General features: G+C 46.5%; 3 protein-coding genes across 5 annotated transcripts; 1 reads left to right on the top strand and 2 right to left on the bottom strand.

Moving 5' to 3' along the window:
• Positions 1 to 22,268: 22,268 nt before the first annotated feature.
• DNAJC11 (DnaJ heat shock protein family (Hsp40) member C11) lies at positions 22,269 to 92,711 on the top strand. The gene is made up of 16 exons (XM_027565028.1): positions 22,269 to 22,382; positions 46,982 to 47,111; positions 49,890 to 49,963; positions 59,274 to 59,375; positions 72,356 to 72,484; positions 73,421 to 73,543; positions 74,447 to 74,520; positions 77,542 to 77,731; positions 78,188 to 78,273; positions 78,601 to 78,717; positions 88,153 to 88,308; positions 89,379 to 89,448; positions 89,919 to 89,976; positions 90,106 to 90,248; positions 90,882 to 91,011; positions 91,411 to 92,711. The coding sequence occupies exons 1-16, from the start codon at positions 22,311 to 22,313 to the stop codon at positions 91,434 to 91,436; spliced, it is 1,680 nt and encodes a 559-aa protein (XP_027420829.1). The 5' UTR covers positions 22,269 to 22,310; the 3' UTR covers positions 91,437 to 92,711.
• Positions 92,712 to 93,081: 370 nt separating this feature from the next.
• On the bottom strand, positions 93,082 to 98,782 carry THAP3 (THAP domain containing 3). Of its 3 annotated transcripts, XR_003514945.1 has the most exons (6): positions 98,641 to 98,709; positions 97,863 to 97,931; positions 96,053 to 96,245; positions 94,479 to 94,541; positions 94,018 to 94,122; positions 93,671 to 93,795 (listed from the first exon to the last, which is right to left on the bottom strand). XR_003514945.1 is itself a non-coding variant. In XM_027565029.1 (5 exons), exons 1-5 carry the CDS (start codon positions 98,712 to 98,714, stop codon positions 93,511 to 93,513), a joined length of 720 nt encoding a protein of 239 aa, XP_027420830.1. In that variant the 5' UTR covers positions 98,715 to 98,782; the 3' UTR covers positions 93,082 to 93,510. The 3 variants fall into 3 exon arrangements, 1 of the variants encoding a protein (XP_027420830.1); XM_027565029.1 differs by lacking the exon at positions 97,863 to 97,931 and having other exon boundaries at positions 93,082 to 93,795; positions 98,641 to 98,782; XR_003514944.1 differs by lacking the exon at positions 98,641 to 98,709 and having other exon boundaries at positions 97,863 to 98,612.
• Positions 98,783 to 99,634: 852 nt separating this feature from the next.
• Positions 99,635 to 108,051, bottom strand: PHF13 (PHD finger protein 13). Its single transcript, XM_027565030.1, has 4 exons — positions 107,664 to 108,051; positions 104,945 to 105,046; positions 102,759 to 103,293; positions 99,635 to 102,236 (listed from the first exon to the last, which is right to left on the bottom strand). The coding sequence occupies exons 1-4, from the start codon at positions 107,700 to 107,702 to the stop codon at positions 102,010 to 102,012; spliced, it is 903 nt and encodes a 300-aa protein (XP_027420831.1). The 5' UTR covers positions 107,703 to 108,051; the 3' UTR covers positions 99,635 to 102,009.
• Positions 108,052 to 114,586: the final 6,535 nt, after the last annotated feature.

Raw genomic sequence — 114,586 nt, forward strand, 5'->3', positions numbered from 1 at the left:
GACTGAACTGAACTGAACTGAATTGAAAGAATATCTAGGTGAAGTAAGCCAAAGAAAGACAAATATCATACAACATCACTTATATGCAGAACCTAAAAAAACATGATACATATGAACTTATATATAAAACAAAAATAGACCATAGACATAGAAAACAAACTTATAGTTACTAAAGGAGAAAAGAGGGGAGGGGATAAATTATGAGTTTGGGACTAACTTATAAACATTGCTGCTGCTGCTGCTGCTAAGTCGCTTCAGTCATGTCCAATTCTGTGTGACCCCATAGACAGCAGCCCACCAGGTTCCTCTGTCCATGGGATTTTCCAGGCAAGAGTACTGGAGTGGGGTGCCATTGCCTTCTCCTTATAAACACTACTATATATAAAATAGATAGCCAACAAGGATCTACTGTATAGCACAGGGAACTATACTCAATATTTTGTAATAATCTATAAGGGAAAAGAATCTGAAAAAGAATAGGTAATATAACTGAATCACTTTGGTGTACACCTGACATTAACACATTATAAATCAACTGTAAATTTTTAAAAATACATGCATTATAGTGGACATAAACTATATTCAATAAAGTTTTTTTAAGGAAATGAAAGAATTAGTGAAGTGGAAGATTGGTCAGAGGGTCCACAAAGAAGTCATAGAGATAAAAAAAAAAAAATAAGACAGGGACTTTCCTGGTGGTCCGTGGCTATGACTCCATGCTTCCAACGCAGGGTCCTGAGGTTCGATCGCTGGTCAGGGAACTAAGATCCTGCATGCCACAGCTAAGAGTTCGCATGCCACAATAAAGATCCTGAATACAGCAATGAAGATCAAGGATCTTGCATACCACAACCAAGATCCGGCACAGCCAAATAAATAAATAATTTTTTTAACTTAAAAAAAAAAATGCAGAAAAGAGATACTACACTGAGAAGGTCTAATCGAAGTCCCCCAAAGAGAAAAAATTAACACTTCACAACAGCATTAGCAGAAACCTAAAAGAAGTGAATCAATATCGTCAAAGTGTTGGTGATGGACAGGGAAGCCTGGTGTGCTACAGTCCATGGGGTCGCAATGAGTTGGACATGACTGAGCAGCTGAACTGAACTGAAAGTGCTGGAAAACAAAATAAATGTCTAACTACACTTCTCTACCCTGAGAAAACATGGTTTAATATTAATGATGCAGATAGAGACAAATGCTGAGGGAGTTCTCAACAGCAGACCCACATTCAAAGCAATTTCACAGAGCGTTTTTTAGACTGAGGGCCATTGACCCCCCAGTGGAAGCTCAGAGATGAAGCAAAAGACAAAAAGCAAAGAAGTTCAATATTTTTTGAACTTGAATAATATTTGTTTTCTGGCTAGAACCAAAGATCCATGAAGGAAGATTAGGAGGTATAAGGCTGAAAGATCTGTGAATCCAGAACACAAAGATCTTGAATTCCAGGTGGGGGCAAGAGGAAAGGGAGATCAAGACAGAGAAATATGGAAGCTAAGGGAGAGGAAAAATCAAACATTCAAGGACAGAAACGTTGCAATAAAGAAGGTGAACAATACTGAAATACTGGCTAGAGTCCAAAGAGTAGGCAATTCAACATAGTCCATTTGGATTTGGGTTCAAGAAGCCACAGGAATCTCTGAGATGAGAATCTTAAGGAAATGATGGGGGTGAGAGCCTGCTTGCATAAATGAAAGAGAGAGCAGAAAAGGAAGTAGAAGGTGTCCTCTCCACAGAAAGACCTAACAAAGACCTCCATCCCCAAAATAGAACTTGGTCACTCCCCTTCCAAGCCTGCCTCTTCCCTAATCTTCCTCAGCTCCATACATGGCTTTACTACCCAATAGCTCAAGCCAAAATGGAGGCATAACAGGAAGCTCAGCTGGGAGCTTTGTGACGACCTAGAGGGGTTGAATGAGAGTGGGTGGGAGGGAGGCTTAAGGAGGGAAGGGATATATGTATACATATAGCTGATTCACTTTGTTGCACAGCAGAAAATAACACATCGTAAAACAATTATACCCCAAATTTTAAAAATGCAGGCATAACACCTATTCCTCTCTTTCCCCTTCATACCCCAGACCCAACCTATCAGTAGTTCCTGCTGAAAGCAGCCCAAGGTACATTCTATGCCTGGCCATCCCATTACTTAGTCCAACTGCAAGGCCACCATCCTTTCCTCCCAGGAACACCGCAAGAAATTTTAACAGGGTAGGGGTGAGGGGATGTTCCATTCCAGGAACCTCTCACCTAGTCTAACTCTCCTGATCTTTAGCGGGAGGAAAGCCAGACCATGTTTCTTCTGGGCTTCCCAGGTAGCACAAGTGGTAAAGAATCTATCTGCCTGCCAATGCATGACATGCAAGAGTCGCAGGTTCGATCCTGGGTTTGGGAAGTTCCCCTGGAGAAGGAAATGGCAAACCACTCCAGTATTCTTGCCTGGAGAATCCCCTGGACAGAGGAAGCTGGCAGGCTATAGTCCATGGGGTCGCAAAGAGTTGGACATGACTGAAGCAACTGAGCACGCACACAATACACACATTCCTTCCTGCTTAAAACTTTTCAGTGCTTGCCATTGTGGTCAGAATAAAAATTAATTTCTTGACCACCATCCTCCCCTCCATGAGCCCCTCCTCCACTAACAACCTCTCCATCTCTTCCAACTGCCCTCCCCTACCTGCACCAGCTGCATGCTTGCTGGCTCTCTCTCTGTCCCTGGAGCACACCAGACTTGTTTTTGTCTCCAAGACTTTGCACTAGAAGATTCTTCCTTTAGGCTTTGCAAAGCAGGATCTTCCCTGTCATTCAGTTCAAATTTACATTCCCAGATAGATCTTTCATAACCAACCCAGCTCATGTGACCAACATGTGAGATATTACATTATCACATCAGTGTTTTATTTTACTCATACTACTTAGCATCTGAAGTTATCTTGTTTATTGTCATCTCTCCTTCCCCACTCATTGTGAGAGAGTCAGTTCCTAGGCAGGTTGATAGGGAGTCTAGGGGTCCCCAAAGAGAGAGGGGTCTGGAATTCTCAAGGAGGAAAAAAGGACAAACTTTTTTTCTTTCTCCACATTCCTTAGGATTATATACCAATAATGTATCCTGCCTAAGGACAGTCTTTGGATTCAACCTTCTGTTATTTTAAAAAGTTAATTATGGGAGTATACCTGGTCTTTACAAGGATGTATCTTGTCTGAGGACAGTGTTATCTTAAAATGTGAATTATGGGAGTAGGTCGGAGGAGGTCTTTACAACCTCCAGACATTCTTTGGATTATATAACCTCATTATTAACACTAGCAAGTGGGTACTCTTTCTGCCCCCTTCTGATGCCTATGTCAGAAGCTTTCTCTATCTCCTTTATACTTTAATAAAACTTTATTACACAAAAGCTCCGAGCGATCAAGCCTTGTCTCTGGCCCCGGATTGAATTCTTCTCCTCCGGGGGCCAAGAATCCCGGTGTATTCGCGTGGTTCAACAACAACCTTTCATCTTGGGGGCTCGTCCGGGATCCGTCAGGACAAGGTAAGGATGCTTGGAGCTTTAGTTCTTTGTTCTCTTGGCGAACACATTTTCTGCTGTGCTTTACTAACTCTACCGTGTGCTTGTGTGAATGAATGGCATGCCCTGCGTGAAACAAGTAAGGAGCTCTGCTCTGCGGTTCCACGGTGATCTCACAGGGCTTATGGCAGAAACCTGTCGGGGCATTATACCGACCTGCCAATGCCAAGAGGCACCCAATGTCTCCTTCGGGAACCGACCAGAAATGGGCAAAGCGTGTGGACCGAACTCTCCTTTCTCGGTCAAACTTTTCGGTCTCTTTGACCATTTCATAACTCCTTGGGAATTAGAAGTACTAACCTAATCTATCGGATCATAGACTTTCAAGGGACTTGTGATCTATACTGTTACTGTGTACTGTGGCATAGGTCCCAAACTTGAATTCGTAGTCAAGAAAGTGTCTAGCCTCGCTAGGAATCGAAAGTTCGGAAGCTAGATGGAGCTCTAGCTCCCAGAACATCTCTGAGGTTAAAGGTTACTCAGATTGGGACTGCGATGGGTTTTTTTTTCTTTGGTAATGCCAGCTCTTAGTGGATCAGAAGAGGCTGTTATACTGGTGTGGTGATGCTTGGAAAGAACATCTCAGTTTTATGTTCGCATCGGTCTTATTGTGGTCAAGAAATACTCAGGGTCGTGCACAGGCACTCAGGTGACGAATGTTTCCCACAATGGTCTTAGCTTGGGAGGCATTCCGGAAGGTTACTCTGATTCACCCCGGGTGACATCAGAGGCAAGCAAGGTTAAGGGTGAAGAGCTGGACGTCAAGTAGGGATGCTATCAAGTCTACCCCTGGTACATCCCCACCCCATCTCGGTGGTAGAACCGGGAGGGACGAGTACGGCGCCTGCGTCGGTAAGGGACAGACTAAGTCCGACCAGGAAGGAAAAGCTTTTGGTGTAACGTCTGTCTACACCCCCATCTAGAGCAGGGAGGGACGCCTCCGGTAGAAAAAATGGCGCTGGTCGCTTTTTTTTCTCTCTTACAGATGGGAGCTAACAATTCCAGCCTCACTCCTTTGAGTGGCTTGGTAATGAATCAGTAGGGAAGAGGGAGAACAAGATAGCGGCCCTCCCCACTGGGAATCAGGCGGTCCCAACTATAGAACCAGACTGGGACTACAACACAGCTAAAGGAAGATGGGATCAGAGTCATTTTGTTAGATGTATTCTTGAAGGACTTAGGCAGGCGCGTTCTAAGCCTTTAAACTATAGCAAGTTGGCAGACATAGAACAGGAAGAGAAAGAAGCTCCTGGTAAATTCCTAGATAGACTGAGAGAAGGCCTTCGCAGATTCACTGAGATTGATCCCGAAAGTGAAGAGGGAAAAGTGATCTTAAAAGATAGATTTCTTACTCAGTCGGCTCCAGATATCCGCCGTAAGCTATTAAAACAGGCGTATGGACCAAATCAGTCTTTAGATACTCTGTTACAACTGGCTCAGACAGTCTATTATGGTAGGGAATATGAGGAAAAGAAAGAAAGGCAAAAAAAGACAAAGGAAAAGGCGGAAGCCTTCGCCATGGCTATGAAAAAACGTTCTTAAACAGCCTGAGAAAAATGCCCAGAGGGGCCCAGGTGAAAAGGGATGGGCTTGCTACTGCTGTGGAAAGGAGGGGCACCTCAAGCGGGATTGCCCTCAGGCATCTAAGCCGCCCCCGGCTCCATGTCCGGTCTGCAAAGGACCACGCTGGAAGAGAGACTGTCCCCAGAGGCGTAGGTCTCCGGGGTCAGACTCTCAAGACAATCAGGACTGAAGGTGCCCGGGGGTCCCCACACAAGCTCCCGCCCTAATTACACCTGAGGAACCCCGGGTATTAATAGTTGTGGGGGGCCAATCCGTCGATTTCCTTTTAGATACTGGGGCAACTTATTCTGTGCTTACTGAAGCCCCTAGCCCACTTTCTTCCCGATCCGCTTCCGTAATGGGACTGTCTGGACGAGCCAAAAGGTATTATTTCAGTTATTCTTTATCTTGCAACTGGGATTCTGTGCTGTTTTCACACGAGTTTCTGATTGTGCCAGAATCTCCCTCACCCCTTTTGGGAAGGGATATACTGAGCAAGGTCCATGCCTCTGTTTTCATGAATATGGAGCCCTCCCTTTCTCTCCCTTTAGTTGAACAAAATGTAAATCCTAGAGTATGGGCTGATGGAAAATCTGTGGGTCGAGCACAAAATGCTATTCCTGTAGTTGTTAAGCTCAAAGACCCACACGTATTTCCACATAAGAAGCAGTATCCACTGAAACCTGAAGTTAAGGAAGGGTTAAAACCCATCATCGAAAATTTAAAGGAGCAGAGACTATTAATTCCCTGTAACAGTCCTTGCAACACTCCTATTTTGGGTATAAAGAAATCAAATGGTAAATGGAGACTAGTTCAAGATTTACGAATAATAAATGAGGCTGTAGTTCCTTTACACCCCGTGGTGCCTAATCCTTATACTCTATTGTCTGAAATTCCTGAACGGGCCAAATATTTCTCAGTAATTGATTTAAAGGATGCCTTCTATTCAGTGCCTTTGGCGGAAGAAAGTCAATTCCTATTTGCCTTTGAAGACCCTACGCAGCCAGCTTCTCAGTTAACCTGGACAGTTTTGCCCCAGGGATTTCGTGACAGTCCTCACTTATTCGGACAAAGTTTGTCACGAGATTTACAAAACTTTAATAGCTCTGAAGCAGTGGTGTTACAATATGTAGATGATATTTTGCTCTGTGCTGAGACAGAGGAAGCTTGTTCGCGAGCCTCAGAAGATTTCTTAAACTTTCTGGCAGGCTGTGGTTACAAGGCATCAAGAGAAAAGGCTCAGCTTTGTCAACAATCGATCCGATATCTGGGCCTAATCATATCAGAAGGGACTGGGGCCATAGGCCCTGAGAGAATTAAACCTATACTAAATCACCCCCTACCTATGACTTTAAGACAATTGAGAGGATTTTTGGGAATCACAGGTTACTGTCGCATTTGGATTCCGGGTTATGGGGAACTTGCTTGGCCTTTATATAAACTTATAGCTGAAACTCAGCAGGCCCAAACTGACAAACTGGTTTGGTCTCCAGAAACTCAAAAGGCTTTTAAGGTTCTTCAGACTGCTCTCCTGCAAGCTCCAGCTCTGAGCTTGCCCACAGGGTCAGAATTTAATTTGTTTGTCACTGAAAGAAAAGGTGTGGCATTGGGAGTTTTGACACAACCCCGAGGGCCTCACCAACAACCTATTGCTTATCTAAGCAGAGAATTAGATGTAGTTTCATGTGGGTGGCCCCACTGCCTAAGAGTAATTGGGGCAGCGGCTTTATTAGCACCTGAAGCTTTAAAAATAATTAATGGACGAAACCTTACTGTACTGACTTCTCATGATGTGAGTGGAATCTTAAATTCTAAGGTTAATATTTGGATGACAGACAGTAGGCTTCTTAAGTATCAGTCATTGTTGTTAGAAGGACCAGTAACTAAACTTAAAGTTTGTGGAAATTTAAATCCTGCCACTTTCCTTCCTGAGAAGGAAAATGAAACACCTGATCACGATTGTTCTCAATTCCTAACCTTAAACTATGCAGCTCGGGAGGATCTAAAGGATACCCCATTAGACAATCCTGACATGGAAATATTTACAGATGGCAGTTCTTTTGTTCAGGATGGAAAGCGTAAAGCAGGTTACGCCGTGGTGACTGCTGAACAGGTTTTGGAAGCAAAATCTCTCCCCCAGGGAACCAGTGCTCAGTTAGTGGAGCTTGTGGCTCTGACCTGAGCTCTAGAGTTAAGCAAAGGGCAGCGGATGGGCCTGATAACCTATGTGAGCTTACTTCTGCTGACTCCAAATATCCTGAGTCTGCCTTTGGATCCTCACGACAATGCCTTCCTGTCCTGGGCTCACTCCTATGCTGCATTCCACAATCGGTCTAACTGCTGGGTCTGCGGAGCGCTCCCCTCTTCATCAGTGGAAGGCTTCCCGTGGTGGACATCCCCACTTCAAGGAAAAGACTTTCTCCAAGTCTGTGAATACCTTCGACAACAATCACATGCGATGCCTCTTCGTCATCTGATGACATCTACCAACCCTAAAATGGACTGGTGCAACACTTTGTACTCTAACTATGGACATAATGTGACTTTTAATTTTGATTATACATTGTCTCGGTTCAATGACTATTTTGCTACATATAAGGTAAATAGGTCTAGATCTAATGGCTTTTTACCTGACGTTTATCAAATATGGGATGAGGTTACATGGCTAACTCCTGAAAAAGGACGTTTAATATCTACTGCCTCTATATGCTGGGAACAAACAGAGCCGTCCCCAAAAGTTAGCCAACAACTTAATTACAATGATTGGAAACAAATGGGATATTTGTCTCAGGAAACATGCAATGTAATCATTCCCGTGTTTTCCAATCCCAGTTCCGGTTCTCCCTTTGTCTGGCCAGGCACGAATTGGGACTGGATATCTCAGTCGCGCTGGCTTGCTCCAAACGGGACTTATTGGATATGTGGCTCTTACCTATGGGCATGGCTCCCCCCTGGTTGGATAGGGAGATGCACCCTGGGTCTAGCCTTTACTCATGGCTTTATATTTTCAGAGCTTCCAGAAAAGCCTGCTAATTTACCCCACCTTAGAACTCGGTGGGCAAGGTCTGTATTTTATTGGTATGATTATTTGGCTGCAGCGTTTGTTCCCTCTTTGGGAACTACAGATGTTATGTTACGAGTGGATGCTTTGACTAATTTTACTCAACAGGCATTACAGGATTCTCAAAAGGCTATTTCAGCTCTTAATGCTGAACAAGCACAAATTAGAAAGGTGGTTTTACAAAACAGATTGGCTCTAGATATTCTGACAGCTGCACAAGGAGGAACTTGTGCCATTATTCATACCCAATGCTGTACATATATACCTGATATGAGCACGAATGTTACTCATTTTACTAACCACATGAACAAGATGATTAGGGCCATGGACACTCCTGAAGCCTCAATTGCTTCACTTTGGAAAACGTTAACTAATTCCCCATGGTGGACAACTATCTTAATTACAATAATTCTGGTTGTTTTGTTCTTGCTGTTTGCTCCCTGCATCTGTAATTGTATAACTGGATTTGTTTCTAGCCGCATGAAAGCTTTTAAGTTACAAATGGTTGCTCAAACTCCTGCTACTGCTGTAGCTTCCTCCAGCTACTATTTGGGGCCCCTGGATCAGATATCCTCAATATGAGGATTAGGAGAATATGTTGCCTCACCAATTTAGGGACAACGCCCCTTGTCAGCTGGGAAGCAGTTATTGAACGAGAACGACGCCCCTTTTCCCTAGGCAACATAATTCTCCTAAAAGAAAAGGGGGGAATGAGAGAGTCAGTTCCTAGGCAGGTTGATAGGGAGTCTAGGGGTCCCCAAAGAGAGAGGGGTCTGGAATTCTCAAGGAGGAAAAAAGGACAAACTTTTTTTCTTTCTCCACATTCCTTAGGATTATATACCAATAATGTATCCTGCCTAAGGACAGTCTTTGGATTCAACCTTCTGTTATTTTAAAAAGTTAATTATGGGAGTATACCTGGTCTTTACAAGGATGTATCTTGCCTGAGGACAGTGTTATCTTAAAATGTGAATTATGGGAGTAGGTCGGAGGAGGTCTTTACAACCTCCAGACATTCTTTGGATTATATAACCTCATTATTAACACTAGCAAGCGGGTACTCTTTCTGCCCCCTTCTGATGCCTATGTCAGAAGCTTTCTCTATCTCCTTTATACTTTAATAAAACTTTATTACACAAAAGCTCCGAGCGATCAAGCCTTGTCTCTGGCCCCGGATTGAATTCTTCTCCTCCGGGGGCCAAGAATCCCGGTGTATTCGTGTGGTTCAACAACAACCTTTCAATTGGAGTGTTAATTCCACTAGAACAAATCATTTCCCTCTTGCCAATTGCTGAAAGATCAATGCCCATTTCTGGATATTGTCTCAAATTTAAAGATAAGCTGAATAGAACTGTGGGGTAATGTGTAGGGTGTTATAAGAGGTGAGTTTAATAGGACAGATTTAATTTTCTTGGGCTCCAAAATCACTGTGGATGGTGACTGCAGCCAGGAAATTAAAAGACAGTTGTTCCTTGGAAAGAAACCTATGACAAACATTGTTGCTATTGTTCAGTCACTCAGTCATGTCCAACACTGCAACATGCCAGGCTTCCCTGTCCTTCACTATCCCTGGAATTTGCTCAAACTCATGTCCATTGAGTTGACGATGCCATCCAACTGTCTCATGCTCTGTTGCCCCTTTCTCCTCTTGCTCTCAATCTTTCCCAACATCAGGGTTTTTTCCAATGAGTCAGCTCTTTGCATCAGGTGGCCAAAGTATTGAAGTTTCAACTTCAGCATCAATCCTTCCAATGAATATTCAGGGTTGATTTCCTTTAGGATTTACTTGCTGTCCCTTGCTGTCCAACGGACTCTCATAGACATAGACAGCATATTCAAAACCAAAGATGTCATTTTGCTGACAAAAGTCCATATAGTCAAAGCTATGCTTTTTCCAGTAGTCATGTATGGATGTGAGAGTTGGACCATAAAGAAGGCTGAAGAATTGATGCTTTGAATTGTAGTGCTGGAGAAGACTCTTGAGAGTCCTTTGGACAGCAAGGAGATCAAACCAGCCAATCCTGAAGAGAACCAACCCTTTTTTTTTTTTTTTGGAAGGACTTATGCTAAAGCTGAAGCTCCAATACTTTGGCCACCTGATGTGAAGGCCCAACTCACTGAAAAAGACCCTGATGCTGGGAAAGATTGAAGGCAGGAGGAGAAAAGAGTACCTGAAGATGAGATTGTTGGACAGCACCACCGACTCAATGGACATGAATCTGAGCAAACTCCAGGAGACCGTGAAGGACAGGGAAGTCTGGCATGGTGCAGTCCACGGGGTCACAGAGAGTCAGACATGACAGCAACTGAACAGCATCAACAGTAGGACTGCCAAGTGACACTGGTGGCCAGTTAAAGTCAAATAATGACACCAAACAGGACCCTGTGGGGCTCGTGGGCATGGAGAGCCTTTCTGTTCAGCCTCCAGGACCTTCCCTGAATTCCAAAGGGCTGATTCCAACAGTTGCTAATCAGAGAAGGGATGCACAGTCAAGGGAGGAATAGCCAAGAAATGGTAGTCTATACAGCCTGGGGGTGGGGTCCTGGTTCCACCTCAAGGGATACACTTAACAATATCTTTAAGCTCTTTACAGAACTAAAACTCGGCATTTCAGAGAACACCAGATTAACAGAACCAGAGAAACTCATCAAGAGAGCACCTCTAACCAAATTAAGGGAGTACAGGCTCTACACATACCCTAATCTTATCAGCAACCTTACCCTTGAATCATTGCTATGAAACTCCTCACCAAACCCCCCTGGGTCAGGACACACAAGTTTTCAGGGCAGGAGCCTGCTCTGTCTCCATTTGCCTGGCAAAGCAATAAAGCTACTATTTCCTTCTTGTTGGTGTCCAGTGGCTAAGTTGTGTCCGACTCTTTGTGACCCCATGGACTGCAGCATGCCAAGCTTCCTTTCCTTTCACCATCTTCCAGAGTTTGCTCAAACTTATGTCCATTGAGTCAGTGATGCCATCCAACCATCTCGCCCTCTGTTGGCCCCTTCTCCTGCCTTCAATCTTTCCGAGCATCAGGGTCTTTTCCAGTGAGTCAGTTCTTCCCATCAGGTGGCAAAGTACTGGAGCTTCAGCTTTAGCATCAGTCCTTCCAATGAATATACAGAGTTTATTTCCTTTAGGAATGACTGGTTTGATCTCCTTGCAGTCTAAGGGACTCTCAAGAGTCTTCTCCAGTACTCCAGTTTAAAAACACCAATTCTTTTGTGCTCAGCCTTCTCTATGGTCCAGGTCTCACATTGGTACATGATTACTAGAAAAATCACAGCTTTGACTATACAGACCTTTGTTGGCCTTCCTACTTTTTTTCCCCCCTACTTTTTCACTTCACCCAAAACTATCTCCGAGATTTGATTTAGCACCAGTGCACAAAGGCCAAAATTTTAGCATCAGTAAGCACCAACTTTATATCTTCCAGGACTTTCCTGGACCACCCTCAGTAGCCTGGGAGGTGGGTGGAGAGGTAGATAAGAGAGACAAACAGAATTGGGAATGGATGTGGTGGACAGGGTCAAAGGCCAAAAGATTATGATATCACTAAGTGAAAGTGAAAGTTGCTCAGTCATGTCCAACTCTTTGTGACCCCCATGGACTGTACAGTCCATGGAATTCTCCAGGCTAGAATACTGCAGTGGGTAGCCTTTCCCTTCTCCAGGGGATCTTCCCAACCCAAGGATCAAACTCAGGTCTCCTGCATTGCAGGCAGATTCTTTTTTTTTTTTTCTTTTTTTTTTTTAATTTTATTTTTAATTTTTAAAATTAAAAAAATTTCAGGTATACACGTGCTCCCCATCCTAAACCCTCCTCCCTCCCCCCTCCCCATACCATCCCCCTGGGCCGTCCCAGCGCACCAGCCCCAAGCATCCAGCATCGTGCACTGAACCTGGACTGGCATCTCGTTTCATACATGACATTTCACATGTTTCAATGCCATTCTCCCAAATCTTCCCACCCTCTCCCTCTCCCACAGAGTCCATAAGACTGTTCTATACATCAGTGTCTCTTTTGCTGTCTCGTATACAGGGTTATCGTTACCATCTTTCTAAATTCCATATATATGCGTTAGTATACTGTATTTATGTTTTTCCTTCTGGCTTACTTCACTCTGTATAATAGGCTCCAGTTTCATCCACCTCATTATAACTGATTCAAATGTATTCTTTTTAATGGCTGAGTAATACTCCATTGTGTATATGTACCACAGCTTTCTTATCCATTCATCTGCTGATGGACATCTAGGTTGCTTCCATGTCCTGGCTATTATAAACAGTGCTGCGATGAACATTGGGGTACACGTGTCTCTTTCCCTTCTGGTTTCCTCAGTGTGTATGCCAAGCAGTGGGATTGCTGGATCATAAGGCAGTTCTATTTCCAGTTTTTTAAGGAATCTCCACACTGTTCTCCATAGTGGCTGTACTAGTTTGCATTCCCACCAACAGTGTAAGAGGGTTCCCTTTTCTCCACACCCTCTCCAGCATTTATTATTTGTAGACTTTTGGATCGCAGCCATTCTGACTGGTGTGAAATGGTACCTCATAGTGGTTTTGATTTGCATTTCTCTGATAAGGAGTGATGTTGAGCATCTTTTCATGTGTTTGTTAGCCATCTGTATGTCTTCTTTGGAGAAATGTCTATTTAGATCTTTGGCCCATTTTTTGATTGGGTCATTTATTTTTCTGGAGTTGAGCTGTAGGAGTTGCTTGTATATTTTTGAGATTAGTTTTTTGTCGGTTGCTTCATTTGCTATTATTTTCTCCCATTCTGAAGGCTGTCTTTTCACCTTGCTAATAGTTTCCTTTGATGTGCAGAAGCTTTTAAGTTTAATTAGGTCCCATTTGTTTATTTTTGCTTTTATTTCCAATATTCTGGGAGGTGGGTCATAGAGGATCCTGCTGTGATGTATGTCAGAGAGTGTTTTGCCTATGTTCTCCTCTAGGAGTTTTATAGTTTCTGGTCTTGAGATCTTTAATCCATTTTGAGTTTATTTTTGTATATGGTGTTAGAAAGTGTTCTAGTTTCATTCTTTTACAAGTGGTTGACCAGATTTCCCAGCACCACTTGTTAAAGAGATTGTCTTTAATCCACTGTATATTCTTGCCTCCTTTGTCAAAGATAAGCTGTCCATATGTGCGTGGATTTATCTCTGGGCTTTCTATTTTGTTCCATTGATCTATATTTCTGTCTTTGTGCCAGTACCATACTGTCTTGATAACTGTGGCTTTGTAGTAGAGCCTGAAGTCAGGTAGGTTGATTCCTCCAGTTCCATTTTTCTTTCTCAAGATCGCTTTGGCTATTCGAGGTTTTTTGTATTTCCATACAAATTGTGAAATTATTTGTTCTAGCTCTGTGAAGAATACTGTTGGTAGCTTGATAGGGATTCCATTGAATCTATAAATTGCTTTGGGTAGTATACTCATTTTCACTATATTGATTCTTCCAATCCATGAACACGGTATATTTCTCCATCTATTAGTGTCCTCTTTGATTTCTTTCACCAGTGTTTTATAGTTTTCTATATATAGGTCTTTAGTTTCTTTAGGTAGATATATTCCTAAGTATTTTATTCTTTTCGTTGCAATGGTGAATGGAATTGTTTCCTTAATTTCTCTTTCTGTTTTCTCATTATTAGTGTATAGGAATGCAAGGGATTTCTGTGTGTTGATTTTATATCCTGCAACTTTACTATAATCATTGATTAGTTCTAGTAATTTTCTGGTGGAGTCTTTAGGGTTTTCTATGTAGAGGATCATGTCATCTGCAAATAATGAGAGTTTTACTTCTTCTTTTCCAATTTGGATTCCTTTTATTTCTTTTTCTGCTCTGATTGCTGTAGCCAAAACTTCCAAAACTATGTTGAATAGTAATGGTGAAAGTGGGCACCCTTGTCTTGTTCCTGACTTTAGAGGAAATGCTTTCAATTTTTCACCATTGAGGATAATGTTTGCTGTGGGTTTCTCATATATAGCTTTTATTATGTTGAGGTATGTTCCTTCTATTCTGCAGGCAGATTCTTTACCAGCTGAGCCACAAGGGAAGCCCAAGAATATTGGAGTGGGTAGCCTATCCCTTCTCCAGGAGATCTTCCCTACCCAAGAGTCGAATCAGGCTCTCCTGCATTGCAGGAGGATTCTTTACCAACTGAGTTCTCAGGGAAGCCATGATATCACTAAGCAGCTGAGAAAACAGATTGGAATGGAACCCTAGCTGGGAACTTATGGATTAGGACAGATGAACACATAGGCACTGAGGACCTGAAGATGCAAACAGCAGGAAACACCAGTAAGTTCCCCTGCTACTGCTAAGTCACTTCAGTCATGTCCGACTCTGTGCAATCCCATAGACAGCAGCCCACCAGGCTCCCCCGTCCCTGGGATTCTCCAGGCAAGAACACTGGAGTGGGTTGCCATTGCCTTCTCCGAAGTTCCCCTAGGCACAACAAATGGATAACACTGTAGACAGAACACCGAGTTCCCAAGACAGAAGCTCTGAACCAGAGACTTTGAAGATGCCTGTGCATGCGTGCTAAGTTGTTTTAGTCGTGTCTGACTCTTTGAGACCCTATGGACTGTAGCCTGCCAGGCTCCTCTGTCCATAGGATTCTCTGGGCAAGAATACTGGAGTGTGCTGCCACGCCCTCCTCCAGGGGATCTTCCCAGCCCAGGGACTGAACCTTCATCTCTTATGTCTACCTGCACTGGCAGGTGGGTTCTTTACCACTAAGGCCACCTGGGAAGCCCTGAAGATGCATACTTTTAAAATATATATATATATATTTTTTAAATTTCATTACTTACTTGGCTGCACCGGATCTTAGCTGCAGCATGCAGCATATTTAGTTGCAGCATGCGAACATTTTGTTTGTGGCATGTGGATCCTAGTTCCCTGACCAGGGATCGAACCCCCAGTCCCTGAAGTTGAAGGGTGGAGTCTTAGCCCCTGGACCACCAGTGAAGTCCCTGGAGATGCATACTTTGATGGGATGGTGAGGTCTAAAACTGCAGAGTCCCAAGGCGTCCCATCTGTTTGCACCACCTGCCACCCCTACCAAGGCTGCCTCTGGGGTCAGGCTCTGCAAGCCACTCAGCCACTATCTCATTCAAGCAGGTATGGCTCTTCCTCTGCCTGACTCAACCCTCCTACAATTATCATCTTGGATAAAGAGGAAAATGACAAGTCACTTAAATGCTAAGGGAAAAGATAACATCAAGAAAATTTAATTCTTGAGTGCCCGCAGATTCTCCCTTCTTTTCCCCAGCTAAGGATTTTTTTTCCTCCTTAACTCCGCTTAACGAGGTTATCAGAGCTCATGAGAGGAAACGGAAAGCTGACTATGAATAGCTGGCAAGCAAGCAACAACATCCCCATCCAGGCTCAGTGACAAGAGAATAACCGAAAAAGTACAGGTGACTTTTCCTTATGAATTATAGAGATAGGGGTGTAGATTCAGACTGTTCACCTCATCTCTCCAGAGCATCTCTCAGGAAAAGGGTGAAACCGAGTGGGGCCCTCTGGGGCCCCTGGGCTTGGAGGCCTTTTAGGTCCCCTGTTTCTTGTAGGCAAGATTCCAGCTGCCATGACCTTCCTTGAATCCCAAAGGGCAGATTCAAACAGCTGCTAATCAAGAGAGGTGTACATGCTAAGTCATTCAGTCATGTCTGACTCTTTGCCACCCCATGGACTGTAACCTGCCAGGCTCCTCTGCCCATGGGATTCTCTGGGCAAGAATACTGGAGTTGGTTACCATTTCCATCTCCAGGGGATCTTCCTGATCCAGGAAGATCTTCAATTGTGCCTCCTAGTTTGGCCACCTGCTGTGAAGAGCCAACTCACTGGAAAAGCCCCTGGTGCTGGGAAAGATTGAAGGCAGGAGGAGAAGGCAGTGACAGAGGATGAGATGGCTGGATGGCATCATCAACTCAACTGACATGAATCTGAGCAAACTCTGAGAGATGGTGAAGGACAGAGAAGCCTGGAGTGCTGCAGTCCATGGGGTCTCAAAGAGTCACAACTTACCGACTGAACAACAACATGGGCACTTGGGTTCTTTACCACTAGTGCCATCTAGGAAGCCCAATAGGGAGAGGAGCAGCCAAGAAATCACTGGAGGCAAGATGAAAGGGACCAGAGAAGCTCATCAAGATTAGGACACCCACCACCTGAGACCCTGCACACATCCTGATCCTGTCAGCAATCTCCTCCTAAACTCCTCACCAAACTCTCCTGGGTTGAGACACATCATTTTCCAGAGCAAGAACCTGCTGTGTCTCTCTTTGCCTGGCAAAGTGATAAATCTATTCTTTTCCACTTCATTCAAAACCCTGAGATTTGATTTGGCCCCAGTATACAGGGAGGCTGAGCTTTTAGTATCAAGGGGAAGGATTATAGTGTTTCTAGTTGAGGTTGCCAGAGTAAGTTAAATTTGAATTTCAGATAAACAATAAATTGTGTTTAGTATATAGGCTTTCCTGGTGGCTCAACAGTAAAAATCCACCTGTACTGCAGGAGACTCGGGAGTCATGGGTTCAATCCCTGGGTCAGAAAGATCCCCTGGAGTAGAGTATGGCAACCCACTTCAGTATTCTTGCCAGGAAAATCCCACGGACAGAAGAACCTGGCAGGCTACAGTCCTCAGTTCAGTTCAGTTCAGTTCAGTCGCTCAGTCGTGTCCGACTCTTTGCAACCCCATGAATCGCAGCATGCCAGGCCTCCCTGTCCATCACCAACTCCTGAAGTTCACTCAAACTCACGCCCATCGAGTCGGTGATGCCATCCAGCCATCTCATCCTCTGTCGTCCCTTTCTCCTCCTGTCCCCAATCCCTCCCAGCATCAGGGTCTTTTCCAATGAGTCAACTCTTCGCATGAGGTGGCCAAAGTACTGGAGTTTCAGCTTTAGCATCATTCCTTCCAAAGAAATCCCACGGCTGATCTCCTTCAGAATGGACTGGTTGGATCTCTTTGCAGTCCAAGGGACTCTCAAGAGTCTTCTCCAACACCACAGTTCAAAAGCATCAATTCTTCGGCACTCAGCTTTCTTCACAGTCCAACTCTCACATCCATACCTGACCACTGGAAAAACCATAGCCTTGACTAGACGAACCTTTGTTGGCAAAGTAATGTCTCTGCTTTTGAATATGCTATCTAGGTTGGTCATAATTTTCCTTTCAAGGAGTAAGCGTCTTTTAATTTCATGGCTGCAGTCACCATCTGCAGTGATTTTGGAGCCCCCATAAAATAAAGTTTCCACTTTATTTAAACTGACACTGTTTCCACTGTTTCCCCATCTATTTCCCATGAAGTGATGGGACCAGATGCCATGATCTTCGTTTTCTGAATGTTGAGCTTTAAGCCAACTTTTTCACTCTCCTCTTTCACTTTCATCAAGAGGCTCTTTAGTTCCTCTTCACTTCCTGCCATAAGGGTGGTGTCATCTGCATATCTGAGGTTATTGATATTTCTCCCGGCAATCTTGATTCCAGCTTGTGCTTCTTCCAGCCCAGTGTTTCTCATGATGTACTCTGCATAGAAGTTAAATAAGCAGGGTGACAATATACAAACTTGATGTACTCCTTTTCCTATTTGGAACCAGTGTGTTGTTCCATGTCCAGTTCTAACTGTTGCTTCCTGACCTGCATATAGGTTTCTCAAGAGGCAGGTCAGGTGGTCTGGTATTTCATCTCTTTCAGAATTTTCCACAGTTTATTGTGATCCACACAGTCAAAGGCTTTGGCATAGTCAAGAAAGCAGAAATAGATGTTTTTCTGGAACTCTCTTGCTTTTTCCATGATCCAGCAGATGTTGGCAATTTGGTCTCTGGTTCCTCTGCCTTTTCTAAAACCAGCTTGAACATCTGGAAATTCACGGTTCACGTATTGCTGAAGCCTGGCTTGGAGAATTTTGAGCATTACTTTACTAGCATGTGAGATGAGTGCAATTGTATGGTAGTTTGAGCATTCTTTGGCATTGCCTTTCTTTGGGATTGGAATGAAAACTGACCTTTTCCAGTCCTGTGGCCACTGCTGAGTTTTCCAAATTTGAGTGCAGCACTTTCAGAGCATCATCTTTCAGGATTTGAAATAGCTCAACTGGAATTCCATCACCTCCACTAGCTTTGTTCATAGTGATGCTTTCTAAGGCCCACTTGACTTCACATTCCAGGATGTCTGGCTCTAGGTGAGTGATCACACCATTGTGATTATCTGGGTTGTGAAGATCTTTTTTGTACAGTTCTGTGTATTCTTGCCACCTCTTCTTAATACCTTCTGCTTCTGTTAGGTCCATACCATTTCTGTCCTTTATCAAGCCCATCTTTGCATGAAATGTTCCCTTGGTATCTCTAATTTTCTTGAAGCGATCTCTAGTCTTTCCCATTCTGTTGTTTTCCTCTATTTCTTTGCATTGATCACTGAGGAAGGCTTTCTTATCTCTTCTTGCTATTCTTCAGTCCTCAGGGTCTCAATTTGTTTAGTATATGTGTGTGCCCGGTGCAATACTACTGACAAGTATTCATTGTTTACCTGAAATTCAGATTTAATGAGCATCCTATACTTCACCTCACAACCCTAATCCTACATGCTAGATGCAAGGCCTGGGGTCGAGTCTTTAAATAAAAGAAACTTCCTGGATGGCTCAGAGAAGCCAGATGATCTGGGGTCACTCTGAACATGATGATGGTAGAAGTAATTATCCTTATGGTTACTGTTAAGATGAGAGAATTCAATAACAGTTATGAAAACTCACAACTCAGGTTGGGATTTGAATCCAGTCAAGACTCAGATTTGGGACTGGAACCCACTGTCTTTTTATTAAAATCACATACCTGCTGTGAGGACTTAATGAAGCTCTTTAAGTCTTTATGTCTCCATGCAAAAGGAATTCAACAAGAGGCAAAGTGATAGGTAAGAAGTGGATTTATCTAGAGAGAGACATGTTCCAGAGACAGAATGCAGTCTGTCTCAAAAGGCAAGAGTGAGCCTGGGAGAAACACACTGTACAGACAGAGTGTGGGCCGCTCTCAGAAGGTGGGAGACCCCCAAATATGCGGCAGTTAGTTTTTAGTGGGCTGGCTTCCCAGGTGGCTCAGTGGTAAAGAATCCGCCTGCCAATGCAGGTGGATGTGGTTCAATTCCTGGGTCAGGAAGATCCCTGGGGAGGGCACAGCAACTCACTCCAGTATTCTTGCCTGGAGAGTCCCATGGACAGAGGAGCCTGGCAGGCTACTGTCCACGGGGTTGCACAGAGTCAGACACGACTTAGTCACTGATGAGTGAGAGGATTATTCCAACTATTTGGGGGAAGGGGCGGGGATTTCTAGGAATTGAGCCACCACCTGGGTCAGGAAGATCCTCTACAGAAGGGAATGGCTACCCACTCCAGTATTCTCAACTGGAAAAGTCCATGGATGGGAGCCTGGTGAGCTACAGTGCACTCGGTCACAAAAAGTCTGACACGACTGAGCAACCAACACTGTTCGATCTGTCATGGCACCTGTGGGTGTGTCACTTAGCTAATGAATTACAACGAGCATATAATGAGGCTCAAGTTCCACTGGAAGTTGACTCTTCCACCATTTTGGATATAATTAGTTCCGACCAGATCTTGGTATATCCCCAACAGCAATCATTCTTTTAAAGGTTGTGTGACCTTCCCTGGTGGTTCAGTGGTTAAGACTTCACCTTCCAGTTCAGGGGTTGAGGGTTCAATCTCTGATGGGGGCCCTAAGATCCCATATGCCTTGGGGCCAGGAAACCGAACATAAAACAAACAGAAGCAATATTCTAACAAATTCAAGAAAGACTTTTAAAAAATTAAAATATAAAGATTATGTCCTCTACCCTTCCCCCATTTCAATTTTATATACATATATAATAATACACACACATAGTCATATAGTTATAGGAGCATATTACATAAGTATTGGTATATTAGGCTTTGCAACTAAGTGACAAATTGCTTTGTGACTTTACCCAATCAAAGGAAAACTAAAGTGCAAGGCAGTGAGTTAATGTGACTGAGTTTTGTCACTTGCTCTGGCATGAGTAGTTTGTTGGATGTGTGTGTTAACTTATAAATTTGTACATCTTTCAGTTTTCATTATTTTGCCCATCAGAGATTATGGTTTTTGGAGGAGAGAAACAAGAGAGCCAATCTCCGAAGTCAATATATGCTTGAGCCTGTAGTGTATCTAAGTTTATTTCTTATTTGTCACAATCACTTTCCAAGTTACTTTCCAAGTAACCAAGTAACACAAAATACCGTGGGCCCAAGAGAGGACAAAAGCACAGAGCATCCCTGAGTCACTATTTATTTTGTTTGAGTGGTGATAAAAACCAGGTCATTCTCAATCATACCAACACCGACCTGGGCGTTCTGAGACATATGCTGTGTTCCGTTTGTGTAATTCCTAGAGGCAGTGTTTTCCAAAGCAGAGGAAAGATGGCAAAGAGCTCCTCTACCCAACTGAGCATTATAGCCCAATTAATGTCTACAAACAGGAGGAAAAAAGGAATATCACAACATTCTAGTTTTCCCCCCAGCCTCTCGATAAGACATTCTTAAAAACCAGCAAATGTCAGTGTGCAGTTTAGCCCTAATCACTGCTCTGCAACGGAGAAAAAAGGAAAGATCATAACAAAAAAATTTCTGGACTAGCTGATGGAATATGAGTGTGTGTGAAAGAAAGCTATTGTGAGGAAATCTCACACAGATAAAGAAATAGGTCTTAATTTACAACTCTGGCTGACAGTTTGTTCCAGACTGACTCAACACTCCAGAATAACCAGTCTCAGCACACCTAAGTGACTCATGCCAAGAGAGCCTTAAGAGGGCTGGGCAACTTGCAAGGGACTGTACACAAGCCCAGATGATGCACATCTGGTCAAAAATTAGGAAGAGAAAGAAATCAACTTCTCAAATCCACAGACAGGTGTTTGGGGCTTCCCAGGAGACTGGCTTAGGAAGGGCAGCAAGGATGATTCTAAGTCAGTGGTTAGTTACAGAGCAAACATTACTGAGAATTAGCGAAGAATTGGTACAAGTCGGCATGAACCAAACAGGTGACAAGACCAGGGGCACTCTCTTGTCCACTTTATCTTGATAATTGGATCATTTAAAAGACATTTAAATTATTTAAATGATTGCAGAGACATCTTCAACAACGCACCACGTCACAGGCACAAGGTTGAAATCAATTCGACTCCAATGCTAAATCATAAGGTAGAAATTTACAAGAGAACAGCTCCAGGGTGGGGTCAGTAGATATACACGCCTGCCAGAAACAATTAGAGTGGAAACCCAATGGCTATGCGGGGGACCTGGGTTCGATCCCTGGGTTGGGAAGATACCCTGGAGAAGGGAAAGGTTACCCACTCCAGTATTCTGGCCTGGAGAACTCGATGGACTATATAGTCCCTGGGGTGGCAAAGAGTCAGACACGACTGAGCGACTTTCACTTTCACAATGGCTATAGCCTCGTCGTTTAAGCAGCAGAAAAACTGCCAGATGCTCCAAATATACGACAATAATAAATGAAAATGAGGGGGCCTGTCCCCTGGGCAGGGTTGTCAAGATGAAAGTGAAAGACCACTGGAGGAACACATGCCATTCTGGAAGCTTCCTGTGCAAAGACAAATCAGTATGTGGGGCCTCCAGTAGCCTCCCGTCGGAGGGGTACCGGGGTAAGGGTGGAGGTGGGGAGATGGCCACGTAGCCCAGTTGAGGCTATATTTGGGATTCGGATGTGCCCCGCACTGGACGCCGGCGGGGGAGACAGAGGGTGTCGCAAAGGTGTGTCTCCCCGGCGTCCAGACGTGACGACCCCCGGAAGTGACCGCAAACTCGCTGTCTCTAGCCAAGGCACAGCCCCAGGGTCCCCGGGCTCGGCTTTAGGTCCCCGGGCAACACGTGGAGGGACTGGGCCCGCCCTCGGCCGCGCCGGGGAGCAGGGCGCAGGCGCGCTCCTTCCGGGCTGCGCGGAGGCGGCGCGACTCCAGGCCGCCAGGGGCCGCTGTGGGGCAGCCTCGCCGGCTCGCGCTATCTGAGCCGCGGACCGTCAGTCCCTCTTGAGCACGGCCTTGCAGGTTTGGCGGGGTGAAAGGTTGCGAAGATGGCGACGGCCTTGAGCGAGGAGGAGCTGGACAATGAAGACTATTACTCGTTGCTGAACGTGCGCAGGGAGGTGAGGCCTGCGGCGGGCCGCCGTCCGGACCGAGGCCGGGCCAGGTCGTTCAGGCGGGGCCGGGCTGGCAGCGACCGCCCCGTTCCCTCCTCGGGCGGCCGGACCCTGGCGGGGAGGCCGCGTGACCCCGGCTGACGTGCGCGATCGCTGGCCGGCCAGACTGTCCCCACCGCCCTGACCCTTGCGCCGGGGGTATCTTATCTGGCCTCTCCCCCAGCTCTCCGCGGCCGGTTTGCCGTGTGCACTGTGTCCCGGCAAAGCCAGAGGGCCCCGCGCCCCCTGGGGGAAACAGGGTCCCGAGGTGAAGGTGGAATGGGGAATCCAAGTCCTCCAGGACCAGTTGCCACACTCGGCTCACACACCCGCCTAGGCCGAGGGGCTGTGTCATCGTACCGCAGCCGGCAGGATGGGAAACGGAGTCCCAGGCGCCAAGGTCAAAGCCACCAGGGAACCTCCCCAGGGGTCTGTCCGGTCCCCAAGTCTTCCACGGGGACATCCCGCCTCTGAAGTGAGTCCAGGCTCAGAGGCACGTGTCTTGTGTCCTCCTTCTTCCTGAGCGGCTTCCAGAAATGGAAGAAAGAGTCTCTTGGACAAATAGCCTCCATTCGGAGGCCCAGGTTAGGAATAAACTCAGGAATAAGCGAAGAAGAGTTGACGCCACCACTTGCACCCGCGTTTCCAGACGCCAAGTGCTTATCCCTCGTTTCCTCACAGATTGAAAGATAACACTAGAGAGCCTCACATGGTGTCCTGGACATAGTGGGGTTCCAATTAAATTTCCTTTCTTGTTGACAAGTACATTTGAGGTCAGCGTGAAGGGCAGAGAGGCTTCCAAGGTCAGGTCATGTTCATGAAGTGAACTCTTTCTCTCTAAACTGCTAGGTAGGGTCTTCCCAGCCCGACCATAGGATCTCTGATTCTGGCTCAGATTTTCCATTGATCAGAAGTAGCCTCATTTGGCTGTCCTTGGCAAAACTGATCAGGCTGTTATGTCAGTGAGCTCAGGTCTGCGTGATGTTAATAATAGCTAATGTTCTGTGAGTGCTCACTTTGTGCAGGGCCACAGTGCTGAATGGACACTTTGTTTTATGTTATTGCAGTTAATTACCGTATTAGCCTTTAAGGTAGGCATTCAGAGAGTTCTTGATTGATATCTGAGGAAACTGAACCATAGAGAGATTAAGTAACTTGCCCAAAGCCACACCACTAGGAATTGCAAGAGCCTAGATTCACCCCTGGGCAGTCTGACTCTGAAGCCGCAGTTCTTGACCTCTGTGCTGTACTGCCTGGCTTACCACTCCTCAGACTCCAGAGCTGCTGGACTCTTTGGGCACTCCAGGTGGGAATTCCTTAAATGTGTTAGTCACTGTTTACCGTGGAAACATCCAGTGAAATATTTTAGTGAATTTCAGATCTTGTTAGGTTGCAGTAGGGTCACCTAGAGATTCTTGGAACGAGTCATTGGTGAGGCTTCTTTGGCCTCTGTTTCTTTCCCTTTGAATGGAGCTGTCTGGCTCATTATTCTTTTTCTCCAGTTCTTAGAAGTGGTAAATGAAACCAGCTTTTCTGAAATCAGCCTTTCTTACCACTCATTTATAGTTTGCCTGGGGAAAGATACTAATACCTGTTCACTGAATCTTGCATGCAAGTCACTTCAGTCGTGTCCGACTCTTTGCAACCCTGTGGGCCATAGCCCACCAGACTCCTCTATCCATGGGATTCTCCAGGCAAGAATACTGGAGTAGGTTGCCATACCCTCCTCCAGGGGATCTTCCCCACCCAGAGATCAAACCCACTTCTCCTACATCTGCTTTGGCAGTTGGGTTCTTTACCGCTAGTGCCACCTAGAAAGCCCCTAGAATCTTGCTGCCGCTGCTGCTGCTGCTAAGTCGCTTCAGTCGTGTCCTACTCTGTGCGACCCCATAGACGGCAGCCCATCAGGCTCCCCCGTCCCTGGGATTCTCCAGACAAGAACACTGGAGTGGGTTGCCATTTCCTTCTCCAATGCATGAAAGTGAAAAGTGAAAGGGAAGTTGTTCAGTCGTGTCCGACTCCTAGCGACCCCATAGACTGCAGCCTACCAGGCTCCTCTGTCCATGGGATTTGCCAGACAAGAGTACTGGAGTAGGGTGCCATTGCCTGGAATCTTAAGTGGCTGCAAATGATCAAAAAGGTCTAGAGTAGTAAGCTTGGCTGAAGTCCTAGGTAAATATTTGTCAGAGGTATACCTTGAAATTGCCAGAGTGTTGGGACTTGTCATTGTTATTAGGCTGATGGGTGAAAGTCAAAGAAGTATTTCTTTAGAAATTTCACTTCTCCGGAACAGTGAAGTCACCTCCCACATTTCTGGCTGTAGGTGAAAGTCCTGTGAAACAAGTCCTCTGGCTTAAATCATTTTGTGTTGCTGCTGCTAACAAACTCAGTATAGAACACCATCCTCTGTGGTGTGATTTTCCAGGGTTCCATTAGAAAAGAAGCTCGGAAAGTGATCTCTGGACTTGATTTTAACTAAGATTTTTTGGTGAAATTAGAAATCAACCTGAAGTTGAAAGACCATGATTTAGCTGAAGATTAGAGAAGAAAATAGAAGTAATCTTTATCTTACACGTGTGGTCAAAAGAAGGTAATAACCCTGTTGATGTGTCAGGTCTACAGCTTGATGGCATTGAAGTGTAACTAGGAGGCAAGGTCCTCTTCCCACCAGCACCCCAGAGCGCTTTCAGAAGTCTCATGTTCAGGAGGTTCGTGACTTTCTGCCAAGAATCTCAGATGGAAGCAAGCTGAACCCAAACCAGGGAACTCTAATTAATAAAGTTTTAAATTTATAAGCATGATACATGATGATAACAAATGGAGTAATACAGAAATGTCTGAAATCTGCGTAAGAATCTCCCTTGCCATGTTTTAAACTTTAAAATATCCCCTTTAAATTGTATCGCAGAGAGTGAAGTAGGCAGCTAGATAAAACTTGGATGATCTTTACTAATTCCCTTTCTCTAGTGTTCCTACATTGTCTGTCTGCAGAGTGGAGTAGTTATCTGCCTGCCACACGTTGAGGGGAGGGAATAATTTATCATTAACTAGGCATATTGAAACTGGATTGGCATCTCTGGTTTACGTAGCCATATGCACCATCAGAGGCCCAAACTCTGATCTGAGATTTCTGAGATGATTTTCCAAAATTTATTTGGAGAAAGGATTCCTGAAGAATTAGTGAAATTTTCTTGATGTACATACTTTTTATCGACATTATAATTGACACATTTTAAACCTAATTTATTCCTAAATAATTGAGTTTAACTCCTACTTTAACCAGTGTTGTAGTTGAAAGAGTTTCATTTTTATGTATGTCAGTCAGCAATGTTTATAACCTGTTGTAAGATCTCTGGTCCCAATCAATTTTAGCCTTAAAGGAGCCAGTCTCCTTTTCAAGTTGTAGATACTTTTGTTAAGAAAAAAAAAACAGTCATTAAATAAAAAACAAACTCAAGTAGAAATGTCTTTTCTTGTAGCCCACATATGGAGATCAGTGTTCTGGAATCTTCATCCTTCCTTCCAAAGTAGCCATGAAACTGGAAGTGCAAAATCATCACCTAAATGGAAAGTTTTCCCAAAGTCCCTGCATTTTCATTCCTTCCCTGGTGTAGGGCATCTCATCCTCTCCACAGTTTTTGGTTGTCTGGGTTACTTTGGCTGCAGGTTACAGTCACAGAGTTGGGGCTGAAAAATCTGAGTTTGGACTGCAGACGAAAAGGCTAGAGCAAATGAGGAAGGTCTACCCGTCACAGCCAAGACTGACCTTGGGGGACAGTCACCCAACCCCCAACCAAGGTGGCAGGGCCATCCACAGAAATTGAATGTAAAAGGGTGGTAAGCCAGGGCACATGTAGGTACCTAAAGCCCTGAGGTACTTATCTAACCTGATGGGCAGGTGATTAGTCTTAATGAGGGATGTGAAGGTGAGTCTACAAAGGTTTTCTTTATCGAGTTTTCCATTTGCTGCCTTAGGTTCAAAGTCTGATAGTTACAACAGTGAACCCGCTTGTGCTGAGCAAGTAGTGTGAGCCTTGGTTGTCCAGAAACCTGACTTAGCCCAATGGTCACATTCCTAAGGCTGCCTGTCAGTGAAGAGGAGCATAGTCCTTAAGAGCAGGGCTTTCAGGCCACTCAGGCCCCCAAGGGTGACCTTGAACACGTCATTCAACCTCAGAGTCTCCTTTACTGATATGCAGCCAGACCATCCTGTGTTCGAATCCTAGTTTTACCCCCGGAAGGTGTGTGCCTCTAGGTAGCTAGTCGTTGAACCTTTTTGCTCTCTGTTTTTTTGGGAGCTTTTCTTGAAATGTAGGTAACAGATAAAAATGTATTAATATGAAGTACTCGCTCTGAGCCAGGGTGTTGTATATTGGAGCATGAGGCTATGTATAAAGTACCTGACGCATAAGTAGGTATTTGATTAATGATGTTTATTGTTACTACTTCTTGGATTTTGATAAACATGAGGTTTTGCTTGTTTGAAAAAGACATCCATGTACATAGAAGACTTTGGTCTGTCCCATCCAGGCTCAGTTTACTGTTGTAGTAATAAAAAAAAAAATAGTGCTAAGCATAATTTAAGATTTTATGCTAAGTATTAGGTTCTAAATTCCCAAAGCTTTCTTCTTTCTGTTCAAATTACTAAGTTTATTCTCTTCAGAAGACAGTTATCTGAACTCTTCCCGCAAGGTCATGCATTTGACTTGGGTGGCGGGAGGAGTGGTCCCCAGCAGCTGGGCTAAGCTTGAGAGTGGGGTGCAGAGCCATGGGGTGATTTAAAGAGACAGCGTCTGGGTTGGAAGCAGAGTGGGACCCACAGATCAAGTTGTTGTGAGCGGTCATCTTTGAAGGGACCAGGCAGAGAGGGCAGGGCCTGGCAGAGGTTCTGCTCCAGCGACAGCATGACAGCACTGGCGGTCAGGACGGTGACCGGTGGAGCTTTTGGGGGTCTTCCTGAGGTGAGGAGGGGGCCATTAGGGTACCCCTCAAGTTCCAGTGTCACCTCATACTGTGATTAGCAAACACCGCAAGGCTGAATTTTGAAATTGTTTTCTTTAATGAACCTTAAGCTAGTTACTACCTTTCTGCTTTGGGCATTTCAAACAATTGGGTCTTGAAATTTTAATGCTCTAGTTCTACATTATTGACCAAACTACCTCTCTTTTTTCTTTGTTTTTTTCTTAAAGGGAATTCAGTTGTAAGCTTTTCTATTTGCTGTGAGTTCAGTAAAACAATGGAGAGGAAACCATGGGACACACAAGCCACATGTTTTGCTTGGCTACGGAATTTTAAGAGTTTACTTTCATTAAACTTTCGTTTTAATTTCACTCGTGTATTTTATTTACACCCTACCATGTTCAAAGAGAGGATTTAAGACAGCTAACAGAGATGAGAAGACAAAATAGAAGAAATGTTTAAAAGGGGGCACCATCCAAAAGAAAAAAAGAAGACCACTGGGAATGTTACTGCTTCCGTGGCCCCTGTATTGTATGGGTCACGCTCCTTTGTGGAAGCTCTTGTGGTCTGATGGCTGCGGGCTGCTTGGCTCTTGGGCTTTTGGAACCACTTCTGCCTGCAGTGAGTGCACTGTGTTCCCACCCGGGTTTGCTGCGGCCAGAACATTCCTCAGTAGTAAAATGCCAACAGACATCAAACCACAAGAATCATGTGGGCATCGAGTGGGCAGGATGTAGCGGATGGGCACGGACCACAGACAGTATAAGGTCAGGTGTGTAGGGGAAAGAAGCCGAACCCTTGATGCAAGAGAGGATCTGAAGCGTGAGTTTTGACCCAGGAAGGAACTTGAGCTCATGGCCCTCAGATGCTGGCCTTTTTATTCACTCTTATGTCTCAAAGGCACCAAATAAACATACGGACATAACCAGGAAGAGAAATGAAGACAGAGTTGTACAGTGGTAGGAAAGTCTCTCCTGAGCCCTTGGAATGACCTTTAATCAAGAATCAGAATTTCTGCTCCTTTGGCCCGGTTCTCACGTGTTGTTGTCAGGAAGGGATTTGTCCTGAAGGATGGGAGCCCCGTCAGCCCCACAAACCTTAAAGGTGAAAAAAGGCCCTGCCTTTTTTTTTCCCCCAGTATTTAGAGTTCCTGTTCTTACCAATTCCCTAGTCCTGTTTTTGAAGTTACAATGCCGTCTTGAGGGTAAATTGTAAGTTTTTTCCTTCTGTGTTAAGGAGAACCTATGTAAGTTTTCTAAGGTTATTCCTAATTGTAGAATCTTGGAATTGTTTGCTCAACCTCCTGTTTAGCCTTTCTGATGCATTCATGATTTGATTTTTTCTCTCTAAAGCCCACCTTCTCAAAATGAGAGGTCCTAAATAAAGTGGTGGTAGGAAGCTGACTTCCAAAATCATGAGAAATAGAATGTGTGCGTCTGACCTCCATATGCAGCAAAGGTGGGCGTTAGGGAGGGACAGCTAGGATCGCTCACCTTGTATCTGGCATGTGAGGCACCTGTGAGTGTGTTGATGATTATTTGAAAAGGCCAAAGGTGAAGATGGAGTTTGAGAAGAGGTCAGTGGCTTAAAGAGCAAAGCCTTTGAAGTCTAGTCCAAGTTTGACTTTCTAGCCACCTGGGCTAAGTTCCTTAACCTCTCTGAACCTGTTTCTTCATCCATAAAATCCAGAGGATAATTTTACTGTTGTAGTGCTGTTGGGAGAATTAATCGAGAATGCATGTAAGTGCTTAGCATAGTAATGGGCACATTATTATGTAAAGTAAATGCCAGTATATTTTTATTAGTATCATGAGCATAAAAGTTAATAAGGAGTACTCTCACTGATTTGTAGGAGTTCTTCACAGAATTCGGATGAATCCTTTGACAGGTTAGTATAAATGTCCCCTCTCTGTAGTTTGCCTCTCCTCCTTGTAAATGTCTGCCAACCAAAGTTTGGTTTGAGCCAGGCTACACGAGTTCCAATTTCTAGCCAGCTTTTGGGTCAGGGATACATAATCAGGTAAATTTCTCCATCTCAGACAAGCCACTTAGTTAACCTTTTAGATATTCACTGTTTTTCTCTGAAATACGGGGGTTCTAACGCCAGTCTCCAGGCATTTTATGAGTATTCAAATGGAGGAAATACTGGTGATAGCACTTTGTTAGCTTTGCTCTGACCCTGCATCTCTGCCTTCTGGCCGTTACGATTACATGCTCGGATCACTTGCCTCCTGTGCCTGGCTGCCTCCCAATTTCATGCTCACCTGTGCATCCCAGTGAAAAGCCTCGGATGCTCTTTGATTTTTCTTCTCCAAGTAGTATTGAGTCCCTTCTCAGGTTCCCCACAGGTACTCAGTCCATGAATCCTCTCCACTCCAGCTGACTTTGACCCCCTCATTTCTATTTTCTTCAGGTCTCTTTGTTTTCACCTTTTGTCTGTTTCAGTCAAGCTGTACCAGTTAATATTAACACAGTACTGATCACGTTTCTGTAGCCAGAAGTCTTTTGTCACGTCCTATTTTTTATTGGATAAAGGTCAAATTCTTGGCTCTGTTTTTAAAGCCCCTTACAAATTAGATGTTTTCTATATTTTCTGCCCACTTTGTGCTGATGTTCTGTTTTCTTCCACTGCAAAGCAGGCTCCATGTGGGGTCAGGCACCGTGGTTGCCTGGCTCGCCACTGGGTTCCTAGCACTGTGGGCACATGACACATACCTGTCAGATGTTTGCCAAGTGAATGAGCAGGCGGGTGGATATCCGCGTTAATTTCTTGCCTACTTCCTGCCTTCTTCTTTGCCTTTAATAAGGCCAGTTTGTCAGTGTTCTGTCTCACCTGTTTCCTCGGGGCACTCTTTTCCCCTGAAATGCCCCAGCCTGTTGTCGATACTGAAACAAATTCAGTCTGCCTTTTGCATTATTTCAACACTACTGGCTCCATGAAGTTTTCTTTCCATTCTGACAGCGCTGAACTTAGGTCTTTTTTTTTTTTATGTGGACCATTTTTAAAGTCTTTATTGAATTTGTTACAATATCGTTTCTGTTTTAATGTGTTTTGGGGTAAAGCATGTGGGATCTTAGCTCCCTGACTGGAGGTCAAATGTGCACCCCCTGTGTTGGAAGGCGAAGTCTTAACCACTGGACACAATCAGGGAAGTCCCGTGTCTTCGTTATTGTTTAGTTAAATCCATGCATGGGGAGTTTTAGGGAATGGACACATGCACTTAGTTTATAATCTCTTTGAGGGCAGGGATGATGTACTTCTTCTGTATTTCTTGTGGTACTTAGAGCAGAGTTGACATTCAGTTAACGTGGTGGTTTGAAATGACGAAATATTTGCTAATGCCATACTCACCTTGTCCAGGTACATTTTACTTTGTGGGACACCTGTATTGAGGAACATGTTGCAGTTTTGGTGGCAGGTCATCCTAGAGGAATGTACTGGAAGCACTTTGATAATTTTCAGCTTGGTAAATCTCAACTTTCCCTTAGGAAAATTGCTTAAAGTCAGGGAGCAGAGGATGAGTGCAAATTCATAGCTGGGGCCCCGGTTTAAGCCAAGACCTGTGGAGACTCAGTTCAAGACTGGATGCCGTGAGAGAAGAGGAAGGAACGCCTTTCCCCGCAGGGCTTGTCCTTTTTCATCCGGCAGATATTGATCATCTTTCTCTTACGTTTCTTTATTGCGATGAGAAAAGGTTACATATTTATCATCTTTTGTACTAGCACCAGTAATGGTATTTGTAGAAAGCTTCAGATGGATTAGATTTATTTTTTAACAGTTCTTTTTCCTTTTGTCAGTTAAATAGAGCTGAATTTTTACCATAGGCATTGGTTAGTTTCTCTTGAAATCCTGTTCTATTTGAAATGCTAGGACAGTCTGTATCACACTTGAGGGTGAGTCCACCTACTTAGTAGCATTCTGTCAGTCAGTTGTGTTCAACTTTACCCTCAAGGCTCCTCTGTCCATAGGGTTCTTCCGGAGTGGGCTGCCATGCTCTCCTCCAGGGGATCTTCCCGACCCAGGGATCAAACCCACGTCTCCTGTGTCTCCTGCATTGACAGGTGGGTTCTTTACCATTGAGCCACCTGGGAAGTCCCATATACATTGTCAGGGTCTTTTATTTGTGGATGAACCCCCATGTGCAGGAACTTATTTCCAGAGCCTCCAAAGATGTCCCCATAAGTAAACAAAAGAGTAGAAGACTGTGCTGAGCAGGGAAAGTGGCATCAGAAGAGGGTAGGGCCATGCGGAGGGCAGTTTTCTGGTCTTCTGAAGCTGCATACTGTGTGGGAACCTTCACACAAGCTAGTCTCTCTGTGTGATCAGAATCTACTCAACGACACCACATACTCTAGCGCCCTTTCTCTTCGTGAAGCGGCTCTCGCTCAGCACAAAGTACCCATGCTGTCTTGCTGTTAATTAGCTCTGAAATCTGCCTTTTCCTTTAAATTCTGTGAGCACAAAGTATCATAAAAAATTACAGCCTTTTATTAGCTGATGCAGTTTATTTCGATCAGATTGTCGTGGAGCATATGGGCAGTCATGAATCTCCAATTGCAGTAATTAGGCAGACTTCCCACAATCCAAAAGAACATAGTTTGTGGAGGTTTTGTTGCTGAGATACAGTAATATAGATATAGCCTGGAAGTTTGAGCTTGAAATTTATAGGCTTCAGCAATAAAAAGCCTGGTAGCTTTACTTTTTTAAATTTGTACTTATTTATTTATGGATCTTCGTTGCTGTGCAGGCTTTCTCTAGTTGTTACAAGCGGGAGGTTACTCTCTAGTTGTGGTGTACAGGCTTCTCATTGCAGTGGTTTCTCTTGTTGAGCATGGGCTCTAGAATGCACAGGCTCAGTAGTTGTGGCTCACAGGCTTAGTTACTCTGAGGCATGTGGAACCTTCCTGGACCAGGGATTGAACCTGTGTCCCCTGCATTAGCAGGTATATTCTTAACCACTGGACCACCAGGGAAGTCCAGCTTTACTTTTCTTAAAGTGAAGGTCTGAGGTATTGCTTAAGTTGTTGCTTGTATACTCTAACGGGTCTTCAAAGTATTGAATGAAATATCATTGTACTAGTTAGATGTGCTGTACACCGAACATTATTGGCTCTTAACTAGGGAGGGGCTGCACTTCCTAGTCCCCTGGTGGTTAAGTGCGGTCATATGACCAGCTCTAGCCAATGGCGTGAGTGGAAGGGATGTGTGTGCTGCTCAGGCTGGGGCACTTAAAGGGCAGGTGAGCCGGAGTCTTATGCTCTTCCCTCTGCCTCCATGATTGGCGGTGGTTCCAAAGGGTCTGTTTTGTCCACCTGGGACCTGAGGACATTGCCAAGCAGAGAACTAGCTGGCCCAAGATGGACATGTAGTGTGAGGGAGAAAAAAACTTTTGGAATCTGGGGGTTGTTTGTCACCGCAGTATCACCAACCCAGCAGTTCTCAAACTTTTTAATGTCAGGGCCTGTTTACATTCTTAAATTATTGAGGGCCCCAAAGAGCTTTTGTTTATGTGGCTTATAGCTATCAATATTTAACAATAAGACACAAAATGTACTTCTTATATTTCAGTATAAGCATGAGAAAAACTTATGGATTTCAAAATAACTATGTATTGGACAATAATGAGTTTGCAGGCAGAACGAAAGATAGTACACTGAGAATCAATTGAGGTGATCTCTGAAAACTTGTGTTTATAGCATAAAGCTACCACCTTACAAGCTTCTAGAAAGCAAGAAAGTGTACAAGTACACACTTCACTAACCATCAGAGCAGTGGTATCATCACACCTCATGTTACCTCAGGAAAATCTCACTGTGTGCTTATTGAGAGAGAAGGAGAAGGGGGCAACAGAGGATGAGACGGTTGGATGGCATCACTGATTCAATGGACATGAACTTGAGCAAACTGCGGGAGATGGTGAGGGACAGGGGAGCCTGGTGCGCTGCAGTCCATGGAGATACGACTTGGCGACTGCATAACAATGCTTATGAAAGGATGAGGAAAAGGCAGATAACACCTAAGTATTATTATGAAAATAGTTTTGACCTGTGGACCCCCTGAAAGGGTCTCAGGAACTCCTAGGGGCCCCACACCACACTTAAGAACCATTGATGTAGCCTGTCCAATGGATAGCCATACCAGTGTTCCCACATGCTGTAGCTGACTTTGCTAATTGAAGATAGGAAATAAAAGCAGAGTGACCGTATACTCTTTGACTCTGTGCTGTCACTTTGAATGCAGAGATGGTGTCTGTCACTAGAAATTAAAGTGAAAATGGAGCAGTGTCTTCTGTGCCTTAATTATCTAAGGGAAGCAAATACAATGAAATTGTTATCAGGAGACTTTTCTAAGCACGATACTATAGCAGAAATCAGAAAAGAGCATGGATAGGTTTGATTTTACAAAAATGAGAAACATCTCTAAAACTTTTTTTAAAGATTTAAAAGGAGTCTATATTTGGTACAGAATCACATTTCCAACATATATAAGGAACTCTTGGCTTTAAAAGGGGGGAAAAAAAATGAATACCCCAATAGGGAAACAATACAAAGGAAACAAGTAGAAGAAATCTGAAATGCAAATAAAGGATTGGAAAAATGTTCACCCTCACTTGTAAATTAACAAATGCAGGTTGAAACAAGGCTGTTTTTTGTTTGTTTGTTGTTTTGCTTTTTCTCTACCAGATTGGCGAAGTTTTTTTTTTTTTTTTTTTTCCTTTTTAATGATAGTATTCAGCTCTGACAGATGAAAATCTGTTAGCCCACCCTGCCAGAAGACAGGAGGATTATTCCCTGGAGAAATTGAGCCAGAAAGACTCTGGAGCTTAGACATAGAGCATAGAGGGTGAGAGTGGCTCCCTAACAAAAGCAGGGAAACATAAGTGTTTGCACCCTGCGTGGTGAGGCTTCTAGCTTTTTTCCCCTTATTCCTGGGCTCTTCCCTGAAGGAACTAGCCTATAAAGAGAAAAGACTGCCAAATGAAACTTCTAGGTTCCCTTCCAGCCATTTCAGAAAGAACCTCATCAGATGACAAGGCCTGTTCACACATACAGAGCTTCCAAATAGCCTATTAGTGTCTTACTATGAAGTGTAAATCAACTGTCAAAGAACATCAGGTGTTTGAGGGAAGCCTCCAGAGGAATTCTGAGAGATCATGCTGACAGCAAGGAGAAACTAGAAGAAGCAGACCATGCAAGGAGTTTGGGAACTAGATTGCCTTCAGATAGATAAGATCCTGCATGTAAGAAATAACAGCAAGGTGATTCATCGAAAAGAAATACTACATAAAAAAAGAAGGAGTTCTTGGAACTTAAAAAGAAGATAACAAATAACTGGAAGTTAAAGATGAGGAAATACCCACAAAAGTAAATTTTAAAAATTGGAAGATCAAGTTTTTTAGGCGTTAAATAAAGTAAAATGAAGGAGAAGACATTATTAAACAATTAATATGAGAAAATTTTCTCAAAAGATGTGAGAATACAGGTAAAAAGGGCCAATCAGATAACTAACAGTGGATTGAGGAGTAAAAGACCCCCGTACTAAAGGAAATCATAGGTTAAAGAGGGTCCTGAAAGTTTCCAAACCAGGTTGCAAAGGATTGGATTGTTTCCAGCTTTTTAACTTGTAAGATACACACAAAATTCTGTGCAATTTTTTTCTTAGTCATTTTTAAGTATACAGTTCCGCAATGTTAAATGTTTACATATTGTTATGCACCTGCCACCGTTTACATCTCATACACTCTTCATTTTGCAGAACTCAAACTCTATCCCTATTAAACAGTAACTCCTGACCTCCCTTTCCACCAGCCTCTGACTACCGCCGTTCTACTTTATGTCTATGATTTTGACTACTTCTAGGTACCTTACGTAAGTAAACGTGTACAGTATTTCTCTTTCTGTGACTCGTTTATTTCATTTAGCATAATGTTCTCAGGGTTCATCCTTATTGCAGCACATGTCAGGATTTCCTGCCTTTTTAAGACTGAATAATATCCATTGTCTGTATATGCCACATTTTGCTTATCGATTTATCTGTTGATGGGCATTGGGCTGCTTCCATGTTTTAGCTGTTGTGAATAATGCTGCTCTGAATATAAGTGTACAAATATCTGTTCAAAACCTGCTTTCAGTTCTTTTGAGTATTTACCCAGACGTGGAATTTCTGGATTGTATGGTAAATCTGTTTTTAATGTTTTTGAGGAACTGCCATGTATTTCCCATAAAAGCTCTACCATCTTACATTCCCCCTAGCAGTGCACATGGGTTCCAGTTTCTCTGCATCTTTGCCAACACTTATTTTTTTCCTGTTTTTGTTTTGTTTTGAATGGTAGCCAGCCTAATGGGTATGGAGTGATGTCTCATTGTGGCTTTGACTTGTTTTTCCCTAGTGGTTAGTGATATTGAGCATCTTTTCGTATGCTTTTAGCCATTAATATATCTTCTTTGATGTATTAAGTCCTTAGTCATATTCGAATCAGATTTTTTTTTTGAGTTTTAGGAATTCTTTATATATGCTAGTTATTAATCTCTCATCATATATACCATCTGCAACTATTTTCTCCCATTCTTCAGATTTTTTTCTACCTTCTTGATAGTATTCTTTGATTCACGAAAGTTCTTAATTTTGATGAAGTCCAGTTTCTCTCTCTTTCCTTTCTTTTGTTGCCTGTATCTCAGATGTCCAGTTCAGTTCAGTCGCTCAGTCGTGTCCGACTCTTTGCGACCCCATAAATCTCAGCACGCCAGGCCTCCCTGTCCATCACCAACTCCTGAAGTTCACTCAAACTCACATCCATCGAGTCGGTGATGCCATCCAGCCATCTCATCCTCTGTCGTCCCCTTTTCCTCCTGCCCCCAGTCCCTCCCAGCATCAGGGTCTTTTCCAATGAGTCAACTCTTCGCATGAGGTGGCCAAAGTACTGGAGTTTCAGCTTTAGCATCATTCCTTCCAAAGAACACCCAGGACTGATCTCCTTTAGAATGGACTGGTTGGATCTCCTTGCAGTCCAAGGGACGCTCAGGAGTCTTCTCCAACAGCACAGTTCAAAAGCATCAATTCTTCGGTGCTCCAGCTTTCTTCACAGTCCAACTCTCACATCCATACATGACCACTGGAAAAACCATAACCTTGACTAGATGGGCCTTTGTTGGCAAAGTAATGTCTCTGCTTTTCAATATGCTGTCTAGGTTGGTCATAACTTTCCTTCCAAGGAGTAAGCATCTTTTAATTTCATGGTTGCAGTCACCATCTACAGTGATATGCAGGTCAGGAAGCAACAGTTAGAACTGGACATGGAACAACACACTGGTTCCAAATAGGAAAAGGAGTACATCAAGTTTGTATATTGTCACCCTGCTTATTGAACTTATATGCAGAGTACATCATGAGAAACACTGGGCTGGAAGAAGCACAAGCTGGAATCAAGATTGCCAGGAGAAATATCAATAACCTCAGATATGCAGATGACACCACCCTTGTGGCAGAAAGTGAAGAGGAACTCAAAAGCCTCTTGATGAAAGTGAAAGAGGAGAGTGAAGAAGTTGGCTTAAAGCTCAACATTCAGAAAACGAAGATCATGGCATCTAGTCCCATCACTTCATGGCAAATAGATGGGGAAATAGTGTCAGACTTTATTTTTTTGGGCTCCAAAATCTTTGATGTTACATCTGAGAAATTGTCACCAAATCCAATGTCTTGAAGCTTTTGGTCTGTTTTCTTCTAAGAGTTTTAAAGTTTCAGCTCTTACGTTTAAATCTTTAATCAAGTTTGGGTGGATTAGCCAAAATTGTAGGATACAAAGTCAACATACAAAAATCGGTTGCATTAATTTTTTTATATGGTGTTAGGTAATGGTCTTCACTCTTCATGTGGATATTCTGTTATCCTGGTACCATTTGTTGACAAGCCTACCCCTTCCCTGTTGAGTAGTCTTGGCACAGTTGTCAAAAATAATTTGATCGTTTGTTTGAGGATTTACTTCTGGGCTCTCTGTTCTATTCTGTTGGTCTATATGTCTGTCTTTATGCCAGTATCGTTTTGGTAACTGTAGCTTTGTTGTAAATTTTGAAATAGGGAAGTATGAGTCCTCCATCTTTGTCTTTTTCCAAGACAAAGATGCTTTGGCTTTTGGGATCCCTCGAGATTCATGTGAATTTTAGAGTGGACTTTTCTGTTTCTGTAAAAAATGTCATTGGTATTTTAATAGAGCTTACATTGGTTTTGTTAGTTGCTTTGCATATTATTGACATTTTAGTAATATTGTTTTCCAATCCAAAGTTTTCCAGAGACACTTGACATAAAGTATCCTTTTCATTTCTGTATGTCATCTTTATGTCTTGTAAGCCTTTTTACCTCCCTGCTCATTCTTAAGTTTTGTTTGCTTGTTTTTTATGCTATTGTAGATGGGCCTGTTTTCCTCATTTCCTTTTCAGATGGTTTATTGTTCATGTATAGAAATGCAGCTAATTTTTGTGTGTTGCCTTTGTAGCTTGCAATTTTGCTGAACCCATTTGTCAGTTCTAACAAGGTTTTTGTGTATGTGGAATTTTTATAGAGTTTTCTATATATGATTGTATCATCTGTAAACAGATAATTTTACTTCTTCCTTTCCAATTTGGATATTTTTAATTTCTTTTTCTTACCTAATTGCTCTGGCTAGGACCTGCAGTAGTACTATGTTGAATAGAAGTGGTAAGAACAGACGTTTTTCCCTTTTTCCTGATCTTAGGGGAAAAACTTTCAGTCTTTTACCATTGAATATGATGTTAGCTTTGAGTTTTCTTCCTCAGTTTGTAAAAGCCTCTTAATGGTTTTTGTTTCTTTTAGTTTCCTTCTGTTTCTAGTTTGCTGAGTGTTTTTATCACAAGAGAGTATTGAGTTTTGTCAGCGCTTTTTCTGCATCTATTGAGATGATCGTATGGGGTTTCTTTGAATATGGTGTATTGTATTGATCAGTTTTCATACATGGAACTGTCATTTCATTCTAAGAATTAATACTGCTTGGTTGTAATGTTTATCCTTTTAATATGCTGCTGAACGCTCCTGGTATACTGTTGAGGATTTTTACATCACTGTTCATAAAGGATTCTGGTCTGTAGATTTTTTTCTTTTTTGTGGAGTCTTTGTTTGCCTTTGGCATCAGGGTAATAGTGGCCTCATAGCATGAGTTTGGAAGTGTCCCCTCCTCTTCAATATTTTGGAATAGTTGAAGATTGCTATTAGTTCTTTAAATGTCTGGAAGAATTCACCAGTGAATCCATCAGGTCCAGGGCATTTCTTTGTCAAGAGGTTTTGATTGTTAATTCAGTCTCCTTGGCTTCCCTTGTGGCTCAGCTGGTAAAGAATCTGCCTGCAATGTGGGGGATCTGGGTTCGATCCCTTTGTTGGGAAGATCCCCTGGAGAAGGGAAAGGCTACCTACTTCAGTATTCTGGCCTGGAGAATTCCATGAATATGACTGAGCGACTTTCACTTTCAATCTCTTTATTAGTCATGGGTCTATGCAGATTTTCTACTTCATCATGATTTGATCGGTAGGTTTTGTATTTCTAGTAATTTGTCCATTTCATCTGTTTTCATTTTTTTTGGTGTACAGTTATTCATAGTGCTCTCTTATGAACTATTTTCTATTTCTATAGAATGAATAGTAATAGCTCCACTTTCATTTCATAGTCATTGGAATCTTCTCTCTTTTTTGCCTTCAGTCTAGCCAAAGGTTTGTTGATTTTTGTAATCTTTCTGAATAACCAACTTTCATTTTATTTCTATTGCATATCCATTCTTTATTTCATTTATCCCTGCTCTAATCTTTATGATTTCCTTCTGCCATTTTTGATTTTAGCTTTTCTTTTTCTCTCGTTTTTTCCTTTTATTGTTTAAATTTATTTTTATTAGAGTATAGTTGATTTTGTTGTTTGTTGTTTAGTTTTTGAGTTGTGTCTGACTCCTTTGCAACCCCACGGACCGTAGCCTGCCAGGCTCCTCTGTCAATGGATTTTCCAGGCAAGAATATTGGAGTGGGTTAACATTCCTTCTCCAGGGATCCTCCTTACCCGGGGATAGAACCCACATCTGCTGCAAGTCTCCTGCACTGCAGGCAGATTCTTTACCGCTAAGCCACCAGGGAAGCCCATAGTTGATTTACAGTGCTGTATTTGTTTCTGCTGTACGGCAAAGTGGATCAGTCATACATACGCACATATTCACCCTTCTTTTTAGATTCTATTCCCATATAGGTCATTATAGAGTATTGAATAGAGTTCCCTGTGCTATACAATAGGTTCTTTTTAGCTATCTATTTTACATATAGAAGTGTGTTTGGTAGAAAGTGAAGAGGAACTAAAGAGCCTCTTGATGAGGGTGAAAGAGGAGAGTGAAAAAGCTGACTTGAAATTCCACATTCAAAAAACTAAGATCATGGTGTCTGATTTCATGACAAATAGAAGGGGGAAAAGTGGAAGCAATGACAAATTTTATTTTCTCGGGCTCCAAAATCACTGTGAATGCCAACTGCAGTCATGAAATTAAACAAAACTTGTTCCTTGGAAGGAAAATGATGACAAACCTAGACAGCGTGTTAAAAAGCAGAACATCACTTTGTCTACGAAGGTCCATATATTAAACCTATGGTTTTTCCAGTAGTCATGTATGGATGTGAAAGTTTGACCATAAAGAAGGCTGGGTGCTGAAGAATTGATGCCTTCAAACTGTGGTGTTGGAGAAGACTCCCTTGGACAGCAGGGAGATCAAACTTTCAATCCTAAAGAAAACCAACTCTGAATATTCACTGGAAGGACTGATGCTGAAACTGAAGTTTATAGTTATTCTGTCTTCTTGCTGCACTGAACCTTTTATTATTATTGGGTGTCTTTCTTTGTGTCTTGTAACCTTTTCTGATTTCACGTCTGTATTATCTGGTATTAATAGCTTTGCTCTCTTATGGTCACTACAGTGGTTGCAAGGAATGTCTGTTTCCATCCTTCAGCTCTCTACCTGTTTGTTTTGGCTCTCAGTTGAGCCTCTCATTGGTAGTATACAGGTGGTCATGTGGTGTTTTTATCTGTTCTGCCGGTCTTTGTCTTTGATTAGAGAGTTTAATCTATTGATGTTTAAAGTAATTACTTATAAGAAGGAATATTTTTGCTACTTGTTTTCTGTGCACTGTTTTGGTGGTTTTGTTTTTTTTGTCTCATGTCCCACATTATTATCTTTTGTGTTAAGCTGATTTTTTGTAGTGAAATTTTTATTTTATTTATTTTTATTTTTAAACTTTACAATATTGTATTAGTTTTGCCAAATATCGAAATGAATCCACCACAGGTATACCTGTGTTCCCCATCCTGAACCCTCCTCCCTCCTCCCTCCCCATACCCTCCCTCTGGGTCATCCCAGTGCACCAGCCCCAAGCATCCAGTATCGTGCATCGAACCTGGACTGGTGACTCGTTTCATACATGATATTATACATGTTTCAATGCCATTCTCCCAAATCTCCCCACCCTCTCCCTCTCCCACAGAGTCCATAAGACTGATCTATACATCAGTGTCTCTTTTGCTGTCTCGTACACAGGGTTATTGTTACCATCTTTCTAAATTCCATATATATGCGTTAGTATACTGTATTGGTGTTTTTCTTTCTGGCTTACTTCACTCTGTATAATAGGCTCCAGTTTCATCCATCTCATTAGAACTGATTCAAATGTATTCTTTTTAATGGCTGGGTAATACTCCATTGTGTATATGTACCACAGCTTTCTTATCCATTCATCTGCTGATGGACATCTAGGTTGCTTCCGTGTCCTGGCTATTATAAACAGTGCTGCGATGAACATTGGGGTACACGTGTCTGTTTCCCTTCTGGTTTCCTCAGTGTGTATGCCCAGCAGTGGGTTTGCTGGATTTTAATTCACCTCTCATATCCTTTCATGTATATGCTATAACGGTTTCCTTTGTGGTCACATTTAACTCCTTAGATTACATTTAACATCCTAAAGTTGTAATACTCTAATTTGAACTTATTCCAGTTTAACTTGAATAATGTACCAAAAATTTATTTTGCAACTCTATGCTACCTCTTTCAGTTATTGATGTCATAAAATTACATTTTTACATATTGTGTGTCTAAAAAATAAACTAGGGATTATTTTTTTTAGAATGCATTAGTCTCTTAAATTATGTAGAAACAAAACATGAAGTTATAAGCTGGAGCTACAATAAGACTACCTTTTAGATTAATCTTTTTTTTTAATGTCTGAAATCATTGAGAAGACAAGATACGGAGTTACAAATCATTTTTATAATAATACTAGCTTTTATAATTGCCCGTGTATTTCCTTTTCTGAGATCTTAATTTCTTCATGTGGCTTTGAGTTACTGTCTGGTATCCTTTCATTTCACCAGGCAGGTCCAGTGTCTCACAGTAAAGGTCAAGGTTCGTTTTTCCACATGTGAATATTCCTTTCTTCTATCGTCATTTATTGAAGAACTGTCTTTTCCGCTTTGCATTATTGCAAAGCCTGACCACATACATGGGGGTCTGTTTGTGGACTCACGTCTGGTCCACTGGTTTGTGTATGTCTGTTCTTTTACTGGTAGCACGCTGTCTTGATTACCAGAGCAGTGTTAAAGTCCAGTATTGTGAGTCCTCCAGTTCTTCCTCAAAGTTATTTTGGTTAGTAAAATAACTGGAAAGTAAAATTTCTTCTTGCTCCATATTGTTTTTCCATATAAATTTTAGAATTATCTTGTCAGTTTCTACCCAAAAAAAAAGCCTACTGGAATTCTGATTGGATTGCGTACTGGAATTCTGATTGGAGTGCATTGAATCTGTAGGGGGAAATTTGACGTCTGAATGATACTGAATCTTCTGGTACATGAAGGTAGCTTATTGTGCCGTTATTTTCGGCCTTGTGTCATTTCTGTCACAGTGCATTGTAGCTTTCACTGTACGGGTCATAAGTGTATCCCTAAGTAGTTCATGTTTGTCAGTGATACCAAGTCTCAGTTTTTAATATATAGAAATAAATTGATGTTTATTGATCCTGTATCCCATGACCTTGCTAAAATCACTTAGTAGGTTTTCTGATAGACTCTTTATGATTTTCTACATAGACGACATCTGCACAAATAGAGACATTTTAACTTTTTACTATGTTTGTCTTGAATTTCTTTTTTGTGCTTTATTGCGTTTTTGTATCATACAGCATCTAATCCAACAGTTTTAAAAGACCACTAAACTCTACAGGTCTCTAGGGATCTTTTCACTATGAATTTTATGATATATAAAGATTGAATTTATATTAGATTTACTTTCCATTAAAATTATAACTAGATAATTGAGATGATGAAACTTTTCAGACTTACAGCATGATACATCACTTAATTTTATATACAATTTTAGGAATAAGTACATAATTTGAGGTATCATTTTTAATGTTATCACATATTTTGAAATGATATCAGCATTTTTATTTTATTCATTTTTTGGTCATGCCAAGTGACATGTGTGATCTTAGTTCTCCAATTAGAGGTTGAACCCATGCCCCCTGCGTTGGAAACACAGAGTCTTAACCACTGGACCACCAGGGAAGTCCTGATATCTGTATTTTTATGATAGTGAAAGAGTTTATCATTTATGAAATATCGAACCAGTGACCTTAGCTATTCAGTTATGATAAAAGGCTCAATCTAACCTTTTATTGAATGTGATATTTATTAAAAATGAAACTTCTTGTTTCTATTACTTAATCAATAGCACGTTAAGCCATTTATTAGTATGACTAAAGAAGGTATTGCGAACTAGGTACTCTATTCCCTTGTCTTCTAGTTTACTTTTTACAACCAGGAAATAGCAGTGTAACCTAAAGTCAGTCAAATCTGTCTAATCCTGCACTTGTAATTTTTATGAGATGCTGGAAAGAACAATTAAAATTTGCAGAAAGGGACTAATTCATTTTGGTTCCTCAGGAAGGAACAAGCTCCTTTTACATCATCACATAAGTAAACCTATCTGGAAAAGACATTGAATTTGCCATTGGTTAGCTGTTCTTTATTTGCTTAAAACATTGAAGCTTGGTGCAAGTGGCATCTTGGTAAGTGTGGCAAGGAATGTGTTGTATAATTAGTTGACATAAGTATAGAAAGAGGCTTACGGTGGGAAAAAGGGGAACCGCAGAGATGGGAGCATTGAGGCCCCTGTCTTCCGTGGAGTCTTGTTTTGTTTGGGGCCACACTGCAGGCAGGGCATGCAGGATCTTAGTTCCTTGACCAGGGATCAAACCCAAGCCCCCTGCAGTAGAAGCCCAGAGTCTTATCCACTGGACCACCAGGGAAGTCCCTGGAGTCTTGTGTTCTTATTGAAATAGAACATTTGCATAGAAGAGTCTGCATCATGGGCATGCAGCTCAGTAAATTTTCACAGACGTGGGCCACTTCATGAATGAATGCTCCTGTCATCTTCCCACAAGGGCTGTCATTATCCCAGTTTCCCTATTCCTGCTGCCAAAAGGGTATCAAAGCTGAATTGTGGCATTAATGACAGCTATAATGATTAAATTCCTCTCACATGCAAGGCACTGTTAAGAGCTTGTACACATACTATTTACTCCTCAAAATAGGTGTGAGAGAGGTACTGTTGTCTATAGTGTGAAGAAAAGATTTTAGAAGAGCTATAGAGAATAGGTTGTTGCCATGTACCATAAGAAGCACTGTGATCACTGTCTCATTTTATTCCCATACCACCCCTGAGCACGGTTGTCATCTGCTCTAGCAGGTGAGAAAGCCAAGGGTCAGAAAATTCATTTGCCTGAAGCCTCTGTTCTTAAGGGCTTCCCTGGTGGCTCGGTGGTAAAGAATCTACCTGCTAATGTAGGAGACACAAGTTCAGTCTCTGGGTTGGGAAGATCCCCTGGAGAAGGAAATGGCTGCCCACTCCAGTATTCTTGCCTGAAGAATCCCATGGGCAAAGGAGCCTGGCGAGCTACAGTCCATGGGATTCCAAGAGTCGGACTTGACTTAGTGACTCAACAACAACAACGGAAGCACTCATTACTCCTGGAATTGGAAGATACTGAAAAACGGTGGAAATTACAGAAAAACTCAGTTCGACGTCTTCCCTTGTAACCCTGATGCCTTGATTCGTCACACCCCTGTGACTGCTTCCCTGTGTTCCGGGGCCCAGACCTCCCGTCCTTCCTCAGCATCCTCACTGTGGACCTGGTCCCATCCTCCACCTGGAGGGCTGGCTTTTCAGGACCCTCTGGCATGTTGTCAGTGACCCAGAATTTGCTTTTGTTGTCAAAATGGTGGAGTTGCCTCCCCAAAAAATATGTTCTTGACAAATCACCTGGACAACCTAGATGTCCATCAACAGATGAATGGATAAAGAAGATGTGATAGATATATGCAATGGAATATTACTCAGCCGTGAAAAGGAACAAAATGAAGTCATTTGTAGAGATATGGATGAATTTAGGGACTCATACAGAACAAACTAAGTCAGAAAGAGGGAAAAAAAGTCATATATTACTGCATATATATGGAATCTAGGAGAAATGGTACTGATGAACCTATTTGCAGAGCAGGAACAGAGACGCAGACAGAGAACAGACTTGTGGAAAGGGAGGAGGGGATGGTACAGATGGGGAGAGAAGCACTGACGTGTATATACATTACCGTGTGTTAAATAGATAACTAGCAAGAAGCTGCTGTATAGCACTGGGAGCTTAGCTCGATGATGGCTGAGAGGGGTGGGATGGGGTGTAGGTGGAAGGGAGGCTCAAGAGGGAGGGGACATATGTATATACGTATGGATATGGGAGTTGGACCATAAGGCTGAGCGATAAAGAATTGATGCTTTCAAATTGTGGTGCTGGAGAAAATTCTGGAGAGTCCCTTGGACTGCAAGATCAGACCAGTCAATCCTAAAGGAAATCAACCCTGAATATTCATTGCAAGGACTGGTGCTGAAGCTGAACCTCCAATATTTTGGCCATCTGATGCGAAGAGCCATCTCACTGGAAAAGACGCTGATGCTGGGAAAGATTAAGGGCAGGAGGAGAAGGGGGGGAGCAGAGGATGAGATGGTTAGATAGCATCACCAACTCAATGGTTATGAATATGAGCAAACTTCGGGAGACAGAGAAGGATAGGGAAGCCTGGCATGCTGCAGTACATGGGGTCGAAAATAGTCCAGCAAGACGTAGCAACTAAAGAACAACATAGCTGATTCATGTTGCTGTATAGCAGAAACTGACACAGTGTTGTAATGCAATTATATTCCAATTAAAAACAAATCATTTGACAAAGCTACACATTTGGTATCACCTATGATAGACTAAAAAGGTCCTGGAGGTTGATATAAAATCAGACATTGTACTTTCCCAGAGTACACCTGAGGGCCCAGCCAGCGAGGTGGCGCAAGAGATGGCATGGTGTTTGTAGAGCCTCCAGTGAAGCCTCTTTCTGAGAAGTTCTTGGTGGCTGTGAGGCAGGCAGAGTACAAAGTGGATTTCTGTCAGCCCTCCTCCTCCCTCCCTTCTGCGTTGTTAAAACACACCCAGAGCCCGCCTGTACTCTGTGTCATCTGTGCTCTTCTAATGGCACCTTCTCCCCTCAAACTGATTACTTATAAGATTGGAGAGGGACTTCCCTGGTGGTCCAGTGGCTAAGACTCTGTGCTCCCAGTGCAGAGGAAAGGGAAAGTATTAGTCACTCAGTCATGTCCAACTCTTTGTGATCCCATGCACTGTAGCCCTCCAGGCTCCTCTGTCCATGGAATTCTCCAGGCAAGACTACTGGAGTGGGAGCCATTCCCTTCTCCAGGGGATCTTCCTGACCCAGGAATTGAACCCGGGTCACAGGGCAGGGGGCCCAGGTTCAATTCCTGGTCAGGGAACTAGATCCCACATGCCGCCACAAAGATCAAAGTTTCCAGTGCTACAACTAAGACCTGGGGCAGCCAATAAATAAATGAGAAGGAGTTGGAGGGTTGTGTGTGTTGAGCCTTTGGGTGCTCTGGGTGGGGAGGCTTGTTTTTACTACAGATAGGGAAGCATTTCTGCCTGCCTTGTGTGCTTGCTTTTAGAATTAGCGGTTGAATAGAAAGGTGTTCATTTGACAATTTGATGTCTTTGATTTTTTAAAGGATGAATATTCACTGAGTTTCCTTTGTCTGAAGACTGAGTACATGCATGGCATTTCTTTCTAATGGTTTATAGCTCTTCTCCCCCTTCTGAACAGTCTCTGTTGAGAATACCTTGGCACGATCGACTTTGAATGACTTGGGTTAAATAGCAAGCAGGTCTCTGTGACGATTCTCATTTCCACTCAGAGTGCAGAGAACCAGGGTGGGGACACATGCTTTCATTCTCTCTGATAGCAGCAGTTCCCAGCAAAACACAGTTGCTTTCGATGTACATAATTGATCACTTTATTAACTGGAAAAAAGAGGCCTTATTGAAGTAATAAAGCATAACTTCATTATATCCTGCATGTAGACAGCAGACGTGTTGGAACGTGGCTGATAGCTTCCCATTTCAAGGCTGATTCTGATCATGATAATATTTAAGTCACATCGACTGTCTTCTAATTGGATTTTTCTTCCTGCAGGCCTCTTGCGAAGAGCTAAAAGCGGCCTACCGGCGGCTGTGCATGCTTTACCACCCGGACAAGCACAGAGACCCAGAGCTCAAATCGCAGGCCGAGCGGCTGTTTAACCTCGTTCACCAGGCTTATGAAGGTCAGTGTGGCGCTTGGCTCTGTAGGAGCACCAGTGTAGAAACAGCAGTGTCTTGTAGCAGACACTCGATTTTTAAGAGGTTTGATTTGTAGAGGATAGAAAAAGAGAGTCCTTCGAGGTACATAAAAGAGGCAGTTAGTTTAGTGCTTTTTACTGACGGGGTCCTTTGAAAGAGTAGTATTTTGCTTTGGAAATCAATATGTGTCCAGTAAATAGAAAATGAGACCGCAGGTGAAGTAATAGTCCCGGATCTGAATTCTAGGGGAATACTCCAGTTTTAAATCGTTTCCTCGTTTTCTCCTAAAGGGAACTCTTAAACGTGAAAGGCTGATCGCTACAGACAAGCTTACTTTGTTCTCTCTTTTCTTTTGAGAAGATACAAAGAACATTTTTTCCATCTGAAAGTGATTTTCTTGGTTCTGTAGCATTCAGTTAAGGAAAGGTTCTAACAAAAGGAAGAAAATGATGTTAAAAAGCATAATAGGAAATAGAATCAAATAATTCAGATTTTTATACTTACCTCATACATTTCAGAAAGAAAAGTGTATAATATATTTGCTTATGAAATAGTAAAATCACTCGTAGGTACAGTTTCAGTTTGAGAGGATGAGACAGTTCTAGTAGATTGTGGCAATGGTTATACAACATAGTGATATATTTAACACCAGTGAATTGTGCACTTACACATGGTTTAAATGATCAGTTTTATGTTGTGTATATTATAACCACAATTTTTAAAATTAAAGTTAAAACAATGTGAACTTACTCTTAGGATATATGTCAAGTAAAGTCAGTTATTCATTCCAGAGCCACTTGGTGATTTGCTCCTTAATTAAACAGACCAAAAATTAGATTTTCTTTATGAAATAAAGATTTCTCATTGTGGACATAAAAGCACTTTGCTGTATTTCACTATGGTTTTACTAAAAAGTTAGATTTTAATGACCAGTAAAACTGAGACTGTGGCACACAGGTGTGTATAATCAGCCTGTGTCTTCACCAGATGTAACTGTTCGGGCTATTTGTCTGGTCTGAATATAGCGTGTTCCTTTTCTTGTATTTGGTTGTTTGAATTACCCTCATAGCTGGACTGTGTTGTTTTGGAGATTTGGGGAAGAGTTAGCAGAAAAGCCTACCAATGCTTGTGAACATGTTGTAGCAGCAGGCCTGGCCCAAGTATTTGGCCTGAAGGGAGACTGAGGTGGTGAATAAATAATTCCTTCTTAACTCCTAGAGATCAGCTCAAGAAGTTTAGCTCCCAGGTTTTACAATGGTCAGCATTTCTTTCTTCCCTGTTAGATTTGAATATGGATAGAGTCTTTACATGGGCTTCCCTCATAGCTCAGCTGGTAAATCATCTGCCTGCAATGCAGGAGACCCAGGTTTGATTCCTGGGTCAGGAAGATCCCCTGGAGAAGGAAAGGGCAACCCACTCCAGTATTCTTGCCTGGAGAATCCCACGGACAGAGGAGCCTGGCATGCTACAGTCCATGGGATCACATGAGTCGGACATGACTTCGCAACTTAACCAACGATTAAACCAAGAGTCATTTACAGGTCTTCCCTGATAGCCCAGCTGGTAAAGAATCTACCTGCAGTGTAGGAGACCCCAGTTCGATTCCTGGGTTGGGAAGTTCCCCTGGAGAAGGGATAGGGTACCCACTCTAGTATTTTGGGGCTTCCCTGGTGGCTCAGATGGTAAAGAATTCACCTGCAATGCAGGAGACCTGGCTTCAATCCCTGGGTTGGGAAGATTCCCTGGGGGAGGGCATGGCAACCTATTTCAGTATTCTTGCCCGGTGAATCCCTAAGGACAGAGGAGCCTGGCAGGCTACAGTCCATAGGGTCACAAAGAGTTGGACACTACTGAGTGACTAAGCATAGCACAGCACAGTGTCATTTACATCATTTTTTAATTAGACCTAGAAATATATGGGAATTCTCAGGGGCCAGGGTAGGGAAGAGTGGGGAGATTCAAAGGTCTTGAACAGAAGTTGGCCCAATAGAAATAGCTGTACAGATGTTCAGAATCAGTTAGCTACCGCCCTTTTAGTTTTTTTAATGTAGTGATTTAAAATGTTTATTTATTTAATTTTTTTGCCACACCATGCAGCATGCAGGATCTTAGTTCTCCAACCAGGTATCAAACTTGGGCCCCCTGCAGTAGAAGTGTGGAGTCCTAACCACTGGACTGCCAGTAAAGTCCCTCTCATTCTTATTGAACAGTCTTTTCCTGATGCACTTTAGGTGACATGGCTGACACCGTAGTGACAGGTGTTTGCGCCTTTTTAACTGATGTGTAAATAAAGAAGAGAGGCGCAAAAAACATTTCTTACATGGTTGGCTGTAGGAGTTAGTGAGATTCTATAGGGTAAATAAGACAGATTTTTCCCGTCGGAGCCTGTCCTTAGGTTTACATTAGGCTTTATTAGAAACTGGAATTTGCTGTCTCAAGCCAAGGTACTCTATAGACGGTGACAGAAACTTAGGACAGTCTTTTAAAAACAACTGTCCTTTAGTGATACAGAGTCAGCACCCCTCACAAGGTAGCTCGGACATGAAAAATGCAACATTTTCCACCTGGAGCCGCCTTTAAACACGTTCTTAGTTGGATCTGGAAGGCAAGTAGAAGGAAAGACACATCAGGAATGGCAGAGTCTCTGGGAAAATTGTGGTTGGAAGAAGGACAAAGAGAGGTGGGCTTACCTGCTGCTGGTGTGGTCAGAACTAAGTGGAGGATTCAGTGCTTTGTAAACACATTGGGTTTTTCATTTGCAGTGCTCAGTGACCCCCAGACCAGGGCCATCTACGACATCTATGGCAAGAGAGGACTGGAGATGGAAGGCTGGGAGGTAAGAGAAGCTCTGCGCCTGGTATCCCAGGAAGGGACACCTCAACAGCTACAGAATAACACCCCCAAAACCCTGCAACCTGCTGTGGGGCCTGTGAGGATGTCTGACGATGTCAGAGTCCCTTTCTCACCTTATATTTTGGTTTAAGAGACTGAATTTTACACTTGGCTTTGCCACTTTATAGAACTTGGGACCGTCAGTCATTGAACTCATCCTGTGTTTCCTAACCCGTCAGGGGAATGGAGGGATGAACTAGACCAGTAAGTTTTAACCCCGGGGAGGGAACAGGCTGGTCGGGGTGATGGTCAGAGGGTGTCTGCAAGGGTACAGTTCTGTCTACATATACACGTCCTTCCACACACACACTTCCTTCCACCCTCCAGGGTCCTGAGTGCCTCTCTCCAACCGAGGTCATAACTGCACGTAGGAATTGTTTGGTGATATTAAGAGTTGTACATGTAAACAAGATGGAAACAGAGAAAAGTTTAGAGCTACTGGATTACATTCTCTGTAATGATCCTTCCAGCTTTAATGAGCTGTACTGTTAGGATGTTATAGAGAGTAAACGAAATAGATAGCAGTGTCTATGTAGTAGATAACCTGGGCCACCGTGCCTTGTGAGAACAATCACTGAAGTCCAGAAGTTTCTGTGTGGGGACACGAGTTCAATCCCTACTCCAGGAAGATCCCACATGCTGCTGGGCACCTAAGCCCGTGGGCCACAACTACCAAGCCTGTGCACCTGAAGCCCGTGCTCCAGTGAGAAGCCCGTGCACTGCAACTGGAGAGTAGCCCCCACTCACCACAACTAGAGAAAGCCCGTGCACCGCAGTGAAGACCCAGAGACGTGAAAAAAAGAAGGTTCCATTTTCTTTCACTCTGCCCCTGAGCAGTCTTAGAACCTTGGGCAGGCCGTTTGATTGCTTCACGCTTCCAAGTTATTATCTGAAAAATAATGATTTGCAAATCAAGTAGAGAAATTAATCTGAAAACTGTAAAACTCTGTATTAGCTATAAGAACATGTAGGTGTTATTACTTAATTTCATTATAGAAACTTGGTTCTGATGCCCAAGAAATTCTGGTAGATGTTAACGTTAACTGTCGTTGAGTTACTTCTTCATTGATGTGTAAACTCTCCCTTGAAGTTCCTTTGATCTCAAACCTGTATGCCTGTCTCTTCTAATTCTAATATGAAAACCTTCTAAAGACCTTTGGGTACAGACGGGAAGAGAAGCGAAACGGGATTTCTCCAGTGCTTAACACTGGTAGCCTACAGGCCATTTTCTACATGCGGCTGTGTTTTGGTTGTCCACACAATGAATTGTAGTTGCTGACTTTAAAATTTGGGAAGCTTTACATAGAAGTATCTTATCTTCTCTGGAAAAATTAGAAGATCTGACAACACTGTATCTAAATTCCCCTCTGAGGCAACAGTCGATCCAGATATGAGGAGCCCCTGCTGTTTGGACTGGACTGTACCATCCAGTTTGCCCCAGTCCCCACCACTCCCTATCGTGTCTGGCCCTTGACCCATCCACAGTCCCAGTGAGCTCCCAGTGAGCATTTGGTTTCTGGCTTTTGGCTCGGTGGAAGTAACAGTGCATCGTGTCACATTAGTTCATGGTAGCAAAGTGTTAGATCTAATAGCTTACAATTTTTTTCATCAAAAAAGGAAAATAGAATCCTGTTGTATTTACTGAATTTCTCCTCACACTTCGTGCCCCAGTTTAAAGCTCCCTTGTGTTTTGAAGATGTGGGTTGGTTACAGTTTTTCATGGCAGCAGTTGGGGCCACTGAAAAGCCTCAGGCCTCGGGTACATATCCCCTCCTGAGTCTAGGCTTTTCATTGTCCCCACTCAGTGGAACAGCAGGGTGACTTCTTCCCAGCAAAACATCATGGTTTCCTATTATAAGACCAAACCGTCTCCCCGTTAGAAACAGAAGCACCACACACTGCAGTGATTATAAGAGCGTGTAGGCTGAGACCTTCCCAGGGGTCCAGTGGTTAAGACTTCACGCTCCCAGTGCACGGGGCCCAGGTTCAATACCTGCTCAGGGAACTAGATCCCACATGCTGCAATTAAGAGTTCAAATGCTGCAACTAAGACCTGGTGCAGCCAAATAAATAAATAATTTTAAAAATAATAATAAAAATATAAAAGTATGTAAGCAGTCGTAGGTGGTAACTGGATAAGCTTTTATGTTCACATTTTTCAGTAGACTACTTTAAGGGAATCAAGTTCTCATCCACCAGAATTGGCTTTTTTTGCACTGATATTAATACTAAGCCTTCCCTGGGACTTCCCTGGTGATCCAGTGGTTAGGATTTTTCACTTCCAATGCAGGGGGCCCGGGTTCAGTCCCTGGTCAGGGAACTAAGGTCCCTCATGCCATGTGGCACGGCCAAAAATAAAAATAAATACTAAGCCTTCCCTGACAGTAGAAGGAAAAGATAGAAGTTACCTCTCCTGATACATATTTACAAGAGATATATCGGTGCTTAATGTAATAGGAAGATTGACCCCACTCTTCATACTGTGAAGAAAAAGTCTCACTGAACTCAAGAGCAGTTCACAGAGCTGGCGTCACCACTCCCTCGAGGAGTTCTCCAGGTGGTGGTTTGTTCAGTGCAAGGGTTCTCTCTTTTCAGTCACAGCTTCCACCCCACAGAGGAAGCTGTGTTCCCCTCAGGGTGGTGTTGGTGTTTTTAGACTATTGAACTTTTTACTTGCCGACTGGTGTCCATTTGCCACACATCTGTTAGTCTAAACACACAGGTGGTCAGGAGGGTGGAGGGCACTGCTAAAGCCCCTAGTGTCTGGGGCTCCTTTAATCCAAAGATCTCAGAGTAGCCACCAACATGCTGGTGGCTGGATGATACCACCAGCCTTTCTGCCAGCGGAGGCCGGGGGTGAAATTGAGCTTTTATAGGTTGCATCAAATATTGGTTCTGTTTTCAGGCATTAGATAGGTTTTGGTCTTTTCTGTTTGTCTCTGTCTCTTCTTTTGTCTTTAACCTTTAAGAAAGTGGATCATCCTCTGGCAGCATTCCAAAGGAGTAAGACGCCGCCATTCACAGCTCATAACACCAGCCACCTGAGTCCCCAAAGTTGCAGTGTTTGTGCAGATACCCATGTTGAAAATGAACTTGGCCACTTCTTCTCTTAAATGGCAGAAATCCAGCTCTGAGCTGTGGAAGTGGAGTGGAAACCATACAACCCGGAGGGCGCTTGCAGACCAGCTGATGTACATTTAGAGGAGCAGCCTTGGGCCTGGATCATCCATGCTTTGGTTTCTGTCTGCAGTCCTTTACATTCATCCATATCTCACTTTTCCCTACCTATTTGACATCATCCTTACAGTGTCTAAGAAGATTCGCCTGGGGAATTGCCTCGTGGTCCGGCTGAGACTTCGAGCTCCCCATTCAGGGGCCCAGTTCAATCCTTGGTCAGGGAACTAGATCCCACATGCCTCAATGAAGATCAAAGATCTCGCGTGTCACAACAAAGACCCAGCACAGCCAAAGAGACAATCAGCCTGTATTAAGAGGTATAATATGGTCAAGATCATGGAAAAGAAGACAGAAACTCCCACAGATCAGAGGAGACTAATGAGACGTGATTAAATGCAGTCCTGGACCCTGAATTGGATCCTAGGACGTAACTGTGATGTTACTGGAAAGACTGGTGAAATCCCAGAAGTCTGGGTTCAGTTAATAGCTTTGTACTAATGTTGGCATCCTGGACTTGACAGGTGTTTGTTCTTGGTTATGTAAGACGTTCACATTTGGAGGAGGCTGGGTAGATGAGAACTTTCTGTGTCGTCTTCGTAGCTTCTCTAAAGTTCTAAATAATTTTCTAAAATTATTCAAGTGAAAAGTTGTCTAACCAGAATCATAGAACAGACAGCATCTTGTGTGATTTTAATGCCCCAGGTGGCACTATTGGTAAAGAACCCACCTGCCAATGCAAGAGATGTAAAAGACCTGGGTTCTATCCCTGGATCAGGAAGATCCCCTGGAGAAGGGAATGGCAACCTATTCCAGTATTCTTGTCAGGAAAATCCCATGGAGAGAGGAGCCTGGTGGACTACAGTCCATGGGGTGGCAAAGAGTCGAACATGACTGAAGTGACCTAGCACATACACACTGTAGTGTAGAAGCATTTATAGGAGGAAGCTGAAGCTTAGTGAAGTGACTCGCCTGAGTTCTCCAGGAGGTTCAGGTGGTGTCGGAAAGCCTGGGTCCCTGTCCTCCTCCCACTGCGCCACCTGCTTCTACTGGTCTCTGCACCCCCTCGTCTGCAGGATAAGTCATCCGACTAGCACAGAATAGACCTAGCTGATAGGTGATCAGGGTGGACCGTGCAGGTGTACAGACTCATGGGCTGCATGTGATACACTTCACTGATGAAAAACATTGAAAATATCTTTCCAACTGTACTTTCCAATTTAACGCACTTTGGGATGCTGTGTTCCAGGCTCGTGTATCTAAGGGGTTACCCAAGGGAAGAAAAAGTGACTTGCAGCTGGCTTAGGCATCTTCCACTCTCCACCATGATGTTCTCTGTGTAGAGAAGGATGTAAACAGTAAAGGGCTGGGGGTGTCCCTAGTGGCTCAGTGGTAAAGAATTTCCCTGCCAGTGCAGAAGACACAGATTGGATCCCTGGTCCGGGAAGGCCCCACATGCCACGGAGCCACTAAGGCTGTGTGCCACAACTGCTGAGACTGTTCTAGAGCCCATGTGCTCCAAAACAAGCCACCGCAATGAGAAGCACCCATGCACCACAGCTGCAGAGTAACCCCCGCTCTCTGCAACACAAAGACCCAGCCAAAAATAAAATAAGTAAACAAATGAATTTTTTGAAAAAATAAATAGTAAAGGGCCCCATGGGAGTTCGAATGAGATGCCCAGCCAAGGTATTTATAGCTCTAGAGTGGCCGGCCAGCTTGACTCTGCAGTTAGCTCTGATACGTACCAACTGTTTGCAAAACTTCTGTCAAATAGACTAGAAACAGAGTGACTTAACACCTTTGGGATATTTGCCTCTTCATTCTGTCACATAGTGTGGCAGAGAGTCATTTGCAAAAGTCACACAGCTGGAATTGTTGAAAATAAATCTTGTTCTGCTCTGGGCCCCATGGAGGGAGCACCCTATCAGTCCAAGATGGGGTGACGGGGAAGTGAAAGCACCGTAAATAGATGTGCATGGGCACTTCCTGGCAGTTCAGTGGCTAAGACTCCATACTTTTCCCGGGGCCCAGGTTCGATCTGTGGTCCAGGAACTAAGATTACATAAGCCAAGGGGCTTAGACAAAAATAGAAAAGATGGACAAGGCTGAGTGTTTCTAAGCACTAGCGTTGTGAGCAGGCCTCATCAGTTCAATATCACCGAGGACGTTTTTGTGAGGTCACAAAGGGATCGTTGCTGTACCATTTGGACTTTCAGTTCCTAGATTATTTTAACAGTGTTTTTATTTTAAAACCCCGTTTAAAAGAAACAGTTGCCCCTTTTTGGTAATGAACAATTTATATGGGAGAGGAGAAAATGTTTTCATTATTTTTTTCTGTTTACTTGCTGAAAGCGACAGTGAACACATTTCTCAATTTAGGGGGGTAGGCCAGCTCCTGTATTTAATTTTCTGGATTGCCAAATAATGAAATCAGGTTGCACAAAGGCTGTTTTTAATGTATAATTAAAATTATACATTAATTTTAATGTATAATTAAAATTATACATTAATGTATATATTATATATGTTATATGTGTGTACATGTATTATATATGTATAATATATGTATATATGTGTGTATATTATATGTATATATAATATGTATATATATAATATATATACATATATGTGTACATATGTGTGTAATTTTAATGTATATATTCATACATATGCGTAGGTTTTTAGGAAGATACATAAAAAATTGTTAACCTGTGAGAAGGAGGAGTATGGGGAGGGACTATACCTTTTTACTTCATATTTTTCTGTACCATTTTGGTTTTTTGCTATAAGCATGCATTTTTTGAATAATTTTTAAAACTTGTGATTTCCAGGATAGCTTTCTTTCACATCACCCGCCTTTGTAGGCGTTCTTTGAGCAGCCCCTCCAGTCTCCCCCGTGTTTCTCCCACTACCACAGGCTCAGGACTGTCTGATCTTTTCCTCCAATGACCTTGGCAGTGTCTCTGCTGCTCCCACTCTCAGTGTCCCTCATGGACTTGTACCTTTTGGGGCCCTTGGGAATCACCTGGTGGGGGTTCCTCTCTCACAGGTGTGGTACCCAAGACCCATGTGGCCCTTCCCATCCTGTTTGAAATCTCAGAGACTATCTTGCTTTTGGATGAGCTATACAGTAGGAAAAACCACTAGACCATTCGGGTATATTTGACCTAAATCAAATCCCTTACGATTATACAGTGAAATAGATTCAAGGGATTAGATCTGATAGACAGTGCCTGAAGAACTATAGATGGAGGTACATGACATTGTACAGGAGGCAAGGATCAAGACCATCGCCAAGAATAAGAAATGCAAAAAGGCAAAATGGTTGTCTGAGGACGCCTTACAAATAGCTGTGAAAAGAAGAGAAGTGAAAGGCAAAAGAGAAAAGGAAAGATATACCCATTTGAATGCAGAGTTCCAAAGAATAGCAAGGAGAGATAAGAAAGCCTTCTTCAGTCAATGCAAAGAAATAGAGGAAAACAACAGAATGGGAAAGACTAGAGATCTCTTCAAGAAAATTAGAGATACCAAGGGAACATTTCATGCAAAGATGAGCACAATAAAGGACAGAAACAGTATGGACCTAACAGAAGCAGAAGGTATTAAGAAGAGGTAGCAAGAATACACAGAACTACACAAAAATGATCTTCATGACCCAGTTAATCATGATGGTGTGATCACTCACCTAGAGCCAGACATCCTGTGAAGTCAAGTGGGCCTTAGTAAGCATCACTACAAACAAAGCTAGTGGAGGTGATGGAATTCCAGTTGAGCTATTCCAAATCCTAAAAGATGATGTTATGAAAGTGCTGCACTCGTTATGCCAGCAAATGTGGAAAACTCAGCAGTGGCCACAGGACTGGAAAAGGTCAGTTTTCATTCCAATCCCAAAGAAAGGCAATGCCAAAGAATGTTCAAACTACTGCATAATTGCACCCATCTCACAGGCTAGCAAAGTAATGCTCAAAATTCTCCAAGCTAGGCTTCAACAGTATGTAAACCATGAACTTCCAGATGTTCAAGCTGGATTTAGAAAAGGCAGAGGAAGCAGAGATCAAATTGCCAACACCTGTTGGATCATCGAAAAAGCAAGAGAGTTCCAGAAAAACATCTACTTCTGCTTTATTGACTATGCCAAAGCCTTTGACTGCATGGATCACAACAAACTGTGGAAAATTCTGAAAGAGATGGGAATACTAGACCACCTGACCTGCCTCCTGAGAAATCTGTATGGAGCTCAGGAAGCAACAGTTGGAACTGGACGTGAAACAACAGACTGGTCCAGATTGGGAAAGGAGTACGTCAAGGCTATATGTTGTCACCCTGCTTATTTAACTTATATGCAGCGTACATCATGAGAAATGCTGGGCTGGAAGAAGCACAAGCTGGAATCAAGATTGCCAGGAGAAATATCAATAAGCACAGATATGCAGATGACACCACCCTTATGGCAGAAAGTGAAGAAGAACTAAAGAGCCTCTTGATGAACGTGAGAGAGGAGAGTGAAAAAGTTGGCTTAAAACTCAACATTCAGAAAATTAAGATCATGGCATCTGGTTCCATCACTTTGTGGCAAATAGATGGGGAAGCAATAGAAACAGTGATTTTGGGGGGCTCCAAAATCACAGCAGATGGTGACTGGAGCCATAAAATTCAAAGACGCTTGCTCCTTGGAAGAAAAGTTATCACCAACCTAGACAGCATATTAAAAAGCAGAGACATTACTTTGCCAACAAAGGCCCATCTCGTCAAGGCTATGGTTTTTCAGTAGTCATGTGTGGATGTGAGAGTTGGACTATAAATAAAGCTGAGCACCAAAGAATTGATGCTTTTGAACTGTGGTGTTGGAGAAGACTCTTGAGAGTCATGGACAGCAAGGCGATCCATCCTAAAGGAAATCAGTCCTGAATATTCATTGGAAAGACTGATGCTGAAGCTGAAACTCCAATACTTTGGCCACCGGATGCAAAGAACTGACTCATTGGAAAAGACCCTGAAGCTAGGAAAGATTGAAGGCAGGAGGAGAAGGGGACAACAGAGGATGAGATGGTTGGATGTCATCACCACCAACTCAATGGACATGAGTTTGAGTAAACTCCGGGAGTTAGTGATGGACAGGGAAGCCTGGCGTGCTGCAGTCCATGGGGTCGCAAAGAGTTGAACAGGACTAAGCAACTGAGCTGAACTGAACTGAAGAAAGGCTGAGGTGGCTTCCCTGGTGGCTCAGAGGTTAAAGCGTCTGCCTGCAATGCGGGAGACTGGGGTTCAGTCCCTGGGTCGGGAAGATCCCCTGGAGAAGGAAATGGCAACCCACTCCAGTATTCTTGCCTGGAGAATCTGGTGGGGTCGCAAAGAGTCGGACACGACTGAACGACTTCACTTCACTTCACTTCACTTCACTTCACTTCAAGCAACTGAGCTGAACTGAACTGAAGAAAGGCTGAGGTGGGCAAGAAAGGCCTTGCCTGCTCGCAGGCCTGACATCCTTGTGCGTCCTCAAGGGCTGCTGATTGGTACCTGAGTATTGTTTATACTCTGACAATATATAGCCGACATCGTACATCCTAAGGTTCATTTCAGGTTGTAGGAGGAAGGGCCCTACTGCTAAAACACGAGACCTCATGGCTTAAGGTTGTTGGTCTAGGAAGCTCAAAGGGTGCCCCTGGTGGAGGCCCAGTGCACAAGGGAAATGTGCCAGGGCTGTTGTGGAGGCCTCGCCCCTCTCTGGATGTTGTTTTTAGCCTGCATTGTGGTGGCCTCACGGGAAAATTTAAACTGTGATACTTGAGGTGACATTTTCTCAGTAAGAATCCTGCAGCCTTGGAGACAAGTGACCAAAAAAAATCACTTCAGTCTCTGGAGTGCTGAGGGAGAGCACGGACTGGGGACTGAGCAGATGTGAAGGCGAACCTGGCTTTACCGGGGCCCACACGGTTGGACAGGAACGTCCCCTGGTCTCACTGGGGGCTCTCACGGTCCCGGGGGAGAGGAGCACCGGGACACGGTTAACACTCGGGTCTGTTGTGTCTTCCTCACCATCTGGGTCCTCAGCTGACTTCTCTCACTTCTGCCCACAGGTTGTGGAAAGGAGGAGAACGCCAGCTGAGATCAGAGAAGAGTTTGAGCGGCTGCAGCGCGAGAGGGAGGAGAGGAGACTGCAGCAGCGCACCAACCCCAAGGTCAGTGGCTGGTTCTGGGGGGAGCAGCGGTCTGATGTGGTCAGTGCTGCGGGCTCTTACAGTGAGGCCGTGAGAATTGGGAGGAACCGAGTGTCGCTTATCAGGTCTCAGAGTGCCACCTGCCTGGAGGGCCACTGGCAGGCCTGCTGGTGATGCCTGGGGAGAAGGCAAAACGGGGGACATCCCGAGTACGGGCACAGGCCAGCTGGTGAAGACCCATCCTTATAATCACGCTGCCCGAGCTCTTGACTGTAAGAATCAGCCAGAGGCCCGTGTCAAGAGAGGACAGCCTCCTGCCCGCACACTGAGGCCCAGGGTTCCTTGCAAACCAGTTAGGATACGGAGGGCCAGAGAGCCCAGACCATGGGCCATTTCCAAACCGCATTAAGTGGGGGCCGTGTGTGCATCACCCAGGACAGCAGCGCTGTGAACACCGGGTAACAGACTGTTTCTGCAGCCATAGAGTGACCTCTTCTACCCGTCAGTCAGGTCCCCAATGGAGGCCGAGTCATATAACCCAGGGACACGCCTGAGTCTGAGAGTTACTTTTCAGTCCAGTTATGGTCTCTCTTTCCTGTGATTCGTTAGAGAGGCAGATTGTTCTGCGTGTGCACCTCGGTCCCATGACACACAGGATAACTTGGTCAGTTCACGATGCCAGTGGTATTGAATGACTGACTGCACTTGGCTCAGGGTTCCTGCTCCACAGTGTTTAATAATAAGAGAACTCGGCAGGCGGGCTCTGTCAGTGTGGCCAGGACAGCCCGGCAGGCAGCCTGAAGATCTTCTAAAGGAGAAGAACAAATGCTGGCTTACATGAGGGAAGCTTGATGTTCAGAGTTTCTGATCACATGCACTGTACAAAATGAACTTTTCTAAGACCCTACATCATTTAAAGGCCCACATATTCAGAAAACTCCCATCTCTTCGAATCCTGTTACATTGCAGGGTGTATTCGTAAACGCCAGGGGCTCTCCCCAACTCTTCAGTGAGTGACAGCTTCAGTGGAACAGTTCCTTTGGGTCAACCAAGACAGAGACTTGAGACACGGGCTGCACCAGGTCAGGGGCTGTGAGATGTTCAGACAGTTGAAAATCTCCAAGGTGCTCTGATCCATGCTGACAGGTTCCCTTCTCGAGGGTCCAGCCAGCGCACCAGATGGGGTCTGGGTAAATGTCAGTGTTGGCAGGTGGAGGTCAGTGTCAGGGAGTGGGGAGGGGTGCCTGGCAGGAGCGGGCCGTTCCTGTGGTGTCTTTGCTTTGCTGGCTGAAGTTCTGCTGTTTTCAGAGCAGTGAGGGGGAAAGAGTGTCACAGCAACCCACGCCTCTGTGTCCTGGGATGAGATGGTCCATCTGGGTGTGTGTGGTGATCATTTATTGTGCTTCTATGGAGATGTGTCTCCAGGCCATGTTTATGTGGAATGAGGAAGCACAGCTGTGACCATTCCACACGGGTATGCGGGATATTGTACGATTCCCAATACTTCACTACTTCTATAAAGTGCTGCCGGATAAATAAGGATATTTCCTAACCAGAAGTACTGAGTGATAACCAGATGTTGGCTCTGCGGCATTTTGAAGAGAGGTTTCGAGCTGGATCTCTTATTTCATTTCCAAGTGTTTTGCTTTGCAAGATGAGCGGTGAGGTTTATCATGTTCTCATCCTAAAATGAGAGGGGTGATCTCTTTTGAGATGACCAGAAGGAGGAGGACCCTTCTGATGACCGGGGGGCTTGCACTGGTCTGTCACCCGGACCCCACAGGGGACCATGGCTTTGTAGGGGAGGGGAGCGGCAGACTGGATAATGTTTGTTATACTGCCTCTGAAACTGGTGTGGGTGTTTCTCCATTTTTACAAGAGTTCACTGGGGAGGAATTTTCCAGTTGGAGTATGTACCAAGAACAGGCAAAAAGATCAAGTGGGAGAAACCCATAGTTTGGAAATACTGCCTCTGACGCAGTGATGTGGGATGCAGAGCTCACACTTTGACCTCTGTGCAGGTTTCTAGTTTGTAAAATAAGGATGCTTATCCTAACCACCATGCCAAGTTGTTAAATGATTGAAGAAATATGACATCGATGTTAATTTCTTAGAGACAGACAAGGCTGCTCTGTAAGTGCAAAGTGGTATGCATACCGAGGTTGGGTGAAGAACTTGCTTCAGTATCTCGATCAGCACCATGTGGAAAGCATTCGCCTCACTCGGGTGGTCCGTTGCCCCCAGTAGCTGGGTTTGTTGGAAGGAAATCTGTCAGTTGGGTTCTGGAAATGGCCCTCTACAGATACTACCCCCCTGCTCCCTTGGCCGAAGTGCAGTGCCTTCCATGTGGCTAGCCACCTGTGAGTCCTGCCTTGCGTGAGGGTGCTGTGGGCAGTGCTGCAGGGTGGGAAGAAGGGAGTGGTGCCAGCTCCAGCAGGCGCCTCCTTCCCTCTGGCCCTGTCGCCGGCGGGACCCAGTCGAGCGCACAGGCTCCACATATGCCAGGGCAGCCTGGGGAGCCTCGCACTTGGCACTGGGGCTCTGGATTTGGACTCCACCCCCAGCTCTGGGCCCTGGACCCAGTCACTTCTCCAGCTTTAGCTCGGTTTCTCCCTGTGTGAAATGAGAGGTTTGCCGTGAGGCCCAGAGCATAAGGTCATATCCTCAGACCCCAGAATCCTTAGCTTCATCACCTGTTTCCTGTCTTTCCGGCTATGTGTGATCAAATTCCTCTATCTGCATTTCCTGCTGGAAAATGCCAAGCTTAGGTTGTTGGGTCCCAGGGTCTCCAGGGCACTCCACGTTGAGCCGATATTGGGGAGGGGATTTATAATCAGACAGACGGTGAGGTTCATCTGCATCCTTGAGGGCTGAGTGTGACGGGTCTGAGGGGACTACCCTGGCCTTCCTCTTTCCATCCTTAAGATCATACAATAGGCTTGTTCTCTGCCGTGTTCACGTCTTATTGATTACTGTCATCCCTTTCTTTTGCTAATACCCATAAATCTTCTCTCTCTGGACAGGAGCCAGCTCTGGGAGTCAGACTTTTCACTGCCTTGTTAATGAACTTGTCCAGACCCCATAAGAAGCAGGACGTTAAGTCAAAGATTGTTTAATGGGCTTCATTGTCTGACTTTGAGAGTATCATTTCCTTTCTTTTGGACCCTGTTACATAAGAGTTTCATGAAGATTGTTTCTGGGTTCCCTGGACCATTTGTTCTCCCTTCACTGTTACAGGGGTAGACATAAACTCCCTGGTAAGTTTATGTCTTCCTGATTTTAGAAGGGCCATCTTATCGGTGTGGTTTTCTATAATAGCCGAAAATCACAATTCAGCTTTATCAAGAAGAAAAAATATGTGTCAAGGAAGACATGTAAGCCCAAAGTAGTTTCATAAAGTTTTTTTTTTTTTTTTAAGATTAGTTTTGGTTGCCATGCCTAATGATTGTAGCCCTTGGAATGAGTCCATGGTTATAGCTTCAGTCTGTTCCATGGAAGTGACTCTAATGTCGTAAACCGAATCGACTTGGCTGACAGGATAATCATGCAGAAGAAAAGCTGTTTGAACCCATATGTTTGTTGTGCTCAGTGGCAGAAAGGGGCAATTTACCATATGCAGAAATGGGCTGCTGTTGAAAGTGAACAAACCAGGATGGTGTCACCAAAGGAGAAGGGACCAGGTCGAAAAAGTGCTTTGATATTAAGTGGATCTTTGGGGGAGAGGCAAGGTGGCCAACTGGAGGGATGTGTAGAAAGCTCTTTTACCTGGGTCGTAGCTGCTGCATCTGTATCCTGCCAGAGAGACCGGCTGATAAACTAAGTGTCAGGGTTAAAGGCTACAGGGCGGGGTAGTGGGGCAGCATTGCAGTTGGGACCGGGTTTCCTTAGAAGCCCTGGTAAGTTGAGTTGAAAACCTAAAAAGCCAGCTTAAAACTCAGCATTCAGAAAACAATGATCACCGAATCCGGTCCCATCACTTCATGGAAAATCAGTCAGTTCAGTTGCTGAGTCATGTCCAACTCTTTGCGACCCCATGGACTACAGTACACACGGCTTCCCTGTCCATCACCAACTCCTGGAGCTTGCTCAAATTCATGTCCATCGACTCAGTGATGCCATCCAACCATCTCATCCTCTGTCGTCCCCCTTCTCTTCCTGCCTTCAATCTTTCCCAGCATCAGGGTCTTTTCCAGTGAGTGAGTTCTTCACATCAGGTGGCCCAAGTATTGGAGTTTCAGCTTCAGCATCAGTCCTTCCAATGAATATTCAGGACTGATTTCCTTTAGGATGGACTGGTTGGATCTCCTTGCAGTCCAAGGGACTCTTAAGAGTCTTCTCCAGCACCACAGTTCAAAACCATTTCAGTGCTCAGCTTTCTTTATAGTCCAACTCTCACATCCACACATGACTACTGGAAAAACCATAACTTTGACTAGATGGACCTTTGTCAGAAAAGTAATGTTTTTGCTTTTTGATATGCTGTCTAGGATGGTCATAGCTTTTCTTCCAAGGAGCAAATGTCTTTTAATTTCATGGCTGCAGTTACCATCTGCCGTGATTTTGGAGCCCAAGAAAATAAAGTCTGTCACTATTTCCATTGTTTTCCCATGTATTTACCATGAAATGATGGGACTGGATGCCGTGATCTTTGTTTTTTGAATGTTGAGATTTAAGCCAACTTTTTCACTCTCCTCTTTCACCTTGATCAAGAGGTTCTTTAGTTCTTCACTTTCTGCCATAAGGGTGGTATAATCTGCATATCTGAAGTTATTGGTATTTCTTCTGGCAATCTTGATTCTAGCTTATGCTTTATCCAGCCCAGCATTTTTCATGATGTACTCTGCATATAAGTTAAATAAGCAGAATGGCAATATACAGCCTTGACATACTCCTTTCCCAATTTGGAACCAGTCCATTGTTCCATGTCCGGTTCTAACTGTTGCTTCTTGACCTACATACACATTTCTCAGGAGGCAGATAAGGTGGCCCAGTCATGAAAAATAGATGGGGAAAAAATGGAAACAGTGGCAGAGTTTATTTTCTTGGGCTCCAAAATCACTGTGGACAGAGACTGCAGCCATTAAATTAAAAGATGTTTGCTCCTTGGAAGAAAAGCTATGACAAACATAGACAGCATATTGAAAAACAGAGATATCACTTTGCCGACAAAGGTCCACCTAGTCAAAGCTGTGGTTTTTCCAGTAGTTATGTACAGATGTGAGAGTTGGACCATAAGGAAGGCTAAGCACCGATGCTTTTGAACTGTGGTGCTGGAGAAGACTCTTGAGAGTCCTTTGGACTGCAAGAAGATCAAACCAGTTGGTCCTAAAGCACATCAACCCTGAATATTCATTGAAAGAACTGATGCTGATGCTGAAGCTCCAATAGTTTGGCCACCTGATGCGAAGAGCCAACTCAGTGGAAAAGACCCTGATGATGGGAAAGGTTGAGGGCAAGAGGAGAAGGGGATGACATAGAGGATGAAGTGGTTAGATGGCATCATCAATTTAATGGACATGAGTTTTAGCAAACTCTAAGAGATGGTGAAGGACAGAGAAGCCTGGAATGCTGTAGTCCATGAGGTCACAAAGAGCAGGACACAACTGAGCAACTGAACAACGTCAGCGAAACTAGTCAGTTAACTGATGTACATCACAATGTGTTTGCCTATTAAAAATTCAGATTATCAGGCTTCTACCTGGGAATCTGTGTTTTTACACGTCCCCACCCCAGAAATTCAGATGGGTGACTGAATATGAGAAGAATATAGAAGAATGCAGTAGTCTACAGATGAAAGAATAAAAAGATATATTTTTTACAGTGTTTCATTAATGGTTAAAGAACAAAGGGCGGGGATTGACTTAAGGATGGATATTTGGTCATTCAGGAGGATAGTGATCCAGTGGGTTTGTAATTTACAGATTGGAATAAGTATTTACAAGTAGCAGTCAGCTACTTCCCCTTGTGTTTAGCTCATTAAATCTTTGAATCTTAGCAGTTTGTGATTTTTATTCAGGAGCTCAAAACTTGAGAAACTAAGTAAATCAGATTCTTTTGACAACCTGTGTTATACTCTTATGACTGTGACCTGATTGAAAATAGTATGGAACCATGGGGTGTGCTCCCGTGGAGTCTGTTAGCTCTGGTTGAGGCCGGGGTGGGGGGCATGGTGTGACTGTCCCATGCTCTAGATTGGAACTTTCAGCCTCAGAAAAGTCACAGAGTTCTCAGTTGAACATCTGCAGCTGCTGGGTGTCTCTCGGCAGTTTTTCAGTAGTGTTATCATTGTGTGGAAAAGACTGTACGAGACTTGTCACTGTCATTGTCCTTGATGCTCTGACAGCAGAGGTAGGTGCCCTTGGACAAAGGTCAGCACACAGTGGTGGCCTGCTACCTCTTTTTGTCCAGCTCAGGAGCTGATAAGTGTTACTTGTTTCAATGGCTTTTAGGAAATCAAAAGAATAATATTTTGTCATACATAAAAATAATATGAAACTCAGGCTTCAGTGTCCATAAATACAGTTTTATTGTTATATAGCAAAGCTTGTTCATTTACAGATTCCCTTTGGCTGTTTTGCACTATAGCATCAGAGCAGACCATCTGCCCACAAAACCTTAAGCACTGATACTGGGCTATTTATGGAAAAGTGTGTGATTACCCTATTGTAGGAAAATAAGGTGAAATGTGCTCGTAGCAGGGAGAAAACAAAATTCTTTAAAAGTTTTGTGTTTCATACTTAATAGCAAAGATTCTTTGAAAGTATTTTCCTTTGTAAACTTTTCATTTGATAAAATCTGATTTAGTACCAATTTAATAATAAAAGGATATAAACTTGCATATATTGAATTAGTGGTTGGAAGAAGTCTAACCCAAATCGGCCTCTCATTCCTAAGTCATGTCTTCCCACTGTATGAAAAGCATATTATGTTGGAAGTGAAAATGAATTGTAAGTTGCAGCGAAACCCTGTTTGACTCCTAGGGAAGTCTAATTCTGGTGCTGTGACCAGTCAATTTTTAGAAGGTCGTTTTCCTGGAAACAGAAGAAGAGCAGAAAGCAAGCATCAGGACCACTCTCTGAAGTGAGGAGGATGTGTCCTTGCAGCCGCACAGTGACCTGATCAGTCCCTGTCTGGGGCGGCTCCTCAGACATGGCTGGCACCTGAGCCTCAGGTTCTCCTCACTTCTCCACTCCTCTGGGTCATTTTTTTCTTTTTTGGAGGGGAAGGGGCGGTCATTTTCCATAAACTTGTCAGCACCAAAGGCTGTCGAATCACAAAAGTGACTGGCTCATTGGAGTTTTTGACTATTGGGGCCTTATTTAAAGAAACAACAAAATAGTTGAGAGAAAGTGATGCCTTGAGCACTGTTTTTAAACTTCTAGAGTCTGCTCTTGGAGAAGGCGATGGCACCACACTCCAGTACTCTTGCCTGGAAAATCCCATGAACGGAGGAGCCTGGTAGGCTGCACTCCGTGGGGTCGCTGAGGGTCGGACACGACTGAGCAACCTCACTTTCACTTTTCACTTTCATGCATTGGAGAAGGAAATGGCAACCCACTCCAGTGTTCTTGCCTGGAGAATCCCAGGGATGGTGGAGCCTGGTGGGCTGCCATCTATGGGGTCGCACAGAGTCGGACACGACTGAAGTGACTTAGCAGCAGCAGCAGCAGAGTCTGCTCTACCCTCTGGTGAGTCAGTTAACACAATGTGGAGTTAACACAGATGTTTATCATTTCAGAGGTTTTCTTTGGGAAAGGAAAGAAAACTGTCTTTGATGTTATTCTGGAAGTTTTAGCCAATACAACTAGACAAATAGTAAAAGACATAAATATTGGAAGGATTTTCATCATTTGCATGTGGTGTGATTGCCTGTCTTTATTTATGTTTGGCCGCATCATGTGACATATGGGATCTTAGTTCCCCAAGCAGGATTAAACCCATGCCCGCTGCATTGGGAGTACAGAGTCTTAATCAGTGGACCCCCAGGAAGTCCCTGACTGCCTTTCTTTAAAGAACCAAGTGAGGGACTGCCCTGGTAGTCCAGTGCTTAAGACTCCCAAGTTCCCAATGCAAGGCGCCCAGGTTTGATACCTGGTCAGGGAACTAAGATCCCACGTGCTGGAGCTAAGGGTTTGTGTGCCACAACTAAGACCTGGTGCAGCCAAGTAAATAACTTTTAGAAAGAAAGAGAGGCTTCCCTGGTGGCTCAGATGGTAAAAGAAGAAAAATCTGCTGGTAATGTGGGAGACCCAGGTTAGATCCCTGGGTCAGGAAGATCCCCTGGAGAAGGGAATGGCTACCCACTGCAGTGTTCTTGCCCAGAGAATCCCATGGACAGAGGAACCTGAGAGGCTACAGTCTATGGGGTTGCAAAGAGTTGGACACGACTGAACGACTAACACTTTCCACTTTCACTTAGAATGAGAGAACAAACTGAAAACTCAAGAGTTGAATGAGTTGGCCAGTGACGAAACCCACATATGTAAATCAGTGGCTTGTGAATCAGTGGTTCATGATCCTGCTTTCCTCCTGGCCCCAGCACAGAGCCAGAGGAGCCGGCGGGTCAGGCCAGGTGGCTCTGCTCTGCGCTCTGATGGCTCACGTCCTTCATGGTCAGCCAGCGTCCTCACAGTGACCTGTAGGCGGGGCAACTGTGCCATTCATCATCCAGACTAGGACATTTTTGAGAGTGAAAGGGATGTTTACAAGAAAGTAGCAGAAGCAGACTCATTATTCTTGGCACACACTCATATACTTTAATAAGTTCTCTCTCTGGTATTTTGTGTTCTGGTTACATATTACTGCATGACAAACCACTCCAGAACTCAGTGGCTTGTGAGAATGATTTGATCTCCTCTCACACACCCGTGGGTTAATGAGACTCAGCCCGATGGTGCTTGCTTGGAGTGTGCTCACAGCTGATGGCAGCTGTGTCCTGTTGAAAAAGAGGCACACGGGTGCCCCTCATAACTACAGCTGGGGTGGCTGATGGTGGCCTGCCGTTTCTCACATACAGCCTCTCCCTGCTCTAGGTCGGGCTTCCTCCCATCCCAGCAGCCCAGCAGTTGCAGGGTACTTGCATTGTTACAGGGTAGCTAACTGCCCCTCAAAAGCATATCCCCAGATGAAGCTGCAGGGTCCTTTGCGACCTGGCCTTGAAGTCTGCGCCATCCCGTCCACAGCATCCTCTTGGACGAAGGCAAGTCCTGGGTCCATGGAGGTCAAGGAGGGACTCTGAAGCCTGGGGCTCCTGCACGCGGGATTCTCAAGGCCGCACTGTGTCACTGCTGTTTTTCTGAAGAATGTCTTCTCAGTGTCTTTTTTTTTTTTTCCCTTCATAACATTGCTGACCATGTTCATACAAGGAGCATATTTATTTAGTAGATTTTGACATTTCTGGCATATTTGATTCTTCTCTGTATACTGTAATATTTTCTTTTTCTTTTACTTATTTCACTTAGCATCTTTGTATAATCGATTTACAGTATTATTTTAGTTTCAAGTGTACAACATAATGACTCAAAATCTTTATAGATTGTGCTCCATTTATATTCAAAAATAATACCCTCTAGGTTCATACATACTGCAAGTGACAAGCCTTTGTCCTTTTTTTACAACTGAGTAGTATTCCATTGTATGTATATACCACATCCTCTCCATCTGTTCCTCTGTCAGTGGACACTTTAGGTTGCTTCCTTGTCTTTTGTAAATAATGCTGCTGTGATATAACTTAGGGGTACATCAGTTCAGTTCAGTTCAGTTGCTCAGTCGTGTCCGACTCTTTGCGACCCCATGCATCACAGCACGCCAGGCCTCCCTGTCCATCACCAGCTCCCGGAGTTCACTCAGACTCACGTCCGTCGAGTCAGTGATGCAATCCAGCCATCTCATCCTCTGTCGTCCCCTTTTCCTCCTGTCCCCAATCCCTCCCAGCATCAGAGTCTTTTCCAGTGAGTCAGCTCTTCACATGAGGTGGCCAAAGTACTGGAGTTTCAGCTTTAGCATCATTCCTTGCAAAGAACACCCAGGGCTGATCTCCTTTTACATCTTTCAAATCAGTGTTTTCATTTTCTTTGGCTCTATACCCAGGAATGGGATTGCTGGACCATATGGTAGCTCTGTTTCAGTTTTTTAAGGAACCTTTCCACAGTGGCTGTACTGGTTTACATTCCCACCAACAGTGTGGTAGGGTTCCCTTTTCTCTGCATCCTCACCATAATTTGTTACTGTGGTCTGTAAACCATAGTATTTTTAATTGCGAAAATACTCTCAATTTTAAATTTCTTTGTTTCAGAACATGTAAATATTGTTCACAGGTATTGTCTTTTTGCCTCCATTCAGAATACTTTTTTTTCTTTGACAAAATTTCTGAAATAAATTGTTTATGATTTTTTGAATGCTTCAAGTTGAGATGCCATAAAACTGTAGACAAACCTTGTTAATTTCATCCCATTCCAGGAAAGAATATAAATTTAATGGAAAATGACAGCTCCACCAGACAATTCCTACCCAAAATTGAGATATTCCAAAATGCCATTCTGTAATTTCAAAATGCAATAAACAGAGCTCTTATTTTATTTGTTTAGTTTTTCCTTCCTCAAGAGATCAATTTCACAGTATTCTTAGTTACACAGTTTTCAATGATTGCAGTTTCTTAAATATTTTAAAGTTGCATGATTTAAGGGTTTTTAAAAGCAGTTCTACAAAGGTTCACACTTTCCTAATACACAGATTTAACACATGCTGCAGTTCTTCTATTCAGAATAGGCTTCACAAGAAATGATCTTGTTACTCTGAATACACAAAAGTGTTTGTGTATTTTGACAACTTTAGCTTTATTTTCCGTAGGCAGAATATCACAGCTCATTTTAACAAAATTGTGCATTGTGTACACTATAATTCTAAGACTATTTCTGCTCCATGGGTTTCTTGATTTAATTAAAGCACTTTTACCAGGAGGCTGTACCTTCACCAAAATTGGTATTTGAGTATCACCACAAAAGCACACCATTTTACATTCAGTGTGGAACTTTTTGAGCTTACAGGATTACAGTAAGCAGGTGTTTCACCTTCAGAGAATCAGTCATTTCTCGTTTGAAACGTCTGGTTGACACTGATGTAAAACTGGCGCATTAGCAGTTGTGAGCTTCTGCTGATACCAACTTACAAACAGCTATTGCTGTATCTTTCATGTGTGCCTTATGAACCTTAGCATGGAAAAGAGAGTGAAATTAACATAGAGGAACTACCTTTTGATCTAAATGTAAAGTCATTTTTCCACAGCTGTATGTAAATACCCCTGCTGCTGGCAGCCTCACTTTTGGCCGTACTCTTTAAAGAACACTCACTATTGAAGATGCTGGTGTTTCTAAGGCAGATCTGAGGCTTTTAATTTTCATATGGCTGGAATTAGCACTGTGGATGGTCAGTGTTGAGAAAACAGTTTATAGGGACTTCCCTGGTGACACAGTGGATAAGAATCTGCCAACCAGTGTAGGGGACACAGGTTTGATTCCTGTTGGTGATGAAAATGGGCTTCCCTGGTAGCTCAGCTGGTAAAGAATCCACCTGCAGTGCAAGAGACCTGGGTTCAATCTCTGGGTTGGGAAGATCCCCTGGAGAAGGGAGAGGCTACCCACTCCAGTATTCTGGCCTGGAGAATTCCATGGACTGTATAGTGATGGTGATGAAAATACTGTTGGTGATGATATCACTTTTTAAAAAACATCTAGGGTGATTGCTGAGCCAACCAAAACATCGGGGTTAAACTGTGTTATCCCAGATAAATCCCACCTGTGACGTCTCCCATGACCACCCAGGCCTGGCAGCCTCCAGCCCCTCCTCTGCCACCTCCCTCCCACTGCACTCCTCACAGGCAGATGGATACTCACTGTCTCCTCCTGCGTTTCCCTCACACATTTTCGTTCACAAGTCCCCTTCCCCAGGAGAAAAACACATTCTCCTAAGCTTCTTTTGGGGTGGTAGAAGTGTTCTGTATAGTGATTTTGGAGGTGGTTTCACAAGCGTACACACCTGTCAAAACTCATGAAATTGCACACTTCAAACAGGAGTAGTTTATATTATATGTAAATTAAACCTCAATAAAGTTTTGTTCATGCACTGCAGAGAATTTAATGAAAATGTGTGTGGAGTCATGTCTTTATATGTTGGACTAAGGTAGCCGCCCATTTGAGGGACTTCCCTGGTGGTCCAGTAGTTAAGAATCCACCCTGCAGTGCCGGGGACATGGGTTCGAGCTCTGGTCGGGGAACTAAGACCCACATGCTATAGGGCAAGTAAGCCCACACACCACGACTAGAGAGCCTGCACACTGCAACAAAGATGCTTTGTGCCACAGCTAAGACCTGACAGAGCCACATAAAGTACTTTTTTTTTTTAAGTATCTAATTTGAAAAGTCTTATGACAGTAAAAGAAAATAGTAAATACTGATTTCCTGAGTAAAGAGCATTTTTATCAGTCAGCAAAATTTTGGCTTGTTTCCTGAGAGAATAGGGGGTTCTGTTTCTCATAACTTGAGGCAGAACAATTTCTAAATCTCCCATTTGTATATAATTTGGTTTGCACTTCTGTCTTTGAAGGTATTTTTTTATGTTTTAAAGAAATTTAAGGTACTTTGTGACATATCAGTGTTTGGAATTGAATATTAAGAGTGTTTCTCCCATGTAGCTAGTTTCTGGTTGTTTTCTGCATTTGTGGGTTAAATCCATAGGTAAGCAATAGCAAACCATGAGCAGGGCAGTTTCATTTCATTTCCCACCATTTGTCCTCGGTAAGTCACTCGCCCACTTCACGCCTGGTTTTCTGACTCTAGAAGACGTTGGTGCTCGGCCGCTGCTTGGTGTGAGCTGTGACATTCATGTTCTGTGGGCCAGTGGAGTCGTACGTGCCCAACGAATCCCGCGGCTTCTGGCGTGTGTAGTATTGTGTTTCTTCCCACAAATCCCAGGCCTGATGCTGACGGCTTGTTTTTCTGCCGCAGGGGACCATCAGTGTTGGCATCGACGCCACTGACCTTTTTGATCGCTATGAGGAGGAGTACGAGGATGTGTCCGGAAGTGGCTTTCCACAGATTGAAATTAACAAGATGCACATATCACAGTCCATTGAGGTAAAGCCACAGACACGTCCCCCAGTGCAGGGGGGCTCGGGGGGGGTGCTTGGGTTAATGAGGTGCAGCACCGCACACAGCTGGAATGACAGTCTGCTCAGGGTTTTCTCATCTGTGTTCATGAAAGGGTGCAGTTAGCCACTTGAAAAAAGAATAGCTCCAGTCACAACCTTGTTTATCCTGCTTTCCTGACCCACATGTTAGCACCATGAGTGCAGGGTTAGGGGGTAGGGTGACACTTAGCTTCAGGGTCCCGGGGCTCTCCAGCAGGTGGTGGAGGGCCACCACCATGCTTATGGTCTAGGAGAAGTGGGAGCCAAAGTCATGATGATTTTAGGAGCAAAACCAGATCTCTGGGAAATTCCAGGAATGGGTCTTAATTTGAAGGCACATGCTCCTGTGTGCTGAGCCCTGGGGTCACTGAAGTGTCATCTGTCTGGCCGACGTTGGGACATGGCAGCATTGGGCCATCTGCTGACAGTTACGGCAGGTCTCTGCCCCTTCAGCTTATCCACTTCTGCTCAAGTGCATCAGCCTGGAATGTGAAGTCCCAACTCAGGGAAACTTTCCCCCTCCTGGGGCTTCCAGTCAGTCAGTGCTGCCACAGGCAGGACTGGGGAGTCCTGGACATCCCCATGGGTGATGTCACCATGGAGCCTGATGCTGAGGGGACGCTGGAAACCAGCATCTAGCCCTACATTGGTCCTAGTTTTTTGGAATTTGCACGTTCAAGCTTTTGCAAAACCTGACCGTGGTGGCCAGGTGCCATTCAATGGCACAGTGGGAGAGGGGTGCGGCAGGCCCACATCCTGCCCACTCGAGCTGCAGACACAGCTGTGCTTCTGGCCTCACACTCAGGGCGCATTGGGCAGACTGCTGTCCTCAGCACTTCCAGTTACTTCGATTACTATATTACTGGCTGATATCATTTCCTAGGCACCCCTGACAGCTTCAGACACAGCCATCCTCTCTGGAAGCCTCTCAACCCAGAATGGGAATGGAGGGGGTTCCATTAACTTTGCGCTCAGACGAGTCACTTCTGCGAAGGGCTGGGGAGAGGTAAGCACGCCAGCGGGAGATCGGGTTGTCAGCCGCCGAGCCCACCCTCAGAATGACCTCAGTGGCCACATCAGGTATAACAGAGTGCAGCTGTCAAACTTGTATCAACTGATGGTCCCCACTAGAAACCTGTGTCTCACATCTGAGGGGCGCGCTGAGCCTGCCATCAGCTCACAGTCAGGACAGAGCAACAGGATTCCCCTGGAGCTTCCAGAAATCTGGAAACTCAGCATCTCTATTCCTTAAACAAGCCTGCAGGCCCTTCCCGTCTCCTGCACAATTCAGAAGGCGGGTCACCTCTGTCTTAGTGCGCTGGTTCGCTGCTCAGCAGTCGTTAAACAGCCAGTTCTGCCAAGCAAGTTGAGCCGCATCAAATTAATATAGAGGAGTTGCCTTGAAAGTCACCCAGACTAGTAATGAGGCAGCCAGGATCGGCTGGACTTCATGGCTGTGAGAGCAGAGCTGCTGGTGGGTTTCACGTCAAACCCCTGAAAGCCATCTCCAGTCACCTGTGAGACCTGCAGACGGTGAGGCAGAGCAGATGGACCTGCACAGTAGCCAGCACTGCGTGGGCAGGGCCAATCCCGCCGGCAGAAGGCGGTGTGCGATGGCTCCAGCTAGGGCAACAGGGACCAGCGGCCCGCAGCGCTGTCTGGGGAGGGGCTCCTTGAGGAGACTCACCTCACTGAAACATGGCTTCTTTGGGTCTGTGCACAGAGTCATCTCCCTTTGTCAAAGGTTAGAATGAGATACTAAGAATCTTCCTGCCCCTACTTTTAGAGGCCTGGCAAGGGCTGGTGGCTTTGAATTAAATGAAGAAATTAGAACCAGAAGTGCTTACTGACACCTTGGTTACTGCTGTGAGGTAAAACACCATTAATTCTTTTTTTCTTTTTTGAACAGTTAGAATTTGGAGCTGGGGATCTGCAGGGGCCTTTATTTGGCCTGAAGCTATTCCGTAATCTCACACCAAGATGGTAAGTATATCGAAATAAATGCCCTTTGGTGGTCTTTGTGTATTTAGACCAGAGCCTGTGTATTTTTCTTGTCAGGTCATCTGGAGTTACCATCTCTGACCTGCACGGTCACTGCGGGCAGACCCTGCCACGCTGGCACGGGGTCCAGGCAGTGTGCTTGGTGCAGAGAGCACTGGATTGGGCAGTGGGGTGGGAGGGGCCTGCCCTTGTCCCAGCCAGGGACCAGGCCCTCCATGGTCCTCAGGTTCCTGCTCTGTGGGGAAAGGCCCCTGCTGGTCACGTGGGCTGTGAGGACCATGATGTGAGGCCCTGGAGGGAATGCATGCTCACAGGGAAGTGGGTCCTGGTCTGAGTCTTTATGCACTAGTGGGTCATTTCTTTGTTGCAGAGAACAGTTTCGGGTCTGGAATGGGGCTTTACCAAGCAGTGAGGCAGTGAGTGAGGCGGCCTGTCAACCTGTCTCTCTGGTAGCTTTGTGTTAGGCCGGAATATTAAACTGCCCCCACCCCAGCTTCATCTTTGCTTTTGCAGTGATGTTGCACCCCTAGGACTGTCCCTTATAGGACACACGTGTCCTTATTCCCCATTAGGGGTACCTGTGTGAGCTCAGGTAGAAGAACTGGGTGGAGGATAAACAGCTCGTTCATCTGGCGATTGAAACGCAGCTGAAGGAGTCCTGGAAAGGAGCACATGTCTGAAAAGAAAAGCAGGGCTTCCCTGGTGGCCCAGAGTTTGGGAATCTGACCACCAGTGCAGGGGACGGGTTCAATCCCTGATCCAAGAAGATCCCACATGCCACGGAGCAACTGAGCTCACAGGCCACAGCTACTGAAGTCCATGCTGTAGAGCCTGTGCTCCATGACAAGAGAAGCCACCGCAGTGAGAAGCCCACATACCACAACTAGAGAGTGTGCTAAATTGCTTCAGTCGTGTCCCACTCTTTGCAGCCCTATGGACTGTAGCCCACCAGGCTCTTCTGTCCATGGGATTCCCCAGGCAAGAATACTGGAGTGGGTTACCATGCCCTCCTCCAGGGGATCTTCCCAACCCAGGGATTGTAGCATCTTTTTAAAAAAAGAAAAAACAGTATTTCATCCCCAGTCAGATGTTCATCTACGAGCCTGCCTTCAGTTCCTGGTAAAGGCAAGTGTGCAGAGCCGTGTGACACACAGAGTGAGTGGTGTCGTGAGAGAGGGCGTGGCTTCTTGACAGATGGAGCTGGAAGCTGATGGAGATGAGCAGAGCCCCTTGCAGAGATGAGCGGGACTTCCAGGCAGAGGGCGTGGGGTGAACCGGATGCCGTGGCACGGGGACCCCCCCATGGTTTCTCTGGCCTCTCCTCTGGGACTCAGACCCACTGGGTCTGGGATGGACACAGGGCTTTAGGCTTTTAACCAGAACTTCCGGTGGGTTGTATGTATCCACATCACCGTTGTCCTAGCCTTGTCTGCTTAGGATTGTCACCACCCATGCTGCTGCTTTTGCGGGTCTGGAATTGAATTTCATCATGGTGCCTGGTTTATCAGACTTGGGATCATGAAGATTTATAGAAAGAATACTAGCTAATTAATACTCTTATCTCATCTTATGGGTGCCTGAGTCTCAGGGTCAAATTATTTGCAAGTCCAAACTGGTGACTGTTGGTGGGTGTGGAATCAGCCCAGAGCCTGGCAGGCAGCCTGTGGGATGTTCTCAGTCTCCCTGGGCAGTGCCTGCCTTACTGCTCTCTCCCCAGAGTTCGTCTCTCTCTAGGACACACTCCATAAGAACACGAAATCATATTACTTTGATTAAGCAGAGATCTCATTCTTTATGTTTTGATTTTTTTAAATGTTGCTTCGTGACATCTCAGGGTGACTTTTATCTGTCCTCTGTCTGCTTTCCCCCTGACTCCGGATCCCACTGTGGCCAGAGCGGAATAATGGGGTCTCTGTCTGGTGTGGCTGGAGTGTCAGATAAATGAGGGCAGGCTTGGGTTGGGGGCCCTGTGGAGAGCAAGGGGTTGGTTCCTCATTCATCTGGTCTTGAGAAGAGTTTTGCGTGCACAGGAGCAAATGTCATCAGTTACCACTTGTATTATTATTTTAGTGGCAAAAGCGAGACACAGACACCCAAAGGAAAGTGAAAGTCTTAGTCACTCAGTTGTGTCCAACTCTTTGCAACCCCATAGACTATAACCTGCCAGGCTTCTCCATCCATGCGATTCTCCAGGCAAGAATACTAGAGTAGGTTGCTATTTCCTTCTCCAGGGGATCTTTCTGACTCAGAGATCGAACCCATGTCTCCTGCATTGCAGGCAGACTCGACTGTCTGAGCCAGCGGGGAAGAGCTTAGGAAGGAGAAAAACTAAACAGGCATCCATCTAGTGAGGGCTGCTCACTGGAGACCAGCTGTTTGCTCATCTTTAGTAAAGTTCTGTGAATCCCTTTGTTACTGAAATGAAATACCCTTATTTAGCCAGAAGGTGGGGCTGACTCCCTTGGAAACGGAACTTCACAGGCCTTGCAGAGGGACAGTTTCCTAGCTTTTCAAGCAGCTTCAGTCGTACTGTGTGGCTGTGGGTGCACATCAGCCTCACACTGCAGCTTTGAAAACTACGCTGATGCCTGCCCATTGCGCCCCAGAAAAATGACTCCATTGGTCTGGGCCGGGCTCTGGGTGAGGGGCACTTAGACATGGCCTCACGTTAGCACCGCTTGGCCAGCTTTTCCATGCCAAGTCAATAAGTCAGCACACCTGGGGTGGGAGCCTGCAGGTGGTTCTAACTTGCAGCAGGATTTGACCTCCTGGTTTAGGAACGCAGATACACGGGTGCCTCTGTGGTTGTGGCTGCAGTTGGAATAGGATGGGGTAGGGGGATAAGTGAACAGTCCCCAGATTACCCTCCTGCCCCCTTGTGGGGAGCCACCTGGGAAACCACGGGAGTGATGGTGAGCAGGGTGGGGACTGGCGGAGAGGACGCAGCCAAGCCTGGCAACAAGCCCGATATCATCTAGGGACTTTCTCTGTGTATCCCCCCAGCTTTGTGACGACACACTGTGCCCTGCAGTTTTCGTCCCGCGGCATCCGGCCGGGCCTCACCACTGTCCTGGCCCGGAACCTGGACAAGAATACGGTGGGCTACCTGCAGTGGCGCTGGGGCGTCCAGTCAGCCATGAACACCAGCATCGTCCGGGACACCAAGACCAGCCACTTCACCGTGGCCCTGCAGGTGAGGACAGCTCGGGGGATCCTCCAGTCCCTTGCCCCCCACCCCCAAGTCCACTGCCTGCAGGGCCAAAGGCAGGTTCTATCCATCCACCCTCAGGAGCTGAAACAGGGTTGTGCTCAGGCTCCAGGGGAGCTGTGTTCCACCCCTCATAAAGTGAGAGGTCTTTTCTGCCGAAGGCCACAGGATCGGGGTCGGGGTGCCGTGGTGGCTGGGCAGGAGCTCGAGGCAGCTGCTGCCCTGTGAGAACGCTTGCTCGGGTGCAGGAGTTTTTATTTTTCCTGAGAAGTCAGAAGACTGGGTTTTTAAGTGAAATCTCCCAGTTTATAAAGATCAGCTCCAGGTGGATTTTTACACACCCTGTGGGACAAGCCCCCTGCCCCCGACAGTGCTTGGCCGCCGGGTGGGGCGACCCCCTCAGCTCGGTCTCAGCTGCCTTTTCTCCCTCCACCTCCCCAGCTTGGAATCCCTCACTCCTTCGCACTCATCAGCTATCAGCACAAATTCCAGGATGACGACCAGACCCGAGTGAAGGGGTCCCTGAAGTGAGTGCTGGCCAGGCCAACGTGGGAGTCCACCCGGTCTGTGCCATCGGGCACCTGCTAGGGTTAATGCACATCTCCCTTGTGAGGCCGTGGGACTTGCTACCCTGCCATCCCACCCTGAGGAGCTCGGCGTCTAATGTCGGATTCCTCTCCGGTCATTGACCAGGGGTGTCCGTCCTGAAAGTCCTCCCCGTGGGTGGTGGGAGGGCGAGGGAGTTGGGGATGGGAGCCTGGCCTCCGTCCTGGGTGACGGCTGCCAGTGGTGTTAGGGTTGTTGGGGGAGCAGGAGCAGGGGGCCTGGCTGGCTCACTGGTCCGCTCCTTGCAGGGCTGGCTTCTTCGGGACGGTGGTGGAGTACGGAGCAGAGAGGAAGATCTCCAGGCACAGTGTCCTCGGGGCGGCTGTCAGCATTGGAGTCCCACAGGGCGTTTCCCTCAAAATCAAGTAGGTTGGACTCAGGTCCTTCTGGCCAAGGGTTGTCTCACACTTGGTAACTCATCTGAGCTTCACCTGCATTAAGAAAAAAAGAGCCTTTGCTTAGAATTCCATTAGAGATGCGCTCGCTTCTGTCTGGGGTGTGTCAGCAACTGTAGAGTCCAGAAGCCCGACATTCGGTCAGTAAGACCAAGTCTCTGCTTCAGAGAACTTCCTGTGCCCACCTGCCCCTACTTGCCGCCCCTCTCCTGAAAGGCCCTGGGGTGGCCCCGCACATCCGCTCACCCACACGCCACACAGCTCACAGTGTGGCATGTACCTCATGGTCCACAGGGCAGGCAGCGTTGGGCTCTCTGCGCCAGATCCTCCCACCTCGGTGGCCCAGCTGGTTGCCTCTAAATGGAGGCCTCACTGTCAGACCCTTGGCTGCTGAGACTCACCCCACAGTGGTCTGCTCCAGCCTCCTGGCTTCACCACTGTTGGGCTCCGTGATGCTCACACAGCGCTAAGGGTTCCAGCTCCAGCCTGTGCATCCCTCATCCCTCCCCACACCTCTCCTGGGGGATCTCACAGCGTCACAAATGTCACACCTCCACTCCCATGCTCCCCCGCCCTCGGTCATATGTGCCCTTCACAGCCTGCTGGGCCTGGAGTCCGCCCGCTCTCGGCACCTCAAGCTCCGTTTTTCCACCAGTTCTGGCCAGAAAGCCGGGAGCCAGTCTCCCAGCGAATCTCCCAGTCACCCTTTCCCAGTCTCCCAGCTTAGCATCCTCTCTCCTCAGAAAGCACATCCTCATCTGACCATTTCTCAGAATGTCTGCGGCCGCCATCTCCGGTCTGAATTACTGCTCGTGTCCTCCTGACCAGTCTTCTCCCTCGGGATGCTGCTCTCCATAGTCTTTTAAAATCTAAGCCAGTGTCTTATAGATCAGATCAGATCAGTCGCTCAGTCGTGTCCAATTCTTTGTGATCCCATGGATCGCAGCACGCCAGGCCTCCCTGTCCATCACCAACTCCCGGAGTTCACTGAGACTCACGTCCATCGAGTCAGTGATGCCATCCACCCATCTCATCCTCTGTCGTCCCCTTCTCCTCCTGCCCCCAATCCCTCCCAGCATCAGTCTTTTCCAATGAGTCAACTCTTTGCATGAGGTGGCCAAAGTACTGGAGTTTCAGCTTTAGCATCAGTCCTTCCAAAGAAATCCCAGGGCTGATCTCCTTCAGAATGGACTGGTTGGATCTCCTTGCAGTCCAAGGGACTCTCAAGAGTCTTCTCCAACACCACAGTTCAAAAGCATCAATTCTTCGGTGCTCAGCCTTCTTCACAGTCCAACTTTCACATCCATACATGACCACAGGAAAAACCATAGCCTTGACTAGACGAACCTTTGTTGGCAAAGTAATGTCTCTGCTTTTGAATATGCCATCTAGGTTGGTTATAACTTTGCTTCCAAGGAGTAAGCGTCTTTTAATTTCATGGCTGCAGTCATCATCTGCAGTGATTTTGGAGCCCAGAAAAATAGTCTGACACTGTTTCCACTGTTTCCCCATCTATTTCCCATGAAGTGATGGGACCGGATGCCATGATCTTTGTTTTCTGAATGTTGAGCTTTAAGCCAACTTTTTCACTCTCCTCTTTCACCTTCATCAAGAGGCTTTTTAGTTCCTCTTCACTTTCTGCCATAAGGGTGGTGTCATCTGCATACCTGAGGTGATTGATATTTCTCCCGGCAATCTTGATTCCAGCTTGTGTTTCTTCCAGTCCAGCGTTTCTCATGATGTACTCTGCATATAAGTTAAATAAACAGGATGACTATATACAGCCTTGACGTACTCCTTTTCCTATTTGGAACCAGTCTGTTGTTCCATGTCCAGTTCTAACTGTTGCTTCCTGACCTGCATACAGATTTCTCAAGAGGCAGATCAGGTGGTCTGATATTCCCATCTCTCAGAATTTCCCACAGTCTATTGTGATCCACGCAGTCAAAGGCTTTGGCATAGTCAATAAAGCAGAAATAGATGTTTTTCTGGAACTCTCTTGCTTTTTCCATGATCCAGCGGATGTTGGCAATTTGATCTCTGGTTCCTCTGCCTTTTCTAAAACAAGCTTGAACATCAGGAAGTTCATGGTTCACATATTGCTGAAGCCTGGCTTGGAGAATTTTGAGCATTACTTTACTAGCGTGTGAGAGGAGTGCAATTGTGTGGTAGTGTGAGCATTCTTTGGCATTGCCTTTCTTTGGGATTGGAATGAAAACTGACCATTTCCAGTCCTGTGGCCACTGCTGAGTTTTCCACATTTGCTGGCATATTGAGTGCAGCACTTTCACAGCATCATCTTTCAGGATTTGGAATAGCTCAACTGGAATGCCATCACCTCCACTAGCTTTGTTCGTAGTGATGCTTTCTAAGGCCCACTTGACTTCACATTCCAGGATGTCTGGCTCTAGGTCAGTGATCACACCATTGTGATTATCTGGGTCATGAAGATCTTTTTTGTACAGTTCTTCTGTGTATTCTTGCCATCTCTTCTTAATATCTTCTGCTTCTGTTAGGTCCATACCATTTCTGTTCTTTATCGAGCCCATCTTTGCATGAAATGTTCCTTTGATATATCTGATTTTCTTGAAGAGATCTCTAGTCTTTCCCATTCTGTTGTTTTCCTCTATTTCTTTGCATTGATCGCTGAAGAAGGCTTTCTTATCTCTTCTTGCTATTCTTTGGAACTCTGCATTCAGATGTTTATATCTTTCCTTTTCTCCTTTGCTTTTCGCTTGTCTTCTTTTCACAACTATTTGTAAGGCCTCCCCAGACAGCCATTTTGCTTTTTTGCATTTCTTTTCCATGGGGATGGTCTTGATCCCTGTCTCCTGTACAATGTCACGAACCTCATTCCATAGTTCATCGGGCACTCTATCTATCAGATCTAGGCCCTTAAATCTATTTCTCACTTCCACTGTATAATCATAAGGGATTTGATTTAGGTCATACCTGAATGGTCTAGTGGTTTTCCCTACTTTCTTCAATTTAAGTCTGAATTTGGCAATAAGGAGTTCATGGTCTGAGCCACAGTCAGCTCCTGGTCTTGTTTTTGCTGACTGTATAGAGCTTCTCCATCTTTGGCTGCAAAGAATATAATCAATCTGATTTCGGTGTTGACCATCTGGTGATGCCCATGTGTAGAGTCTTCTCTTGTGTTGTTGGAAGAGGGTGTTTGTTATGAGCAGTGCATTTTCTTGGCAAAACTCTATTAGTCTTTGCCCTGCTTCATTCCGTATTCCAAGGCCAAATTTACCTGTTACTCCAGGTGTTTCTTGACTTCCTACTTTCGCATTCCAGTCCCCTGTAATGAAAAGGACGTCTTTTTTGGGTGTTAGTTCTAAAAGGTCTTGTAGGTCTTCATAGAACCGTTCAACTTCAGCTTCTTCAGCGTTACTAGTTGGGGCATAGACTTGGATTACTGTGATATTGAATGGTTTGCCTTGGAAACAAACAGAGATCATTCCGTTGTTTTTGAGATTGCATCCAAGTAGTGCATTTCGGACTCTTTTGTTGACCATGATGGCCACTCCATTTCTTCTGAGGGATTCCTGCCCGCAGTAGTAGATATAATGGTCATCTGAGTTAAATTCACCCATTCCAGTCCATTTTAGTTCACTGATTCCTAGAATGTCGATGTTCACTCTTGCCATCTCTTGTTTGACCACTTCCAATTTGCCTTGATTCATGGACCTGACATTCCAGGTTCCTATGCAATATTGCTCTTTACAGCATAGGACCTTGCTTCTATCACCAGTCACATCCACAGCTAGATATTGTTTTTGCTTTGGCTCCATCCCTTCATTCTTTCTGGAGTTATTTCTCCACTGATTTCCAGTAGCATATTGGGCACCTACTGACCTGGGGAGTTTCTCTTTCAGTATCCTATCATTTTGCCTTTTCATACTGTTCATGGGGTTCTCAAGGCAAGAATACTGAAGTGGTTTGCCATTCCCTTCTCCAGTGGACCACATTTCTGTCAGATCTCTCCACCATGACCTGCCCATCTTGGGTTGCCCCACGGGCATGGCTTAGTTTCATTGAGTTAGACAAGGCTGTGGTCCTAGTGTAATTAGATTGACTAGTTTTCTGTGAGTATGGTTTCAGTGTGTTTGCCCTCTGATGCCCTCTTACAACACCTACCGTCTTACTTGGGTTTTTCTTACCGTGGGTGTAGGGTATCTCTTCACGGCTGCTCCAGCAAAGTGCAGCCATTGCTCCTTACCTTGGACGAGGGGTATCTCCTCACTGCTGCCCTTCCTGACCTTCAACGTGGGATAGCTCCTCTAGGCCCTCCTGCGCCCGCGCAGCCATGGCTCCTTGTACGTGGGGTTGCTCCTCCCGGCTGCCGCCCCTGGCCTCGGGCGTGGGGGCGTGGGGTAGCTCCTCTCGGCCGACCCCTGACCTCGGACGCAGGGATAGCTCCTCTCGGCAGTTCCTGCGCCGCCGCAGTCTGGTACTCTCGGCCACTGCCCCTGACCTCGGACGTGGGGTAACTCCTCTTGGCCGCCGCCCTTCGGGCATGGGGTCCTCTTGGCTTTGTGCTTAAGGCCCTCAGGGACTCCCTCAATTCGGGGCAAATCGGCCCCCTCAGAGCCCACAGGATCTAGCCCCTCAGTCTCTTCTCTGCCCCCCACCCGATCCTATTCACTCTGGCCTCCAGGCTGCTCCGGGAGCACACCAAGCCCACTCCTGCTTCTAGGCTTGGCTGGCGCCTGCTGCTCCCCAGTCCCCAGGGAGCCACATGGCTGATTCCTTCAGTTCCCTCAGGTCTCTGCTCAAGTGTCATCTGATTGCCAAAACCATCTCTCGTCACCCTGTTAAAACTGGTGGCCCTCACCTTGCCCTGAGCTGTCCATTTCCCCTTTGCCCATTTCTTATTCTCCGTTGTACCTTCTCCATCTGACAAGCCACCATCCCTCGCCACCCGTCATTCAGAGTGCCGTAACTCAGTCCATTTTCTCTGTTCTCTGTGCTCCTGCCACCAAGGACACAGCCTAGCACTGAAGAGGGACTCTGTGAGCGCATGAGTGAGAAAAAGCAAACCACAGCTCGGCTATGGAGCTGTGGTCTGCAGGTCCCCATAGCCACAGTTGGTGTCAGGCACTTCTCTAACCTGAAATGTGAAGATGCCCGGGATTTAATAAAGAACACAGAGCCGGCAGATTTCTGCATTCCAGTCCCTTCTCCTCCCCTACCTCCCACATCGGGACCTCCAATGAGGCACCGTTCTCTGTTGTAAATGCTCCTCCGCGGCAGAAGTCACGTTACACAGTCTGAACTGAATTCCTGTCCCAAGGATGCCAGCCTGCTTCTTTGTCCATAGGCTGCATTGTCCGAGTTATATTGGTAAATATAACTGAAAGGCACTTCAGTCCAGCAATAGCAGCTGCTCTTTGCTAACTTATATTGTATTTATTTGACAAATCACACTAATCTTTGAATGTTAAACCAACCTTATATTTCCTGAGGCAAATTCCAGTGGATCATGACATGTGATACTTTATATATATTGCTTGATTTGCTTATGTCTTACTAAGAATTTTTGAATCTTTGTTTTTAAGGGATGCCAGTTATAATTGTCTTTTTATTATGTATTTATCAGGTTTTGGACCACGTTATGCCAGCCTGATAAAAAGAGTTAGGAATTATGCCTTCCTCTGTTTTATGAAAGAATTTGTATGAGAATGGTCTTGGTTGTTTTTTTTTCCCCTAGTTTCATAGAGTTTAGCAGTAAAATCAACCAAGCCTGAGTTTTCATTTATAGGAAGGTTTTTGATAGTGAATTCAATTTCTTTCATAAATACAGGGCTTCTCCAATTTTCTGGTTCATCCCTTTTTTTCCTCCCTTCCAGTTTTCGTTTCAGTTCAGTCGCTCAGTTGTGTCTGACTGTTTGTGACCCCATGAACTGCAGCACACCAGGCCTCCCTGCCATCACCAACTCCCAGAGTCCACCCAAACCCATGTCCATCGAGTCGGTGATGCCATCCAACCATCTCATCCTTTGTCGTCCCCTTCTCCTTCTGCCCTCAATCTTTCCCAACATCAGGGTCTTTTCAAATGAGTCAGCTCTTTGCATCAGGTGGCCAAAGTAGCAGAGTTGCCACTTCAACATCAGTCCTTCCAATGAACACCCAGGGCTGATCTCCTTTAAAATGGACTGATTGGATCTCCTTGCAGTCCAAGGGACTCTCAAGAGTCTTCTCCAACACCACAGTTCAAAAGCATCAATTCTTCGGTGCTCAGCTTTCTTTAGAGTCCAACTCTCACTTCCAGTTTTATTGAGATATAATTGACCAAACAGTGCTTTATAAGTTTAAGGTATACGGCATAATGATTTGACTTACATACATCACAGCACATTTAGTGAATATCCACCATCTCATGTAGATACAAAATTAAAGAAATAGAAAAAAAATGGTTTTCCCTTGTGACGAGACCTCTCAGGATTTACCCGCTGTGTTTGATCTTGTGTTTTACATGTAAACGCCATCACAGATAGATGTAGAGGACGTCTCCATCGTTCCTCAAAGGCCCACAGGCCCCTGTGTGGTCTCCCAGGCCTCAGCAGCCCTGGTGTGCCTTTGCTCCCTATATCTTTGCCTTTTTCCAGGATGCCACATAATTGGAGTCATCCAAGGTGAAGGCCTTTGCTTCTTTCAGGAGCATCATGCATTTGAGATAATCCACACTGTTGCAGGCATCAGCAGTGCGGTCCTCCTTATTGCTGTTGGGTGCTGCATGGCGTAGATGTGCCACGGTTTATCTGTTGTGTAAATACTTCACTTGCTTCCAGCTTCAGGAAGTTACAAATTAAGCAGTACAAACATTCATATTCAAGTTTTGTGTGAACACAAGTGGTCTCATTTCTCATGGGTAAGTACCCTGGTGATCTGAGTCATGTGGGAGGCTGTGTTTAACTTCATAAGAGTCCCAAGCCATTTTCCAAAGCAGCGTCTCATCTTCCTTTCCCACCAGCAGCTCTGAGAGTTGCAGTTGTTCCACATCCTTCCCAGCCCTGGGGAGGGCCTTTTTTTTTTAATTTCACCTGTTTAGCAGATGATGTAGGTGTGTCCCGTTTTGGTCCTCTTGGTTCTCATTTACCTCCTGTCTGAGATGTTGACTGGCTTTTCAAGTGCTGATTTGACATCCTTTTTGTTTGTTTTTTTTAAGTGAAGTCTCTATCCATATCTTTTGTCTGTTTCATTATTGGGTTTTTGGAGTTCTCCTTTTAGTGTTGAGCATTCTTCATCATCTCTGGAGTTGCTTTTGTTACTGAAGGGTCTTGTCACTGGGTATAGACTTCAGGGTTAATGGAGTTTTCTCTCAGTGCCGTCATGGTGTTCTGCTCTCTTCTGACTCCTCTGTTCCTGACAAGTCATTGGTCTTTTGAGCCTTTATACTCTGATGTCTCTTTTGTTTATTTCCCCCCTGGTTACTCAACTTTTTTTACTCTTGTTTCTCAGCACTTGAGTGTAGCTACACGCGATTTTGTTCTATGTCTGCTGCTTGGGGTTTGCTAAACTTCTTGCTTCTATAAATTGATGTATTTATTTATGTAGAATTATTAAATTTGCAAATTTTAGGACATTAATTCATTAAATGTTAAATATTTAATATACTTCTTCCCAGCTGCAATGTTGCCCCAGACTCTGAGCTCTGATTCTTCAGTCCAGTAGGAGTGCATATTTCCTTGCAGTTTTAATCATCCTCTCCTCTCTGGGGCCCTAATTACTTCTGTGCTAAACCTCTGGTTTCTGAGGCTCTGCGCATTTGTCTTCAATCCTTTTTCTCTTTGTTCTTCACGTTGGATCATTTCTACTAAATTCTCTTACTCTTCTCTCATCTCCAATCTGATGTTAAACCATCAATTAATATGTTATGTCTTTGAGCAGAGTTTAAACAGTTGCTTTAAAATCCTTATCTGCTGGCTCTAGCATCTGAGATCGCTCTTTATTATCTTTTTCTCATTGTATCTGGGTATGTAGCAAAGGTCCCATCACTTCATGGGAAATAGATGGGGAAACAGTGGAAACAGTGTCAGACTATTTTTCTGGGCTCCAAAATCACTACAGATGGTGACTGCAGCTATGAAATTAAAAGACGCTTACTCCTTGGAAAGAAAGTTATGACCAACCTAGATAGCATATTCAAAAGCAGAGACATTACTTTGCCAACAAAGGTTCGTCTAGTCAAGGCTATGGTTTTTCCTGTGGTCATGTATGGATGTGAAAGTTGGACTGTGAAGAAGGCTGAGCACCGAAGAATTGATGCTTTTGAACTGTGGTGTTGGAGAAGACTCTTGAGAGTCCCTTGGACTGCAAGGAGATCCAACCAGTCCATTCTGAAGGAGATCAGCCCTGGGATTTCTTTGGAAGGACTGATGCTAAAGCTGAAACTCCAGTACTTTGGCCACCTCATGCAAAGAGTTGACTCATTGGAAAAGACTCTGATGCTGGGAGGGATTGGGGGCAGGAGGAGAAGGGGACGACAGAGGATGAGATGGCTGGATTGCATCACTGACTCGATGGACATGAGTCTCAGTGAACTCCAGGAGTTGGTGATGGACAGGGAGGCCTGGCATGCTGCGATTCATGGGGTCGCAAAGAGTCGGACATGACTAAGCGACTGATCTGATCTGATCTGATCTGATGTAGCATAGTTGGTATTGTAGTAAGTGTTAATTTTTGTTTCCTTTTAGAACTTGGGTGAAGTCTGGCTGCAAACTTGGACTTACCCATGTAGCCACAGTCAAAACACAGCACCATGCATCCTTTGGGGATCTCTGGCACACTGAGACCTTGGGGCTCCCCACCTGTGACTTCCCTTTGGGGGGCCCCCCTCTTCCAAGACACAGTGGTTGCCCCAGACTCTGAACTTTAATTCTTCAATAGGACTACAGATTCCTTTGCAGTTGTAATCATCCATTGTGGTATAGACTGAGAACTGCCTTCAGGCTAAAGGCTGTTTTTTTAACAAGTCCAGCAGCTCACCAGTGCCAGTTGGCGCTTCTGCCCTCTGTTGTTGTCTGGTCCCCGAGGGTGTGGGTCACATTGGTCGAGAGTTCGCAGTTGATGTCTGTGGGCTAACTGGACCTGTGGGAGCCACCCGGCCATCACTGAGGCTTGACAGGCCATCTGGAGGCGTGGCCTCCCCTGCCTCCCGGGCCATGTGTGCTCTGCTTGGGTGTGAGTCTGCTGCTTGCGGTCAGCAGGTATCGAGCCCTTTCTTCTGCCAGACCTAGGGGCCTGCTCAGGGGAGTGGACCGTGAGGCGTGCAGACTGGGTTCCGCCTCCCCAGGTCCTGTGGGTCAAGAGGTTCTTCCTGGGCTGGGACACCCTCGCCGAGCCCCCGTTCCCTGGGAACCTGACTCACATGGGCACTCGGCTCTGTTCTGTTCTCAGGTTAAATAGGGCCAGTCAGACCTACTTCTTCCCCATCCACCTGACAGACCAGCTGCTGCCCAGCGCCGTGTTCTATGCCACCGCGGGGCCGCTCGTGCTGTACTTCGCTCTGCACCGCCTGGTCATCAGACCCTACCTCAGGGCTCAGAAGGAGAAGTGAGTTCTCAGCACTGCCGGGGACGGGGCCGAACTGCCCTGTGCCCAGCTCCCCCGTCTGTGACGTGGAGAGGGTAGCAGCCGCCCCACAGGGCGTGAGGGAAACCCCCTAAGCTGATAGGTGTACAGTGCTCACTGCGGAGTCTGGGCACGTCAAGACCTCAGTGAGTATTAGCTAGTTGTTATCAGTAGTAGCGGTACTGCTGTTGGCAACACTTGGGTTAACTTCTGTCTGTCCACATTCCTACTTTCAGAAAGAATTAGAGTTAGTTTACCAAACTGTTGGGACTATAAGCCATGACCACAGAAATGAGAAGTCTTCCTTTTTCTCATTCTAGCCATTTCTTTGCCTGGCACTGAATTCAAAGAGATCGGGCTCTGAGTTCCTACAAACAAGGCCCATGTTAACTACAGTCTTGGAAGTCATCTAGATGTAATTTATTTTGCCGTTTCTTAGAGATAATCCATTAGCCCAGCATTAAACCCAAGAGGAGGTTTAACTTCATTACTTTACAATGATCTCATTTAATAGATCACTGAACTTAGTCAGGGAGCAAGGAGCCCAAGGAAGGCTCTTGGGGGGCCCCTCCAGCCTCTGATTCATTTGAGTTCGGGATCCTAATTCCCCAGCAGACTGAAGGCTTGGAGCAGAGGGTGTGCTGGGCAAGGCTGGTAGGACACGTGTGTGCTGCCCAGGTCCCCGTGCTCTGCTGTATTTTATCGCATGAAGCGTGCCTTGTCCCTGCCAAGGGTGTCCTGTGGTAATGCCTGATTGGGGGCATCTCCTGAGAGTCTCACCCTCTCCCGCTTTCCTGAGATTACTGCTGCGAGGAGTCCTCCTCCCACTGAGGTTGGGGAGAGCCATCTGGGGACCACAGGACAGCTGCACAGGCCTGGGACAAACAGATTTGCTTGAACTTGCCTTGGAAATAGTGTTTAAAGTTCTAGAACTGGGAACGCAGTAAGATTTACAGGCTGTTGGCAGGGTGCAGGTCCAGCCTGGGGCACTGTGGCCTCCCGTGCTGGTAACCCATGTTCCTCACACATGGCTTGTGTTTTCCTCACCTCAGGGAACTGGAGAAGCAAAGGGAAAGCACAGCCACCGACATCCTGCAGAAGAAACAAGAGGCAGAAGCTGCCGTAAGTGCTGCGTCACCGGCTCCCTTCCAGGCCTCTGCCGTGTGAGGATCTGAGCGTGGACCAGGCCGCACCATGCTCCCATCCTTTCTCGTCCACGTTTCTTAAACCTGTGGGGGACATGCTTCACACCCTGCAGAGTGGTCTCAGGAGCCTTGGGTCTTGGGCTTTTCTTCCCCAACAGCCTCCCTGGTCATCTAGTCTTTACGTTATTGCCTGTGGGATGCAGTGCTGGGCGCGTCTGTCTGTGCCCTGAAGAGTCAACCCTGTTACCCTGCAAAGACATTACCAGGTTTTTTAAAAGTGGTGGGTGTTGTCCTTTTTCTTCCCTGTGAGTGAATTGTTTTTCCAAGACTGCAGTAGCAGCCACGTCCAGAGAAATGGACAAGCAGGACCGACAGGCACCAGGCATGTGGCCCTGGCTCTGAGGGAGCCTCCGGAGGCCCTGATAGTAGCATCCTTGTCCTCTGCAGGTTCGGTTGATGCAGGAATCTGTCCGAAGAATAATTGAGGCCGAAGAGTCCAGAATGGGTGAGCAGGCCTGGCCTCTCTGAGGACAGGGTGGGTGCTGGGTTTCCGCAGGAGCACATGGCTCCTGCAGCCAGGCTGCACGGGGGTTGCCTGCCAAGGCTGCCCTGCCCTGACCAGCCCTGTCCTCAGGGCTCATCATTGTCAACGCCTGGTATGGAAAATTTGTCAATGACAAGAGCAAGAAGAGCGAGAAGGTGAAGGTGATCGATGTGACCGTGCCCCTGCAGTGTCTGGTGAAGGACTCCAAGCTCATCCTCACCGAGGCCTCCAAGGTGGGCGCTCGAGGTAGATGGGAGGGGCACCTGGGGAAGAGGGACCCTCTAAGGGGCCATGTCACTGCAGCGGAACCCGTCATGCTGCCGCATTCCCTATGCGAGATGCAGCCCAGGACCCAGGTTACAGCCACACTGGAGCAGTTGACGTCATCCATCCATCCAGCCACTCATCTGTCCATCCATTGCCAACTGTTTTTTGAGCCCCTACTGTGTGCCAGTTACAGCAGCAAACAAAATATACCTCCTGCCTTTGGGCGCTCACACTCTGTGCCTTGCCTGGTTCCAGAAGGGGGGTCCGCCTGTAGTACACCAGAGGCTCAGGGGGAGTGGGGTGTGTGCCAGAGGTGAGTTAAAGCACAGAGGAGCTCAGGCAGAGTGCCCTGGTCCCTGAGTGGGTTCCTGGTCTTGCGTCCTCTGCAGGGCTTCCTTGAAGATGGAGGGTGTTTTAGTGTGGCAGTGGGGCAAGTCTAGGACTAAGTAGGCAGCTTGTTAAAATCCTCTTTCCTGTACTCAGGCTCCCAGGATTGCATCCTTCGTGGGCAGTGTCCACACTGCCCCTCCGGGCAGGTACTGACTACAGCGCCACTGGGCTTCAAACGCCTGTCTCCAGTGAGAATCTGTCTGTTGCAGGCTGGGCTGCCCGGCTTCTACGACCCGTGTGTGGGTGAAGAGAAGAACCTGAAAGTGCTTTACCAGTTCCGCGGGGTCCTTCATCAGGTCATGGCGCTCGACAGCGAGGCACTCAGGATACCAAAGCAGTGTGAGTAGCTGCCCCTGGCTGTCACCCGTCCTTGCCCAGAGACAGGCCCAGGGACCTCAGTGGCGGGGGCAACAAAAGCCTTCCTTCTATCTTTGGCCGGGGAGCCATAGGCTTGGGCATCGTGACCTACACAGACCTGGGAAATGATGCCCTGAGGGAGGGGTCAGCCCTTTCCCAGGTGGTAGTGAGCTCTTGGAAACTGCAGCCGGCGTGACTAGGTATGAGGCAGACCCAGTGGCTCCTCTGTGTTCAAGAACACAGTGATTTTTGGCAGCTCATCCTCTGCCCAGCTTCAGGCCAGGCAGCCTCTGGCCAGGGCCTGGTTGATCCCCGCTACGTGGAAAGAGTGCGTGGAAACAGTTGCCTTTAGATGCGCTGATTTTGTCTTTTCTTTTACAGCTCACAGAATTGATACTGATGGATAAACTACTTGAGAAGCCAGATTCAAAAGGGGCTGCAAAAGAATTTCCCCAGGAGTCAACAAATTTTGGAAAGAAGCAGGGAAAAAAACCCAGAATCAGATGTTTATTTTGTATTTGCATAGAAAGTGGTACTGGCTCAATTATGTGAAGGGACACACAGATGCCCCGAGGCAACCCCACCAGGACCGGAACCGCAGCTGGGCCCGAGTCTGTTCCCAAGGATCATGTCCCCGCAGGGAAGGCCCAGCCCCCGGGGCCTCAGGGTCCCTCGCCGGCTGAGCCACCCAGTAGCTCTGTCTGCCGTGAGGTATTTATGAACACCTCGCCCTCATGCCCGTGAGCGTGAGCTACCTTTCCTAAAATCCACACTGAACACAGAAAACAAAACGGAAGGAGGGAAGCCGTTCCCAGGAGCAGAGTCTCTGGATCAAGGGAACGCCTGTTGAGTCACCTTCCTGCTGAAATGTGACTGCGTGAATCTGGACAGGATGGTGTGGGTTTATAAATCTGCTTTTTACCTGAGAACGAGTGGCTTTGGGAATTAAGTCTCCTCCGTCCCCTCCCAGAACTTCTCAAGTCATTCCACTGGCACCTGGCTTGGGACAGAGGATGTCACTCCGGTCCCAGGAGCCACCTGTGTCCTCATGCGAAGCAGCGTTGCCTCTGCCCTCCCCCACACAGCTCAGTCCATGCGGCCCGGAGAGGTCAGAGTGGGAGCCAAGAGGCTCAAGGGGTTCCAGGGGCCCCTCCCTGCTCGCTGCCAGCAGGTGGCACTGCTGCTCCCACACCGGCTCAGTCAGTCTCCTCTGGGCTGCCCGTACCCATTTGGGTGTCTGCTCCCAGGAACCCCTTCCTTCACACGCCTCTTTTGAGGATGCAGAGTATTTCACGACCAGGCCCCTCCTAACCAGCCTGGCTGGTGAACAGTCACTGGAGGAGCAGACGCCTGGCTGGTTGGGGTTCAGGCAGCCTCTGTGCGGCTCCTGTTCAATCAGGCCTTGCCCCTGATGTCGGTACCGGAGAAGTCACTCACAACCCCCTTCCTCCAGTGTTTAAAGGTAGTTCAGGTTGTCCAATTCTGTAATATTTATCTCCACTTAAAAGTTCCCTGCAAGAGCAGCTGCTCTGAATGTAAATCGTGCAATAAGTGTCGAGTTAGTGGAGTCCGACCTTGGCCATAGCCTGTGCCCCTCCTGGCAGGCCGTCCCTCCTGTTGTTGAACAGGGACTGAACAGAGGACACGCTCTTACCACAATAAACCTTTCCTGAAAGCCGGGGGCAGTGTCTGTATGCGTCTGTGTGTTCATTTTAGGAGCCACCAGGTAGAGGGACTTGCCTCCTCCTCACAGGCCTTGCCCCACCCTCTGTTCTCAGGGTTCAGACTGTGAGACCTGACTTGAGGCTGGGGTATTTTCTCTGCCAGACATCTGCCTGAGAATTTTAAGAGTCCAGAGTTCAAATCACAGGCTAGGTGGTTTTTGTTTTGTTTCGTTTTGTTTTTAAGTAAAGGCAACTTTTTTGGGAAGTCAAATATGGTCACGCCCTGCTGGTCCTTCAGCAGGAAACAGGAAGTCAGTCTCCTCAGCTGTGACCATGCTCAGGAGAACTCAAACCAGTGCTCACTCACTTTTAAATAAAGGAGGCAGCACACGGGGTAGGAAGACACTTTATTACGTTGCTCACTCACACCGGCCGCGCAGAGGTACTCCTGGGACAGAGCCAGCCGTCCAGGTGATGGAGGGGACGCCTCGCTGCCTTAGGGTCAGCTAGCGCCCCACATCCCCCACCCCAGCCGGGGCCTACCTACCCCTCAGGGACATGGTCGGCCACACTGGCCCAGGGTGGTTCCAAGGACGCTCACCCAGCTTGTGCTAGAGAGGCAGCTGGGCTGTCACCTTCTGAAGGGAGAGCCAAGGTGTCCTGTTCAGGGCCCCAGCCTCCTCCCCGCCGGGGCCACCACACTCCCACTTGAGGCGGCGCTGGCCTAAGGGTCAAAGTGGGACCAAAAGGTCCACAGCCAGAGAGTCTGGAGACCATGGCCCCTCCTCTCAGAGGCTCAAACGGCCCAGTAGGCAGCTCAGCTCTGCTGCCCCAGCCGAGGCCTGGCCTGGAGTCCCGGCCGCCCTGCGAGGCGGGCACGCAGCCGGCTGCACATCCTCCGCATCACCAGCCTCTGGGCCTTCAGGCGCCTGCGGAGCTTTTCGTTCTCCTTCAGAGTCAGGAAGAGTTTTTTTTTCAGGGTGTCTAAGTCCAAAAGGGCATAGCTGTGATCGGACGGCTGTGTGGGGAGGCGCCTCTTCAGCTCTGGGGGGCTAGCTGGCTGACCAGGGACCCCAGAAGTTTCTGGTGTGTGTGGCGGGACCTGAGGACAGAGGTCAGTGAGGGACCAGAGCAGCAGCCAGGGACCTGAGGCCAAGGGGGCTCCCCTGACACCCAGAACTGCTGGGCCGCAGCTGTTGCGGGTAAAGTCTGAGGTCCAGGCTGGTGCTCTGGTTCGAGCACCAGTTTTCTTCATTCTGTTTGAAGCAAATCCCCTCAGACTGAGACCAGTCCTGTGCTGCCTTCACGCCAAGCCCGGCCTCACCTGTGCTCCTGGGCCTCCAACCTCGGGGGGCAGCTGCAGCACTTCAACTGTCGTATCCATCTTCCTCCCCAGGCCACACTCCCCGGAGCCCGTCTCAGGGAGGACCTGTAAAGACAGGGCGGAGCCAGCCGTTCGTGGGTCCTCCCCAGCTGCTACTTATCCTGCCAGGAGTCCCTTCACACCACATGGGGGCTGCCAGGGCACCAGCAGGACAGCTAGCCGCCTCCACAGCCTGGGGCCAAACCTTTAGAGATGAGCAGGAGCCAGACTTGCGACTGGCTGCCACTGCTTGATACTGAACAGGGAGGAGGAGGCATGGACAGCTTCAGCTTCTCCTTCTCTAGGAAAACGGAATCCAAACCCCAACTTGTAAGGAAAGCATGATGAGCTCCAGTGGGCTGGCCTGGCGGGAAGGCGCAGGAGCTCAGTTGGAACACTTGTGACCAGCAGGGCAAACTCACCTTTCTCTCCCCAGAGGTGGCGTCTCCACTCCGGCCGGTAGGGTCCGTGTTCTCCCTCACCAGCTGCAAGAGATGCAGAGCTGCTGTGGACAGGCCCCGGGGTGGGCACAGGAGATCTGCACCAGAGGGTCCATCAGGCCTCACCTGTCTCTGTCCCCATGCTCAGCCCAGCCCAGCTCTCCTCTCACCATACACCAGTGCCCCTCCTCCACAGTCCCCAAACCTTGGGTCAGAGACCCACTGAAGCCAGAGACCTGGCATTCTTCAAGGGAAAACACCCAACTCAAAGCCTGCAGTCCCCAGGCCTCCAAAGAACTGAGCAGAAACCATGGGGACCACAATTTCAACTCCCCGCACCCCCACTCTGCCCCCAGGCACCAAAAGCACTAGAGGCAGGACCACAAACGTCTCCTTAGGGTTAACCTGTCATCACTGGCCGTGGAGCAGTTTCCTACAAATGCCATGGAAGTCATCACCCTGACTGAACAGGTTCCTGATCCACGATGGGAGTTTCAGATCAGCAAACTGTAATTTCCAGAGTCCCCGGTACCACATCCCTGCAGTCCACAATACTGTGCTGTGCACTTTATGTGTGTTAAAACAGCAGATCTCAGGGTAAGTGTTCTTACCATGATAAAGTAAGTATATATATATATATATATATATATATAAAACAAAAGGCCTTCTACGTTTAAAAGAAAGAAGAGCTCCCCCATTAAGCGTCTACTTTGTGCCAAGCAATGTTCCTGGACATGGGAATAAAAGCCATGGAGCAAAGCCCAGCCCTCAGGGACCCCCCTAGCCCCTAGACCACCTCCTTTTCAACCCAACAGGTCTCCAGAGTTGGCCTGTTCCATCTTCTCATCATGACACCCACTTTTGGCTCAGGCCACTGTGACCATCCTTACCTGCGATGCCACAGAGGCCTCTGAACCAGCCTCCAGAGGGACCTTCGGAAGTCACGTCCCTCCCCACCAGCCTCCCCCCAAAAACCCACCTCCTGTCCAGGACTTCCCTGGTGGTCCAGGGGTTAGGGCTCTGCACTTCCACTGCAGGGGACAAGGGTTCAATCCCTGGTTGGGAAACTCAGATCCCTGTATGTCAAGCCCTCCGCCCCTTTGAAGAAAACCACCGCCTGTCCAAGGCTGTCACCACCTGGCCCTGCGCCCTCCACAGGGCCTGAGCTGCTGCTGCTCCTGAGCATGCTCAGATCCTGCCCCCACCCAGCCTCGCTCCGCTGTCCCTGTCCCCCTCCAGCACTCCACCACCATCGTCCTCCTGTGCCCTGGACAGGAAAGTCCTCACCTCCCTCGAGCCCAAGTGAGGCCCCACAAAGTGAAGTGCAGAAAGAAGCAAGCTCGTGGGCCCCTCCCCATCAGCTGCTTCCGTAGCACCCATCATGAAGTGACTTGTTTTTAAGGCAGCTTTGAACTGCAGATTTCCTAAAGCTCAGGGCCAGGTGGGGACCCTGGGCTTTGGACCTAGGGGCCTGTCAGTTTTCAGCCTCTGCTGTCCCCACAAATGACACCGTTGCCCACCCCACTGCCAGGTGGGGGACCCCCACGGCCGTGCACCTGTGGGGGGCCCTGGAAGGCGAACACTGTGGGCACTGCGTTGTGCTTCAGGTTCTTGCGGTTCCCAAAGGCACTGAAGCACTCGGGCCGGAAGTGCTCGGAGCAGATGACCGTGTGCTGCTTGGGCTCGAAGTCGCCCCGGCCGATGTTCAGCACCCATTCCTTCAGCAGCTCCGGGCGGCTGAACGGGAACCTGGGGGCACAGCAAGGAGGCACGAGGGACTTGCAGGGCTAAACACACACCTTCAGGGTCCCAGGGACCTTCTGCATCCCTGCCCTGCATTTTACTGGACAGCCTGGAAAACTCAATAGCCTTGTCCTGTTAAACCACATCCTTCCATGTTGGGAAGCTTCCATCGTGGCTGCTGACAGCATCCTTAGTAGGATATCTGAGACCATGAACATGGCCAGAGCCTCAGTGAGGTGCTCCCAGAGCCACATCTGCCAGGCAGGCCTCCATTCCTGCTCCTGTGTGGGGAAGCAGGAGGGGAAGTGAGCCCACCCTCTTGGAACCTACATTCTAGAGCAAGGAGACAGCCAGTACACTAGACAGTCACGGACCATGCAAGAATAGAATAGGAAGTGGTTGGGGAAGGCCACCTAGGAGGTGACACTGGAGCAGAGGCTGCAGAAAGTGGGACACAGAACAGCAACACGGGAACAGAAGGAAGAGCAAGTCCAAAGGCCCGAGGGTGTGAGGAGCCAACGAGGCAGGTCTGGCTGACACAGAGCAAGAAGAGGATGCAGGCCACTGTCAGAAGGGGCTTCCTGGAGGCTCAGGCAGAGGTGGAGCTGGAGAAGGTGGTGAGTGGCAGATCTGGGGTGCATCATGAAAGCCAGGCAGAGAAGTTTGCCTGTGGGCTAAGAAGCAGAGGAAGGACTTTCAAGTGCTGAGATTATGGGGGAGGGGCAGCTTGGGGGGATCAGCAGTTTGGTTTTATTAATATACATGAGATGTTAAATTTCAGGTGCCTTTTAGATGTCCACGTGCTGAAGCTGAGTGGCAGGGGGACAAGAGTTGTCTGGAGTTGTCACCATGCGGGTATCCCCATGTAAAAGGTGGCAGAGCCATAAGCCTGGGTGAGATGGCTGCCCTGGGGAGCCAGCGTGGACAGCGATGGGACAGCGGCACGGCCGGCACCCTGAAGTGCTCCAATATCTGTCTGGAGTTGGAAATAAGCAGAATCTACCCAAGAAGACTGAGAAGGGACACTGTGACAAAGGAAGAGAACAAGAGGTGTCCCAGAAGCCAGGTGGTAGATGGCCTCAAGGGGTCAGCAGTCTGTTGTGTCATAGGCTGCAGAGAAGGGCCAATGGGACTTGACCGAGCAAATTTTGGGAGTGGTGGGGTACAGGCGCTGGAAGACAAGACCCAGCAAAGACGCCCCAAGTCTCGTACCCGTGATGGCCAAAACACAGAGGGGCCCAAATGCCCTTCAATTGTAGAACAAGTTGGTTGGAGTAAATATACTCCTGGATCACTACACAGCAATGAAAAGGATGAACTGCTGCGGCTGCTTCAGGCCACATGAAGGACTCACAAGCACAGTGATGAGCAAAGGACAGGAAAAAGGACAGCGTGTGGCTCCATTCAGTGAGGCTCCAAACAGGCCAAGGCAGTCCCCTCTGACAGAGGCCTTACCCTTGGGGACTGAGTGAGGGGCTGGAAGGGGGTGCGTTTCCGGGTCTCCTGGGGGCTTCTATGTTCTAAACTCTTGGCAGTCACACCGGGTGTTCACTTGGTTAAATTGTGTGCTTATAAATTGTGCACTTTTCCGTAGGCGTGTTACATATCAATAGACATACTCACGTTAAAAAAGAAAACGCTTAGAGGAGACGAAGTGTAGATGAACAGAGCGCAGCCCTTTGGAGTCACACTCTGAGCAGGATGGAGGAAGGCGCTGTGGCTGGAACCAGCAATAAAGTGTGCAACACTCTACCCATCGATGCGCAAGCGGCCGTGCACTCGGCCGGGTCCCACACCTGAGGGGCGCGGGGCGCGCAGGGACAGACTCCAGAAGTCCTACCATCCTCCTGCGGCTCCAGCAAAGGTCGCGCGTCCCGGCCCCGCGCCCCACCCGCCTGAACGTTCTCATTCCTCCACCACCGGAGAGGTGAGCAGAGCGCGCAGCGCACCACACACCTAAGGGAGGTTAGCAACGCATCTTGCAGCAAATACTGCACACTTAACTACGTCCCAGGCTGCACAGTCCCTGGGCCGCGGAGGGGACGCATGCCAAGTCACCGCAAGGGCGCAGCGCTGAGCGCGCACCAGGCCCGCCACCGCCTCCCCCGACCCAAGAGAGGCTGTGCGCCCGCGGGCGTTACTCAGCCTCTCCGACCGTCTCCCTGCACGCCCAGGCGGCCGAGGTGGTGCCGGGCTTCTTGGACCAGGACCTCGCCACTCCCCGGGGGGCCGCCGCCCCTCCGCAAAGGGCTCGGCCGCACGTCCTCTGGCCTCCCGGCGGTCGGGCAGCGGCCCGAGTGTCCCCAAGCCTGTCGCGCCAGGCCTGGCGCTTCCGCGGGGGCCGCGGTCATCGGCCTGGGCGAAGCGGGCCCCCGCGCACCCCGGTGCCCCCGCCCCTCACCGGTGGAAGGTGAGCTGCTTCCTGCGATTGCTGTAGCGGTTGCAGCACTGCCGGGCCGCGCACGACTTCGGCATCTCCAGACGCCAGGCCCGGCTGCCCCAAACAAAGATGGCGGCGGCGGGGCCTGCGGGGCGCGGCAGCGACTCCGGGAGGGGCGGGGTCACGGGACGGGACGGGGCTGACCGGTGGAGGCGGGGCGAGCGATTGGGGCGGGGCCTGCCGGCGGCAGGCCCTCGAGAGAGGGGCGGGGCCTCCGTGAGGGGCGGGGCTTGCAGGGAGGCTGGTGAGTAAAGGCGGGTCGGGTTATGTTCCTTAGCCAGCATCTCGTGCACAGTGCCCGCGACCCTGTCAAGGGGTGCTTCAACGCCCGGCTCAGACCGGACATCCCCGATGCAGGTTTTACCCTAGTTATGCTGAAGCGTCACCCTCACCTCCTTGCTCTGAGCCTCCAAAATTCACACACACACAACCCAGCTCTGGACAACTGGTTAAAGGCAGGCTCACCGGCCACCGAGGCCAGTATTTTCAAGATTTCAGTAGGTGTTGATTCATAGATTTCGGCTGCTCCAACGTCACATTAGAAAGTACTAGTTGACCATTAGCTGGTCCCAGATTGGCTAGGCAGACACAGCCGACTGACAGAACAGGCTCAGCCCCTTGGGACCTCCAAGTGGAAGGGCAGAATGAGTACGGGGCAGATTCTAATCCCACCTGCATAAGCTTAGAGATGGCTGCAGCTTTTACAATGCAGGTTAACCACTCACTGGGATTTAAGCTAATGTACAATGTGAAGAAATTGTGAAAGCTATTCACGTCTCTTCATGCTGTGGTTTGTTTCTGGAGAATTTACTAGAAAAGTGTATTAAGGGATGTGAGAATGTTTCATCCTGCTAAACCAAACTCACTCTAAACTTCCCAAGTCTTCATGTAACCATGATTTTGGGAGTTGGTGATGAGGGTCAGTCCTTCAGCACAGAACACAAACACCTAGACATGAACCTCAAAGTAGCAATATATTTATTTACAAAATATACAGTTTCACAGAAACAGCTTCGCTTTATACACATAAACTTTATAATTACACAGAACAATGTAAACGATGTTAAGTGTCTGGCCTGGCCAAAGCCGACAGGAGGGACTTGCTTTGGGGATGACAACTTTCCCTCCCTTCTCCATCAGCCACCAACCAGGAACCCAGAGATGGGCCATACCTAATTTGCATAAAGCTGATTGCAGCTGCCCAGCTCAATCGAACAGAAAAACCGTGGTGTCCTGACTTCTTAAGACACCACCCACAGGGATAACTCTGTTAAAAGAACAAAAGCAAATGAAGGAAACAGAAATCGAGATGAGTATCAAATGCCTTCCAGAGGCGTCACCAGGAACTGAGTCTTCTAAGAGCAATATGGTAATTGCCAAGACTGGCAGCTCCACCCTAAAATCACACCTATTCTTAAACACACTTGTAAAACTGTGGAGGTTTTTTTTTTTTTTTTTAAGAGAGAAACACTTGGAAACTTTGGCTACTGTCACGGTGAAGACAAAGGACAGGCAATGTCACGGTGCAGATCTTTGGCAAATTTCTCTCCAACTTTTCCTGGACTTTTGCCCTAGTCAGAGCCAGACGGTTGTCTGGGGAGAAGGTTGTTTCTAAGCCAGCTCCTTACTATTTTTCTCTAGAGTAGAACATCTCCCTTGGGGCTCTTCACAATAAAATGGATTTCAAAAACTATTTCTCTCTCTTTTTGTGTTAACAGAAACAACAGAATTAAAAATAAAACAAAAAAGGCAGTTGGCTGGTCAAGCATGAAAGATACTAGGACAAAATATAGGCTCCGATCAGCCAATTACACTTCAACCCCCCGATGCTTCAGTGAGAGAATGTGGACACAAGTCCGCCTGATGGCCCTACACATGCGGACCACGTAGAGAAGTCTCCCCGTGGGAAGACTGAGGCTCCACCTTGATGTCAATAAATATGCCTGACTTGGGCACTCTTCCCTCTTCATGCTTCGTGAGAAATAATGTTTATGAAGACACACTCATCAATGTACAAAAAAAAAATTTTTGAGAATGAGTATTTAAACTGCTAGAGTAACATCAGTTTCGAGGAACACTGACGTCCTCCCTCTCCCTCAAGCCTGAGAGCCATCAGTGTCCCGCCACATGGCCCTCCGGTGGAGGCCCGCCGGGCTTCAAACTCCCTGGCCTCTCCCGAGCTGGCCTGCACAGGGGTCGCCTCGGTCCAGGGCCCTTTTAGATCTAAGGAACTTTGCAAAGTTCAGTGGTACCTTCCTGGAGGCCAGCGTTACCATCTCACTCACCCACCAACTCAAACCAAAAAAATGCTTCAAAAGTCCTAACCTTGCCCCGTGGAACCAGCAGGCCAGCCTGTATGAGGGGCATACTATACCCATAAGGGAGGCCTTCCTCCCATTTTCCCTCCCCCCGCCCACTATGTGGAGAAAATCCTCCCCCAGAGACTGCCTAACCTTTAATGTCGCTGCTAGAACAAAGTGAGGGGGGAGAGACAAGGAGAGGATCCAGGCGCCCCCTCACTTGAAAACAGCTTGCTGGGCACCCCCAGGACCTCCAAAGCCAACTGGAGAGGAAGGGAACCCAGGCAGAAGTCTGCCAATACTTTTGGCTATTTCGTGCAAAGAGACAGGTTTTTTTACATCGTGCAAAACAGGAAACTGAGTTATGAACATGGGCCACCATGACCCCACCCCCGAACCAACCCCCTTTCCACAGAGAAGCAGCTGCATAGTGTCCCCTTTGACGAACTGAAGGAAACCTGGGGCTCACTTGCCAGCTCACCACCCCTGGGTGAGGCCAGGGACTCCAGCCCCAGGAGAACAGGCATCCCCTAAGGCAGGGGAGAGGGGGACCACTAAGGGAGGAGCGGCTTTGATGGTTGCTATACAGACACTTATGGTAAAAGACGGACTGGAGAAGTTCACACGTATGGCGGTTCATAAACAGGCCGGGGAAACATCATCTCCTCGCGCCAACACAGCGGAAGCAGGAGTAACAGACAGCACTTGTTCCGATTGGCGGGGGTTTGTCAACAATGAGAGCAAAAATGCACAACGACCACACACCCTCATGTTCGGCTGGACCAAACCCGCTGCGCTTGGGTGTGCAGTCCACCTCCACTGCAGAGACCATGGCTCCAGCAGCAGCTCTGGCCAACAAGGATTTTATTCAGTCACTGGCTATGTACAGTTTATACCTTGGACAGCTGGTCCTTTCATGTAGGCACCTGAACGGCAGGGGTCTGCCCGCGCTGGAGCTAAGAGTCCTGTGCTCAACTAAGACCAGGGCCAGCAGGCCCACAGTCCCTTTCGACTCCTCGCCCTCCAGCAGTCAGTCCAGAAACAGCTTCCGGGAGCCCATTCGGGACCGGTTGGAACGGCGGATGTCAAACTTGGAGTCCCGGCACTTTTGGCAGACAAACACTTCCGGAACGTTGGACTTCCGGATCTTTGCACAGGACAGGTGAATCCAAGTGTGGCACTCGTTGCACTCTATCATGGGGCGGCCAGCAAACGGCTTCATGCAGAAGCATGTGACCAGGTCCCAGGAGTCGTCATCTGAAAGCAGAGAACCATGTAAGAGTGGAAAAATCTCTCACAACACCCCCAATCAGAACCCCTCCCATCAGGAAAGCCACTCTCCAAAGGGACAGGGCAGCTGAGCTGCAGTGAAACCAATCTCAAGTTTCAGGGTGATACTTCCCGCTCTGAAAATGCACGCGTGCACAAAAAGCACTGAAATGTGTGGTACGAGGAATCCCCACAAGGTGGTTACTCATGAGCTATGTTATTTTCACATTTTGAGGCCTGCTCTGGAATGTTCGCTGTCTTCAGCTGTGATCATCCCTTCCTAAACATCTCGGCATCCGCCTTCTCACACCCTTTCCCCTGAAGGTGGTGGGTTATGCTCCCCTGTCCCCTTCCAAGGAAGGAACCACCGCCCTGAGACCCCGCACCTCATGGCAGGCACATGGGATCTCAGCTCCTCGACCAGGGATCGAACCCACAACCCCTGCAGTGGAAGGGGAAGGTTAGGGCCCTGAAACCCCGCTCTTAGCATCCCACCTCTGGGCCACTCACCGGAATCCACCATGATGTCTTCGTCGTTGCCCGTGCTGTCTTCGTCCCGGAACACCACCTGCTTGCCCTGCCGGACGATAGTCCGTTTGCCTTCAGTTTTTATTTCTTTGACCTGATCCGGTGACACCGTGGTGCAAGACCCACTGGAAGGAGTATCAGAGTCCCAGCCCGAACAGGGGTCTCCAGCGGCCTGGGGGATATCCTGCAGAGTGGGGCTCGTGGGGGTCTCTGCATATGGGTCGGCGGCTTCCAGCTGCAGCAAGCCCCCCACGTAGCCCTCCTTCCCAGGCACATCACTGTCCCTTCGCTTCCTCTTCTTCTTCTTCTTCAGCTTGTCGGTCTTCTTTCTGTCTAGCAGGAAGTTACTAGGCTTGGCTCGCTGCAGGAGGGTGGGCTGCAGGTGGCCAAAGCAGCGGTCAGAGACTGGCAAGGGCACGGTGGACGAGATGTCGGCAAAACTGGCATCCCAACCGTCACTGTCGATGGTACCAGCGGTGCTGTTGGCGGGGCTGGGACTGCTCCTCAGAGGGACTTCCTGAAAGGACAGAGAAAACACGGCGGCTTCTGGTTATTTCAACTAGCCTCCAACACCAAGAGCTGGCCCTGAGCAGAGCTTCCCCAGGACCCCGCCCTCCCCACTCCCTACCAGGTCAGGTCTGCAGATGTGGGAAACAAAGAACCCAGAGCTCCTCAGCTCTCACCAGTGCTCTTCTTTAGGAACACCATCACTAGGATTTAGTGTGTCCTTCCAACTACAACATGAACCCACAAGGGGGACCTCCAGCCCTGGGTGAACCCTCACCAAGAACTTAGTTGATACTCAATCCACTTCTGGGACAGGAGTGCCAAAGACACACCACCCTCAAGCTCTAATCTTTCCTGATTTTACAATCTCCCCCACAACTGTCCTCCCAAAGGATGTACATTTTAATTAAGTGCATGTAAATTAATGGTGAGAATGTTCTGACACTTTTCTTTAAAAACTTGGAGGCATCTCAAAATACTGCAAAATCCAAGTATGTAATTACTGCCCCAAAGCAGTGAGTTCCTCTCTGATTCCTTCAGGTCAATCAAGCAAACTGCTACTGTTTGTTGATGTGCAAACAGTAGCAGCATTCATGTAGGCGTTATCCACCTAGCTGGCAGTGGAAACAATAACCCAGTGCTGGGATCTGGCCTCCTAAAAATACTGGATTCCTTTCTCTTGAGTCTTGCACAGTATGAACCAGGCCCCTGAAGTTTGAGCACCCTGGCAGCGCTGGTCCACCTGCCCATTTCTCAGCAAGGAAAAAACGCCTTAATTTACATGGGATTCTGGCCACGAGTCCCTGAAGATTCTGTAATGACACCAACCAGGAGGCCACCCACCAGGTAGGGCAGGGTGGACTGGGCCTGACCCTTTGATCTGCTTGAACCCCAGGCTCCACCACCAATGAGCCTGTACGCAGAGTAAGGAGTTCCCTCTCTGTGTCATCTCCAGTGTCCTCATCTTCAAAATGGAAGAGAAAAAATAAATACAAAAAACAAATAGGGAATCCCCAGGAAGTCCAATGATTAGAATTCAGCACTTTCACTGCTGGCCCTGGGTTGGATTCCTGGTCGTGGAACTAAGATCCTACAAGGCATGTTGCACAGCCAAAATAAATAAACTACTAATGAAAAGGATATAAGTAAAAGCTCCTACTTCATATCATTATAATGGCCAAAAATAGTGCCTAGCCACAGTAAGCTCTAGGGGATTCCCTTGTGGTTCAGAAGGTAAAGAATCTGCCTGCAATGCAGGAGACCCCAGTTTGATTCCTGGGTTGGGAAGATCCAATGGAGAAGAGGTCGGCTACCCACTCCAGTATTCTGGCCTGAAGAATTCCATGGACTGTATAGTCCATAGGATCGCAAACAGTCAGACATGACTAAGTGACAGTAACCTCTCAATAAACACTGAACATTAGGAAGATATCAGTTAGATTATCTGTAAGCAAACTTTGAAAGTTTATCGAACCATTTCTAGGCAAGTCTACATTTTCCATCCGTCTTAGGAACCACTTCCCAGGCTCATCTAAGTCTGTAAGAAAGATTTCTGCCTGACTATTACGGCTCAAGTCCTCCCATTCAACCCCTTCCAGACCCACCACCTTGTCAAAAACTCTGGTTTTGCTGCCAGCAAGGTCTCTGAAGTGCTGAATTACCTCCTTTGGATAAGGGATGTAGCCTGCATAGGCCAAGACAAAGGTGCAGAATTTGTTGAAATCCTCCACGGTCCTGCGCCGCTTGTAACTGGGGGAGTACTCCTGTTAACAGCGAGAAAAGGGAGCATGTTTGGAAGTAGACACTTACAGGTGACATCAAAGAAACAATACTAAACAGGCTGGAGCTTTCATAGTCTGCCACTCAAAAACACACTGCTAGATTTACAAACGCTCTAGAAACAAGATAAGGTAAGTTTGGGTCAAGAATTAACAGTTTTCAGAAGGTTCAAAGAGGAGGTATGCGATGCTATGCCAAGAATACTGGGAAACTGGTTAGGAGATAAAAGACTGTACAAAAGTCTATTTATTAGTGCTCATGTGGCATTTTCTGACATTATCTATTAAGTTTCTACAGGCCTATTGAGAGCCCTAATAATTAACTTTTTTGCCACAAATTTTCCACTTTGAAGATAAACTGCTGCAGCTGAAGTATTTTAAGTGACTTTAGAAGTGAACTACTTTTCAACCTGCAGAGCTCAGACCTGGAATCCTGGACCTGAATCTCGCCTGACCCCTCCCCAGGCAGGGTTGCAGGAGGACCCCCTCCTCCTACCCAGCTCTCTCCTCCAGAGGAGACACTTCCTGCTGGTCCCTCTGGCTCCTCCAACACCCCCCAACCTAGAGAACAAACCAGAAACAATCCTGCTACTACCATTTAGGAAACCTAACTCTGTATATAATTACAGTCACTAAAGGCCGCCTGCAATGCAGGTTCAATCCCTGGGTGGGGAAGATGCCCTGGAGGAGAAGAAGGCAACCCATTCCAGTATCCTTGCCTGGAAAATCCCCTGCTCAAGAGGAGCCTGGAGGGCTACAGTCCCGCAGGCTTAAGGACTTGGACATGACTTAAGGACTGAACAACAAACCATTTGCATACTGAAGATGAAATACTAGGAATTTTGGCTTGTGTGTCCCATCCCCATTCAATTAAGAATCGCCCTCAACAAGAATTGATTCTCTGCTGAGAAAGAGGAGCTGGGAAGAAAAAGATTATTTGCTACTAAGCAAAACAACTGTGCTTTCCTTCGGTTCATTTGACTAGCGTATTTTACTTAGGTTTTTTTTAAGCACTTTATCACCCACCTCAGTCCCATCCTTAGGAGTTCAGCTAACATTTCCAGAGCCGAGGGGCCCACTCCCCACTCGGATGAAAGTAGGGGGAGGAGACGACGGGGTGGGCTCCGGCTTCTGCCCTAGTCCAACCACCCCCGCCCCCTCAGTCCAGCGCGCCCAGAAAACAGCGCGGGCGGCCTGCTACCCGCAGGTCTCCTTCCAAGGGCTCCACTTCTTTTTATTTTCTCAACTCGGTGCTAGCAAACCGCCTCTGCCCTCAGCCCTCGGCCGCCCAGACCCGGAGAGGCGCGCAGAACAGCGGCGAGGCAGAGTCCGCGCGGTACCCAGCGCTTCCAGCGCCGGGGAGACCCTGCCCCCACCCGCAGGGAGAACTGACCGCCCTCCCTCCGGCTGGGTGGGAGGGCTGCGGCCCTCAAACTCGCGGGGAGAACTTTTATTTCGGCGGGGAATGTGCTTAAGTGGGTCAGTGGCCGGGACTCAGTGGATGGCGGCGGTGCCCTCGGGCCCGGGGCGGGGGACCCGCGCCGCTCCTACCGCGCCGGCCGCCCCGGCCCCGCCAACGCCGCCCGTAAGAAAAGCAGATGGCGGTGCGGCCCCCTCCCCGCCCTCCCGCGGAAGCCGCTCCTCGCCGACAAGCGGCCCCGGAAGGTGCGGGGCCCATCCCGCGGGGGAGGGGGCGCGAGTAGCCGGGCAGGATTCGGGGTCCGGGACTCACAGGCCCCGCGAGCCCCCGAGGCGGCAGAGCGGCGGACTAGCCCGCCCGGCGCCGCCTCCCCTCCCCCACCCGCCGGCGGCCGGACCCGCACCCCAGACTCGGCGAGCTTCGGGAGAGGGAGGGGACCGCGGCGGGGGCCCCGGGGGTTGGGGGGCGGCCGGGAGAACCGAGAGCCGATCCCCGGAAGGAGGGGGAGCCGAGGCGGGGCGAGCCGAGCTCGGGGGAGGGGGCCCTGGAAGGGGAGGCGGCCCTGGAGGGGGAGGCAAACGCGCTGGGGGTGGGAGCACAGCTCAGGCCCCCGCAGGGGTGGGGACCCTGAAGGACGAGCCTCCCCCACCCTAGCCAGAGGGGGCGGGGGCCGAGCTGGAGTCAGGGGGCGGGGCGCGGGCCACCGGGCTCGGGGGGATTAGAGGAGGAGGCGGGGGGCGCGCGGAGCGGAGTCCCCTTCCGAGGGGGGCCGCGAGCCCCTCTGGGAGGGGGTGGGTGATTCCTCCGGAAAGCGGGAGCGCAGGGCGGAGGCGGCTCGGACTGAGTCCCCGGGGGCGGGGAAGGGGGAAGCCAGGCCGGCGAGGAGGGGCCGGGGGCGCAGACAGGTCCCCCGGCTACGCAAAGCCGGGGAGGGTGGGCGCGGCGACCACGGGGAAGGGGCGCCGGGAGGACGCGGACGCCCGCGGAAGGGACGCGGAGGATACGGGGGGCGGGGAAGACCGGGCGCGGGCCCGAGTGGGGGGCGGGGTTGGGCGCCTGGGGGGCGACGAGAGATAGCTTGGGGGAGGGGAGAACGGCGCTCGGCCGGCGGGGGTCCGCCTTCGGGAGCACCGGATCGGCCTGAGGGTGGTCAGGGGCTGTCGGGGCGCAGCTCTCACTCACCTCCGGGTGGAAAGCGGCGGCGCAGGAGTCGGAGTCCATGTTCAGGGTGGGGGGCGGCGACCGCGGACTGCAGGGGCCGGGATGCGGACGCCGGGCCGCGGGGCCGCTCGGAGCCGGGGGCTCTGGCGGCCGCGCAGGGCGAAGGCGGACCCGGGAGGGGTCGCCCCGACTGGAGACGATGGGGGGGTCGGTGTGTCGCGTCCTGGACACTATACTCTCGGGCCGGCGGCTCCACAGCCGAGCAGAGTTGTCGATGCAGGTCCTGCGACCAGCGCGACTGGAGAGGCGGGAGAGTCGCTGCGGGGGGCGGCGGCGGCGGCGGCGGCGAGCGGGAACCCGACCGGCTCCCCGACCTGACGCCCAGTTCGGCTCGTGTCTCGGGAGGGAGGGCGGGAGAGCCGCGAGGGCTGCCGGGAAATGTAGTCTGGGAGCGACGGAAAGCGGACGGCGAGGGGGCGGGCGCGAGGCATTGTGGGAGTCATAGTCCTCGGCTCCGCCGCTGAGGCGCACAAAGGCCCCCTCGAGGACTCCAACCCCCAGAGAGCTCCGCGGCGGCTGCTTGGTCTATGGAGGCAGTGGCTCGGGGACCTGAGACCGCCGGAGCGGGGGAGGTGCGGGGACTCGCGCCGGCTCGGCGATGGGGGAGGGGCGGCGCAACCCAGAGCGCCTCGGTCTCCGCGGGGGCGGGGTGTCAGGGGTCGCCCCCGCGGGTGGGGGCGGGGCTGACGGCCTTGGTCGTGGTGGGCGGTGGCTGCGCCTCCTCTTATGCCTTTGGGACTTGGGGTCTGTACCCCTTGTGGGGCTGGGGTCTCCACAGCCGGGCGGGGACGGCGGGCTTTGACGTCGCAGCCGCCCCACGGCTGACTCCCCGCGCCTCGGACCGGCCGAAGCGAACTTGTTTTCACGGCTGTGCCTTTTTCTGGCCGGCTCCGGGGCTCCGAGACAGCGGACCGAGGCCGAGAGGGGTGGGACCGCCCGAGTCTCCCCCGTAGCAAACACTTCGAAGTGTCGGGTTACCAGCGCATTTTAAAAAACTACACCAGTGTTGCCGGTGTTTTAGAAAGTGTTTTAAATGCGCTATTTTTTTTTTCCTCCCATTCGCCTAACCTTGACATCAGTCCTGTTTTTTTTTACTTGCATTGACTTAGTTCCTGAATGTATTCTTCGCAGGATTACAACAGTGGGTGAAGCGAAAACCCGATAGAGATATAGAGATACTTGGCATTGACATTGACTTTGTTTACTGATATTTAACTGAGTTGGCTGTACTTAAATACTGGACCGCCGAGTATTTTACAACTTTATATGTTGAAGGTTGATTGACTCTGAACACTTAGTTGAAAATTAACTGCTCTGATAAACTTACCATGAAGAGGCCTCAAGTACTTTAATATTTTTAATAACCATTTGAAAAAGAAAAGTCTATATATGAAATGTAAATAATTCAATAACGTATTAGGTGGCTTCGAAGACAAACTGTTAAACAGGAATGACATAAAATTTAAATTCAGATCAGAAAACTAACTTATCTACATACTACATCAGAAAGATGATCGGAAGAACCCCTAAAAAATTAGACTATTTCCGTGGTAGTAAACGCTGCATTGGTTGTCTATTGCTGTTTGGATGGTTAAGATAATTCTGATGGAAACACTTAGTGGTTAAGAGGCTGATTTATCTTAGAACTACTTCTCTAAGCCTTTAATACCTTAGCTATAAAATGTTTTACTTGCCTCAATAAATAGTAGTTTACTTTTATCATTGTTGCTACTTTTAAAAATATTTCAGCAAGATCTTCAAAGATTGGAGAGCTCCCCAGAAGTGATAGTAAATTGAGGTGCTTTACAAAGCTAGTAAGATAAAAACAGACATCAGATTTAGCCTGTGAAAACATTAACACCTTCTCACAGAGTCCTCACGTTTAGGTGACTTAGCCAGATTTGGAATGTTATCTGATCTGTTGCCAGAGCAAATGTCCTGAGATTTGCCAGTTTCGCCAAGGGTCATATTCACCAGAGCAACTTGTTTTGCCTAAATATGAAAGGGCCAAGAAGAACATTATCCTACTGCTAGTTTAAAGGTGTAAATACCAAGAAAAGAATAATTATGAGAGGCAAAGTCCAAATGAATAGAGGAATTTTTTTTAAAAGATCATTATTCCCTAATAGTATAACTTTTCACATAATAAACATTAACCCCCCCCCCCCATTAAGAAACTGATATAAAGAACTTACAATAATAACGTACTTGAAGTACCTAGAATTCAGGGATCTATACTGGACCACTCAGTCACACTAAGAAAATCCCAGAAAATATCATGTGACAGTGATAACTTGCTTAGAGTAGGTATCCAATAGTTATTTTGTGACTAAGTTCTTAGTATACAAAGATGGGCTTTCCCTGGTGGCTCAGCACTAATGAATCCACCTGCCAACTCAGAAGATGTATCCATCCCTGGTCCGGGAAGATCCCCTGAAGAGGAAATGGCAATCCACTCCACTATTCTTGCCTGGGAAATCCCATGGACAGAGGTGCCTAGCAGGCTATATAGTCCATGAGGTGGAAAAAGAGCTGGACACGATTTAGCAGCTAAGCAACAATACCACCATAAAGGTGACCAGTACACCTGGTGTACTCTGATTCTCTCCCTACCTGTCACTCCAGTGAAATAGAAAACTTAATGGAGGAAGACATTCTTTATCCCTCCTTCCTTTGATTCCTGTTAGAAACTTAGCTTTTGAAGAAGATACAGATATTAATACCTACCATCCCTTGCCTCAAAAAAGGACTATAACACCAATAACTGACCCAATTCAATAGCATAATACATGTAGCTGCAGGGATAATAAAGGTGGTTTCCTCTGTATGACAGGCTTAGGTTTCTTCAACATACTCAGTTTATTTCTCAGGTATTCTCTACTATTCTTGGGTTCCAGGGAGCAAATCTAGAATTCCATGATTCATGCAAGAGCATTAGCCACAGTAGCCATATCTTTGTTTTCTGCTTAAAAAAAAAAAAAAAAAAAAAACTGCTACTGAATACTAATTCTCAGATGATTATAGTTACTCAGGGAAGAGGAAGAAAAAAGCCAACATTAGCACAGGTTGTGACAAGTTTTAAAATACTAAGAATACCATGGTTTCCCAGTAAGTAACTTGAGAATGTAGTTATTTTAATTGAGTTACCAAATATAGCTTCACCTTCCTAAATCTCACTCTACACTGCATTCACTTGGGGGAAACTCAGGAATGCTTTTCTGCTTCTGTTTTAACTCAGCCTGAATGTGGTTATACACAAAAGATATATTTTTCCAGGAATTATTTTTTGGTGTTTCATCTTTTCACAGTTTAATAGGATATTCTTATGGGTTCTTAATGGGTTTTCCTACCCATAGTTTTCTGCCTTTCTCACTTCCAATTCCAGGAGAGGAAAATAAGTGAAAATTCCTCAAAATTGTATTTTGAACTTTTAGTACCTTGCCCACTGTATGAATGTGTGAATAATTTTTTAATACTTATTTTTATTTATTTGGCTTTTGTTGTTGTTCAGTTACTCAGTCACTCAGTTGTGTCCCACTTTTCGACCCTATAGACTGTAGCACACCAGGCTTCCTTGTCCTTCACCATCTCCTGGAGCTTGCTCAAACTCTTATCCATTGAGTCAGTGATGCCATCCACCCATCTCATCATCTGTTGTCCCCTTCTCCTGCTGTCAATCTTTCCCAGCATCAGGGCCTTTTCTAATGAGTCGGTTCTTCCATCAGGTGTCCAAAGTACTGGAGAGCTTCTGCATCAGTCCTTCTAATGAATATTCAGGATTGATTTCCTTTAGGATTAACTGGTTTGATCTTGCAGTTCAAGGGACTCTCAGGAGTCTTCTCCAACACCACAGCTCAAAAGCATCAAGTCTTCAGCATTCAGCCTTCTTTATGATTCAACTCTCACATCCATACATGACTACAGGAAAAACCATAACTTTGACTAGATGGACCTTTGTTGGCAAAGTAACATCTCTGCTTTTTAATACGCTGTCTAGGTTCGTCATAGCTGTTCTACCAGATCTTAGTTGTCGCATGCAGGATCTTCTGTTGCAGCATGTGGACCCTAGTTTCCCAACCAGGGATGGAACCCAGGCCTCCAGCATTAGGAGCACAGAGGTTCAGCCCCTAACCACCAAGGAAGTCTCAGTGTGAATAATTTTAAATTGTTAATAATTTCTAAACTGGTCTTGTCAACTTTTCATATAATGATGAAAATTAGATGTGCATAGATGAATCAAATGGATTTCTCATGTTTTGGTTTATACAGGTAAAATATAAAGATTAATAGGTAACACTATGTCCCAAACAATGTAAATGTTTTTATTTGTAGCATGTCATTTTCATATAATACTACACTTAATAATTAACAGAATACTGTAATATTCCTTAAAGGAAAAAAATTATATGTAATAAGTACATTACAAACCACACCTTAGGCAGCCCAGAATCAGAAAAAATTCAGAATGTCTAATTGGGAAAAGGTACAATCTCTTTCTGACTTTATAAATGCTACAGTATTTATACTGTTCCTGTCCCCTTCATGGATCACAGCCTTGTCATGGCAAACAGGCTTGTGTAACTCAATGAGGCTATGAGCCTTCCTGTATGTTCTCAAAGAAAATAAAAAGGAGGTCACAGCAGCTTTTAAAATTATCTCAGTTACCTGTTGTCCTGACTGCCTAAAATCAGAATTCAAATATCAAGTAGTTTTCATTTTTTAAATGAAATTTGTTTTTATTTAATTTGGTATTTAATGAAATATGTACCATTATTTGTTAAATCACTTTGAATTACATGATCATAAATTTACTTAGACCAGTTTCATGATTTTAGAAGAGGTACAATTTTAAAACATTCATGACTGAAGTTTAGTCTTTAAATATATTTTCCCACAAACTATTGCTTGTTGGTTACAGTTAACACCCTCCTCACCAGAAAGTGGTGTTTGCACCACACCTAGGGTGTTGGAGAAGGCAATGGCACCCCACTCCAGTACTCTTGCCTGGAAAATCCCATGGATGGAGGAGCCTGGTAGGCTGCAGTCCATGGGGTCGCTAGGAGTCGGGTGAATGACTTCAGTTTCACTTTTCACTTTCATGCATTGGAGAAAGAAATGGCAACCCACTCCAGTGTTCTTGCCTGGAGAATCCCAGGGACGAGGGAGCCTGGTGGGCTGCCGTCTATGGGGTCGCACAGAGCCGGACACGACTGAAGCGACTTAGCAGCAGCAGCAGGGTGTTGGATGATATTTGAGACTTTTAAACCCCTATATTAATACAGTTTGCTGACTGTATGCATCACACTATCATACTGCAGTGAATGAATTTTTCACATTCCCGTTTTGAACTCATGAGATTAATGAGCAAAAAAAAGGAACCAAGTAGCATGCTTGGGTTAGCAGGTTATTCAAAATTCCAAACACAGCTGATAAGTCTAAATCTGTTCCTTTCTTTTCTAACTACATTCCTTCATTGCCTTAGATTTATACACATCTTCAAGTGCTTCAAGTGCTCTCCTGTTAGGTCTAGGATATTAGTAATATACTTTTTTTCCTCAAGAACTGAACTTTTTATTTTGAACTTTCAATATTCCTTGAATATCCAGGTTACATATGTTTAATATAGGAAAACAAAAAATGCAGGTAAGCAAAAACAAAATAAACCTAGCCACCTCGAGAAAAATATTATCTTCACAGTTTCTTGGTAGGCATATAAACACATATAACAATTGGGGGACACACAGGTAATCAGATTGTTTGCTTGACATTATTACATGAACATCGGTCTATTTTAATAGATAGCAACATCTATTCTTCAAAGTAAACCTGAAACAGTTAATCCCTGTTGTTGGGGATACACAAAAGTAGGCTCAGTTCTTAACTACAGAAACATTATTGATGTAAAGATTTGATTTATACCAGGTGGGTGGGTTTTGACCTAGAGGGACTATAGTACTTTTCCCTGAAAACATCCCACTTCCTGGCTACTCAGACTTTCTTGTCACAAAGCCTGAGCAAGTAAGCTTATTGGCCCGGCTCCTGGACCCAGGAATGCTGCCGTTAATAGCTGTGTGAACAGTCCATCTATGGGCAACAGGCAGCCGGCCTGGGTACCTGAATGTTTTCTGACTTAGGGCTGTGCTTCCCATGCTGGCATTCAGATCAGATACCTTCTCACGGCAAGATGGTGAGAGATTCCCGAAGAGAAAAGAGGGCCTACAGTTCACTTCTCCGAGATGGAATAAAATCAAGATGTCTTCTCCAAAGGCTGAGTCGAGTGAGCTGGAACCAAGAAATGACAGTAGCTCCTGGTGTGGCCCGCCTGCCCCAGGACACACGCGAGCGGAGTGAGGCTTCCATCCGGTGTGTTTGCCAAGCTTTCAGGGCGGGATGGGGGCTACCCAGTAACAGAAACCCAGGTTTCATCTGCAACACAAGAAGCCCAATAAGGGTCTTTTCTAAAAATGAGCAAATGCGTCCATTGAACTGAAGAAAAAAATGGCTTCCAAGTGAGGGAATTTTTTCGTCTGGTTTCTTTGAAAGCAAAGTCCTGGTATTGTATCTACTGGAACCAAAGTAAGGAAGATTTCTTTCTTCGTGGTCACCCCACATGTGGTGGTGACATTGAAGAGGCACATCTCTGGTTTTTAAGGCAGTCCCGTCTGATCTTGAGCTGAGAGCCCGGTTCCCTCTGGGTACCTGGCGCCCCTCAAATGGAAGAGGAAAAACTGGTGTTTTTCCTAGGAATTATATTCTGGTGCTTCAGCGTTTTGTTCAGTTTAATAGTATATTCTAACGAATTCTCATGGATCTTTCCTACCCTGATTTCTGCCTTTCCTATTTCTATTACCAGGAGAGGAGGGGCTAGAGGGCCAGGATGACCA

The sequence above is a fragment of the Bos indicus x Bos taurus genome, chromosome 16 (genome assembly GCF_003369695.1).
Source record: "Bos indicus x Bos taurus breed Angus x Brahman F1 hybrid chromosome 16, Bos_hybrid_MaternalHap_v2.0, whole genome shotgun sequence".
In the NCBI taxonomy this organism is placed as follows: Eukaryota; Metazoa; Chordata; class Mammalia; order Artiodactyla; family Bovidae; genus Bos; species Bos indicus x Bos taurus.

Excerpts from the sequence above, each read along its gene's own strand:
- THAP3 (XM_027565029.1), bottom strand. The coding sequence starts at position 98,714 with ATGCCGAAGTCGTGCGCGGCCCGGCAGTGCTGCAACCGCTACAGCAAT. Across the intron at positions 96,246-98,640 it reads AAGCAGCTCACCTTCCACCG|GTTCCCGTTCAGCCGCCCGG; the intron begins GTGAGGGGCGGG and ends CTGTGCCCCCAG. Across the intron at positions 93,796-94,017 it reads TTGGAGGCCCAGGAGCACAG|GTCCCGCCACACACACCAGA; the intron begins GTGAGGCCGGGC and ends CTCTGTCCTCAG.
- PHF13 (XM_027565030.1), bottom strand. The coding sequence starts at position 107,702 with ATGGACTCCGACTCCTGCGCCGCCGCTTTCCACCCGGAG. Across the intron at positions 105,047-107,663 it reads CCGCCGCTTTCCACCCGGAG|GAGTACTCCCCCAGTTACAA; the intron begins GTGAGTGAGAGC and ends CGCTGTTAACAG. Across the intron at positions 103,294-104,944 it reads ACATCCCTTATCCAAAGGAG|GAAGTCCCTCTGAGGAGCAG; the intron begins GTAATTCAGCAC and ends CTGTCCTTTCAG.
- DNAJC11 (XM_027565028.1), top strand. The coding sequence starts at position 22,311 with ATGGCGACGGCCTTGAGCGAGGAGGAGCTGGACAATGAAGACTATTAC. Across the intron at positions 22,383-46,981 it reads TGCTGAACGTGCGCAGGGAG|GCCTCTTGCGAAGAGCTAAA; the intron begins GTGAGGCCTGCG and ends TTCTTCCTGCAG. Across the intron at positions 72,485-73,420 it reads ACATATCACAGTCCATTGAG|GCACCCCTGACAGCTTCAGA; the intron begins GTAAAGCCACAG and ends ATCATTTCCTAG.